The sequence below is a fragment of the Aulostomus chinensis genome, chromosome 18, assembly GCF_037954235.1.
Source record: "Aulostomus chinensis isolate RoL2024-O1b breed Wild chromosome 18, RoL_Achi_v1.0, whole genome shotgun sequence".
NCBI classification, from domain to species: domain Eukaryota; kingdom Metazoa; phylum Chordata; class Actinopteri; order Syngnathiformes; family Aulostomidae; genus Aulostomus; species Aulostomus chinensis.
Genome location: NC_141337.1, coordinates 11,102,847 through 11,220,000, shown reverse-complemented (window position 1 = coordinate 11,220,000; position 117,154 = coordinate 11,102,847). Strand labels below are relative to the sequence as shown.

The 117,154-nt window shown below is 42.1% G+C and overlaps 8 protein-coding genes and 1 non-coding gene across 9 annotated transcripts; 4 read left to right on the top strand and 5 right to left on the bottom strand.

The window, feature by feature from the left end:
• Positions 1-10,074: 10,074 nt before the first annotated feature.
• On the top strand, positions 10,075-21,689 carry sdr42e2 (short chain dehydrogenase/reductase family 42E, member 2). Its single transcript, XM_086184853.1, has 12 exons — positions 10,075-11,444; positions 12,078-12,505; positions 14,725-14,820; positions 16,568-16,625; positions 16,869-16,987; positions 17,115-17,190; positions 17,818-17,900; positions 18,204-18,341; positions 18,534-18,599; positions 19,138-19,201; positions 19,572-19,645; positions 20,913-21,689. Exons 2-12 carry the CDS (start codon positions 12,086-12,088, stop codon positions 21,156-21,158), a joined length of 1,440 nt encoding a protein of 479 aa, XP_086040979.1. The 5' UTR covers positions 10,075-11,444; positions 12,078-12,085; the 3' UTR covers positions 21,159-21,689.
• An 812-nt stretch (positions 21,690-22,501) lies between these two features.
• trnal-uag (transfer RNA leucine (anticodon UAG)) lies at positions 22,502-22,583 on the bottom strand. Its single transcript has one exon. It is a non-coding gene; the product is annotated as a tRNA-Leu (tRNA).
• An 850-nt stretch (positions 22,584-23,433) lies between these two features.
• cdr2a (cerebellar degeneration-related protein 2a) lies at positions 23,434-29,886 on the bottom strand. Its single transcript, XM_086184412.1, has 7 exons — positions 29,571-29,886; positions 28,383-28,495; positions 26,926-27,074; positions 26,623-26,799; positions 25,583-25,897; positions 25,120-25,411; positions 23,434-24,999 (listed from the first exon to the last, which is right to left on the bottom strand). Exons 1-7 carry the CDS (start codon positions 29,647-29,649, stop codon positions 24,724-24,726), a joined length of 1,401 nt encoding a protein of 466 aa, XP_086040538.1. The 5' UTR covers positions 29,650-29,886; the 3' UTR covers positions 23,434-24,723.
• A 243-nt stretch (positions 29,887-30,129) lies between these two features.
• mfsd13al (major facilitator superfamily domain containing 13a-like) lies at positions 30,130-37,940 on the top strand. Its single transcript, XM_086184137.1, has 7 exons — positions 30,130-30,575; positions 32,143-32,457; positions 32,530-32,955; positions 33,164-33,318; positions 33,869-33,952; positions 34,183-34,326; positions 35,289-37,940. Exons 1-7 carry the CDS (start codon positions 30,387-30,389, stop codon positions 35,428-35,430), a joined length of 1,455 nt encoding a protein of 484 aa, XP_086040263.1. The 5' UTR covers positions 30,130-30,386; the 3' UTR covers positions 35,431-37,940.
• On the bottom strand, positions 36,860-40,532 carry LOC147245127 (uncharacterized). The gene is made up of 6 exons (XM_086184138.1): positions 40,360-40,532; positions 39,886-40,212; positions 39,696-39,796; positions 39,566-39,613; positions 39,277-39,390; positions 36,860-39,140 (listed from the first exon to the last, which is right to left on the bottom strand). The coding sequence occupies exons 1-6, from the start codon at positions 40,409-40,411 to the stop codon at positions 39,087-39,089; spliced, it is 696 nt and encodes a 231-aa protein (XP_086040264.1). The 5' UTR covers positions 40,412-40,532; the 3' UTR covers positions 36,860-39,086.
• A 787-nt stretch (positions 40,533-41,319) lies between these two features.
• On the top strand, positions 41,320-48,351 carry LOC147245126 (ER lumen protein-retaining receptor 2). The gene is made up of 5 exons (XM_086184139.1): positions 41,320-41,576; positions 43,533-43,633; positions 43,724-43,882; positions 43,988-44,240; positions 46,900-48,351. Exons 1-5 carry the CDS (start codon positions 41,486-41,488, stop codon positions 46,932-46,934), a joined length of 639 nt encoding a protein of 212 aa, XP_086040265.1. The 5' UTR covers positions 41,320-41,485; the 3' UTR covers positions 46,935-48,351.
• LOC147245125 (lipid droplet assembly factor 1-like) lies at positions 46,821-51,309 on the bottom strand. Its single transcript, XM_086184140.1, has 5 exons — positions 51,210-51,309; positions 50,865-50,994; positions 50,604-50,772; positions 50,378-50,520; positions 46,821-49,589 (listed from the first exon to the last, which is right to left on the bottom strand). The coding sequence occupies exons 2-5, from the start codon at positions 50,949-50,951 to the stop codon at positions 49,527-49,529; spliced, it is 462 nt and encodes a 153-aa protein (XP_086040266.1). The 5' UTR covers positions 50,952-50,994; positions 51,210-51,309; the 3' UTR covers positions 46,821-49,526.
• Positions 51,310-60,150: 8,841 nt separating this feature from the next.
• gpr139 (G protein-coupled receptor 139) lies at positions 60,151-79,179 on the bottom strand. Its single transcript, XM_086184608.1, has 2 exons — positions 78,896-79,179; positions 60,151-65,607 (listed from the first exon to the last, which is right to left on the bottom strand). The coding sequence occupies exons 1-2, from the start codon at positions 79,041-79,043 to the stop codon at positions 64,634-64,636; spliced, it is 1,122 nt and encodes a 373-aa protein (XP_086040734.1). The 5' UTR covers positions 79,044-79,179; the 3' UTR covers positions 60,151-64,633.
• A 5,023-nt stretch (positions 79,180-84,202) lies between these two features.
• Positions 84,203-91,168, top strand: proza (protein Z, vitamin K-dependent plasma glycoprotein a). The gene is made up of 9 exons (XM_086185744.1): positions 84,203-84,375; positions 85,937-86,082; positions 87,721-87,881; positions 87,987-88,011; positions 88,091-88,204; positions 88,271-88,405; positions 88,511-88,629; positions 89,202-89,322; positions 89,990-91,168. Exons 2-9 carry the CDS (start codon positions 86,004-86,006, stop codon positions 90,523-90,525), a joined length of 1,290 nt encoding a protein of 429 aa, XP_086041870.1. The 5' UTR covers positions 84,203-84,375; positions 85,937-86,003; the 3' UTR covers positions 90,526-91,168.
• The last annotated feature ends 25,986 nt before the right edge of the window (positions 91,169-117,154 follow it).

The following is a 117,154-nucleotide window of genomic DNA, read 5'->3' as shown; positions in this document are numbered from 1 at the left end:
TGACAGCTATTCCTGCACAAAACAATTTTGCCTCCATTTGTTCAAATATTGAACTAAAATATACCAATGAAAACGAAGAAGAACCAGAGGGAAGTGATGAGAAATGCTGGCGTTGTTGGAGCTAATTTTAGCTGCCTCCGCTATTGATCAGTGAGTGTGTGGGAGGCCCAGCAGAGGATGCAGTGACGTCTCTTCTCAAACTGACATGTGACTGATCGGCTGCTGGGGTAAGATGAACAGAAGGTACAAAATAAAAATGCTTTTGGAGGACAGAAGTAGCTTTATCAGTGAAAGAGATCACAACATTGCAACGTGAGTAAATTCATCAGTGTGTGTTGTACATCATGCTTCAGCCTACATTGTAGAGACTTCAGATATAGGTTACTTCAATAACCTAGATTATTATGTTAACATCCACTGTGGATCCAGTAACTAAGTTTAATGTGACTTATTTATGACCTTCAACTTTACAGAGCATTTTAGCACCTCTCAGGATCTTTCACACCTCTGAGTGTAACCCAAAACAGTTTAATAGCGCTACAAGATACAGCCTGCAAAAAGACTATATAGATGAAGCAATGAAATCAATCTATCCGAACATAATCATCCTCATGAAGGGAGGATTTACTGCAGGGCTGTCATATTACGCTGCATCAGCTTTATCTCGATGGACCTAATAAATTGATCAGTGAGTATTTATGAGCTATTTTAGACCTGTCAAGCAGCCAGGAATGAACACAGGCGTTGCTCTCTGCTTCACACGTTCACCTCGTGTAACAACCTTTCAGTTTTGTGTGTACACCTTTTTACAACGATATCAAAAACAAAACAAAAAAACAAAAAACTTCTAGGTTTACATTCAAATTTCCAGTCTTGTTTCTCTCCAGCAGCAGCAGTCCAGGCTCTCTCCTCTACTGTTTCCCCTCTGCCCCCCCCCCCCCCGTGTAGCTGTGATGCCAAGGATGCTCGCTGGCAGAAAGCTCTGTCACTGTGTATTTCGAAAGGATGCACCACTAATAAACACAAACACCTGTTACCACCACATGACAGGTTTGCAAAGGACATCTGCTGTCATTTAGGTGCACACAAGTAAAGGACCAGATGTTGCTGAATATACACGTGCACGTGCACATACATGCGTGCACGTGCACATACACACGTGCACATACACGTGCACACATGCGCACCTGCCTCTTGTATCCTGCTAATATAGCTGTCTAAAAGTATGCCCGTGACAGTCTTTTATGCCGTGTCATGTTTTCTTAAATCTGAGACAGTTTACAGCAGAACTAGAAAAAGATGAGCAGAGCAAAGACAAAGACAAAGCTAAGTTATACCTCTAACAGACAACACAATGAAGGCAGTAACTCAGCATCACCACAACTAGCTTTGTGCTTTGTCAGTGAGTTTAACTCCGAGTGAGCAACCACCCTGTTCGAGACACATGAAAAGCTTAAGAATTCACAAGCATTTTGTTTACTGTATTTTATGCAGTACTAAAAAAAAATCTTATTTTTGTGTTTTTACTGCAGACTTAATTTCAGGAATTTAAAATGTATTGAGTCTTAGAGTGAAGAATCAGAAGTTCAACAATGCTAACTTTGTTCCAGGTTTTTGGATTCATTCCCGCATCACTGTTTGTGGTGACAACGCAGAAGAATGTCAGAAATTGACCTCTGAAACTCAGCTAGGATCCGTTCAGCCTTAGCTCACTTACTTGACATTAAAGCAAATATGGTGGAGCATGCAGTACAATATGTTAGTTTTTTTTTGCACTTTGGGTACTTGCCATTTTTCTTTCCATTCCATTCTAATTTGTAATTTATACAAGCATGAAGACGCTCAGACGACGGAGATGTCTAATTGTCATTATCAACTAATGTTATGATCAACTTCAGACTTGCCATCAAAGGCAGGGGCTGATGTTCTTGACAGATCTCTGGGTAGAGAAACTGCGCTAGAAGGACTAACTGTTGGAAAAAAAATGGCACTATGAGTACACCCCCCTGGTTAGCAAACTTACATATTTTGCCTTTAATGGATGGCTGATGGATGTCAACAAATTTCCAAAACATTTTGAAACATGAGCTAATCATTGGATTCATTTTCCTATTTCTACCTTGTTGCCACCGATGATATAAAAGGTGATTCACAAATGCTTAATTAACTGGATTTCTGTGCCTCTATGGTGCCAGTCTGCAGCCAAAAGCTATAAAAGTACAGTGTATTTCAGTCATGACCATTTCCTTTTTTTCACTTGCTCCAAGCACATGACCCATGCACATGTAAGCAGACGTCTTCTGTCTGGAGTGGAAGATTGTCTTAGCAGACTAAACACTCTTCTGACTGTCCTGCTTTTTTACTTTACAACCAGCACCTTTGCCCCACATAGGTCCAGTCAGCCCACTAGACCTCCGTCAGTAATCATGCCCCGGATATTACTGTTGACATGTATGCCCCTTGAAGTGTTTAGCCGGGTGAAAGCCGTCATTATTCATCCGAGAACCCTGCGGTACTCTTCACAGTCACTTCAGTCTGACTTCCCCATGGTTGTGGATGTGTTCTGTGTGTTGTTGTAACTGCAGGAGTAGGAGGAGAGACCGTGGGCGATGCAGTCTCACGGCCCACAGACCAGCCCGCTGACCAGTGTTTATTTCTCTGGGCCCCTTCGTTTATTTTCATGAGGGTATTAATGTCTATTTTGATATGCCTCTTGTGTTATTTTAGATGACTCATTGGGGGATGTGTGGGTACATGTGAGAACATGCTGTGCCTCTGCAAGGACTTTCAGACGCGTGCACGGTGGAGAGGACTGTGCATGTGTGTTTGTTCACTGGAAAACATACACTCAAACACACACAAACTATACCGTAGGATTCTGCAGCATGCATCTTCATCTTATTTAAATAACTCTGACAAGAAGTGATGATAAGAATGTCTTTTTTGCTCTTAAATTTATGATCTTGGTTTTGTAATGATTGCAGAGCTGTCAAGCTGGTGTATTATTCAAAATAAGCTTAAGTTCAACAGTATAGTCAGGAAGAAACAAGGCGGACAGTTATATTTTCTGTTGTGGTCTGTCCTCAGTTCACCTCTCAGACTCCTACAGTGTCAGGCTGGGGATAGACGGAGGGAGTCCCAGGGGATAGACAGAACACTTGCAGGACTCAAAGTCTTGGGTCTTGTTTTTATCACACTCATAAACCTGAGAAAACTCAACAAAAAAAATGGAGATGACTTAGATTTTCCATATAAACTCAATCTGTGTCTTCGCTGGCCAAATTATTGTACAACCTCAGGAAAAAAAATGTGATTTAAATCTGAAGTAATATAAAGAACAGATGTAGTCGCCTCATGTTTTACAAGAAGACATAATTTGTTTACTGTTGGTTCTCTTCTATATCTGAGTGCTGAGCAAACGTCCCCCTGTCTAAGCAGCGTATGGCTAAAATGAGTTTTTTAGCCCTTTTAGCTTAGCATCAATTAAAAGTCACAGATACAAACAGCTAAAGTCTTACAAACCTGAACGTGTTCTTCTTGAATAGCTTCCAAAAAAACCTAATTTTACTCCGCATTTCCTACCACGGAGTCAAACTAAACATAATGTAAGGAAGAGGTTATTTTTCCTTAATCTTATCCGAGTGTCTTTTGCAACTAAATCTATTTGTCTCGATTCTAGAGCTTAACGAACCAGAACTCTCTAAATAACCGTAATAAATAACTTTACAGTTTTGCTTTAGTTTAAAGGGAGACAGACTTCCTGAAGCAGCTTTGGTTCATCAGTGATAATAATACTCAATTTTCACCTTCCACTCTACTGGCTCAAACATTATTGATTTACTTTGTGTATCTATTTCATTATTCTGTGCTTTTGACTCGTATGTGCATGCGTAGATAGTTATGTGGGTGTATAGATTTAAATTTGCCATTAGGTATCATATATTGAATATTTATCATAATAATTTATACATGCTATATTTAGATAGAGAACAGAGCATTTATGTATGGATAGGAAGATGTGTTTATATGTATGCATTAGATTGTTATTATGTATACAACATAAAACGCTTCCTCCCACTTCTTTTTGAGTCCACATGAGTTTTTTGGGGTTATTTCTTTTTTATCTATTGTTGTTTTTATCGAATATTTTACAGATGTTTGATACAAAGACTAATTTCATTTCATTTCAAGCATCCTGATGGTCGTGCTTACAACTGATTGCTGACTGCGGACTGGTGCATGCTGGGACGTCAGTATCATGAATGGACCTCTGTGTCACAAACATTAACCGCTGAATACACAAAGAAAATATTTTGTAGCAGTGTGTATATGAATGATTAATGTGGCCCCTGTGCAGGAGCGGTGAAAAGACACATTGGCTCCTGTCGTGTTTTCTCAGCTTCATTTCAGACTAGAGAGAGAGAGACTCGTGTGCGTGTGCACACATGTGGATAACAGTGTGGACTTTGGTGTTTGTTATAAAGGGACATGAGAGTTGAACCAGGCTGTCTGTCAGGGACGACTGGAGGACGCTGTGATAACACACGAGGTGACTGTAATCCCGTTCGTCCTCTCCCTGTCCTACTCCTCCCTTTAATAACTTCCTATCTCCTTCATCATTTAAATTTAGGATGCTGTTCACCTTCAATAACCCATCCTCCTCCCCCTCTTCCTTCCTCCAGCTATCAGGTAGGCTACATCAGGACAGTTGCTCAGGTGATTGGACTCTGGAGTTCTAGATGGAATGCTACTTGCCAAATATTGATTTCCTGCTAGCCTTTGACCTTAATGAGAACAGAGCACAAGCTGTTTGTCCAGTTTGGCTATTCAGGCTTCTGTTGAGTTTTTCCAAAATATTGACTTGTGAAGGTTAAGTGAAGATAGTATCCTGAGAAAACATCATGCTGAATGCCAGAAGAAAAGCTGAAATAATACACTGCAGATAAAATTAGAGCGGCTGTGTTGCTTTTGGAAAATAAATTACATTAGCTAACCTAATAAATGCTCTAGTCTTTCTCATAAAAATGCCCATCATATTCTCTGTAACCACGCTAAGTGGCCTCTAATGCTGTTTCTCTGCTCTAGTTTATACTTGTAACAGTAGCTGGAGATTCTTTTATATGCCTTTGAAGAAGCAATACTGCCATTATCTTCCTGTGAGGCTGCCAGTTTCCTCCTCCTTTCTCAGAATTTATATCTGCCACTTTCTTAGTTCTCCATTGTCTCTAATGACAAGGAGAAGCAAAAGCATTTAAGTTGAGCAATGTTTTTTGCACTGAAATGTGGTGGAGGATGGGATTGAAGATGCCATCACATCACTGGGTAGATCCAAGATATAAATATATATTTTTGACACCTTCATTTATTAGGTGGACCTCCATCCACTTATCCTGTTCAGGGTCGCAGGGGGGCTGGATCCTATCCCAGTAGCTTTCAGGTGAGAGGCGGGGTTCACCCTGGACAGGTCACCAGTCCATCACAGGACCAACACATAGAGACAGACAACCATTCACACTCACAGTCACACCTACGGTCAATTTAGAGTATCAATCAGCCTCGTCTTCTCTTGATGTCTTTGGACTGTGGGAGGAAGCTGGAGTACCAGAGAGAACCCACACAGGAACAGGGAGAACATGGAGAAAGATCCCACACCTGAGCTGGGACTTGAACCTGGAACCTTCTTGCTGTGAAGCGACAGTGCTGACCACTGCACCACCGTGCCACCTAGGTGGGTCTCGATAGCGTAACCTTAACCTTTAATGATTTACCGCTAAAATCTTTTCACGTCATCCTTGAGTCCTAGTGGATGTTTTTGACATTCTCTAAATGTGTTCCTGCATTATCACGTTGAGGAGAATGCGGAGCAGAGGGACCAACAACCCAAAAACATTCTTAATGTAATCCAAGTTTCATAAAGGAAAAGAAATCTTGAATTTTCAATCCTGAAACGATGTTTATGGCTTATGCATGTAAGTTCCATTCACGCGTGATTGTCACAAGAGCACAAGATAAAATATTAGACACATTTAACTGCATTGTCCTTGATCAACCCCCCTACCCACACACACACACACACACACACACACACACACACACCCACAGACACAAACAAACACACACATACACACCCTTTATCATGTTACCACTTCTCTCTATTATGCTGAAGAATAAAGGCAAACTGCAATAATCACTATGGTGGTGGTTCAGGGCCTCCGCTTCTTCAGTTTAGAATAAAAGTCCTTGTATCCTGTCTGTATTGAAATTGAAAATTGAGTCACGTGACAATAGTGTACAAGTAGGTATGTTTTTTACTCCCAAGCAGATTTGATGTGCAACTGTTAGGGTTGCATATTATTTGAAGGATGCAGTGTTTTTTTTTCTTTCAGAAAATGTGTGCTATGGTTCCTGGCTGGCTGCCCGCCTCCCGTGTGTCAAGAGTTTGGCTGCTGGTTGATTGTAATTTCCTTCCTCGGTGTTTAAGGTTGGCTGAAGGTCACTCAGAAACACTTCCTCTCTCTCTGAGTGTCTTGTCTCCTTGTGGTGGTGCAGAAAGTCTTACGCTGCACTTCATTATTTTTTTGAACTTGCGGGTCAGATAAGAGAACAGAAGCTTTTTGTAAACGGTTTCTTTCATGTTTGTCAGTGAGTCGATTCCCCTCCATTCCACTCAACAAATTCAACGAGGCTTCGAGAATCACTTGTGACATTTTTATGTCCTTTATTTTGGGTGGTCTTCAGCTTCCCACTTGTCACACTCCTTTTTCTTCTTTCTGTATCAACTGCGGAGGAAGAGACACAAGTGGTGTGGGCAGTTACAAAGAAGATTGAATGCAGATCAAATCATCCTCAGGTCCACGTGCCAAAGCTAGCACAGCTTTGTCTTGCTTTTTCCTTTATGTCTGGGGTCTACACACTTGCTGATGAGGCCCAACTGCAGCTTTAGTGTAAAGTGCAACACACACACACGCACGCTTGCACTTACATGGTCATAGAGGCTCTTGCTTGCCTTTCTTGCCCAGTAACTGCCCAGTCATCAATGGGTGCCAGGGAGAGCCATCAAGATGGCTTATTTTCCTGATGCTGACCAACTTCCAACCCTGACTCTTAAACCAATTCCTCCCCATCAAATAATCCTTTGAAGTTGTGAGGGTCGGCCAGAATGTCCTCACAAGTCAGAATGTCCTTACAGTGCAGGTGTTTTGTCAAGGGTTGGTTCACGCAAGACAGATGCACGTATACACACGCATGCATACATGAACCAACACACACACGCGCACGCACACAGCAACAGAGGCAAATCAGCACCTCCCTTGCTTTCTTCAGTGTCCTACTTTATCACAGAAGTGATTTAGGGAGGTGATACAAAAATTCAAGCTAATTGACTTCGCTTGAAAATCCTCTCAGTGCATTAGCGTGTGACCCCTGAGCTCCCGCTTCCTAAAATGAGCATGAAATGAGATGACTAATCCACTTCAATTACTTGTTTTAACCAAAAATATACCTGCCAACTCAATTTTTCTTGCAATTGTCTAACTTTCACTGAGGCTCGCTCAAACCAAATATGTTGGTTACTTGCTCTTTGAGAGCACGTTTTGATGACATGAACACACACTCTGACAACATCCTACACACTATGATGCTTAAAGTAAAAAGAGTTTTCATTTCTTGTTGCATCAAAGAATACGTTCCTGGAGTTTGGCGTCTTTGGTGTTTTGGCTGTTTGTCTCAAGCTGTGTTGTGGTGGATCGTTATACGTATGGCTCCTCTTCCTCATCAGGAACCTTTCACCCACCTGGGGGAAGGAGGCCCTGTCATCCAGCATGAGTGCGGGTTTGCAGCATAAAGAGTGTCTTTTTCTCCCTCGGTTGACAGCTCTTCATCGCAGTTTCTCCCTCACTACGTCTCCTTCAGCTGCTCTCAGCTGTCAGAGTCAAAGCTTCCTCCTCTAAATTCATCACTGCAGTTACTTTCAAATCATCTGCCATGAATCCCCACTGAAGCTTGCTTTGAGGTTTGCCAGTGTGTGTTCTGTCTTCCTTCTCTTCACAGGATATCTTTTTACAAAAGTGGACATCTTTCTGTCTGATGTGGTTACCTTAACAGAATCCAGTGTGCATGTCGGTATTTCCCCTCCAAATAGCTTTAAAATATCCTGTATATGAACATGCAGCATCTCTTTATCACTGTGTACACTGCAGGAGCACCTGTTTTTAAACTCATCATGTCTCTGGAGTGACTGGATCACAGCTGGAGGTCGAAACCATCTGACCTCCCAGGCAATCTGTAGTGCCTTAAAGGCTCATCTTGAATTTAAATCTTAGGGTCTGGCGCCCCCTGCTGTTTAAAATAGCTCCTGATTGACCACTGCTCTACAGGTTTTCATTCTAGTCTTCCAGTTATGAGGGCTGAGTCTTCAGTGAATGCACAGGGACCCAATGGGTGGTATTATCTTTAAGGTGAGGCAGTGCTTGTGTGCTTCTTGTTATGAGCTGAAGTGACGCTCATGTCAGCAAGTTAGCCGTTTATCGTCGTTGTTTTTTTAAAATGATCTATTTAAAGAACAGTCTTAAGGCAAAACAAGGTTATTTAACACAGAAGGCAAAGTCTGAGCTTATTTTCCAAAGTTCATGACTTCTACAGAAGAGAAAAAAAGTTTTAATGGATGATGACATCTCTGTCAAGTCAGAAAATCTTCTCTCTGTTTTTGGAAATGTATCCACTAAAACTGCAATTGTTTTCCCATTTTTTGTTCTAAATGGGTTAATTAGCATTTAGAATCATTAGAAAAGAGAGAAATGTTGATGTGAGACCGTCCCAAAGTTTAACATTTTGGCTAAAATATCTTTAAATTATTTGTAAATTTTGTGTTACAGCAAAGCATTGATGGCAACACATTTTTGAATTAAACTGCATCTGCTGGGTAAGAATGTGCAATACAGCTGAAAGTTGCAAAAATGGGTACGTGCACATTTTGTTGATTATTATTATTTTAACTTCTGTTTGTACCATGGAGTTGATATATTCTATCATTTAGCCACATACAAGCAGGGTGCACAGGAAATGAATGCATGCAATTCATGAAATAAGGATGGGTGGAGAGTAAAGAACAAGAAAAAAACAATTACAAATTTCAAACATTGATTTAAGACGATTTACACACAATTGGATATTCAAATATTGTTAAAATTGAATTCACCTTTATTTTATTGGAGTAGGTTGACGGCTGATCTTGTTATCCACATGGTTATTGCATAACTCCAGAATTAACATTACCCAGAGAGAATCCGTCAGCTGACATGAACGCGTCACCAACGTGCAGATCAGCCAGTCAAGTGTTCTCTCCATTTAACTGGCTATTTCTCTTGAACACACAACATCATCTCATATAAGAACCGAAACACTGTTTCTACCAGCAGCAGAGCTGCTGTTCACCTCAAACCAGGATGAAAACAATCAACACATACAAAGAACAGTGATTTAAACTTCAGTCCTTTTTTTTAATGTTGCACATCTGTTAAGAGTTTTTATAGCTGAGAGACTCCCCCCTCTGCTGTGATGATGTTTCACTGTCAGCTCAGGTTTGGCTGCTGTCTTCTCAATAAAACATGCTGAGTCTATTTATGTCCTTTCCAAAAAAAAAAACACTGCCGCTGTTTACCTGCTGTCATGTTAAATCACGATGCCTGAGCTCTGATTAAAGCTGGATGTGTTTGTTAACCTTCAGGTTCCTTACAGGACTTCTATTTGTTCATTTGTCAGATGAAGTTCTTCATTATCTTAACAGCATCCTCTTTAAGCTGGAAATAATTTGAAATAATACAAATGACCTTCTGACCTTCTCACATTTCACACCATATTCACACACTATCATCACTATTCATACAACTATATATATATATATATATATATATATATATATATATATATATATATATTTTATATTTATATATTTGCATACACCTGCAGCCATACCCCAAATCTGGATAGGCCTGTATGTCAAGAATTTCATAACATTTTGTGTATGAGAGGTCTGTCAGTGGGCTTATAGCTTTGTAACTTACTAGATATTTCTTTGCCATTGAATGGCCTTTTGACCTTGACATTACCCTACAGCAGCATTCTCAAGGATAAATTAATTGTGAAAATAGCACAAGTGGAACCTTAAACATTCCAAAATATGACTCGGTATATTTCCAGACTTCATTACACACCATTCATAGCGAGGCCTGGCTTAATGATGTGGTAATTTGCGGATGCATTTTGCACAGGGCCTCGCTAACATTTTTTGTGTGTTTGTGCAAAGATACCCTGCAGCAGCTGGTAAAATGAAAGTGTTGAGTCTGCAGATGTCGGCTAGAGGGTTAATTTGTTTTGCCATAAAAAGGGCGCTGATAATGATAAAAGGAGATTTGACCCACAAAATGTGCTCTAGGGTGAGATTACTGCATATAATTTGATCAAATTTCATCATAAAATGGAAGCAGAAGTTACTGTCAGCACAAGGGAGAAGTTTGCTACGAAGGCTCTTTGCCAGAAAGTGTCTCTAACTGAAAGGTCAGCCAGAAAGTCTTTGTTAACTAGAAAAAGTTTTTATTTGACCCGCATCATGACATTTTTCTGAAGCCATCCACGGAGTTTTGTTGCCTGAAGTGAACCAAACAGTGGAAGACATTGTGACACCTCCAGTTTGCCACTTCCATGAACGAGCGTACAAGGTGGCTGCACTTAGCGCTACAGTGAAGTGTTATAGTTGGTTTGTTTTTAGCTCAAATCAAAGTGTTTATGGATACTGAGTATACGGCTGCATAAGGAAAGCATAAATTATTCCAGTTGATGCTCTTGAGATTTGGAAACATTTTCAGGCAGTTTTGCTCTTGTTTTGGTGCTGTAGTTTTTGTTAGCACTGTAAGCTTCAAGTTAATTATACGTGGTTGGCTCTTTCTGATCATACAAACCAATCATCAACAGTAGAATTGCAGTTTATTTGATAAATATTACATTTTTACAGAGAAGAAATTCGGATAATAGTACTTTTTTCAGTGGCGGTTAAGTCCAATTTATTTCTCTAAAATGAGGCACTAAAATCTTCCAGACTGAAGCAGCCACTTGACACCATGGAATTACTTTGAATTAACAGATTAGAATAGAATAAATTAAACAAAGTAATGTTTAATATTTTTAATATAATGGAACCTGACCGGTTGCAAGTATGAAGAAGTGGGCCATGAAGAAGAAAAGGTTAAGAACCTTTTTTTTTTTTTTTTTTTTTTTTTGCCAAAAATCCTTCTGGTAGAAAGTCTGTGCGCTACGCGTTGCAACATTACGGTAGAGAAGTTTTCAGGTTGCTGCAGGTGAGAGAGCTGACACACCGGGAGGGACCACTTCTACCCGATCATTTAACGAGTCACCTGTACCTGGTACGGATGTGACAGAGAACTACTAAGGTAAGTAAACTGATGAAACTTGTTTTTGTTTTTTTTAAGTGCATATTTATTTGAGTGCTACTTTAGCTTTCAAGGCTACGCACAGAAGGCTAATTATTTATAAAACTATTTAGCGACATCATGAACCATGAAGGACTGATGATGTGTTAAAACATCTTGTGAAACTTGCTTGTCAACCTATTCTAAAACACGCCTGTAGTCAGAGTTATTGCTGTACCATGTCAACACATGATTAAATGTGTTTGTTTGCAGTCGTGATCTCTTCATGAAGAGGCTGTGAATAATTGTGACAAGCACCTTGTCATAATATTTGTATAATTTTGTTACCTGTCTAGTGTGAATGGGCAGTGTTCGATCTGTTACATTTAAACATTTTCCGTGACAAGTAGCTGTCTGGGAATTAATTTACCCACAAGTCATTTGAGGGGAGTTTGACTTGGCCAAGGCAACACATCCTTCCCAGTTTATACAAACAAACATGATAAATTCTAACCTGATGAACAAGGACATGGAACAAAGATGCATAAAACAGCACATAAAATACAGTGTTTGATAAGTTACTGTGCTGAATGTTAAGGGGTTTCAACCCAAATAAAAGCTTCAGTGATACTAAAGCCCCTTCCACCCATCCAGGCTGGTCAATGGAGCTGTGCGGTCCTAATATGAGTGAGAGTGGAGGCTCTCTGTGCCAGGTGAAGCAGCTTCCCTGCCACGGTGTCTCCCTTTGTTGCCTGCAGGCTGGCGGACACCCTCTCACTCACCAGCCTTGGGTCAGCCACTCAGCCCCGGCTGTTGCCTCAAGCCCAGCTGCGACCATCCGACACCGGGTAAATGGAGCCATGACGGCCAGCTGCAGCGGCCCGGAGTGTGTAGCCTCTAGACTGGGAGAGGAGGCCGCACTGGCATCGGGCTTCTCACCCGAGAGGGTGCTAGTGACAGGAGGAGGGGGATACTTCGGCTTCAGGCTGGGGAGAGCGCTGGCCAGGCAGGGGATGACAGTGGTCCTCCTGGACTTGAACAAACCTCCCTGTGAGGTCCCTGATGGAGCAGTCTTCTATCAGGTAGGTGTTCTGTCCTTTTCCATCACATGTGCTCTCTGTGTTTCCATACACATATTTTTTTTACGTGAACAAGTACATACTTTTACTATTCAACACTGGTTGTAATGGCCAAATTCCAGTTTTTAATTTTGCAACTCTTTTGACGTGGACAATAGAAGATGAGCCTCAACTGGCATCCAATATCCATGTGACTTTATCCACCCCATGCAAGGTTCACTATTGTAATTCCAATAGCTCAATCATACATGCAAGTCCATGGCCCAGGTAAGTACAGCAGGTCAACTGGTCATTCTTTTAATAGGTAAAGATACAGGAAATCAGGATTCAAATTCTGAACGATTTTAAAGTGGATCATGCTTCCTTCAATCTTATTATTTTGATGCTGCTCTCAATGCTATGAGAATGTGTTTATTATTCAGCCACAAGAAAAATAAATTCCCAAAATCAAAGTTCAAGGACAAGGCAGCAGCATCATTCCAGAGTATCGCTGGCGACGTGTCAAAACAGACCAAAGTCAATCCCTATATCCTGAATCCAAAACAAAGGGATTTTTCCACTGGTGATAGTTCTACATCTATGGACCTTGAAGATGTTTTTCTTTTTGTTTTGTTTTGTTTGTTGTGTGCATCTTGCCAATAAAAATTTTACTCCACCTCCCAAGAGTTCTCAAAATATACATGTTGGGCTTCTCATCACACCGTTAGCAGTATGTACTACTATCTTATAACACCTCATCGTAAAGGCTGATGACTCAATGTTGGGGTTGATGGGACTCATTTCAGTCAGGACCACTCCCACTAAGTCTTCTACAGAGTGTCACGCCATCAAGAGTGAACATATCAAGCAGCAGCTTTTAGCTCCCAGCAAGCCTTCAGTATAAGAGTTGATGGATGTGAATTATTCGCATCAACATAATACACATAGTATCAGCTGAGACACCTCATGTACATAACTACACATCACAGTGCACATATTCAAAATGCACAGACATAATAAGGCATAGCGGCATTTTCATAACAGCCATCACAATAAACTGGTGTGAACCTGATGTTGGGGGGACATAGAGGGGTGGGTGCAATAATCAGAGGAGGAGCTGAGGAGGAGGTGGGTGTTGTAGCTCAGTGATCAGAATGAGCCGCAGGCAGATTGTTTAAATACTTCCTCCCATAGTCACATAGAGCTGGGGATGTCGGTGCTGCATGTCAGCTGCTGGGGGGCGATTGACTGATGTGAACAGACTGTGCTGGTTAGCACCTGGTTTCAGCTCCTAGTCCAGTTGTTGAAGCTTTTTTTTTTTTTTTTTACCTTCTCTTTAACATTGTCCTAAAAAGCAATGTTATTTGTATTTACAGAGCCTGTAAAGGGACACGGGCAAAAGAAAATACTTACGTGTATAATAGTGAAACTGTCAAACTATTTGGTCTCATTCTCACCGGTATATTTCTCATGCCCACCAGTAACTTTCTAATTGTCATCAGAATCTTTCCTTTGCCCATCAGTGTCGCTCATGCTCACCAGAAACTTTCTCATGCCAAAATTCCAAAATGCCAAGATGTTTTTAAAAACATCGCTGAAGTCGTGTCGGTTGCCTCTCTGTTCACTGTAGCTTGTGGCTCCCATGTTTTTAGTAAGGCTAAGGAATTGTAGATCATGGCTTCATTTTCATTTTTGGGTCAAATCTGCCCGTAAAAATATTTCATTTTGTTGCCCACGCCCCCTTAAAGGTTCCATGCTTTTTTATTTCAACAAATGGAAACAATCCTTAAACCAGCACAGCTGACTGACATGTGAGAGGATTTTCTATTTTACTTGGCTATGATTTCATTAATAAATGGTAAAGACGATACATCCTTGTAACACTGCTCCATGCAAATCGCCTCTAGAGTTTCTCTGCATCAGACAGCGTCAGTCTGCATGCTGGCTGGAAACAGACACAGGTGAGTGATCCCCCTCAAAGCCCCAGCTGCTGGCTGGGTCAGAGAAGGTGGAGACATGATTCAGGTTTCAGCAGCAGGCCTCATGGCACTCTTACCTAAATTATAATGGTCCTTTAATGTGACAGTGGCTGACCCACATCACCACGTGCATTGTTGCCTCTTAGCCTGCCCAGCTCCCAAGCTGCTAGTGATGTCCTGAGAACCAGTATTGTTTTATCAATTTGAACTTTGCTGTGTTCCAGAGGTAATTAATAGGTTACTCTTCTTCTCTCGTTCTTACAGAATGACATCCGGGACTATTCGTCACTCTATAAGGTGTGTGAAGGAGTGGACTGTGTGTTCCACACAGCGTCTTATGGCATGTCCGGCCCAGAACAGGTGACCATTCAGATTTACTCTGCCTCCTAGACACCAGCCACACATGAGCGCTCGTTATTCATCCAAAAATCAGAAAATTGATGAATTACTTTAAGTGTTGTCGCTTAAGTCTGAGTAAGAGTCAGTGATACATTTGAATATCTCCTCACAGTCCATTATGCATATTTGCAAAAGAGAAAGCTGGTGCTCATTTACAGCCTCGGCTTTGTACGCGACTCTGTCAGTCAATCAGCAGCAGGAGGTGATTATACTTGTGTGATACCTCTGCGGAGCCTCAGCATGACTAATCCTCAGCTGCTTTAGGTGGGACGAGGAGGCTGAGTGGTTTCGTATTCATTTGTGGGTTTTTTCAGCCATTCTTGTGTGGGCTCAAAAACACAGGCCACTATTATCATCAGAAAGGCGAGCATGCTCCACAGTTATGACCGAGACGCACGAGAGTGGGAGTTGTGGCACAGCTGACGTAGCATGCTCACTGACCCACAGTCCCCAAAATATTACTGGCCAACATGCAGTGTCTCAATGTGACCCCCCCCCCTCACAGAGACCTGAGGTTACCAGATCATGCCATCAAAACCTGCTGCTTTCGCCATGTATGACGGGGATGATTATGTTGGTGGGAAAACAAGAGGAGTGGTGGGTTTGTCAGGGTTATCTGGGCACTACACCAGAAAATGGAAAAATCCCCAGAGACCTGCCATGTTATTTTCTTCCTCCTGTTAGATTGTAGAATAAAAACAGTTTCTTCATATATCACTTACAGTTGAGTCAATGTTACTGATATGCTCAGCACTCTGCCATATCGCTCCTTCGTTCAGTGAACCCAGGTGTTGTTGTTGCCTTAGCAAGCAGCATCCACGGGTTCCTTCTGATTGAAGGGGTGGGTATATTTGCTCTGCTATTGAGTTGAAACCTCCAACTCCCACTTTAACATCTTCTTCACAAGAAATGGTACAAACTCTGGGAAACGATCTTGAGAACACCTTGTGCCAGTCTACAAAATCTACCTTTAATCATCCATCCATCCATTTTCTTCCACTTATCCTGTTCAGGGATGCAAGGGGGGCTGGATCCTATCCCAGCAGAGAGAGGCGAGAGGCGGGGTTCACCCTGGATGGGTCGCCAGTCCATCACAGGGCCAACACATAGAGACAGACAACCATTCACACTCCCAGTCACACCTACGGTCAATTTAGAGTATCAATCAGCCTTGTCCTCTCTTGATGTCTTTGGACTGTGGGAGGAAGCTGGAGTACCAGAGAGAACCCACACAGGAACAGGGAGAACATGCAGACTCCACACAGAAAGATCCCGCGCCTGAGCCGACCCAGAACCTTCTTGCTGTGAGGTGACATTGCACCACCGTGCCGCCCTGTAAACAGCACACTAGGAATAATTAGTTGAAGCAGCTTACAACCACCTACAACTGATGGGATACCAGGTACTCCAGCTTCCTCCCACAGTCCAAAGACATCAAGAGGGGACGAGGCTGATTGATACTCTAAATTGACCGTAGGTGTGACTGTGAGTGTGAATGGTTGTCTGTCTCTATGTGTTGGTCCTGTGATGGACTGGTGACCTGTCCAGGGTGAACCCCACCTCTCACCCAAAAGCTGGCGGGATAGACCCCAGCCCCCCCGCAACCCTGAACAGGATAAGCGATTAAAAATGGATGGATAGTATTATTCACGTTATGGAGATGGTTTCATAAAGATGGGACATTCTCTCTTCATTTGTCTATTTCCAGCTAAAAAAAGAGCAGGTGGAGTCAGTAAATGTCGAGGGGACCAATAATGTGATAAATGGTAAGAAGAAGACACTATATCTCTAATACAGTGACCAATCATTTCAGGGATTTTCAAGTAGTAAAAGCTACTAATGGTAACTTGTTTCCTTGTGATGTGAAAAACATATTTGTCAATTGTGTTTTTTTTTTAATAACAGTTTCATATAAATCTGCAGACTCTCATGAAACATATATATAAACTATACAGCAATATTTGTGTATCTAATCTACTCTGACAAGGTGTGATCTTCTTTTTTTTCAGCGTGCAAAGAGAGGAGCGTCCCTCGGCTCGTGTACACCAGCACCATCAATGTTGTGTTTGCTGGGGAACCAATTGAGGATGGAGATGAGACGTCAGTGCCGTATGTGCCACCCGATGCGGTGAGTAAGGAGAAATGGTTGAAACAGAACAAATAAATGGTCATTAAACATATTTCTGCGCTTGCGCCACCAAAACTAGCTAAACTACATCATTGTGGTTTTATAACACTGCGTGTGTGTCTTCCAGCATATTGATCACTACTCCAGAACTAAAGCTATTGCTGAGCAGATGGTCCTCTCAGCGAATGGATGCTCCCTCAAAGGTGGGAAGTGATCAGTGGGTGTACGCCATAATCAAGGAACGACATGAAAAGGCTGCAGTTTTTTGTTCCTGTTTTTGAAAATGTAAAAGACTAAATGGTTGCCACGGAGACTCCATTTAGCCCTTGTGCATGACTTAAAACAAAAGTGACACCGGTTTCAATTTAGAGCACGTGCGTCATTTAATGTAAGAATAAAACCATTTCGACATACACACACACACACACACACACACACACACACTCACTGATACACACTTAGGTTTTCTATTCCACTACGTTCTTTACATAAAAAGCTGTGACGCCTCACATTCCCTCCTCGCGTGAAAGCCTACACCCCATCAGTGGCCATCTTCCTATGCATTCAATTAAGCTTAGAGCACAGAGCCGTCTCATCATATACTGCAGGTTAAAGATCACGCATCTGCTACTGGAGGCTTATACTCACAGTTTTCCATCAATCCAGGCTGAGATACAAAGACACCTTACTGACGTTTGGATATGTTAATGATATATGGTGCTGCAGTAGAAATAACATTAGAAGCACTTTGAATACTAAAAATCGGAGGTTATCACATCCAGTGCCACCTAAAATGGTGAATGCATTGTTTTATATTCCATGGCGTGAAGGTGGAGGTCTGCTGCGGACCTGCGTCCTCCGGCCTTGTGGCATCTACGGACCAGAGGAGAGGAGACACCTGCACAGAGTGATGGTGAGAGGCAGATCAAAAACATTATACAAATGTAGTTGGTGACGGCGCATCTTGTAGGCCTCCCTGGCATCATATGTTCCAGTCTGTAGAGACTACATAATTTATGGAGCTCTCTAGGTATTTAGTTACCCCCACCCTTCCCACACACACACACACACACACACACACACACACACACACACACACACACACACATACCGTCAAATTAAATGAAAAGGGAGTTAAATGAGTGGAGCGATGCGACAAATACCCGTGGAGTGGGTAGAAAAACCATATTCCTCCTTTCTTGATGTCTCTGTGCAGGTGAACGTGGAACGTAGGTTTTTCAGTTTCAGGTTTGGTGACCCCCAAGCCAGGATGAACTGGGTTCACGTAGATAACCTGGTGCTGGCTCACACGCTCGCAGCCGAGGCCCTCACACTGAAGAGGAGTTGTATTGCAGTGAGTGTCACTGTCCACACAGATCCATGCCGCCGGTAAAAAGTCTATTTACCTGGATACATTCATGTTTGAATTATTGGTGTCTTGTAAAGACCAACGAGCGGAAACAGCTGTCAGCTACGTAGCACTTGGATACTTTTGAATAAAGTTACATTGAGTGTTTCCATGCGTCTAATTTCTATTATTTTGCAGAGTGGCCAGGTCTATTTCATTAATGATGGTGTTTCCGTCAATCTGTTTGAGTGGTTGACACCTTTGGTGAGTTAAAGGAAAAGACAGCTGTTTTTTTATTCTTCTTATTGCTATGAAATCCTCTGAACTTTGTCATTCCAAAATCACTTAAAAACACGTCAGTTATGAAGACAGAAGTCGACTCTGACCCAGTCCCAGTTGTGTATTCTCTCATTCTGTAAAGTGGTTCCCATCAAATTCACTATTCACTACATTTTGTGTAACATTTGACAAAAATAACCCATTTCTTTGGTTTTAGCACACTGAGGATCTTTTTTTTTTTGATGGATGTGAGTCTTGTCATGGGATTTCTCAGATAAAAGCCATCCTGGAAATGGTTAAATGAACTTTATTAGAAAAAAACAACAAAACTTCAGCTTTCCTTTTTTTATGTATTCAGCATTTATCCATTCAGCTATTACGCATTTGAAAATAAACTGCTAACGGTGTCACTCTACATCCATGACAACACTGCGCATCCAACGTTTTTTTACACTATGGTGATAAATGCCGCCTTCTCCACTTTGAGAGGATTTACTTGGCTCGTTTCACGTTGATGTTGCAGTTTGAAAGACTGGGCCACAGCAGACCGTTGATCAGCCTGCCTGCTTCGCTCATCTATTCAGCAGGTACTTTTCTCTGTATAAATATTTGGCTTTTAATGTCTCATTTTTCAGTAGTGCTGACAGTGATACATGTAGGTTTCAGTAACACAGCAGTTAGTTTATGTTTAGTTGTTGTTGTTTTTTTTTTATAAAAGTGCTGAATAAGCTTTACTTGCGCAATTAACTATTTATTGAGGCTCTTTGTGACCTATCCTCTAAAGTGAGGAACACGTATCTCTTACGTAATACTTCATGCTAACAGTGTGAGGTTAGCATTAACGCCATTGGTAGAGGATTACTAGACACGTGTACCACAAAGAGTTAACCAGCATTAACCAGCCGTTATTAATGTACCCTGATTGTGAAGTGTCACCCAGGTTTCTTGTAATTCCAGCCATCCTGGTGGAATACTTGCATGTCGTCCTGAGACCTGTGGTAGATGTGCCGCTCCTGTTCACCAGGAGTGAGGTAATTATTTCTCTTTTAGCAGCTGAACTGTTTTTGAATTAAAGAAGAGGTACAAAGCGTGAAAGAGATGCATTGTGAATCCCATACTGTGAGTTAGAGGTGGAGAGATTATATTACCGGCTGCTAGATTCTTGTTTAAGTGTATGACACATCAGTGAAGACAGACTTCATTACGACAGGTATTTTCCTATCAGCCCCCTGCTGCCCCCCCTCACCTACCTTGTATGTATTAATTATGCAAAGCTTTAATTAATTAAAATATGGGTAGGTAAATCTCTCACAGTCACCGGAAAACCTCTTATCTTATGTGCCGGTCCTTGGCACCCTTAAGAGGTGGCACTAGAGCGGTAAGAGGCTGGGCAGTGATCGTGCGGGGGAAGGCCTTCGGGTCCACCTTGAGGAGCCTCCGTTGTTGCCTGTAAGAGACTCATGAATGTGTGATGAGGTCGAAACCAAAGCTGAGCCGGCGGGCCTGCACCTGGAGCTCATTCTGTCAGACAGCTGCTGGATGGGAGATCGATGATTGTCCTGTGAATAAAACATGACCCACCGTGGGTCAGAACAGGAAGTTGAAGATGAAATTTACAGGAAATGACCTCAGAGCAGTAGCTGTTGCCATGGTGAGCAGGGTCTGGCCACCTCTCGGTTAGGCTCAAATTAGCTTGCGTACTCTCAAGTTCAGACATCTCAAGGCTTATAAATTCCAGTTCTGGGATGGCAAGGAAGTTAATGTAGTGTTCAGACGTTACAAACATCAAGCTTCTACTCTGTTTTTTTAAGAACAATTACACAGTTTTGTTGTCATCTCATCATACTGCTGTAATATGCAGAAGAGTCCTCAACAAATACAAAATTCATAACTTGTAAGAAAAACTACAAAGCGCAGCTGAAATTACTGTGCCCTTAAAGATGTGTCTCTTTAGTGGGAATCGAAAAAGTTTGATGAAATTATTAAAAAAAGATTTGGGAATCTGGGGGTTTCGGCTGACTTGCGTGCAGGTAAAGATATAATGTGGCTTTAAGGAACTCTCCCGTTTGCCCTGTCTGAACTCAGCGTGGATATTCTATCCCGAGCTGGTAAGAAGATGCAGTAACTGGAGGCCTGTGTCATTCAGTGGCTTTCAGAATCTAAAACCACGTTGGACAAACTGAGGTTAATTTGAACCATTAGCCCGCCTGTGTGGCCTTTATTGCAGCTGTGGCAGTTGAAACGCCAGGAGAGAAACATTTCGTGAACTTTCCTCAAATGTTCCGTTTACATCTGCAGGTGAGGACCATCGCAGTAAGCCACACCTTCAAGATAGACAAGGCCCGTCGAGAACTGAGTTACTGCCCTAAGCCTTACAGCCTGGCAGACTCTGTGGAGCAGTACCTGAAATCCCGCCAGCCTCCCTCCAGTTCACCCCCCTATCGCTGCTCCTGGATGCCTCAGATGCCCAGACACCTTGTACTGCTGCTGCTTGGTCTCAGCCTGGTGCTACTCATGCTGTGCTGCATACTCAGTCAGGACTAGTCTGACTGTTTCCATTAATTTCACTTCACCTGACAACTCAATTTTTTTTCTATGATTTGACTAAATGATTTTAACTGACATGTGCTTTGCTTGAGGGGCCATCGTAAAACCTCCCTGACTAGCCGCTGATTTTCTTCCATAAATATCAGAGTTGTAAACTTGTTTTTGACTTTGATTACCATACAGACAGAGATCAGCAAAGTTATCCAGAATCTTGTGTCATCTAAGTCGTCTGCATGTCATCTCAGCCCCTGGACTCCAGGCCCTCAACTCAGCACTGCACTTCCTTCCACAGAACCAGCAATGCACTCGCAAGGTTTGGCATTGTTTGGAGATCAGGAGAATCAAAGACAGAGATTTATTGCATTTATATTTTTAATAATGGTGTATTATCACCGTAAGTGATTTCCAAAAATCTCAACAGACAAAAAAATATTCCACAAGAATAAGTATGTACAGCTTAAGTGATGTTATTTGTAGGCTTCCCCTCTCAAATTGGCCTGTTTTGATGTCAGTATGTGTGTCAGAGTGCGAAACAGGCGACTGAAAAGTGTTTGAATTGTGTGAATGCTCTGATTTCTCCACAATATTATGTTGCTATGATGTCATTAAATGAAAATGAACTAATAATTACAAATACCAAACTTTTAATCAAGTGCACTTAAGTATGCCACCTTTCTATACATATTTTTCTGAATGGCACATCTCCTGCAATTGAATTGGAATTAACACTAATTTGTATACATTTACTAATAAACTTGTTTAAGAAAAAAAGGCCTTTTCTGACACGCAGTTTGATTTTTAAGATGCTTGCTTGCCTCTCTATTCATCTGAAACCGTTTGTGAGGAAAAAGCATGACTCAAAGGTCAAAGTCAGCTTTACTGTCAAATATGCTATATATGCACGACATACAGCACAGATGGAGTCCGAGAGGATTCCATCTGTCAACGGAGCAAAAAGGCAATAAACAAAGGTATGTAATAAAAAAAAACTGTCAAAGGCACTAGGGGTATTTACAGATATAAGTAGATAGAGAGGGAACAAGTGACAGGCAAGGTCCATTTTTTTTTAAAGTGGTGTAGTGCGTTAAAGTGCAAATGAAATGTAAGTCATCGTTAGCTACACTGTAAAATAAACGTGAAGTATCAATTAAGCGTACCGTTCGTAAGGCGATGTTTTGCGCTTCAGTCGCCACAAGAGGACGCACTTGTATTGTCATAGGTTTTCACCGCAGTACGAGGAAATCAAATGACATGACTGCGTGTTTTTTTCCTTTGACACGATTTTCTTGGGAGTCATTTCATAGTCGCATCTGCACAGTTCGTGGCAATAAAAATATTAATGGCAGCGGTGGGATTCGAACCCACGCCATCGAAATGACTGGAGCCTAAATCCAGCGCCTTAGACCACTCGGCCACGCTACCTTGTGTACAAGCGCACTAAACTTATCTATATATACTTAAACTCTGCGCTTTCATTAAGGCAGTCTTTAAATTTTATTACGCTACGTTAGAAGTTAGATTTTCTACGGAAAGTTCTAACCAGTAATCACAAGCAGCAGCTGTCCGAAAAAAATCAGAGGAAGTTTAACTTCATTCAGTCAAATCAAGTAGATCTCTACTTTGCCACGGTAAAAATCACATAAATGACACACAAATACAAACAACTTTATGTTTAACATTCAATGTGTGAAATGAAATTTCTCTATGTATAATCAGACATTTGGAGCTTCCAGTATCTGGCGTGTTTCTGCTGGCAGATCTCTTGCAGAAGTCAGAGGAATGTGTGGAGGATTTGTCCTGAGTGAATTAGGCAGCGGCAGTCACACTCGCCACCTGAATATTTGAACCGCTACCCTGCTCATTTTGTGTCAAATGCACCTCACACTGGACCTCTGTTTTCTCATTAACTGACAGCCATCACGACAGCAGTGCCACGCAAACCTCTCCTGATTGTGAGATTGCTGTGAATATGCTTGTGTGTCTTGCCAAGACGAGTCTATTCAGGAGAGTGAGGTATGCAATCGCCTTGTTTGGAGGTTTAATGGATTTGGGGCTGGCTGAAAGCAGGGTGGGGAAACTTCTTATGTAAGCTATTAGAGACAAAGCTCCAGTAATTACTAAATCACAGAGGACACAGGGTACGCAGGTCCTCAGGACAGAATGCCCTTCATTGTCTTTACATATTTTTATTGTCCCCTCTGTTCTTCCCCTCAACCGTCCTCAAACGCAGGACTTGTAGATAAAGATGCAGAAATACACAACAGGAGAAAAATGTGTGTACATTTTTTTTTTTACTTGTTAGTTGCAAGCAAAAAAACGTTAGTCTTCACAGAGGACACCCAAGATTACACATCATCGCTTCACAGCTTCCAAATATTGCTAAATGCCCGAATTATAAATTATAACAGCTTTGTTCAAGAAGCTTATCAGTATCACATCACATGGAAATAACACAAGAATAATTATGAAATCAACCCAAAACAAACTGGTTTTCTGTTGACAGACTGCAGTAAGAGATTCGTCTGTTTGGAAGTTTAGCTCCTTTTAACCTGACTGCTCATCTTTTTCATGGTATATAAGTTCACACATACTCCTTTTATTAATACTGAAATTATTGAAAGTAAAAAAAACAACAAAAAACAACTGCTAGACTTTCTTTTAAATTTGTCTCTGACCGGATCAACACATTTTCAGGCTCTAAGGAACAATTTGAGGCCAAAAGGAGATTGTGCCGAAGAAATAGTTTTAACTTTGTGGAACATTTTTTCCTCATAAATCAAATTTCACACAGATGGTTTACAACCTCGGTGTGCATTTAATTTCACCTCCAAACACTGACCATTCTGATAGGACTATTTAGCAATAAAGAACATAAATAGCATTTAATCTTCACCCAACTATTGCCAAAAATAAATTACAAAAAAAAAAAAAAAAAAATTTGTCTTTAAAAGTGCTGTTAAGTGTGGCATAGACAATAACAGTTTTCCAGTGTCCAGTAGTATTTCCCAGGCAACGTGCCACAGACACCCTCAACTTACAAAAACTGTTAAGCTCATGATCACAATCGCCTGACTTCTTTCATAGCCACAGTTTCTCATCCTATTACAACATTCCAACATTTCTGTTTACGTAAAGTTACACATAACAGCCACGTCTCACACTACACTGTGTTCTCCTTCTCTCCCAAGTGATCGCAGGGTTTTCTAAACACTGTTGTACATGGACGTAGTACAGGTATATTTAGAGGTCAAGCTACATAACGTAAACAATACTTGCCAACTTAATATTTACATATTTTGTATACTCTGGAATATTTCAGATCATACAGCAGATTTTCAGAATGATTTTCATGAGGACGGTAAAAAAGAAACAGTGCTGACTGACAAAAGCATAGTTGCATTGTGTGTGTGTGTGTGTGTGTGTGTGTGTGTGTGTGTGTTTATTCCATCGCCTCTCCCTGATAGTTTCATAGCAAAGCTACCTCAAAGTAGCTCCTTTGTCAAAAACCTAAACTGACACATACAAGTGCAACCCCCAGATCCCAGGATAGTGACGATTGCAATCATAAGGTAGAGTTCTGGGACTGGCTGTCCCTGACTGGACATCTGTTCTCGCTGAGGTCCTCTTTGGTCTTTTGGATGCAAGTGAAGATTTCTTTGAAGAGAACTTTGTACTCAGGTGTCTGGCTGTCCTCCAAAACCCCCGTCAGGCTGGACAGAGTTGAGCTGGACAGGCGGGTGCGGCTGCTTGCTGAAGAACTGCTGGATGTCTGGACCTCTTTGTGGCTGAGCCCGGCTGTTGCTAGTTGGCACCGCTGCAGCAGCTCTTCATATTTCACCTGAAGTTGGCACACATTCAAAGCAACATTTACTGGTAACTCCACTGTAACAGGGAAATATTCATATCCTGCTATTTCTAAATGTTACTCATGCAAACCAAACATGCTCTAATAGACCACCTGCAGCGCGCTGTACTGTGCATCCACCTCATTGAAGAGCGACATGCCCCTCTGTTTCACCACCTGGGCTTGCCTTACACACAACTTCTCATGACCATTGAGGATCTCCTCCGCGTTGGTCGCTTTCAAGTAGCTGTCACTCTTGCATCTCTGCCGGTTGTACTTTTTCTCTTTCCCGTCTTTTTCTGCCTCCTCCTCCTCCTCCTCCTCCTCCGTCTCACTCTGGCCCTGGGTGGGCTTTTCTTCAGAGGCAAAGAACACAGCATCAGGCAGCAGCAGCTGGTCTGGTTTTCTGGCACGAGTGGGACAAGAGAGGACAAAGAGACACAAGTGTTAAATAAGGCGTCATGGAGAGGGCAGAGTGTCCGTCTATTGATCAGAGGGTTACTGGATAGACTCTTAAATAAATAGAAGAAATTGCAATGTTAGTGCCTGTACTAGGCCTATATAAGTCAGGCCTAACCTGCGGGCTAAGTCTGCACGCCACAGAAGCCGCAGCTGCTCCACTTCAGCCTCCAGCTCCTTCTGCCTGGCCCGGCAGCCTGCCAGCAGGGCAAGCCGCTGCTCCAGCCCCTGCTTCTCCCTGGCTGTCAGTTCAATCTCTCGCTCTGCAGCCTCTCTGCGTTTGCGCTCCACAGCTATCTGGCTCTGAAGGGTCTGGACGGACCGCTGAAGAGCTGCATGCTCCTCCTCCGAATCTTGGCATCTGTCTCGGCTGTAAAGCGGGTCCTGCAGTGACCACAGTCCATCCATTTGCAGGCTATTATGGGATAGATGCCTGGACATGGACAAGTACATCAAGAGACAGATACTCAGCTAAAAAATGTTGACAAGGGACAAGAGTTCATACACACTTTCACCAATAAAGCTCTATGATTTTCCACGTTTATCTGAGATTCATCCATATTGGTTAGGTGATTCATTTATTTTGCTCCAACTACTGAAACCAAAAGTGTGGGAACACAATGTCGGATATTTTTTGACGTACAAGAAATTGTAATTACACATTTTTGTCATAATAGATGTAAAAATATTATTCTTGTGGCATAGAAATTAATTAATCATCAACATTTTTTCTTAAAAATGACAAAGCCTTCACCTCAACTATGCCCATCAAAGATGCGGCATGATTCTAATACGACAGTCGTATGTTTGTACTAACACCCTGCTGATAATGGGGGAGGATTAACTTCCTCCTCCCATGGATTATGTCTAATGAGGTGGGTCAGTCTGGCTCGGGGTAGCCTGAAGGTGCCCAGTCAGCATTCAAGGGTTTTGAGACATCAGTGTGTAGAGGACACATTAATATCTTCCTGGAGCTCTAAGAGTTCACAGCTGCTCTTTCATCTGAAGTCAAGCTGCAGAGGAGCTGCAGACATGCCTCAGTGATGACACAAATCCAGGAGACACTAAGAAACACCACCACAATAATGCTTTTGTCATTACTTGTGACGGTGCAGCATTACACACACGCTCGCGCGCGCGCACACACACACACGATACCTGTCCTGATGCAAGTCATACAGCTCTTTGAGGCAGGACACACTCTGAGCTCCCAGGTTACGTCGCTGCTCTGCAAACTCGCGTTTGAGTCGTTCAGCCTGGGCCGTTTTGAGCTCATCCACCTGGGTCTGCAGGTCCTCCATGTGGGTTTGCAGCACCTCGATGGTCTCTGTGAGACTGCAGAGATAAGATGATAGAGAGCAATGTTGCACTGAGCGATAAGCTAGTCAACTCGGCCAAGTATAAACCAACATGAGGACTTCATGACGGATCGAGTCAACTTGTACTGAGTGGTAAACCCACCTCTGGATCTTCTTTTGGGCCAGGCGGTTGTCCTGCACTAGTCTCTGGTTGCCTTGTTCCAGATCTCTGGCGGCCATGTCCAGCTGCTCATAAACCTTTGCATGCTGGTCGTTCATCTGCCGCAGCAGGTCCACCTGCTTGGCCAGGTACTAGTGCACAAGACAAGGAAATGATATAAATTTCAGAGAAGTTATTAAACTCAAGATGTTTTCTAGTCATGCTTGTACAAGTACAGTTGTGTAAAACACGTCAGCCAGGAGGCTCGATTAGAGAAAAAAACACTAAGTATATTACTTACAAATAAATACAGGGAGAATAAAAGATACCAAATCTAAAAAAAAAAAAAAGTAGAACTGTTGCTGTCCAGTTAATGGATCTGTTTGGTTGTATTAGTTTGATCACATTCAAGAATAGAAATACTATGGGAGTCTCATCCTATCACATGACTCCAGCTTCGCACACGTTTTATATCCCAGGCAAATACATTTCATCACCAAGCTTCCTCAGTGGGAAACAACTGCCAACGCAGTTTTCAACTGCCTTGAAAATATTTTTTGACATTGTGGCAGTTAATGATTTCATGGGCCTGTGTGTATTTGCACGATGAAAAAAGAAAGCGCTCAATATCTGCAACACTGTCTTCTGGGAATAACTTCACTTCTATTTGGTTGACAGCTACCGCATCTAAATCATGTGAGCTGCTCAACTCTGTGGGAAACTGCAGTTCAGATCATCCACTGACTCACTTTTCCTCCGGTACAAATCAGTGTGACCGTTTGTAAAGATCAGAGCAGCTCTGTTTCACACTGCAACGCTTAGCTGTGTACACACAGACGCATGCACACACCTGTGCGTTGGTGTGTGGTGGAGGACGAGCGTTCTAGGGACGTTCAGGGATTACCATATCAATCTAAATAAATCCTCAAGCCCTCACACTGCTGTAAACATACTAAGGCTCTTATCTTTGTTGACCCGCTGGATGCCATGTACTCCAACTCAAATAGATCACCAGCTTCTGAATGTCCACAAATTAAATGTCTGGGGCAGCATTATCAGAACCTGCTGGTAAACCACTTTCGGAACACCAGACTTATCCAGTAATTTTACTCAATCAGTTTAGGGTTAATTAGCTGCTTTCTAGCAAACAAAAGCTTAATTAAGATCTTAGTTACCAAAACATTTGCCAGGTATTAGTTAAGAGGGTGGCAAATAAGCTGGTGAAAGTTTGCCTATAATTAGGCAGACGAACATCCTGCCAAGAGGATGCTCTGTGCCCAAGGTTCAGTGGGTCACACTGCTGGATTAGCTTTTACTCCATCCTATTAAAGAAGTGTATAACTACACCTCTTCCGACTTTCAAGATCCCACATGTTCTCAGTGTCCCCTCCTGGGGGCGTTCCTCCAAAAATCACTTCACTTATGAGGGTTTCACTTTTGCGTGGTGAGAGCCTCTGCACCTCTATCTCCTGCAGCTGCTCCTCGTTGGTGGAGTACATTTCCTGCAGCGCCTGTTCCAGCTCATGATTCCTGTCCAGGAGAGTTTTCCCCAGCTCCGCCGCCAAATGGAGGTCTGTCAAAACACAAGAAAACATATAAACACCAGAAGCAGAAATGCTCCCGTGCCCAAAAAACAGGCAACTGATGTGTGTGTGTGTGTGCTTGCGTGCGTACTGCTTCACACACATCCTGTTGGCTACCACTTCTGGTACATGACACTGGTGATTCACAGAGGAATCTAAAGCATGACTTAGGATCTTCTTGTATGTGTGCAGCAGTCAGACAGAACAGAGGGTTTCCACTCAAACACGCTGTACTTGATAACTGGCGGTGCATACTTTTCAAAATACCTCACACACTTCTCTGAAACTTGAGATGCTGATAGTTTACAACAGGAAGTCATTAATCCCATCAAAATACCCCATGTTCTATCCATCCTGGAGCTGAATGATTTGGAAAAACATCCAATAGTATTTCCTTGAAGGGTGTCATTTTTGTTGGATATTGTATCAAACAAAGGCGTTTTGAGTTAGTAAAACACCATTTGCAGGCCGGTACATCTACGCAACCATAAAATTCAATTTAGAATATTATTTTTGCAGATAATTAAATATTACACTAGGCAACATTTAAGAAAAATCTCATATATACACAGCAAAACCATCTCTTACAGCCGGGTAGAGTAACGGTATTTTTTTTCTCTAGCTCTTATTATTTTTAAATTATGATTGGGGATTGTTTATTCCTATTTGATTTACCCGATGTATGTGCGTGAATAAAGTATCATTTCAATCCCTAACACCCCCCACCCCCCCACCCCACACACTCAGTCAGCGGGTCGTGCCATGACCAACAAATATTTTAGGAAACAATCGGGAGCCTCAGAAAATGCTGGCCTCAGAGAACTGTTTACCCCATGACTAGAGTGTCACAAGAGAAAGCTACAATCTTATTTCATTTGGGTGTGAGATCATCTTTTAAAGTCTTGAGCAAAACAAAACAACAACAACAAAAATCAACCTTTTATTATAAAAATAGAAACTTTTCTTCATCAACAATCCCGCTCCATAGCTGATGTGAAAATCATACGTTACATTCTTCTTTTATGGTTATGACCAGGTAGACAGAGTTCAGGGCGCAGCTCTTACCGTGTTCGAGGTCCCGAGGGTCGCACCAAGGCTCTCCATTCTTGTCAAACTGGTCCTCCAGAATCATGTCCGTTAGCATCTTACAGCCGTGGGGTGAGCGAGGTCCGCACCTGACATAAACCTGACACACAGGTGTCAAACTGCCTGAAGTCGTCTGCCGTCCTCCTCCGTGACTGCTTTCAAAGATGTAAACTACATCCTCTCTGTTGACTGAAGCAACGTGGCAAGTCCCTTAATACACCCCAACATCCGGTAGGTGGCACTTAAACAGCGTTAAAACACGAATTTGACTCGAAGTTAAAACTCACTGTGAAACCTCTTTATTTTTCAGCTAAATAGTCACTTTGACAGCTGATAATGTTTGTAGAAAGGCATCTAAATAAATGGTTAAATACTTACAATTTCTAAATATGTTTTTCTTGTCGTAACTTCCGGGTGGTATTGACAAGCATCTTAATGGATGAATCACCAAGCAGCCAGTGGAGCTCAAGGACTCTTCTGGCCAATCACATGTCTGATAGTCAGGTTCAGGTTCCGCCCCGCTCCACAGGCACAGAATTTGACAGGATATAACCTTTTCTTGTGTTTCCTCAATTTAACAACTTTAACGGGAGGTATCATCGTGACATGTGAACGTTCACGAAAAGGACGTGTTCACATTTCTCTCGCCGAGATCCTTTTGCCTCTGAATCTTGACATTTTTTTTCCGAATATAGCTAATGAGTAACCATGCTAAACAATCGCAGTTAAATAGATATTACATTTCCTCACTGCGGCTGTAGTAGTTGGACGGACAGGTAACTTTTCTGAGGTGACATGGCCGCGGAGGAGAAACCTGGTTCAGATGTTCACAACAGGATGATCTTTGGAATTAATCCTGCTGCGCTGGCTTATGCCATGACCACTCTGGGCTCTTGTATGATAAACAATATATTCAGCTTCTACTATGTCAAACTCTTCATCAATAAGTACAAGATATCGGAGGGAGCTTTCCACCAATCACAGGTGAGCGTGCTGCCTTGACACATTGCTGCATTTATGCAAATATAATATCTAATGGATAAAGCAAGGGAGATGAATTCCCGCCCGTTTGGTCATATTTTAATACTTTTTAAAAAAGTTTTACAGTAATGCCAAACTGGAAGTATATTAAATCCAAAATAAAACGAACCCAGGTGTTTTAAAAGAAAGTTAGGAGCTCTAATCATTCACCTTCCATGAACTTGTAGACTACCATTGTCACTGTCTATACCAAGTATCCTTAAAGGTTTTATATCATCCATTTGTCAAGAAGACATTTGCGGTCAGAGGGAGGTGCTCTGCCCTCAAGGCAAGCTCTTTCTGTGTTACCTCTGTTGAGGAGACTATGTTTTCACTGGAGTTTCTTTGTCAATCTCTCAGCAGGTCACTGGCTTGAAGTTGTGTCGTTTCTGAGGCATCTAGAGATAAAACGCAGGACTAATGCCAAGATTAGTTCCAGTTTTAGATTCTAAACTGAATGCAGAGAGGAAACCCAGCAAGTGAAAAAAATTCTTCCTGTCTGTGTCTGGCAGTAGGAATTTGTCAGAATGTTGGTGTTCTTTCTTTCTTTGTGTTCTGTAGGTAATTGGCTGGCTGCTCAGTGTGAACGTATTCACTGCTGTAGGGCTTTCTGTGACAACATATACAGCCAAGAGGTTTGAAAACAGAAGAGAAACTCATCTACATAGTAAACCAGCCATTACTAATAGAAAGTTATGCTGGGGTTTTTTTTCTAGTAGAATAAAAAAAAAAGTTGACAAAATTTAATGCTAAAGACAATAAAAGTAGACCATAGTTAAAAGACAGCATTTTGCTGTTATTTACTCCGCTGAATAAGCCAGCATGAGAAGCTACCCTTGCCCAAAAAGTTGAAGAAATCAATTTTCTTATTGCGGCTGCTTGTCTTTTTTTAAATTTTTTTAAAGGCTGCAACTTTTGATGATTCCCCCCCCCCCCCCCCCCATCAGATAGGTGTTTATTCCATTAAATTCTGAAAACAATCAAACAAAGTTGTATCAGTTACAATGTGGCCTGGTTCAGGTGCTTTCAAGTCTGAGCTGGTCTGAGCCTCCTCCAGGTATGAGGCCCTCCTCACCACTTGAGTGATGATGTTTCTAGAGGCAGTATCTTAAGCTTACACCTAACACATAAAAACAATGTGTGGTGAGACATTTATTATTTTCTGACTCTTGGAAAGTAAGAAAAAAAAGTAAAATTGTCCCAAAACAACATTGAAAACTTCTGTCCGAAAGGCAATATCCAAATCAAAGGAGATGCAGTGTTTGCTTAAGCAAAAAAAAAAAAAAGATCCCTTCCAATACGGTGAATCAAATTGTAATTGTAGTGTCATTCAAGATAATTGCAATTACATTTTTTTTTTCCAAATTGTCCAGTCTTAACATGTTTGTAACTATTTCCTAGAGACTGAGGTGAAATTTTCACATAGCTTGTGTCAGCCCACCAAAACCTAAATTTACAGCCGTGTACTTTAAAGCAAACATCAACAGTAAATCCCAACGTCTGGCTAATCTGATGACCTCCTTCTCTGTAGGTGGTGTACATGGTGTGGAATGCAGTCAATGACCCTCTTTTCGGCTACTTGCAAGATACGTCCGAGGTGCCCTGCTGCTCTCGGCGGCGCCTCTCTATCCTCTACGGTGCGCCCCTCTACTCGTTGGCTTTTCTTCTAGCCTGGTTCCCATGGAGGACCTACACCCCCGGTGACTGGTTGAGCGGTCTACACTTGATGGTGGCCCTGTGTGCTTTTGATGGCATGCTCACATTTGTGCTGCTGGCTCAAAGTGCCTTGTTTGCTGAGATTTCCAGCCAGCACCATAGCAGATTAAGACTCATCAAGTACAGCCAGGTAAAAGGCCTCCGCCTTTTGTCCGTAAAGCCAGCAGTCCTCTCCTCTCATATTGCCTCTTTCATTTCTCAGATGGCCTCCCTTGTTGGCTCCTCCAGTGTCCTCTTCTGTGGTGTGCTATCCAAGAACATGGAAGACTTTGCGTCATTCCAAGCTTTCACAATGGTCATCGCTGTCGTGAGCTGCGGCTGCATGCTCTACACGGGCTTCCACAGCGAGACCCGCTTTGACAGCAAAGGATCTGAATCAAATGCTGTCAAGACTGATCAGACTTCCCACCAATCGGCATTTTCCCTTTCCACGCTAAAAGCGTTGACTTGGCAAATCTTGATCAACAGGGATTTCCGGCTGTTTGTGATCATGAACTTCTTTCAGGTTTTCATGCTGGCTTTCTTTAATAATTTTACCATGATATTTTCCGAGCACCTGATTCCTCCAGGCGCACTTCCATCACTGGCCAAGAGCATCATGTACGGAGCAGGATTTATTTGTCCACAGGTATTGCCCCCAGCGCCTTATGTGTTTGTAATGACAGTATAGTGTACTGGAGCTGAGCCAGCTGTCCATTATTAGCTGGCAAACCTTTCGTTGCTTTTACATGGACCTGCCCCACCATTGTTTATTTCATCGGTTCAAATCACCTGTGTGTCTCACTTAATGAGCCATTTAACAATATGCTTCATCTCACCACTCGTCTCTTTCCCAGCTGTTAGTATTGAGCTGTGAGAGACTCCTTCATGGGCTTGGCTACTACAGAATCATCCTCTTCACCTTCTACGTGGAGGCAGTATTGGCAGCTGTCATGTTTGCACTTGGTCCTCAGCACTACTATATCCTGGCATTTTTCCTCACCCTTAACATGTAAGATGTTAACCACTCCTGATATTCTGTCATCGTTATAAGTCGAAAGTACTCGGAGAGGACATACCGCCACCAAGGTGACCCTCTGACCCTCAAAGTTCCTTGCACCACCCATATATGTCACAGTTGATGGTTGATTCACGGAATAAGCAGGTAGTGAAACCTGATCATATTTGCTTTTTTGCGTGGAGAGGACTTATGCAAGTGGTGTGGTGCAAGTATCCCTTCACATATTTTGGTGTTGTAAGGCACATGAAGACAACACAAAGTAAATATGAAGTAACTCAAATAGTTTATTTCCTGTAACCACTAGATTATGCTATAACTATAATTTATATTCAGCTTGTGGATGTCTGCATGCAGGGGCTCTTGTGAGAAGTTTTGAGAAGTTCTGACCATAGAGTTTCCTGTTCTTTGGCAAAATTGGCCAAATCAATGGCTCAGTTTAACAAAAAAATTAATTCTTTGAAGCGATTCTGACCAAATCGAAATGGATCTGGTTGACCCACAATGAGGAGTGAGTCAACGCCCTTTCGTCTCTTCTTTGCAGGGTGATAATTCAAGCCACCTTCAGCCTCTTTGGTTTGCCGTTGGCTGACATCATTGACACAGACATGCAGAAGTACAAGCGCAGGTAAACAAAAGAAGCTGCTCACGGCGGTGCTTGGAGCTACGTAAATGCTAACCAGCATGCTGAGATGCATACGATGATAACATGCTAAGATGTTATGCTTCCCATCTTAGTTTAGTGACTAATTAGCACTAAACACAAGTAAAGTACACTGTCACACCATTGTATTCAACTTATTGGATGAATAATATTATATTTAACACAATTCCATTTTCATGTTTGTCCATCTACAGTTCCCCTCTGTCCTCCATGGTGTTTGGGACGAATGCGTTGTTCACCAAGCCAGCTCAGTCTCTGGCTCCTATGATAGTGATTAATATCTTCAACCAGTTTGGATATGAAGAGCTGAAGGACGCAGGGAGGGAGTCTGATCCAAGGTACAGGCAGTGTCTCTCTTCTTTGTTACACAGAAATCAAAACGTGACTTGCTGTAGGATACAGTAAATTTTCCCTGTTTTGCATCTCCATATCTCACCCTTCAATCTTTTAATGTTCATACAGGCACAATAGTTTGAAAAAATATGAGGCATTGTCCTCTACATTTGAGAAATAAATAATAATAATAATAATATAAATAAATGATAACCACCAGTTATCGATCATCCCTAGATTTGAATGTTTAACTCGATTAACTCATTAGATGGAAATGGAAATATTAGATTGATTCACACTTCTTAGTCACAACTGTAACCATGAAACTATAATATTCATTTGACTTTTAGGTAACTGTGATGGGTTGAAAGAAGTTTAGTTTAAAAGTAACTCACAACAGTTCATCCCTTAATGGCAGGACACCGTCTAAAAACTGCGATGATGCTCCTGAAACTGGACAGCAGCAAAGTCAAGTACACACCACCTGCAGTTGAAGGACAGATATCTGCTGAACAACAAACTTGCATGTTTCAAAATGGTTTTATTCTTTTCATCATTATTCATATATTAATATACATGAGCATGTGGACCAAAGTGGAACTAACGAGATGTGTGATGAGGATGGCTTCTGCTTTGTCACGTAGCCATCCCAGTAATTAACTTTGAAGTAGCAGCAGGTTCCTTTTCGAAGTTTATATTTACCTGAATAACTGTCAAAGATGAAATATGACCTTTAATCATGGCCTTTTATCTCAAAGGTCAACTGTAACATTATGTGTTAAACCCTGATTCACTGAAATATTTGCTTTGGAGTCCAATACAGAATTTAATGCAGATTTTATGCACTGGCGGAAAAAACCTGCTTTGATTGGCACATATACATTATGAAATAATCAATAAAGTCAAAGGTTGGTGTGGTTTTGATACAGTGGAACTCACCCAATTGTTGTGTGTGTTTTCCTCCCAGAGCCTTGGAGAGCCTCCACAGTGTCATGTTCTACCTGGTGTGTTTGGTGCCCATGTGTGTTGCCGCTGCACAAGTCCTGGCCTGGGAGCCGTTTTCCATTCGCTACAGTCACACAGTTGATGCAAAGTACATCGACAACTAGCGGTAATATTTGCAGTTTTCCATGGAAGCTAGTTAACATTCCTCAGGTTCCAGATGGGGAGATCATGCCAGCCGACCTTGTAATTTTCGGAATAATAATTATGCATATTTGAGATAATGAATATGTTGGCATTCCCAGCGAACACCTGTAAATCATCTTGGTGCACTGACAGGTGACATAGATTAGATGAATATCAAACATCTAAGTATACTTTTGCTTTGTCTAGAGGAACCTGCCAACCTTTTTGGGGAACCATGCTCATTAGCCATCATTTTCAGTGTAGGACAAGCAGATTGATATCATTCTCTCCTCTCTGTGTTCCTTAGAGAGCACGAGACGCCCACAAACACCTGGCTGCTAGTTAGCTTAGCTGCAGTGAAAGCTCGCAGTGGGGCACTAGAGAGAGATGTCTTAAAATTTTCCTGCATTAAAAGAACGATAACTGTATTTCTCAAAATGTCCACATGTGCCTAAAAAGAGGGGGGCTTTCACTTCCAGTGAAAGTTTCCTGAAGTCAGACCTGAATGCTGCACATGCATTTTGTCAAGTCCTGACAAGAGCCTGTATCAGCCTCATCCTTTTCTTGGTAGACGGAGCAGCTCTCAGTCTCTAGTTGGGTTAAATGTCAGGTCATATGTTTCCAGTCACTGATCTCGGCAGAAGATGAGCAGCAACATACTGCTTCTTAGGTGAAGTGCGCTTTAGACACTTGCTGCAAAAATGAGATGAATTTGTTGAGTCAACAGACTGACGGAGGCGCTGACATTAACATCCAATTAGAGGATCTTGTGTCCGTCTGCCCTACAGCTCTGTTGGCTAAAGGTCATTCGACTTGGTCCAAGAGACTACTGAGAGACACACATTTCCTTCACCATAGAACAGTGAATGAAGAGAACTGTATGTAATTTGACTGCAGCTTCAAATACGCACACGTGTTCACACCAAGTATGGCATCACAAGTAGTGATTACCATACGTTTTGGATTATCAATTGTAGCTCATTGTTTGGCAGTCCGGCACACAATTTTTCAAGCTGCCGTACAGACACACGAGCTCTGTAACTGCTGAATATGCAAATAAGTGATTGTTAGTCAGTAAAGGGAAAATGGTGTGTTAGTGTTGTGTTGACTTACTTCTGCTGCTCTCGAGTTGCCAGAAATTGCAGGTTACAAGGCTGATTTTCAGTGGGTGTCTAACTGATCTATGAGTTTAAGTAAAGTGTGGTCTTACTACAGTACATGTAAAACCTCTAAAGCTGTCCCTGGATACACACTCCATATTTTGCTTTATAAATATTTAAAATGATCTAAGTAACATATTTACACAATTTTTCATGTTGCATAAATAGTTGAAAATGAGGGAGAGGAAATGATGGTGTTGCAAATTTCCTTCTTGCAAGTTTCAACGACAATGAAACAGGCCCCAGATTAGCTAAGAATACAAGAAAAGTATCATTCCCCTCCAAAAATGAAGTGGTACAAGACACTTGTATTTTTAATGCAAATTTACTGTTTCTGTTTAGGGGGCCTTGGACCAACATGTTTCAATCCCACTTTAACTAAAATGGTAAAATGAAGTCATGAAGGAGACAGACAGAGAGGAGTTCACGAGGGAAACATGCAGCTCAGTTTAAATCCTATTTTTCAAAAAATACACGTTTACACTCGTAGTTTTTTCTAATATTAAATGACTGTGTAGATATACGTTCAGGTTTTTGCACTCCAGATGTGCACTCCAGATGTGCACTCCAGATGTGCACTCCAGCGCCAAAGACACCCTCTTTTTCCTTCACTTATAATGTGTTAAACTTATATTCGCCTCTAATGTGCCTTTTTCTATTTCAGCATCATTCATAAAGATCTCGTTGTCCAACTGTTCTGCAGAGTCAGAAACTGTCAGATCACTGAAAGTAAATGTGGTACAATTGTTTTTGGAGTAAAATTGTGTTTCTACTCAACTAAGTCCATCGTATTATTTACTTTCCTGTATACGGAGGAAGTGTCGACCGATAGTTGTTGAAATTGCTCACACAAGCGCAGTGAAGGAAGTGTGATGAAGAGATCAAGAGGGATGTTGTTGACTTGTGTTGAAGGGGATTTTCCAACTTTGAAAAAGAAACAAAAGTGTCATTCCAGATTTCAGATGCAAATCCTACTATATGTCAGATGACGGTGCATTTGAGGACAATGGGACATTGAGCAGACCCAAAGCCTGGCCAGCTCCGCCTCGGGGACCCGGATGATCAACTAGAACTATTGAAGCATTTCTGATATCCCACTTAAGCTTCTACTCTCATGGCTTAATAAGAATAGAACTCCTACATTTTTCACTGAGTATTCTATTTAAACAAAATACATATTTCTTAATAAGCAAACTGTTTTTTTAAAGGGGAAATTTCGAAATCATTGCATTGAGGCAAAAAGAGCGGTCCATCATGGGGCTACTTGTCCTCTCTGGTTATCATATGCAGGTCTGGTGTGACGCCTGGAGAACAGTTTATTTTAGCAGCGTCTGTCTCTGTTCTGTTTTAATACAGATTTTAAAATGAGCCTCTACATTTTAACACAGGGGTGTTCAAAGGGGGGTCTGGGGACCCGTAGGAGTCATCCTAAGATTATGAATAGTTTAATTTCACTTTAAAGGCTTGTGCAGCAGCATTCAGAAGTCTCTCAAAAATATTTAAAGAAATGACGGCATCACTGCCATAACCTTAAATATATCATTGTAATCATTTGAAAATGCCTCTAAAATTTTTGCTTAATCCCTGGATACTTCCTCGTACTGCATGTCTTGCCAATTTTCAGGAAATTTCATATCCATTTTTTCAGTCTATTCTTTAACATTGTCTTATTATTATTATTGCCAGCAAAGATTTTCCAGCAATTTTTTTTTTTTTTTTTTTTACCAAACAATAAAAACAATATGGTAATTCACTAAACAAAAACGGAAGAAACCAATGACATTGATGATTCTTAACAGATATTTTTGAGGGTCGGTCCCATGATGCTGGATCTGATTTCTTGTGTTTACAAAAAGCAGTCTAACTGTCAATCAAAATATTTCTTGAAGTCAAATAGGATTTATTTCTACGGCACATTTGAAACATTAGCTGATCAAAATGCTCCCCAAGCATACAAAAAAAAAACCTAAACAGATAACATACATGTACACGGATGTGGAACCAAGCATCCACCCAGGCATGGAAGGCAATAATATTGCAGTGTAAATGGGGATATGCATCCCAAAATTTTGGGAAAACATTCACAATCCAAGTTATGTGCTTTCTGCAAACAGACCAGAATGACGGGAAGTCTACTGCTTAAGGACGTCACCTTGGCGACGGAAGGTAAAGCTTGATGTAACTCCTTGATCCTGACATCTGTTGTGTACCTCTTGTAACAAAGTCTTTGCAGGCTCGAGTGATTGACAGAACATTTCCTGATGAGGCCCTCTGCCTTCTCAAAATAAAAATAAAACTGGGGGCATAAGGGAACTTATACGCTGTAGTTCTTCACACCTCACATGCAAATCAGCACATTCGTCTGGCCGCAGCTGAGTTGCTCAATCACAGTTTGTGCCAGTGACTTCAGACATACAGCTTTCAGACTCTCTTCACGGGTTCTTAAGCTCTCCATGTCCTCATCATCCCTGACTGACTCAGACGTTTTGATAGATCTCATCGGGTGAGCTGTTGAATTCTGTATCGGCAGCCTATAAACATCAAAATAATGGTTAGATGTCTGGTTTTCACGTCAGTGAGAAATTTCTGTAACACAAGTAATGTAGAACTTCCACACTGACACAATTTGTCTCTTGACAAAATCGAATATGAGGCAACACGATTTACCTCAACTTGATGATGATTTCTATGTCGTTTGATCCCCTCTGTGTTTCTTCTGTTGTACATTTCTTGCAAGACATCCCGAAATATGGATTTTTTAAACGAGGGTTTCTTCCTTATCTGGAACAAAATATGTGTTAGAAAACATCGATGTGTCCTTCATTTTGAAAAATGTTGCTGACTTTAGCAATGTGGCAACAGCACATCAGACTTGCTTCCTGTTTTTGCCTGTGAGGGATTTTTTTTTATTAGTAAACGATCAAAGTTCCCAAAAACAAAGAATCGTATTATTAACCTTGTCAGATGCAGAGCTCTGTCTGAAGATGGATATATTGCTGCCGTTCTGGAACAGAGATGATGAGTTTTCAGTTTTCGGATTGTTTGTATTCACATCGGCACATTGAAATGCCGTTGAAGGGAGTTACCTTCTTCAGAACGATGAGAGTCACTATGGCTAAGCTGTAGATGCTCAAGAGGATAAATGCCACCCACAGCAGAATATTTCTCACCATGATCTTAACATTTTCTGAAAGCAAAAGAAAAATACGATGGACATCCAAATGAGCCATCAGCCTTCAAAATTGGCGTCAAGATTTGATGGCTCGTTTGACTCACCTTTGACTACAAGAGTCGTACCGTGCCCAATATGGCTTGTGCCAAGGCCTTGCGTATGAGAGTGCGCTGCACAGATGTAAATCCCACTGTCACTCGCATTAAGTGATTTGATGTGTAAAGATGCTCCATTCAGAATGTACTTCAAAGGATTAAAAGCCTTCTCCAGGGGAAGTTGGGTGTTTTCTTTGACGGTAAACCACTTGTATGTCACAGCCTCGGCTGAACAGTCGGGGCTCATTGAACAAGGGAGGTCAGCAGCTTGTCCTTCTTTTTTAAAAATTGTCTTGTTTGGTTGTAATAAGCAGCTCCTTGTTTGCGCCAAACTTTCTGGAATGAATTTACAAAAAGAATCAGTCAGCTTAGCTATTTTTTCTCATTACTTGACCAATGGAGCAATTTAGGTTTGTCTGATGCTTCATAATAAGAATGAACTGAAAACTGTACAAAATAGTAAAAGTATTAGAGATATCTTACCTATGAGTGGCAGGTAAGTGAGCAAGAGAGAAAACCGATTCAACCAGACCATGTCGTCAGCTTGAACCCTTGTGAATAATCTCGTGATTCCATGTACAAGGCAAACGGATAACTTGCACTTCCTCAACACTTAGTTTCTTCATTATTTCCTGCCCTCAAGAGTGAAGAACTTCCTCTCAACCATTCATCATGGGTTTGCAACATGAAAGAAACATGAAATTTCAACGTCATTAATGACATGATGCACATTTAAGTTTAGATTTACAAGTCTTAGGCAAAGGAGGGTTTGGAGATGCATCATTGAAAAGTGGGAATACTTCATCAGCTTGTTATGTCTTAACATGATGATGACTTCTGACACTAATCTCATAATTTAGACTTCAATTCCAGAATGTCATATTAATTGACTGGTACACACTTAGCTTCATCAGTGAATATATTTAATCCTTGTTGGTCCATCATCTTCATCATCATCAAGAAGGCAACAGTGAAGGCAACCTTGAGCCTTTATTTTCGAGCTATCAAAATGGCAGTGAATCAAATCAGTTATTTGTAGCTGTTAAACATTTATTCAGTTTTTGCATAATACTCTTGTGTGATGAATGTGAAGGTTAGAGGGAGAAAAAAAAGGGTAAAATTTCATCATGCAATGTGACAAAGTATTTCTACTCAAAGCAACTGAAGTTAGATAAACCTCAATCACTATTAAATACCTGCTTTAATACCTTCAGCACGATGTGTTGAGGACGTCTTTACTTTATGTCAACAAAGCATTACATACATGGAGTAAACAATACAGTATCCTGGATATTTTTTGGAGGCTGGAGAACTGGTCCCACCCTGTGTCATGTCATGTCTCGCTGAAAACACGCTGGAGGCGGGTCGTTTCTCACTGTCAATCACATTTTAACCCAATCAGAAGCTGATTCTATGTTTTGTTACGCCCCCTTCCACGTCGACCTGCACACTCGCCATATTTTCAATCCCAGGGACCCTGCATCGCACCCCAGGTTTGTCACCAAGTTGAAGTGGAGGAGCATTCACGAAAGACGACTAAAAGTGTGAGGCGACCTGCATCAGAGTAAAAAGACACGTCTGCATAAGCGTGAGAACTGACCCGGCAACGATGAACATCTTCAGACTGACAGGAGACCTCTCACATTTGGCTGCTATCATCATCCTGCTACTCAAAATATGGAAAAGCAGGTCGTGTGCAGGTAAGCTCCTAGCTGCGGAACTGACTTAATGGAATGTTACAAGTAACACTTAGCCTTTTTATCATTTCAATCTGAGTGTTAATGATGCTTCTTCTTGTCCAGCAAGCTGTAAGCTAGTTAGCTACGTGCTAATGTTTCTCATTTCCCATTCATTCATTTTGGCTAATAGCTAACACAAGCCTGAGCACAGAACTGTGGTGTTTTTCCATCAGCTGGACCAGTAGTCTGTCCTAATGTGTGCTAGAAATATGTCTCGTAATTTGTTTTAACAATTATGGAAGAACTTGGAGCACAGCATTAGCCATCTCTTGCTTTGTTGCTTGTGTGAGTTACCGTTGACTTGAATGTATGAATTACACAGTAAAAACTTTGTTAACAGTTCTGAAAATGTATTTTGCATATATGTATATAAATGCGTATATGCGGTTGGTGTTGCGTTTCCTACACATCAACCATACATCTTTCTTGCTCCGGTAATTTCACGCTCGGTGCTCGTTTTTTTTGGTCTGGCTTCTGACGTGGCGTTCTAGAAAGCGCTACGGAAGTTGCTAACCCACGAAGTAGTTTTGCATCAGTCTTAAAGTTTGACGGCCCACTAAACGTGTTAAAGTTTATAAGATAGGAAATAATATTACTAGTTAATAGAGAATTCTGATGTGCACTCTGCTGTCATGATAAGAGGATTGCGTCTGTTTTAATCAGAGGTGCTGTGATCGGTCTGTTAACCTGGAGGCTCGAGTGCACGTTGAAATTGGAGGGTTATGTTAGACTACAACGATGTTTTTCTTCTTTAAGGTCTTTTGATGATTTACGTTAGATATTACACAGGTTGTGCAAATGAACAAGTTTAAATATATGTTTTAGTATTCCTGGATATACATCATTATGTATTTGCAGTCAAAAATATAATATGTTACAATATTTTTTGTCCTTGAAAGCATGATCTTTTTTAAAGTTTTGTAAAAATATAAATTAATAATTGAGATAGGAGAAAGACGTCAAGCAAATTTAAGGTGCTTGGAAGCATTGGCAGGACCTGATTGGGTGATATTATTCACACCTAGGGAGACGGGTAGAGAGATGGAAGATGATGATGTTATGATGTGATGGTAAAAAAAAACATGCATGATAGGGAAACCCCAGGTACACCTGGGACTAGTCGCCAGGCAATAACTGGGCTGAGGCTGTGAGTGGAAACCAGAGCACCTGGAGGAAACCCTCTCAGAAACAAAGCACCAACACTCCACTGGCAGGTTCACAGCTCGAACCTTCCCCATGTGCGTGCGTGGATCATTAGAACATGAATTTGAACCACCTCTGGAGGAAGAACGGGTTAACTTTTGTCATTTATCTGAATAATTCATGCATTTGCATCACTTTCTCTTTAATCAAGCCCAAAACGGAATATACATCATGTTTGTCCCGCACCTAAACAAACTTTCCACAAGGTGGTACTGTTGTGTAAATAAAAGCTTTGTGCTTCATGTATTCAAGTGTTGAGATGTTTTGATGAGTGCCACTCTGCTCCAGAACACAGTTTCTTGACTTTAGTAAAAGTAGAAATACTCTAATAACGTGGTACTCTGGTAAAAGTAAAAGCTTCCGTTCAAAATTCCACCACTAATGTAAAGGAAAGTATTAATATTGTATCATACAAGTATTATTCAGTCCTTGAACCATTGATCCCTAAAGGTTATGCTAAAGTGGTGAATAAATATTCCAGCTGATTATGTCTTCTTGAAGTCCTCAAGCCTCTTGAGAGGCATCAAACTTGAAATTCCATCATCAGGCATTAGCTTGTTTTCTGTGTAAAGTCTTGTGTTGTTGTTAATTATTACTGTATTTGAGTAAAAATTCTTGGTTACATTCCACCAGCGGCTTGCTCTCAGTGGTGTGTGACTGTCACACACACCTAAAGAGTAAGTAATCTTCTCTCTTTTATTTATTTTTTTGAAGGTATCTCTGGGAAGAGTCAGATCCTCTTTGCTATAGTGTTCACCACACGTTACTTGGATCTGCTCACCTCCTTCATCTCCCTCTACAACACTTGCATGAAGGTATGACGTCAGATCGCATGGCTTATCCTACCGGCCGCACACTTCGTCCTTGGTACCCCAAATGATGAGTTTCACTGTGTTGTTTTCAAGGTGATCTACATCGGTTGTGCGTATGCCACAGTCTACCTGATCTACGTTAAGTTCAGGGCGACCTACGATGGTAACCATGACAGTTTCAGAGTGGAGTTCCTGGTCGTTCCTGTCGGGGGTCTTGCTGTTCTCATCAACCATGACTTTTCTTTCATGGAGGTTGGTTAAATTCCATTGAAGAGAAGGGAAAAAGTTTTTAGTAAGAGCAAATGTACATTGATATTCCTGCCCAAATGTCTAGTATTCTAACTTGAGTGTCTTTAGATCCTGTGGACATTCTCCATCTACTTGGAGTCAGTGGCGATCCTTCCCCAGCTCTTCATGATCAGCAAGACTGGCGAGGCAGAGACCATCACCACCCATTACCTGTTCTGCCTGGGCCTGTATCGAGCTCTCTATCTCTTCAACTGGATCTGGCGTTTCTACTTTGAGGGCTTCTTCGACATGATCGCCATAGTGGCCGGTGTGGTCCAGACAGTCCTCTACTGTGACTTCTTCTACCTTTATGTCACCAAAGGTGGGTTCCAAATGTGAAAATGTAGCATTTGATTTTATTTCAACATGAAATGGCAACATGCAAAAATGAAAAAGCAGACGGACTCAACAGGGTCGTGATCATGTTTGAATTGCTAAAGACATCAGCGGAGACCTCTGCAGTGTACAATCACCGTTTAAGTTCTGGCCCTCTCTGGGTGTGAAACTGGCGTGGGAGACAGGATCCACAGTTGTCATTCTGAACAGACGTTTTCATAAAAGTTCACCCGAAGCTAATATGAGGCCCTAGCGGTTCAAGTTTCTCAAGTCAACTGCGTGTTTTCTAAGATTCCGCCTTTTAGCACAGAATACCCTCTGTTTTCTTACTCCTCCTCTACTAAGATAGGAAACACAGTCCCAGGAAATAGACAAAGGGGCCCTATTGAAATTGGCTGTTGCGCATGGTCTAAAGTGCTTGACGTAAGTGCGTTTGAGGCGTGCCCAATCCATTCAGAGTAGTTAAGTGATGACACTTGACTGTCTTAAAATGTGATTTCAGAAGCTAAAAGTTAAATTGTACCCTCTGTTTTTTTCAATTTCCTACTACAATTTATGTCTTCCAGTAGTTGCCAAAGGGACATCGCTGCATACATGTTGTCTGTGTGTGTGTGTGTGTGGGGGGGCAGATATATCCTGTCACAGTTTGAGATTGTGTCGCTGTACCTTGTGCGTAAACGCACAGCTTCTCTCTTAATGAGCAGAGACTCTTTATCGTGTCTACTGCAGTTTATCAAAAATGCACCCAACATTTAAACAAGAACGTGCACGCGTTAAACAAGTCGGCTTTAAACAGGGGACACAAGGAGGTGAAAGCATGAGAAGCTACCATCTAGAGAAGGTGAAGCTTCCTCAGGTGAAAGGGGAGCGATAATGTGCATAATAATGTTTAACGTTTTGATGCTGAAGTTGTGATCTTTAATGCGCTCCAGCTACGTAGTCACTCTGAATAATTAACCCTTTAAATAGAAGGGAAATAACTGTACAATGGCATAGGAACGGTTTTTGTTGTTTAATACAGCCATTTAAACTGTTTCTACTGATGCGTTTGAATGCTCATTTTGGATCGCTGCATCCGTAAAAGTTAATGGAAATGAGGAAAATCTGACAGCTAAGCAAAAAAAGTTTCTGCTCTTGCTTAGAATGGTTTCTACAGCGTTAACGAGTGTTTGAAGATATATTTGAATTTGAGGGCTAAACTGCTGTTGATTAAAAGCAGCAGCTTTAGATTGACCCTCAGGAACAAAAACCAAAATCCAATCAGCATTCTGTCCTTAAACTTCTGCTGTCAATCAGCTTCGATGAACGAACGTGGACCTGACTGGAGGAAACTGAGCTTGATGCGTGCGAGGGCAGTGCGCGGGGACACTGGCATGTTCATGTTTCCTTCCGCAGTTTCCCGGAGACCCGTTTATAAACTTCAGTGATTGGATACTCATCAACCTGGAATCTGGAAAAGCTGATAGTGAGCCTGGGAGGGAATGGAACGTCATCATGTCATGTGCTTTGATTCCTGTGTGATTTTTAATACTTCAAAATGAAAATATCAAACATTCTTGCCAACAATGTTCTGATTGTTGTCATCGCTCAGAACTTCTTCTACCACCCAAAACTGCGACTAAATGAAGGACAGTGGTGATCTTATCATAAATTAGCAAGTGAAAGCATGTTTGACTAGTCCTATCTGAAGCTACTGCCCAGAGCGAGAGTGTGAGAAAGAGAGTGTAGGATGACGGACCGTTTGTCGGCAAGTAAATGTTTGCACTGTGTGTTTGGGGATGTCCGCCATCGGGGGGAAATCCCTCCGAGCACTTTCTCATCCCAGGTGGTCAAATGTGACGTTAGAAGCTCACAGCATCTAATACCGATGTACGAGGTAACCTGTGTCTGGATGACACCCAGCAGGATGTCAGTTGACCCCAGTGGAAAGACATTCATGTTGATATGTGACGATTTGTTTCAAACCATATGTATGTATGAGACATTATCTATAGGTTTCTAAAATTCCTGCAGTTCCTTGGTCCGCCTCTTCAACAATGTATTGATTTAATACAGTTTAAAATAATTTATTTTGTATATTTATATCAAAATACTGTCAGTTTTTCCTGGTGGAAAACCAAATATTGCACATATTGGGCATTAACCTTTCAATCAAGCTTGAGCTTTTGAGTTTTAGAGGCAAAATACTGCATGTTTTAAGCTTTTTGCCACTTAAATCCCTGTTAATGTCCCTGGGAAACTGTGGTTACGGGCTCTAATGTAGTCATGTATTCTAAGTCTCTCAGTCTATACTGTTTGGACCTCAAATTTGTTATGGCATGACTCTTTCTTGACGTGACTGCTTATCAAAGATCCGATCAATTCCTCACATTATTCCCTGCATCTGTTTGTATCTGACATACTGGATATGCTATAGAGCAGTTAAGACACTCGATATTCATTTTCAGCTTTTTTCAGGTTTTACCACCTGACACGCTTTCACTACAGGGTGCAGTTCGACATCATCAAGGGAAATCATGGCCATTGCATGTTTTCAACTATAAAAGGAACACCCCCCCCCAACAGTAATTTTAGTTTCTGATAGAAATGAAATGTGGCTCATTGGTGCAACTCGTGGTTTCTAACCTGACTGTCTGAACCCTCAGTGTTGAAAGGCAAGAAGCTGAGCCTGCCAGCGTAAAAACAAACCCCCAACTCACTGAAGGAGGAGACGACGACTCCCAGCAGACTCGGGGAGGGGGGGGAGCATGGAGGTAACATCGTGGAATCTCGTGACCTTTTATAGCAAAAGGACGCCTGAGACAGAGAGCCAACTTAAACGGGGAAAAACACTAGTCCTCTCGATGATTGCTGATGGAACTGGTAAATGCCAACAAACACCAGAGCTGAACAAAGATCATCCCAGGTCAACCATTGGATTTCTGTGTTCAGCATCTTGCCTTAAACTTCTTTTTCATTGCTGTTCAAATAGGAGAAAAGGCTCTTTTTTTTCTACATGTGAGGTGTACACGCTTATTATTTTTTATTTCTTATGTTTTTTTTACAATGTCACAAATAGGGTTGACTCTTGAGAAGAACCTTGTTTGACTGGTAATGAAATGCACAAATGTACAGTCTTATTAAAGAGAAATGTAATTGAGTGCCTGATGAGGATTATGTCCCATTTCTCACATATTTTTTTTTTTTTTTGTCAAGATGAGTGAATGTCTGTACTGTAATATGTCTTGGAAACATTTTAAAAAAGGCCAAAACTTCCAATTTTATACAAACAATGCTTTATAAAATCACACAAGATGATATTTTAATGTTAGACTTTTTTTTTTTTTTTTTTGCTAAACCAGAATTTGAAAGGTTCCTTATTACATGCGTTTAAGACGTAACTCATAGAAATACTTAAATACCAGCAATTATTTTTGTGTCAGTATTTTTCAATGATGGGTATTTTGAATTGGAATTCAACTTCTCACCTGTTTACCTTTTTTAATGCTGTGCTGAACAAGCTTCAATATTGATTCATACACTCCTCAAAGTTATTACACATTTTTAATCACAATCCAAAATAGTTGAAATCAGATTTAATAATATTTAAGACTGAGTGATTTCTGTACTGGGATACGACACTTGGTGCAAGAATCCTCCACAACTTGGTTGTGACATTTCATGTGCTAATTGTTCGCCTGGAGTGACTTCATGTTGCTACGTTGCTCAGTAAGTGGATCGGGGTGATCAATGGGTGTGCTTCTGTTCAGAGTTAAGGCCTCCTGTTAATTTCAACTTTTTCAAATTAGTCATTCCTAAAGGATTATTTCAATTTTTCATGTTTGTTTTTTTTTTTTTGCATGATATCACCTCCATTAAAGATTTTATGAGACTCACCCTGCAGTGTCTTTATTGAAAATAAAACTTCTCTCTTTGCCTTGAAATTTTAAGGCGAAACGAGAACGTTCACATTTACAGTATATATTCTGCACAAGAGCTGGATATCTGATCCTGGAATGTCGGGGTCTGCTGGACATTATTCACAGGTTGCATATCGGCAGATTGGATACCATTCCAAATCTTGGGCTGGATCGTGACCGCGGCCTAGTGTAACATGAGATGCCAATGTTCCACGTGTATCGCTTCAAAAAAATTTGCTTTGAAAATACATTTAAATGAAATGCGTCAAATTTTTGCTCTCCGGTGGTGGCGTGTGGTTGTACTGCGGTCTCATGATGTAACCAACATACTGCTCATGATAGCCATGAAAAAACCCGCCTCTGTTATAGGTGTCCAGAGTTGTGTATTGGATCAGAAATGTAAAAAAAAACCCAAAACGTCTGAGTGCGTCTGTGTTCAGTACAAGAATTCCTTGAACACACACTATCTGTATTTAAAAAAAAACGTCACTTATAGTGACGAGCACTGTTGCGTCACAGCTGGAATGTGGAACGTGGAGTTGGTGTCACCAAAAACCTGACATTTAGGTCAACTGAGTGACTCAGACTTGCCCAGAGGTGTGAGTGTGTACACCTGTGTGTCATTACATGTTGGCTCTGTGATTCACTGGCCGTCTGCCAAGGGTGTAATCTACCTTGGCTCCTTGTGACCCTGAACGTGCCGAGTGGAGTAGACAATGATTAAAAAAAAAAACAAATAATGAATGAATAAATCACCCCAAGGGAGCTCATAAAAACGAGACATGCTCAGGTTAGAATTCAGTGCGATCCTCTAACAGACAGGTTTCTCTCCAGCCAGTAAAAACCTGTCAGTAGGGCGTATGCGCACGGAGCTGCTCGTGCAACTACGCGTATTGTGGTTTTAGTTCCTTGTTTTCAGAGTTCACCACGAGAGCCAGAAAACCAACACGCAAATTCATCCTCCTGAGGAGCTTTTATTCAAAGCTGTATTATAAATAAACAGTGCGATCAGCTCAGCAAATATGTGTAACAGCGTTGTCGTAGTGTATTACTCTTGATAAATGAGCCATCACAACATTACAGATGCTTTCATTTTCTTCTTCTTATTCTTCTAGTCCAGAAAATCTTTAGTCGCCATCATTTTTAATCCTCACAAACCGAAAAACGCGATGAGATTATAGATTAGTAACACCACGCGTAGGCTCTTTGAGATTTTTTTTAAAGAGTATTGCACAATATATTAATAGTTCTTTTGGCATGTCAGAAACAGTATTTAGTCGTACTGTCACATCAGGAAAAGTCTTTCAAGCCACCGTACATTCAGGGGTCAGTCTCTCCGCACCCAATCCTCCATCTCCCAAGCGAGTACCAAGCTACTGCGTTTCCTTCAGTCTTGATGTTTCATAGCCGTTCTCGCCCCTGTAGACGTTCCCTCCCTGTCAACGACAATCGCAATTAAACATGGAAAAGAGACAGAATGTCACAGGTCATTTATCCACAACAAATAGCAATGTGGAGGATACATTAAAATACGCACACGCCCAGACGGATTTTGAATTGGACGGTACAATATTGTTCCAGATTATCTAGATCTAAAGCAGGTTCCCTAAATCTTACTCCTACTTCCAGTTGACTTTAGTTCAGTTAACCCTAATATTTGTCCACTTTTTAAAAGGTTTTAAAAGTTCTCTTAAAGTAGTTGTGTAAACTATTACTTCAGGTTTGACTGGCACTCCTAACGAACTGTACTACAAGTAAGCTTGCGTGTATATATGTATACCGGTACTTTAACAGTTAACCTTTTTACCCAAACGTTTAGTTCATAAACGTACAATTTTACAGTACAGATAAAGAAGTGTTTCACTTCAACATCATCATGACGTAAATGTCAGTTGCATAATGTAACGGCCACAGAGTAATGACGTCATTTAGTGTAGTTCCTCATGCACACACTAAGAAAAACACATTATCATATGCCATTCCGTTGAGAATTCTTGACTTGTGGTACACAATACTTGTGTAGATAAGATAGAAAGATATAAAGCTGAAAATGTACTAGACAAAAATGTTTATGCTCAGTCAATCTCATGAAGTAAAAGCAACCTTGGATTTTTCGATGTTCTTGTCAGTATAAACTGAGTTGATGCATCATTTTGTTAGGGAAAAAGTAAAAGTGAAGCATACTTTTCTTTGTAGTTTAAAGACTGTGAATGGTGTGTATTACCTTTGTCAGATGTGGATAAAAGATGAGCACGTTGGTGACGGTGATGTAAACAGCAGTAATGATGGATGACACCATGAGAGCGAAGAGGGCGATGCCGGAGAGCACACAGAGCAGAGTGACCCCGGCCACAAATAGCAGGAACACTGAACACAACCCAGCAAAAATAACACATTTATGTCTGCGGTTACAGATCACGGAGGGAGATTTTTGATGTGGTCACGCTTACTGTCGAAGAAAAGAAAACCAACAGCTGAGATGGTGACAGTCACAACAGCGAAGACGACAAAGACTCCCACAGGCAGAGCAGCCATGGCACTGAAGACGACGAGTGTCACAGCAAAGAAAGGGTGGCTGCTCAGGTACTGGCCAATCCTTGTGTTCATCAGCTGAGGTACCTTTAGAGCAGACACACACATAAACACACACACATCAGGTTCCTTTCCGATGTACTAAAAGGACATTCTACTGACCGATAAAGGTGGGTTACCTTGGACTCACTGTAAACTTTGCCCAGCTGAGTGGTCCAGCTTCCCAACATCTGCTGCATCTCAGTAACATTGCTGCTGTTCTTCATCTTCACACCCACCCACACACACACACCCACACACACACTGGACCTGAATTAGAAATATAAATGCTTAAGTTGAAAGACACTTGGAGGAGCAGGAAGTCGTTCTTGAAGTGAAGGCGGCCGGACTAGATTCACTCCAGCAAACAGCAGCTCAGCATACTGAATACTAAAGTCTAGTTAAATACTAGTTAGGTACTTCATTCCTTCAAAGGTGAACTGACCTACTTCTGATATCATAGGACAGAGTTGAGAAGTACACACCTGAACAATGTAGGAGGCTTGATTCTCAGCAACAGTCAGCAGCAAGTTAGACAGTGTTTTGGTCTTCTGAAATACTCCAGCAGCAGAAACACACCCTTTTATACCCCCCCCCCCACACACACACACACACGCACACACACCCCTTCTTCCTCTTTTTCCTTCTCCTCTCTCTTCCTCTTGAGAATTTGCGGCTTACTGATATCATTGCTGCCATCTGCTGTTCATCTGAAAGAATTTCTGCCTGTCAAAAGGAAGTTTGTCATCACCTCTTCTCCAGATGTGCTTCCTTGGGGGGACTTGGGTCGGGTCTCTTTAAACTGAAATGATTTAAAGAGTTTAATTTGGACTTGTGAGTGCGATGGGATGACTTTTATTTTGATCGGGTGCTTGACAGTAAAGGTACTCACTTGCTCATTAAAAATGGCTGTTTAAGGTTGTTTCGATTTGTTTGCGATAACAAGAAAATTCAGTGTGATGAATGACAAAGCTGCGAAACAATGTTAATTAACATGCCATCATGACGTGATGTCCGCACTTGTGGAAACTGATTTATTCTGCTTCGTGCAGAATTCACAAAGCTGTTGTATATCTGGTCAAGTCCATTTTATTTTTCCATTTCGAACGTGAGTGTGAGCGTCATACATTTTCACCGCGTCTCTAAATTCTCAAACGTGTTGTCACGCCTACTAACACTCCTCTGTCACGTTACTGATTGTCATTAAAGGACCTCTGTCAGTAATTGTGATAGATTTACTGTCCCACCCTCTTTACTTCCACCTAATTGCGCCATAAACCACAGGCTGTTTTTATTGGACAGGTGATGAATGATCAAATGATTTGTTTGTGTGGTCTCCTCTCCAAGTCTGATGACCGAGGAGTCCCTATTCCTTTAGCCACGATCATGAGCCAGAAGACTTAATGGTGAATATCAGAGGACATGAACGCCAGTAGTGTGTAAACTAGATCCAATTTAATTTTCTTTGAGCTCGTGAATGATTGTTGAGCTGCTGCTGCTGCTGCTGCTGCTGCTGCTGTGTTGTAGGTTTATGATGGAAATTACAGCAACAGTACTCCAGAGATCCGGTAGAGGGGGTTCCCAGCTGTCACGCTAAAATAGTTTCTTAAAAATAATGAGAACACTTTCTGCTCTCTGCTGCTATTAGACAGCAGCAGCAAGATTTCCCTGCAAAGATGGAAACTGATCCGAATATTGAATGTGTTGAACTGCAGTACCACTGATTATTTCCTCAGTCAAAGGCAGGTATGACTGGTCTCAACTCTGCCACCCACAAATTAACTTCAGTCCCATGAGTTTTGGATATATGTGTGTGAGGTTCTAGCAAGGGAAATGATATGTTTTTGAGCCACATCAAAGAGGGGCACCTCAGGGACAAGTAATGACAACTTATTTGGACCCTTTATAGCTGCAACCTAAACCAATTAATCACACTCTTTTGTATTGAGCACAGAGGAAAGAATTAGGTGAGAGAGAAGGCATCCACCTCTCCAGACTGCTGAACATGGTGAACTCAGTGAACCAAGAAGTTACAGAGTAGAGAAACATGGATGAAACACACACACACACACACACACACACACACACACACACACACACACACACACATTAAAGTCCTTTCCATCTCCAGGCAGCAGCACGGTGGTGCAGTGGTCAGCACTGTCACCTCACAGCAAGAAGGTTCTGGGTTTGAGCCCTGGCTCCAGCACGGGATCTTTCTGTGTGGAGTCTCCATGTTCTCCCTGTTCCTGTGTGGGTTCTCTCTGGTACTCCAGCTTCCTCCCACAGTCCAAAGACATCAAGAGAGGACGAGGCTGATTGATACTCTAAATTGACCGTAGGTGTGACTGTGAGTGTGAATGGTTGTCTGTCTCTATGTGTTGGCCCTGTGATGGACTGGTGACCCGTCCAGGGTGAACCCTGCCTCTCACCTGAAAGCCACTGGGATAGGATCCAGCCCCCCCCCCCCCCTCCCCCCGACCCTTAACAGGAATAAGCAGAAGAAAATGGATGGATCCATCTCCAGGCTTTTTTTGTGTATGGTTCCTCCACATCAGGTCAACCACATTAGTAGGAACTCCCTCTCTGGCTGCAATACTGACGTAAAGATTTCAAATGATTGCTTCATTTTGTGTTATCGTTTTATAATATCCAAGAGTAAGTGATTGTGTCTTTTTCGTGTCTTTGAGAGTTTATATGATGTCTGTCCTTGACTACTGATGTGTCCTCGTATTTGATTTTATTAGTTTAGTGATCACTTTTGTCGTGTGCCTCAAGAGAAAAACGCCCAGATTGGTCGTAAATACAGGCAGGGAAAGTGGCCGTAGTAATGACCACAGGGAAGTAAATCAGATGACATCTATTTAGCAAGAAATTCTGTGTGAGGAGGCAAGTTGGGACAAATGCTGGATTTGGAGGGGCCTTGGATTTCATTGGACATGACATGTAGAGAATGTATCATTAACAACCACAATTATTCTGTAACCTTGATTTATGGGCTGATTTGAAACTGAAACATGATACCAATTTTATAACAAGGGAATGTGGTTATGGTGCTGTATCTGAGGGTTGGATCAAACCACTGATATGGTTGTTTGGCTTGCAGGATACCTTGCTTTTTTGTTCATTGAAGGCCAAGAAAATGTGACGTCCACAAGAGCAAACAACGAGATACGATGCCAGAAAATTGAATTCATCCAATAATTTAAAAGCTAAAAAAAGGTTAAAGAAGGACAAGATATGAATAATAATGTGTAGTACCCCACAATTTGATATCAAAACCACGATGCATGTGCACATCTATTCTATCCATATTATCGATACATATTAGGTTGACATATGTGGGTTTTATATCATCATACTTGACAAGGTCAATTCATGACGTTTCTGTTTTAAAATTTTATCCATAAATGTCACATGAGGAATAAATCTTGACCTGATGAATCATACGATAGCAATCTGATACGTTGAGTAGTTCTCTGGAACCAAACACAAACCACTCGGGGAGGATTTTGAGGTTTTTGAAGATTTAATGTGTTGCATGACACCACTGGAGGGATTGAGTGTCTGCGGTGCATATTGATGGTAGCCTGTGTCCGCTGGCACGTGCTGCTCAACAGATTGCACACAAAATGTGATTGATGGGCTGTCAGCAAATTCAAGTTTGTGTCAGCTGATTATAAAAACCAATCACAGTGTGAGAAGGGAGCATGACGGAAATCTCCTGTGTTTCTACATTAACTGATGCATGTCCACCTCTTGTGTGGCTTCCTAAATTATATTATGTGTTATATTATTGACATCGGTCCCTCACTGACACTGTGCAGTCAAAACCAGCTGTGATGCAAAAAGGAAAAGGACCCTGTGTTTCTTTTCCTCCTTCGGTTTGTTACCCTTAGTACTCGCACCTCTCCAGCAACCAGCTGTCTTCCTCCACCCACCTCCTCACTTTGTTCACCTCTCTTTGAAGTTGCACAGGACTGTTTGACCAGCAGCTGGCCACAAGAGAGCAAAAAGTCTTTGGAGTCTGTCTGGTGTCAAATGGGATGTTCCTCATTGTCAGTGGCTGTTATTTTGTCAGATGAAGGGGGGCAATTCAGTTCCTGTCCTCCAACTGGGGGGAGCGGGAGGCTCAAAGGGAGCTCCCTGGAGGTTGTTAAAGGGCGCTGTGGAGGACAGAGTCAGCAGCCTCTGAAAGCTAGCGAGGCATTCAGGCACACGCACGCACGCGTGCGCACACATGCACGTGCACGCACACGGACACACATGCACAAGCACGCACACACACGCACATTTACTAAAAACACTTTTGGGGTATGCATTTAATTCCTCGTTGTGTGAGAGATGTTATCATCAGCTGGGATTCATTCATTAATTCACTCACTCATTCAAACCCTAAACATTAACGCTTAACTCATCTCAAAACAGAGTGGCATGGTGGTGCAGTGGTTAGCACTGTCGCCTCAAAGCAAGAGGGTTCTGGGTTTGAGCCCTAGCTAGAGCACGGGATCTCTCAAGAGTAGCTTTTAATCTTCACACACACACACACACACACACACACACACACACACACACACACACACACACACACACTTACCTTATTATTATTTTACATGAAAAACAATAAACATTTTGATTAATCAGTATTAACAATTTTATCATGGAACCAGAGGTCAAGGTGACCTCAGACAAACTATTTTGTCTTGAACAGATCTGCACCAAAATGAAATTCATGACATCTAAACATCGATCCATTTTTTACCACTTATCCTGTTGGGGAGGGGGCAGCAGCTTTCGGGCGAGAGGCAGGGTTCAGTGCGTGCGTGTGTGTGTGTGTGTGCGTGTGTGCGTGCTAAGATTAAAAACTACTCTTGAGAGATCCTGTGTTCTAGCTAGGGCTCAAACCAGGAACCTTCTACCTGTGAGGCCACAGTGCTAACCACTGCACTACCGTGCAGCCTGACATCTAAACAACAAATATATATTTATATCAAAAAATATATAATATATAAAATGCACACATCAGGCGTATTATCAACCTTATTATGATTGGACTCCGAATATTTGATCACACGTTCAGCTATAATGAACCAGACCAACTGGCAGTCACCATATTCCCACCAGAGTATCAGAAAACAAACTTTACCATCAATTAGATGCAAAATCTATGAAGCGTCACTGAATAACAAAGCTGCAGGGAATTGTTTTAAAGTTGGGTCACCGGGTTTACGCTTTGAAAAAGTGCTCTTCAAAGAAAAATGGACCTGATCAGCAAACTTGTGTTGCATTGTGTTGTTTCTGCTCCTCATCATATATGCATTTTCTTCTCAGCTCGAGTATTTTGATGGATTGGTGTTTGCCGCCATTTGCTGTTGCATTTTGATGTGATATTTGAGTTATGACAGAAACTAAAGGGAGGGAGGGAGGGAGAGAGAGAGAGAGAGAGAGAGAGAGAGAGAGCTAAAAGCAGGATTACAGGACTATAGCGAGCACCTTGCAAACAGAGGAGAATAACAAGGAAGAGGAGGAGAGGTTGCAGAGGTCATCCTTACAGAAAGGTGGTGGTAGTAATACACTATCATCTATTATTTGCTACACCTTTGTGTGAGTCTGACCTGCAGCCGACCTCTGGACTGAAGGAAGAGGAGGAGGTGGAGGAGGTAGAGTGGAGATGAAGGATGAAGTGAGATGGCAGCAGAGGAGTTTCTCTGTCTCATTAAAGCTACAGCCATCATTTTGTGTTGTCCATCATGTCACTGTGTGTCCCTCAGGAAAGCAGGGAGACTCTCCTCTGTCCATGCATCAAAGTTATGACACCTGCTCTCATTAAACTTCACTTCATTGCAGGTTCAGTTTTATCATGTGGTTTCTGCATTGCACCACCAGGTAGAATATCCTCAGATCAACCTGCGCTGTTCTGTGGTCCTTCAGTGTTTGAACCCATCTTTTATGCCACAAACACAATTGTCAGGTGCTTGTGCATAATGCACAGACAAAAATGCAGGGCGACAACTTCACAGGTGACCTTTTGTGTCTGCAGTTGTTTGGAGTTGCCGTTTGTTTGAAGCTAACCTCTGTAAATTAAGCACCCCTCCAACATCAAGGTGGTTTGGTTGGCTAGATGAAAGCAGAGGGGGTGGCACAGTGGTTAATACAGTAGATTAAACAGGCAGAGGCGAGGCAGCTGGGGAGATGGACAAGATGTGATGAAAGGGGGGGATTAACATGGATTCGTCATCTCTCTTTATCACAGAAAAGGCACGAGTGCCACATGAAGCTCCCCAGCTGATTGTTAAGAGATGTATTTAACAGAAAATGAATACAAAGCATTAGCTTCCCTGATTCGTGATGGTGCACCTTTTTATTTTAATCTCCCCAAATCTTAATGTTACAGAATATAAATCCTGCAGCACATAACAATGTTAACTGTACTAAAATGAAAGAATTAGCACGTTTATTGTATATTTAAAAGGGAAAACTTTTTAATTAACATGATTTTTTTTTCTTCCAATTTACTGCCTCTTAACTGATTTTTTTGGCCACTTGGAGGCATCAAAACAATCTGTAAAAACATACCACAGAAATAGTATCTACCAATAAATTCATTGAGAAATGGAAAATGGAACAAAACCTTTGAAAAAATTGAAAGTAGCGAACATGAATTTTGTTATTTGAAGTTTGGAAACCCTTCTCTATGCGCTGCAGTGAGGAAGTCATTACATCACGCAAATATGAGCGAATGAAAGAGGGATTGGATACATGAACAGTGATGAAGACAATGGTTCACAGGTCATTTTAATACTCATTTAGTGAACGTGTTGGTTCAGTTTCAATCTTTTTGAGCAGTTAAAAATGCATCTAGTTTTTGGTGGGTGAACAAACCTCCAGACTCTTGTCCACGGTGGTTTGATTTATTGCCGCTTCCTTGGAGATTGACAGCATATACATTAAATGGTCTTGATATAGATGTCTTTTATTTTGCAGTATCTATACATCTTTTGTCATCTATTTGACACATTTAATTAATTAATTTATTTTTTCCTATATCAAAAAGCACACACAGGCCTAAGGTCCAAATAAATAATACATAGATCTTTTCACGTGCACACACACTCATGCGCTCCCAGTGAACCTCAGCCTAAACGCAGCAGCAGCAGCAGACAAGCTCATCCGTCTTTATTACTGCGTCAACATACTGCTAAGACACGGCAGAAAGCGCACACACACGCTTGCGTGTGCACACACACTTGCGTGTGCACAGACACACTTTTTCATCAACTGATATTTCTTTTTCTACATCTAGTTCATCTAGTCCCCACTCATTCAGGACTGACTGAAGCATGTCCATCAGACAGGGCTACTTATGTATATTACTGTATTGATGAAAAGTAGAGTGACTTCAGTCTGTCCAGTAAGTGATTTATTGAAAAAGGCAAGTCACGGGTTGTTTCTCTGACACACTGATTTGGCATCTGGTAACTTAATTGTTAATGCAGGGAAATGTGTCATGTTTGCAAGCTGAATGGGTTTTTTTTGTGTGCAAGAGAGGTGTTAACTGGGGCGGCACGGTGGTGCAGTGGTTAGCACTGTCGCCTCACAGCAAGAAGGTTCCAGGTTTGAGCCCTGGCTCCAAAGACATCAAGAGAGGACGAGGCTGATTGATGCTCTAAATTGACCGTAGGTGTGACTGTGAGAGTGAATGGTTGTCTGTCTCTATGTGTTGGTCCTGTGATGGACTGGTGACCAGTCCAGGGTGAACCCCGCCTCTCGCCTGAAGGCTGCTGGGATAGGCTCCACCCCCCATGACCCTTAACAGGATAAGCAGAAGAAAATGGATGGATGGATGTCAATTGGCTTCTCATGAGTTGTATGTATTGACGATTGGTAGACTGCGAATACACGACAGGTAGTGATTTGCTAACAGTGTTTGTGGATGTAAGGGGGGGGGGGTTAAAACTGACACTCTTGTGTTGCTTTAACTTAGACTCAGAAGGATTGTAGGCACATAAAACATTATCTCCTCGTGTGTGTTTGTTCTAATATACATGATGCTTCATTTCTCACTTATCCTGAAGGTGACAGGGACAAAGTGTCGCTTGACTCATCTCTGCTGTCAAGATTTAATTGGGCACAGCACACACGCACGCACTCGTGCACACACGCACTCATGCACACACGCACTCATGCACACGCGCGCGCACACACACACACACACACACACGCACACACACACACACACACACACACACACACACACACACACACACGCACACACACAGAGGAGTTAATTCCTCCAGTATCTCGAAACCCTTCTGAGAAGAATCAATGTAGATGCTTAGTATCCAGTTTACCCTTTTAAAGTAAAGTTTTGGAGAAGGTTTTTTTTAGAATCAATTCTAAGATTTTGTAAACATACATAATAAGTATTCCAATCTGGTAAATAAGAATCGAACCAACCTGAAACAGCTTTGCTTCTGTCACTGAAATCATATCATATCATAAAGATTTTTCTTATTTGCATTTTTGCATGGATGAATGGATGTCTTTCTCTCTCTCTCTCTCACACACACACACACACACACACACACATATATATACATATATATATATATATATATATATATATATATATACACACACATATATATGTGGGTTCTTTGACACTTCCGTCCTTTCACATGCGGTTTCATTAATCTCATTTAAAATCATCGCAATAGTGAGATACTCTGCCAAATCAAAAAAGAGAATTGAACAAGAATATCAATTTTATGCATTGGTGACATTTTACCTTCGTATCAGCAGAGGCCACTGCAGCCCAGCAAAACTACTTCTTAAATTGTTCTTTTTTATATAGGAAACACTGACCTACAGGGCACTGAAAGGACACCCCAAGTATTGTACCTACACCTTCTAATAATGGCAAATCACGAAGAAATCACGGTCCATTTGATTAAGTTGTTTATCAGATTAAAAAAAAAATTGGCCTCATCATTATTCATCTTTAAAAAAAAAATTGGCCTCATCATTATTCATCTTTTAAAAAAAAAAAAATCAATAATAATGTCAGTCAAGGAAAATCTTTTGATGGGTTCCTTTCAGGGGGACTGGAATCTTGATGGTTATTCCTTTGTGAAATAAAAGATCTTTGTTGGTGCTTCTTTGAGAAAGTGAAAGTAGCAGCGAAAGTTGTGTAACTAGGACACTGAAATTGAATAAAAAGACACTGCGAGATGGAATATTACTTCTCTTTTTGGTCTCCTGATTTGAAATCCAGAGTAATTTTCACTTTCTTTTGAGTTAAAATGTAAAAAAAGACATAAATCATCAGCAATCTTTAGAGGTACTTTATTTCTTTAATCAAAAATATTAATATTGGCCATTACTTTTCTGCATACCTTCTCACAGCACAGTAATACATACTCTTTATACAGTCAATACATTCATTAGGAGGAAAAAAAGGAATTATGCAAGCTTATATCACTCCAGTACAATCTAAAAACAGTTTTGAAACACTGCCATGAAGAGAGGTAAAAGACTGAGATCAAAAAAGGTCATTGTGTAGAAAGTCACGATCAGAAAAAATGCCAGACGCGTCTTTTTCACATTCATGAATATATTGTTATAATACTGTGCTGTAGTTATTTTCATTATATCCTTCACTTAGTATAACAACATATTTGATTCTATACATTTCAGGTCCTATGGCACAAACACTTTTTTTGTGTCTAACATAGACATTATGTACACACACACACACACGCACGCTCACACAAACACACACACGCACGTGCACACACTGAGAGAGGAAACCGAGCCGAGCAGGATGTGTGAGAGAGAGACTACAATATTCCCCCTCTGACTGATTTATGATTATCTTTTTAATATCTGCCTGTAGAAAATATAGATTATGGGCTTTTTTTTTTCCTCTTCTCATAATAGGGAGGATTTCTTGGCATCACCCATCTCACACACATCCTCCCACCTGCTCTTGAGTGTCTCACGTGGGAGATAAAGGGACACCTGCATGTGACACACTCTCCACCCGCCCGCACATCCCTCTGCTTTGGTTTCCCAGCATGCCCGACTCAGTCCCCGGAGGCTGAGGCAATGAGGAGCGCTGGCGGCCCTGGTTCTTCCACAAATGTCTCATTAACATGGCTGAAACACTAGATAGGATTTCCACGTGAAGCAAATGTCATGGCAACATTGATCTGGCATGACCTCCTCAGCCTTAATGCCAAAGCTATTCTGTGTTTTTTTTTTTTAATGATCACTGTCTAATCATTAGGTAATATTGATTATCATTAAAGCACATATTTTAGTGTCTTTAATGAAATGTAACGTCCTGCAGCTTTGTGACTGGGATGCACGAGAGGTTGAGGTTCTCCCTGGGTGATGACTAGTTGTGTGTCCATCAAATAGAGTCAGACATCCACCAGCTTTAACTCAAGGTTACTGAGAACACGGATCGATGTTCTAATGAGAGATGGTGGAGTGGCATGCTCAGCGTGCACGTGAAGCGTTAAAGGTAATCAGTTAACGGGTTAAGAGGACACTTGTGAAATTAACTCGTAGTGAATGCATGTGACATAAAGAGGGAGGAAAGAGGGATGAGTGGGAGGAGTACAATGGGAAAAAGATAAGAACAGGTGGCAATCTGAACTCCTTTGTTCATTTTGCGATTTTGAAGAAAATCCGTTTTGTGGAACAAAGATGACGGGAAGCACTCATCTTTGATGGAGACAGAAATGGGAAGATTATTCCATGTATGTACGTTCTCTCGACCTCATCAAGTTTTTCTAAAGGTGCTCATCATGCAGAATGTTCTAAAAAACACCCTCTCTTTGTTCTAGTCTTCACTTAAAGGTTCTTTGTATGACTTCAGGAGTGCATTATTTCCATTATCTTATGGTCACATTGCAACATTTTAAAGGTTGCTTTTGGGATGTGAAAAAACAAACAAACCATGTCCGTATTTGGTTTTTCAATAGGTCCTATGACAACATTCCCTTTAGGACTTTTAAGAGGAAAAAAATCCCCCAGTGCAAATTCTTTGTTTCTAGATTGTTCTTCGTCTTTCTTCTGTATATGATGTTCTTTATTGGACAATAGGGGAACATTCAGAATCCTGCCTATACAGGAGTCAACATCACTACCGTGAGCATGAAAGTTCTTTGAATGTCACAAGATATTTGCTTTTAAACCAGCAGAGGCATTCTCAGAATGTCGTCAATTACACCTACACGGCACTTCAATGCAGAAGTGGGTCACGACAGTACATCAGAGTCCCACATTGCTGGGAACTTTTAACAGTTTTGCAAAACAAATGTTTCGTTTGAATCTTCCCTGCGAGCATTCATATGGGGTCCGAAACATGATTCCTCTTGCAGAGTGAGCTCTTATTGATAAATCGGTGTTTGCGGTGTTATTTTTCACATCCCATATTCGTGTGCTTTATGTTTTTAATTGCTTGTTCTCTTTTTATTGCACCTTTGATGTTTTTGACACACATTTGCAAAGTGTTTTCAATGGAATTGCACATTTTAAAGGCACATTTCCTCTACAAGAATGATTTCTGTTTTCAGCCCAAATATTGCATTGCTGAATAATGATCCTTTCCTGTCAGCGGGGATTTAATTGGTGTAAAAAGCATGTGACCCTGTTCACTACATGCATATTCACATCAAATGGGATGGAGGTTATGATGAGAAAGATTTTGTATAGAAATTGGTTGTCCTGACAACCCAGCCATGTAATTAACTGAATGTGGGTTAAATACTTTGATGTGACACAGGAATTGTATTTTGTTTTCAGGAATTAAGCGCCAAAAACTTTCATTAAAATCCATGTTGCCTATATTGATTATCACTTAGATGTTGACATGAACGCTATTTACAGGTTTATATATGTGGGAATTTCCTCTTCGTATATAATGATACAGTATATGTCTTTTTTATTTTTCAATGTTCATTGTGAAGCAGCCATCAGACAACAACGTCCCACATTGACTTACTACAATAATTGTATCAAAGTCAGAACAAAGATAAATCATATAAAAATGTATTATAAAAACTAGTTTAGGATTATTTAAGGAAACTGGTATGTTGTATTTATTGAAAAATATCTATTATAAAGCTGCATCTTTCCATTACGCTGCACCAAAGATAATGTTATCATAAATAATGCGAATAATGGGCCAAAATCGAAACTCCTCGCCCTGATTTTCAGCTACAGACAGTTTTTGCTTCATCAGTTTTAAAGGTGAATGAAAGAACGAACAAACAGACAGTCCTCTTCCTCCTTGAGACATTTTGGAGTTTTGTACAAGCACTTGAAAGGTATGACTTTATATGCTATGACACCAAAACATTCATCAGATTTAGAGCCTTATTTGTCAAAAAAAGAAAAAAAAAGGGCGCGATGTGTCTGATCCCTTGAGGAAGGTATTAGCAGAAATCTGGCCTTTGGCACAGTTCCATTCTAGATGGATGAACAATGCACATGCTTCAAGGTGTCTGCAAAAAAGGATATGCATTGATCTTAATGCAGGGCAAGCTCTGTGTGTGTGTGTGTGTGTGTGTGTGTGTGTGTGTGTGTGTGTGTGCGTGCGTGCGTGTGTGCATCTCTGCCTTCATTTTTTCTGGTTGCACTGAGACAGCTGTTGATGTAGTGTGTTTGAGTGTGAAATGGTAGTGAACCGCCATCATCCAGCAGCACAATGAGCAGAGCTTAAATGCGTCTGTGGCCCTGAGACCAAATTTGCTGCTGCATTAAGCGACAGAAAACCCTGGACGGTGAGAACAAGCTGATGGGAAGAAGCAGATTTTTCTCTCCTCTCTCTCACAGCTAAAAAAGATTACATTCATTATATTCTTCCAGATAATGTCGAACAGTAAATCATCAAGTTCCATTAATAGTTAATAGAGGACTATCTACTACTAGCAGAAATTTCCTCTTTCTAATATTGGAAATGTGATCACTATATTACTAGTTTGGAGCCACACCTTTTTTTCTTTTTTTTTCTTGTTTTTTTGTGAAGCTACAATAACAGTCATGTCTACCATTAATAAATTTTCATCCAACAATATTCAGAGTGCCTATACAACAATCTGGGATGTGGGATAACTTCCATGTCGAGGCATAAACTGTGGATGAACTCACACATAAAGAGTCTGTAAAAGCCCAAATGAACACATCCTCTGCATAATAAACTAGAAACAACAGCGTTCTTTTACATGACTTGAGAGACGGTCAGTATTTGCTGGGCAGTGGACACACCATCAATGGCTGTGCCTGAGTGAATCACCCCTGTAGGTGAGATGTTTCGTGGCCTGACTCTGATTGGATGGCTGCTTTCTGGAAATGACTCCCAGCAGACAAAGACACAGCTGTTCTTCACTGTCTGCAGCAGTGTGCAACCGAGAACGTCCGTTAATGAAATAATGTCACCCGGCATCTGATGCTTCACCAAGGATACAGGGAGCTGTTAGAAATGGCGGCTCATAAAAGTTGGTGATAGATGGTGGTGATATCCCTTCATCAGCCGGTGATTTCTGGCAATAACAAAGTCTGGAGCAGCAGTCAGTCACTTATAGTAGCGTTTTTTATTTTTTGCATGGTGGAACATTCTATTTGATGCTTGCTGCTGCTTTGTAATTACTTTATTGAACGTGAGTGGCCTTGGCCATTTTCTGGCAAGCACACGTCTGTTGTTTGCTTTTCCACCTTGCTAGCCTACCACTGTGTTATCGCTCCAAGCGAGCTAAACTGTCACCTGTGTTCCCACCGGGCATGTTGACATTTTCAAGCATCAAAGCGTCCCATGCAGGCAAAGGTAGTTGCCAGGGAGACAAAAGCCCCAATATGCTCCCCAACTTGATGGTGGGGGCAGCTGCAGGTGGCTGAGGACTCAAGAGGAAATACAAATGGGCTTCCCGTTTTTGTCATACTGGTACACCAACATCTTGATGCAGTGGGAGTTGGCTGGTGAGATCCAAGGACTGCTTGTGATGGAGAAATTATGACTAGCATAGAATGGCGGTGGCTGCTTCCTGCAGTGGACCAGTGCTCGCAGAACATTTGCTGCCATGCCCCTGAAGCGCTTGCTGATGAAACAATAGAGAAAGAAGTTGACGCCGGTGTTGAGCAAGGCTAACATATTCGCCAAATCAGTGAGCATGTGGAGCAGACGGCCGGCGCCTTGTGAGGCTGGGGGGGAGGAGTAGAAGTGGTAAAGGATCATTAGGGTACGTGGTGCCCACAATACAGCAAAAATGGAGGTGATGGCGAGGAGAATGGCGGTGGTTTTGCCAGTGGAGTAGCCACGTAGACGGAAACAGCTGCGGCGTCTGCGTAGCTTACGCACAATGACAGCGTTGAGGGAGAAGAAGACGGTGCATGGGAGGAGGTAAACAGTGGCACAGTGGGCCCACACCAGGACATGTTGCACCACAGTTCTTCTTTCTCCTCCACCACCACTGCCCACACCGGGCAGGCTGTGCCACAGCTCAGGCCACCAGTAATAAGGGGCAGCGGAGAGTAGACACCCAATGTACACGGCAAATATGACCTTTCGTGTGCGGGCTGGATAGGAGACCGTGTGGTAGCGTAGCGGGTGACAAACAGCAATGTAACGGTCAATGGTGAGAGGAACGGTGATCCAGATGGAGGTATGGATGGAGGAGAATTCCAAAACCTGAACTGCATTGTTTATAGATGTCGGCAATGGTGTGGCCAAAATAAAATCCTCCAATATGAAGTCGACAAAAACAATAAGGAGAAGGACCAGGATGTCCGCGGCTGCCAATGCCAGGAGATAGTTGTAGGAGGACTTCTGACGACGCAGCACCAGCTGGGACAGGATAACCACAGTCAGGATGTTGGCTGCGGGGAAGGAACAGGGGTGAGGAAGAGTGGGTGAAGATGATTGATAGATAGATGTGGGAAATAGGGAAGTAATGGGGAAGGAAATTGGAAAAGGAATGGATGCAGGTTAGGGAAAGGAAAGAAACAGATAAATTTGGTGTTAGTGGGCAGGTAATCGAAAAGGGGGAAACAAACACGAGCAATATACTGGACAGAAACAGCGATAGAACAGAACAGAAATTATTTCAAACTGTGTTGACACAGTCAGAAGTTTCATTATATATCTAACAAAGAGCTGGTGCAGATTTCACACAAAAACGTTATAATCTACACACTTGCTCCAGTTAGCATTAAACATCAACCAGCTCCCCTATAATCCGTCCCTTGTTTATTTTGCCCTTCTCTTCCCCTCCTCGTCCACACCTGCTGTGTAATTCCAGCAGCACCTGCCTCTGCCTTTGGCGGAATTGTTATCTCTAATAAGAGTAAAGGCACAACAAAAACAGGAGGGCAACGTGAAGCTTCACAGCCTCTGCAATCTGCTGAGTTCTCCACTGCCTGCCACCTTGCCGGCAGCAATTTATCTCCTAAAACAAAGGACCCCCCCCCCCCATGTCTCTATTATGTCTCTCTTTTTAAATCTGTACTGCATATCTCCTGGTATACCTTCATTTCCATGTTACCAAATGAAATATTCTCCATCATCCTTTTTGTGTATTTTTCCTTACAGGACAGCTAAAGAGCGCAGGCAGATGAGGGGGGTTGTTGTTTCATGTCGTTGTTGGTGCGTGGAAATGTCTTGATGTGATTTATCACGCTGCTGTTTTTACCGAAGCAAGACCTCGGTGCACCTGCATCAGGCAGGAGGAGCTTCTCCAAACAACCGCAGTTTTGCAGCAATTTTAGCAAATTATTACACATCTTTGTCCCTTTGTTGTCCTGTTCTCTTTATTCCCAGATTGCTCCCAGATTTTTGAACAGTTACAGTTTATATCCCCAACCTTTCCAAAACCACAAAGATACTGGCTTTACTGTTATCTTCCTCACATTAGTACAGAAGGAGCTGAGGCCCATAGGTGAGCATTAGCTAGCTTAGTACAATGAATGGTAGTACTTCTGTCAAAAGCCATCCAGTGAGGCTCAGGAGTTTGGTTTGTCCAGAGGTAAAGTCAGCCATGGTGAGGAGAATCCCTGCACCGTGTTTTTGTCAGAAAAGTAGTTCTATGTCTTCTAGAATAAAAAAGTCCCTTCATGCCAAATTGTTACTTTACACGGAATGTTATGCACAACCGCAAATAAGGCAGACAAGAAGAGTTTTGCAGAAATGTGTATTGGATGAGAGAGTTATGCTAACCGCTACCATTCATTGCGCTAAGCTAACTAACAGTCTCTGTTGGTCTATGAAACGGTGTCTATCTTCTTGTCTGTCGCCAGGGAGGATTAACAATGAGCATATTTCAGAAAAAGTTGGCATGCTACTTTAATATACAAAGGCTGGTGGCAGAAAAGACAGAGGACACAAGGAGGGCATACAAAACACGTGTGACTTGATGTGTAAAATTGAAAGGCATTTTTATTAAAGGAAATCAATACTATTCAAATTTGACTGAATATTTCTATTTCATGCTGAACTTGTTCCATCACTTAAACTAGTAATGCAGCACAGGGAGAATCGCCCCTCAGCTCCATTTGTTGCCTTCATGTATACGTCCACAGAAAGAAGACATCTTCAACATTGATTTGCATCACTGAGACATCAATTCACTTAGTAGCCGTCACTGCCCATATAGCATACATGTGCATGTGTGTGTTTAGGGAATAAACGTTCTGCAGTCCCGTCCTCTGTTCAGTAATAGATCTGGGATTGGATTAAATATGGCATCTAAGAGCCTGGTACATCACACTTCACAGCCTCAGCCTCTATCAGCTGATTACGAATTACAAAGCCTGCTCCAGATAATGACTAAAGATGTCCTTGCCAGACTTGAGGATGTGCAGCAGAAGACATGCGCGCGCACACACACACACACACACACACACACACACACACACACACACACACACACACAGATCATTACGGATATGCCGATTCATTAACGTAGAAACTATCAATAACCATAAATAAGATGTCAAAGCAGTTTACAAGACTCGACAAGCCGATATGTGTGTGGGGCCGCTGGATTGTGTTACACCCCCACCTCCTCCCCCCCCACCAGCACCACCATGGTTGTACACCACACTAACCTCTGCACAGACATGTTCCATTGCTTTAATGTTGAATCTTGACTGATTGTGTCATTTACTCTTTGCTTTCATCTCCTTGCCAACACTGGTACTCTCTCTGGTTAGATAAAACTTAAAATGAAGGGGTTCCAAGTGTCTTATTTTTCTTTTAGCCAGAGATTAATGATGTCATTATAAATCAGTTGGTTAGCTTTGTTGATGAGAAAAAAATGTATAAATATGTTACAGAGAAACTAAATTCACCAATTTGCTGTCTTACATTTATATTGGCTAATTGTAGGGGCCTATTACATATTGTTTTGTTTAGTTATGCGATGAACTAATTTCCTTTTTGGTAAAACTCTGTCCGTAACACACTCACAGTAGAATAAAGGGAAATTTGGAATCTGAGTAATCAATTCCCTTTTGTCCATGTGGAGCCACACAGACTCAAACAGTTGCCTTTCACCATGTGTGCACACCTGCATTCTCACCTGGTCCATCTAAAAGGAGGAATCTCATCAACACTTGTTTGTTTGAGGCAACATTTGCTGCTGAGACGTGACCTGCTCAAAAATCTCCCAATGATAATCCATTACAAATCTCCCAATCAATGCTTCACTTTCTCACACCTCCTCTCCTGTCAATTCTCTTACTGTCTCTGTCCACTCGTTGCAGAGGGAGGAGCGATGCTGGAAGGGAAACAGTGAATTGTTGACTGTTGCTGGCGGGGTATCATTCTGCTCATGTTCCCCAGTGAGATGCGGCCTTCCACATACAAACAAAGGGGTTCCACTGTGAGCTTGACATTTCCATTTAGGCTGCAGCCAGCTTATGCTGGGTTGGCTATTCATTTCAATTGACTCCTGCTCTTTACGTTGTCTCTGTTGCTGCATGAATCTGCTCCTGGCACAAGCACAGATAAACCCCAGATGTTGTTCAGCCATTTGACCTTTAGTTTAGGTTTGTTGACACAAAATTCGGGCCTTCAACAATCATTAATCAATCCACTCCACAAAACTGACATATTAATGTGAGCCTATCATTGCTCTGCAATTAAAAATGCATATTTAGCCTGACAAGATAGGTTCCCCCCCCCCCCACTTCTTTTTTTACATTTTCGTTTTTAATTTTGGCAGGAATTCTCAGTTAAAAGTATGATGTAATGCCCTACAGTTTAATTTGCACCAGCCTCTGCCCCTCCAAAACCTCAAAACAACATAAAAACCACTGCGGCTTCACGATATGACGCTACTTCATTACTGTTGCGACAATAAAATGTTTGAAGCGTCAAAAAACCCCAGTGAAATGACATGTTTTGCATATTTAATCCATTTAGTCCGATAATATTGGGAAAGTCTAGAGTAGCTCAATGATGCACATTTAAGCTGAATAGCCGCTTCAGAGTCCCTGCTTTGTCCAAGACTGTGTGCATTCATCGCTCAGTGGAAATCACTCTTCATAATTTGAAAACATTACAGTTGCTTCCTGCTATTTAAAAAAAAAAGTCTTCTCATAACTGACTAAACTATGTGCTGATTAACTTTTGAATGAAATAGCAGACTTTTAAGTTATGCCATTTTTATTGTATAATTTCATATTGTTTTGTGACTAAGTCTTATCTACTTGGACAAGGAAAGGGAGAAGGAAACATTCTCCCATTGACAACAACTTGAGGAAAAATGTGTTTCCATGTTTTTCTGGCTGTTGTGCTGCACCCAGATGGCCCAGTATTGGTTCTTAACGAAGACAGAACTGAACAAAAAAAAAAAAAATCGATTTCATAATCAACCTTTGGTCAGTTTGATTCAAGCTAAAGAGTTTTGCAATCTTTAACATGTTAACATGCCCTGTTAGATTCACAAGCGAATGAAAAAGGGCCAGGGAAAGCACAACCGACCCGTCTGAGTTTGACTCAAGCTGGCCGGGGGTGGCACCTGCTCGTCAGGTTTGGTTTTAGAATGTAAGGTAATGCAGCAACAGCCAATCAGCTTCTTGTGATGACAAAATCAAAAAGGCAGAGTTTCCGAGGGCAAAAGGAGGAACATCTCATCAGTTTTCTTGTGGACCTCCAGTCTGAATAGAAAGTGTTTGGAAAAGGGCAGGTGATTAAATGAATCATCTTATTGTCACGGGTCCTCAAGTGTCCTTTTTTACTCTCCCTGCGTGAATCACTGATGACTCATCTGACACAAACACATACTGAACCCGGACAAGAGAGTTTCTTGGGATATTTTGACGTTGTGATCATGTCACACCAGCTGCATCGCTGTAGATTTTACTCAAACAGGGTCAACAAACAAAGCCTCTCTCACTTTGCACAAGCTTTTAGCAGTGAGTGTTTATCAGTGTAAACATGCCTTCATATTTTAAGATGCTACAAGTTATCTAGCAACAAAAAAGCCTGAAAACCCAGCATTCAGACAGTTGTAGCCATGGAAACGAGACACTCTCTTGTAATTGAAGAAAAGTGAATTTTTGGACTCAGCTGACCTTTAGAGCAGAGTTTTGTATGGGTTAGTGGGGAATTTTATTGCAAAAAAAAAAAAAGGACTTAAGTTCCTTTTTGGTCAAAAAAGACGATGTCCCCCAAAATGTCAGTCCGCATCACCGATCTGCTCGGCATTTTGCAAGAATGAAGCAAAGGAGTTAGAGACACACGCTCAGGCGTCCATGCATGCTTGCAAAGACATCTGTATCTCCCACGTGACCTTATGGACTTTCAAGCGGTGACAAACACAATATGGACACTTGCAAAATGTACCCATCTTTTCCTCTTTCACATTCTAGGTATTGATAAGTTAGCAGAGGGCTTGACTTTTGCTGAGAGGCGGTTAGAATGACCACAGGGTAGATGATGGGCTGTTGTTAGTCTGTCCTCATTTGCTTGTGTATTTGAACATGTATGTGTGTGTGTGTGTACGTGTGTTCGTGTGTGTTTACATAGATGACCCCCCCCCCCCCCATTTATTTGTGTGGGAGAGCTTTTATGTCTCCGCTCCTCCTGCTGCTCCTGTAATGTAACAAGGGACGGGACCATTGATGTTGTTTAGCAGGAAAAGAGAAGGCACAGCAAGTGCCCCGAAGTGTATAACAAGGCTGAGTCATCCCACCGCTAAAGGGACATGTTCAGACAGGCTGTCGACACTGTGCAACTTAACCCCTCAAAACCAGAAAAAGAGATGCTGGAACCTCCCCTCACAGTCGTCATCAAGCTTCCTCGTGGGCCTCATATAACATAGACAGAGCACTGATAATGGAAAAGATGTTCCCCAAGAGAAAGACACTCCCAAATGAGAAAGAATGAATAAAAGCTTTGCTGTTTTTTTAAGATACAGTTGATGAGAATTGTTGACGTGTTACCCAGAAGATAAGAAGATGAAATGGATGAAATAGAGCCTGAAGGAAAGTGTGGTCCGCGGAAGGTCACGGGAGTTATAAAGAGCGCAGGTGATTGAGAAGGAATGGAGGAGAGGATTAGACTGAAAGACTGAATGAGATCGAGAGGTAGAGAGGAGAATGACAATGTGCTGGCAGGAAAGGAAGAGGCGTGTGTGTGTGTGTGTGTGTGTGTGTGTGTGTGTGTGTGTGTGTGTGTGCGCGCAAGCTTCAAAGGTCACACGCACTTTGTTCCTGATGACAACCATTTCCCCTACAGTGTCAAAACGGACATAAAGCAGGGTGATTCCTTAATTCCCCTGAACAAAAACCAGGAGTACAGAGTTGCTTTACAGTGTATATATAAAAAAGTATACATTCATGATTTTAAAACATGGTCTGAAATAATCGGAATTCCCTGATGTCATTTAATCATTTACATAGAACTGGGCTCGTAATGTGGTGTAATAGTGTTCATACAGTATCAAGCATTCTTTTTTGTGAGGATAATCCTGAAGTGGGCAGAAGACAGATTAATTGAAATCTCCTTTCAGAGAATCTGCATGAATTCTTTGCAAAACCGTTTCCGTATTTTATCACTGTTGACTGACTATATCAATATTGCTCTGCCAATTGTGGCTGAGAAAAGTGAAGCTCAGTCCTACATTAGCTGTAACAGTTCTGTAATAGCAGTTGCAAAACTATTTAATGATCTTAAATATTTGAAATGGAAAATTGCATTTCTCCAAATTGGGAAAAGCTCGTCTAAATCTTGTGCCAGCTTGTGTCCTAAAATTTCAATTCAGAACTCCATGAACAGCGATAAGGATGCATAAAATTCATATTGTCATATTGGTTCATTTATAAGTCTTAAATTAGAACTGGTCAAAAAGTAATGTTCCCAAGTCATTTATTTTCCTCTCCGATGCCAATTACTTATCCAGTATTTAGAATTTTGTCTCCCACTTTGCCTGTACATATGTGATATGATGTCATCCTCGTCGTACGTCCTGGCTCGGATAAAACTCTTTTAGACATGAACAAAACCATCCAGAGTGAACCTGTACAACCACGAGTAAGTGCATGTATTTGTTGCCAGAATCAGATGCATTTCTGACACTAGTATCACAATCGGAACTGTGAGTTTTAATCCTAAATTGAACAACCAGTTCTCATCCTTAATTGCCATACCCTTCAGACGCAGACAATCGCTAACAGTTTTACGCAGTGAACAGGAAGTGTTGAGTTTTGACTTGTGACTGGAGGTTCAATCCCCAGGACCATTAGGATAAATCAGGTTAGGGAAAGTGAAGAAGCAACTCTTGCCTCGCCTTCATTATCGCTGCTAAGGTGCCCTTGAGCAAGGCCCTTAACCCTGACTGCTCTGTTGGAACTGATCAGAAGCCAGCAGATCAAATACGGATAAAATAAATATGTAAAATGAGTATGTATTTAAAGTGTTCAATGTCCATTGTTGATTAAATTGATAAAATTCTGAACTTCATTTTAAGACTCTGCAGTTCCGAATGGTGAACAAGTACTCGCAACAGTTGAGGAACAATCCCTCGAATCATTGTCGGCAGTAAGTGGAATAATAGAGGAACATAAAGATTCAGCAGATATTTATGTTTACTTATTTGTACCAGACTCCATTCTAAGTGTACTCCTAATGTCCAACGTACTGAGGAGATTTGGAAACTGAACTTCAGGACATGTGAGAAGTGCCCTGTTGAACACTTTCTTTATCTGGATATGAACATCACAACAAGAGACATGCAGAGAATTAACAAGGAACATTTTTTTTCCATTTAAGAAAGATCTGAAGAAATGAAAAGCACTTAGCTTGGCAGAAAAACTGAATTATATTGAGACTAATGTGCACTGTGCAGTTCTCTATCTCTAAATCTAATGATAAACCTTTTATATATAGAATGATAAGTGCTCCAGTAGAGTACAGAGGCCTAAACTACAGGCGGCTTCGCGCTTATAGATCTTACAAAAAGAAATTCCCTGGCTTCATATGAATAAAGATACTATAATAGGCCAATTGCCAACACTTTCTTAACATAAGTCTGACATCCAATAGCCCATTTCAGAATTATCAATAAACTTTATATTTGACAGTTCCAATCACGGACATTTGACTTTTCTAGGTCCATCTTCTTTATTCTCAGGTATTCACTTCCTTCAAACGTGTGCCAAACGTGTCGTCAGTTTAAGCCTGCATTCAGACTAAATTAGTGGCTGCTAAAGTTGTGCGGCAGTGTGGCTACGTAACCTGATTGTGTGACGTGCACGTGAACTATAACCCCCTCACCCAGATGCACTTGTAAAAGCTGTTCACCAACTGTTAGTACACAACAATAAGGAAGAGAGGAACAAAATATTTGCCTCAGATTTCACCACTATCTGACAGCAGCACAGCAGCGATCAGTTTCTCTTCCATGCTCACTGTCAGTTGCTCAGGAAAACAGTGGACTGCCACATGCAACAGCATAATAAAATGCTTCTTCCCGGGGACTCTTCCTGCGATCACAGGCTTGCGTCGTTGCATCATGCAGCGTAATGTCAGGATCTGTTCATCTGAAAGTAGACTGTGATTCAACTTTACTGGTCTGCAGTGCTGCAGAAGCATTGCAACCCCAACCCCTGCAGGTAAAACACACTTCCCCCACTCTAATGTAAGAACTGTTGCAGCACCTGATTTGGTCTGAATGCAGCCGTACTGCTTGCATAGACATCCTTTTCAATTAAAAAGCCTATTTTTATGATTACGTGATAATGTACCTTCTAAAACTTGTACAACATAGAAAGGTACATTTGGAACTGTGCTCTGACACTACTTGTGCAAATCTAATCTAAGTACATTTCAAAGTTCTACATCATACTTGTTTTTTTTTCTTTTCCCAAAGCAAGTCTTGGAATGTAGCCAGCTCTAACTCGTCTGTGTTAGCTGTGTCAGGTGTAACCAAACCTTTATGTTTTGGTCTTGTCCTACGCTCGAAACATACACGTCACTGATGTTTAAAACATTATCTAAGGCAATTCATATTGATTTCCAGCTAAATGCGGCTTCAGCCACACAGATAAAAACGTTCTGTAATAAAGACATAAGACATAAAAAAGCATCTTTACCCTTACGACTGCTTACACAGAGAAGACTACAATTACAGTGGAAAGGGGGTCAAGGGCCAGATTTCTCTGGTAGGCAGTTTTGGCATATTTAGCTGAACATATTTAGATGAACGCCATTCACCAGCATGAGAACGTTCAGTTTTCACTGAATGGCTTTGAGAGAGGTGTTGAATTAGTTTAATGACGGATTATTTTGGTGGGTGCTGGTTGTTTGTTGTTAAAAAAAAAGGAAATACACTAGAAAGACGTGAGGGAAAGACAAACTGAAAAGTGGATATTTATATGTAACAAGGATATGAGACGCACGGGTTGCTGCTGCTGATATTGATGCTACTGCAGTGTTCACTACACTGCCTCTGCTCACCTCTACTGTCGTCTATTTCTCAGACAGGCTGCGCACAGTCAAACTTTGGTGGAGACTATTGTCCTTTACAGAGTCGAAACTTGCAGCCAGAGAAATGGCATTGCCCATAAACCTGCTTTAAAATGTGTGACATCTTCATAAATAATGCTATCAGGTATAATGTACCCTCCAAGTGTTGTGTGACTCTGGCCTCTAAAAGCATTAAAAGGCGAAATTAAGTCAAAGAGACTGTTGGGAAATGAAATGCAGGGAGAAGAATACAAGGATACAAGATGACGAAGAAAATTTTACATTAAAATGAGAGTGGTTGTCTAAAGAATGCCAAGCAACATCCAGAGTTTTGTTGCACTGAGCTGATTGCAGCACTTTTAGCAGCATTGACAGCTTTTTGTTGGTAGCTGGTCAAACAAAGTCAGCTCTGCATCAACAACATCTCTGATTTATTGCCTCAAACAACCCCTCCCTCCCCTCCCTCCCCTCTGTCGTCCTGCGTGCTTTCTGGCCTGTCTTCCTCAGACAAGCTGACATGCCCCCGTCCCCACCCCCTCACTTTTCTCAAGAGTGGACACAAACCAGGACTAAATTTTGTGTGATTTCCCTGACTATTTACTATACTTTTGGGTTCCTGCTTCCAGGAGAGCATCAACAGAAACCTTCACATCCTGTCTTTTTTCCTTCTGTTTACGCCACCAAATCTTACACTGCAGATTTAGTGTGATAGTATCTATTAACAGGTCCCCATCCGACTATGGATGCCCTCTCGCTGGTGCAGATTGACAGATCAATAGTCTAAACTGAAAATCGATCAGGACCATCTCTTCATTAGGTGGCTGTTCACACGTGGCCTTCACTCTGACATGGAACAGATGGTCATAAGTGCCGAGCATCTGGTGAAAGAACAACCAACATTCTGCACAAACATGTCCACATTTTTAGAATTGCTCTGATTCCTCTATCAGTATCTGAAATGTGTCTGATACTGGGTAAAAATGGCGGGTGAGGATGCAAGTCTACACACTGATCCGGTTGATTGATAGGTAACATTGTTGTACAAAGTAACAAGAATTTTAATATCCGTGTATATTTTTGAATACACTGGTATCAGGTTAAAACTATATGGCTGCTAGTACATACATGTCAGTGTCAGAATTAACATCAAAAATGTCTCCTTGTTGTCACGTCACACGAATAATCCAAGTCAACTCAATTTACTGATAGACATCGTAAGTTGTTGCTTAAAACTCTAAAAAAGTTGCTATATATACACCGAAGAATGAATATTATTATTTGTACACAATTGTTTCTAAGGCCAAGACTAACCTTTTACATTAAATGTACAGTTGTACACACAATAGTATAATTACTGTCATTAGTGATTCAAAATATACTATAACTGTTTATATCATGTATGCAAGTGAGTTTTACATAACTTTAGTATTCAGTTCAATATGATTTAATTTAACTATTTCCTCTAATTTGTTCTTCCCCTACTTTTATTTTTAAACTAGAAAACTCATTTATTACTCATTTATTTACAAACCATAAAACCAATTTGTAAATTATTTTGCAAAAAAAATACAAGTAAATGAATAATAAGTGTTAATTAATTTATTGAAAAGTGACTGCCATTTCTTATCGGCTCCATCGACCACGCTGACGATTTGCCGTGCTCAGCTCTTCATTAATGCTTGAATAGGTTTAACACACGGCACAACACGAGACGTGTTTGCAAATGAATAAAAATGGTTTTGAAGAAGCGTGTGAAGAAAACAGGATTTAGCAATATTATGCAAAATTTCATCCGCTTTAAAGGGATCCTACACTCGAAGAAATACATGCTGTCTCATTTGGGTGACGCTGACTTTCCCGGCAACCAGTTAATTGATTAATTATAATGCATGAATTATTAGCAAACAGTAGACGGCCTCGCGCCCTGTCGCAGTACATGAGAGCGTATGCTCTCTGAACAGATGTTAGCGTTCATGTAGACATATTAGCTCATTTTCTGGAAACTAGTTCAAGATTGAGCAGCTTCAGCAAGGATTCACCTGAGCAGCGGTTAAATATACAGGAATGCTTTTACACAACCTCCCACATTCCCCCCTCGTCTCCTGCGGGCTTCCCTAAATTCAACATGCTATAAAGTTTCTGTGAGTGCTTTGAGACGCACTGTACATGCAGCACGCCCCACGTCTGACAAGCCAACATGTCAAAGGCTGTTTCAAAGACTCCTTCATTGTGCTGTTTGCCATGCCGGCACACGGCTGCTCTGTCTTGTGTGGTGTAGCGAGCTGAGAGAGAGAGAGAGAGAGAGAGAGAGAGAGAGAGAGAGAGAGTTAACGATTAATTAAAAAGGTGGCAATTCGTCTCAGCTCTGTCATCTGCAGCTCCCCCACTCGGGGCTCAGAGGTGCTACTTCACTGGTTCTGCTGTTATTAATCTCTCTCTCTCTCTTTCTCTCTTACAGCGGTGATCTCTCTTTTAACTCCAGTCCTTCTCCCCCTTCTTCCGGGTGTCCTTGCCTCCCTTTAACTCTCCCTGTCGATCCCTCCTTTTTCAAGTAGAGCTTTATGATCAAGCGCTCAGGGCATACAGTAATCACTTCCCACCACTTCACTTGCGTAATCTCGTTTCCCCTCACCTTCCACCTCATCTTTGAGTCTGTGCTCTTCATGTGACCCCTGCTTGTCTGCAGTATAAAGGTCAAGTTTGACATGGCATCGTCTGTGACAATCCTGTTGCCGTTAACTGAAAAGTCAGCTTGGTAATCAAGGTAACGGCCTCCAATCAATCAGGAGTGTTAAATACGCATAGGTCTGTAGGTCACACCGCTACTACTCACACACGCCGAACTCATGAAACATTCACGATGCAGCTTGAGCGGAACAAGTTGTGTCATGATGATTGAATAAGTTGAACTCGCTGCTGCAAAGTATCAGCCCCCTGTTCTCAACCTCGCCATTCATTCAGACAACTATTCTAAGAATGCATTCGCTCTTAGGTTATTGTTGCACAGTGATTAAACAAACAGCCTCAATCACATTTGTGACGACGACTCAGCAGAAGAAACCGATAAAATGGTGGCAGCACAGAAAGCAACTTTCAGTGACAGCAAAGAGAATTGTGTGTGTGAGTGTGTGTGTAAGACGTGATTTGCAACCACAGAGTAAATAATTAGGCAAAATGGGATCAAAAGAAATACTATACTAATACAAAGGGGCAAATTAGTGAAGCTGCTGCAGTCTCGGCATGAGGAGAGGCATTTAGTTGCGGATTTTTTTTGAAATAAAAAACAACAATCTTAATCCAAAAAAAAGGATGTATAGTGTAAGATGGATTCATTTCTGGGACTGAACTGATAAAAGGTCTGCCTCAACATTTCACATTAAAAAACAAATACTTAGCGTCAGATTGACAGCAGAGCATCCAACACCAATCTCGACCCTTTTCTCTTTCATCTGACCTCCAGGTTTTCGGTCTCTCAACAGCATACGCGCACATACCACTTTGCCTCCCTGTGTGAGATTAGGTCAGCTATCATGGATCACACAGCGGGGCCCTGACAATGACTCTGAACAGACTAATCAGTCAATGCTAAAGACGCAACAAGGTAGCAGCATTCATTTATGGAGCCATATTACGCACACTTGTCCCTGAGGTCAAAGCGGACTCATTACTCACACTGTTTGTCACAAAAAAACAGGCATGTTAAACAATTCTAGCTTGATAAAAAGAAAATCCTAAAGTGTCTGTATATTCTTGTTTTTTTTTCCGGAGGCATTTGGAGGAGAAATCAAAAATCGAATTGAATGATGCTCTGCACATATTTTTGCCGTACGTATTCTCTAATTCATCTTCGAGTAAAGCAACAAATGTACAAACACAGTCAGAGTAGACAGGCGCGTGCAGATACAGTAGTGTATGCACAAGGTCAGTACAACAAATCAACAGTGTGTGTGAGTGTGTGTGTGTGTGTGTGTGTGTGTGTGTGTGTGTGTGTGTGTGTGTGTGTGTGTGTGTGTGAGAGAGAGAGAGAGAGAGAGAGACTGTCGTGCACACTCAGTAAAACCTGCAGACACAACAAATCAAGATGCAAGGCGTAACTTCTGTAACCCACTGATGCATGTTAATAATCTGAAAATGATCACAGATGGAGACACGCATGTGATTAAATGCGAACACACAATAAGAGTGCATATCTCTTACCTGGCAGGCCAAGACAGAGCAGGATACTGTAGTAGATGACAGGCAGTGGTCCGAGGGGGCACCCTTGGGCAACCTCAGAGGGATGCTGCCCTGGGCTCCAGGTGCTCTCATTAGGGGAAAAAACAGTGAAGATGTGGCTGTGCTCCATGGCCTCTTCCTTGTCCTCTTCCTCAGCTGAGCTCAGTGTCAAGAAGCCTGACCACACGAGCAAACTGCTTGGTAGCCGGTTCGGGAGAGAGGGTGCTCTGTCCTTGGGTGCCAATCAGCATGAGTGTATGTGCATGAGACAGCAAGGTTGAGTGTGTGGGAAAAGGAGAGGAAGGAATGTAGAAGGAAAAGAGAGAAGGAGACAATAGATGGGGTGGGGGTTGTGGGGGGTGATGCGAGAGATGATATGTGTTAGTAGATGACGGAGAGGAAGGAGGCGAGAGGAGCGGAGAGGGAGGCACGAAGAGGTGAGTATGAGGGTAGAAGTGGAGAGGGGAGGATGCTGCCTGAGTGTGTGAGTGAGGGGGAATGAGAGAGAGTCGAGTGCATTGCAGGAGGAGGAGGAGGAGGAGGAGAGAGGGAATGAGAGAGAGGAAGGTAGATTGAGAGCAAGGGCAAGTGAGGGAGAGAGACTGGGAGGGGAGACGGGGGGAGGAGAGCGAGGCGAGAAGGTGGATGGATGCTGAGAGAAAGAAGAAGTCTGCTCTCATCAGTGGGCAGTGAAGACACAATAATGTGGAGACAGATGTGTGAAAAGACACATTAAGTGTTAAGTAGAACATGGAGAAGGAGGAATTGTGTCTCGCCTGTCTTCAGCAGCCGCTCGAGTGACATTTGACATTTCTGCCTCTGACCACAAGTTCCCTCATCTGTCTTCCAGAATAGCTGGGAGCGTATAAACAAGTGCATCTAAACACGTAGCCCCCTTTTGCATGTCATGAACCTAAATGCATGTGATTGGACACGTGTGTAGGTGTGTGGGAGTGGGGGTTGGGGACTGGCAGCTCCATCTAATTTACCATGCAGTGTGAAAACTGTTAATGAGCACAAATACACAATTCCTTCTCACAGAGGCAGTTTCTGCTTCATCACAAGGTTTAAAGTTGACAGCAGGCCTGCAACTGCGAGGGAATTTTTATGAGACGATAGCTAAGAATGTTTAGAAATGCCAGAGAATTCATCCCTTTACCGTTTATCATAAAAATGTGTTTTTTCGATTAGAAGAAAGCATGTAGACTCGCAGACAACTTTGATAATCAGAATAATCCTACAATATGAAACCACATTGTGGTAATAAATAGTGATCCTCACAGCTCCTTTACCATGCGGAATACCTCCCCATCCATTTCAATTAATTAGGGCCAGAAGTAATTTATTAAAATCGATTATCAGCATTGATGAAATTTCAAATGACACCAAAATGGAAGCAATGGAAATGAGGGTGACTGTTTTTTTCCCTTCAAAATGGCGGTCGGCTGGCATGTCTGTACTGAAGAGGGTCACAAAGCTGGTGAATAATATGTGAAATGTTTAGCACTGAAAAAAAAAGATTTTTTTTTATTATCTAAAAGGCGTACCAACATTAAGAGCATTCTTTTTTTTCTTAACATTTTAACCTGAGGAAGATCCACACGGACCAAAACATGTCCTGACCAATAAATAATAGTTCTTTAATGCAAGGTATCAACAATGTGCAGAGTGTCTGCTTTTTTTTTTTTTAATGATATAAGAGACCTTTGTGGAATCAAAATGAGAAATCGATAAGCAGAATCAATAAATTTCAAATGATAGTCAACCTTAGTTGTCAGGGAATAATGTTTTGTTTTTTGTTTTTTTTTTAACTTTCCAAACTACAAAATAACATGAACTGCAGCTGAGAGCGCTACTTCATTGTGTGTTTCCACCACTACAAAAAAAAAAAACAAAAAGAAACTTTCTGTGGGGTAATGCAGTGTTCAGGGGTGGGTTCACCTATTTCTGCGAGATGGGATGGTTTGACTACTTTAGAGAATTCACTGTGCTTTTAGGTTTTACTATTTGTGCGGGGAGTGAACATAAGAGCCGTTCTGGCGTGAGTGCAGTCCATTTAGAGAGCTGTCAGCTGCACAATCACGGCCCTCTACAGGTTATGAGGAAACAAAGCCACAAAGCTGCTGTGCTCTCTCAGTGTCTGATACTGTACATCATTTAAAAGGCAGCGCGAGAAAAAGAGGGTCAAAATGAGGTTTTGAAAGAGAAAATAACTCATGAGTCACAGAGCTTGTAGAATGTAGGGTGAAACAGGATCATAAAAGAGGATCGCCGAAATATTAAAACCTGCTCGGAGCTTCAATTATGGCATTTTAAGCCTCACTTCTGGATGAATTAATCACAAGAACTGTCCAATAATGGCGAACATGTCACTTGAATCTGGTGCTGGAAGGAGTGAGTGTAGGTGAGAGGACTGAAAGGAAGCAATCACGTGTTCTCAATTCTTTTCTCCTTCGTGGTAAAAATGGGCTGCAGGGGACGCAGAGAGGGGAGCGCCACGATTAAGTGTTGAATAAAATATGTCCGGCTGACATGAATTGATCATGGAAAAAAAGTGGGACAGAGAAAGGCGATTCTTCACGAGTAGCTGGCGTAGTGCTAAAAGACCCCCACAGGGGCTTTGCTCGCCTGCTCTCCAGTACTTAATACAACATTATCATTGGTCCTTGTCACCAAAACTCAATTACACACAATCTTCTGGTGCTTTGATACAGGCATGATTGGGTTGTGTGTGTGTGGGTTGTTGTTTAGAATCAATAAACAACAGGTACTGTATATGTGTGAGAGTACTTTACACCAGAGCAGGTGATGTTTGTTATGTATTGTCATTCATACCTTTGTTTGACCCCAATACTTCCTGCAATGATTTATGGCTATGAGGTCAGGGGTAGGACAGGTCTATACAGGTCATTAGCACAGAGAGGGACTGTGTTTGTGTGTGTGTGTGTGTGTGTGTGTGTGTTTGAATGTTATTAACCCATTACATCACCATTACACACATTGTCTTGGGACTTCTCACTGTCAGAACAAAGCAACCAAATGAGGACAATGTACATGGCCGAACACGTGTTATTGCATCATACAGCAGTTTAATATGTTGACACAGATGACAACAAATGAGGGGTTGTGTAATAAAAAATAATTCAAAAAGAACACAGATGCAAGGAGAACAAGTGCATCATACATGCAGGGAGTCCCGGGGATTTCTTCTACACACCTGTTGTAGCCATCAGAAATGTTTTTGTCAGCTAGCGTTAATTATGGATGGCTTGTAGTTATGGATGAGGTGTTTGTTTAGTGCGGCTGTATAATGAAAGCCTGTATTTGAAGAGGAAAGGGTCAGTGGGGTCACGTGAACGCTGTACTTCTCCTTCTACATTGCAATTCAGAGAAAGCACTCAAGGAATAATGAGAGAGAAGAAATGGGAGCGAGAGAGAGAGAGAGAGAGAGAGAGAGAGACAATATGAGAAGGGGATGTTGAATAAAACATAACTGAGAGAAAGAGATGGATGATTGGGAAAGATGTGCGCTGTGTGTTACGCTTGTTTTCAAGCCAGCTGATATAACTACTCACCTGCGTACACAATAAACTTATGACATGCATGTATAAACACATGTGCAGACAAATTTTGCATCACACCACAGTCACAGGGGAAATTACCACAATCGTTTATACATCTAGCTGCAGCTCTAACACGCTTTACCAGCTGGGGCAGGATCTTACGTTCTCCCCAACCCAGAGCGAGTCTCCCTGGGCTGTGCCGTCCTGCCCCTGTCCATCTAGGGGGACCAGCTGGTCTGAGCAAGACCCTGTAACATCTCAGTTATTAGACTTGTGAAATTGTGAAATTGAGACATTTAACACACGGCAGCAGATGAGACTAAAGCCCCACGGCTCTGTCCGCAAATTACATTACTCTCACAAAACAACCCGTTGAAATAGGACTACTGAGGAGGGAGTTTGGTTTCGGAAAGTGTTGCCTGCCTTGATGGCCTGGTTTTCAGTGTGTGTGTGTGTCTGTGTGTGTGTGTGTGTGTGTGTATTTGATCAGTGCTTCCATGAATTGCTGATCATGAAGTTGGACATTAAATATGCAGCAACTGTACATACAGATGTACAACTCCTTCTAGGTGAACTAAGAGTCTCCACACAAACCCTAAAGAAAAACAAACAAACAAAAAAAATCTTAGTTTTTCTCCATCTAACCCTCCAGGCGAAAATAATTTTCAGGCAGCCACTTTAAATTATTTGTTGGCTGTTTGCTTTTGTCTAGACTGATGTTTGCAGGTGCGCTTCTCCTATTGATCACAGCAGATACCCCCCCACACACACACACACACACACACATAATTTATTTATTTATTGATCGAGTGAGCACATCAAGAAAGTTTTTGGTTCTGTCAAAATGAGGAAAATATTTAATATAAAACATTGTTTTGTACTTTTTCTATTTTCTGATTCTATTTATTTATTTCGGTTATCTCACTGGCACTATATTTTTTTTCCTGCTGCAGGGGGGTTTTTCCTTCACGTTTTTTTTTCATTAGATGTCTGACAAGGTGACATTTAAATATTTTTAATATTCGAGGTATGAATTTAAGAAAAAACACACACACAGACACACACGCACAAAAAGTTTTCGGTTGTCTGTCACCCATCAGTATTTGAGGACGAACTAAAAAGATTTTAGAGGTCAGAGGTCAAGGTCAGTCTACTCACATGAACACTGTGTTTCCGGAACGCCTCGATGGGATTTTTTTCACATTTGGCTCAAAAGTCCTGAGGTCGTATATCTTTCAAGTTTCATTCATCATGTTGACCCCTATTTTGCTTAAGGCCTCTTCTCTAGCAGTTACAGCCTGTTGCACTGTGGATAAAAGCAAATTCGGGGTAGTCTTAATGTTTCATCTCCAATGCAGCATAATTTTTAATTTACAGCTTCCTTTTGAACCTTTTCTTTACATTAATATCATTTTACTTTTACTTTTGTATTTTGACATCCTTATTTTCAGTATGTGTTTGTATTTTCATGTGCTGTATGTAGCATTTAAAAACTATTTATGTATTTACTTCAACTGTAGTTTGAGTACTTTGGGCACAGATAAGGTTTAAATGAGTTTATATATATATGTATATATATATATATATATATATATATATATATATATATATATATATATATATATGTTGTGTGTGTGTTTGTGTGTGTAACAGGTACGCAATCTGCTTCCGCAGGGGCGAAACAACAAACTTCTGTCTTACAGCGCCCTCTGATGGTTGATCTACGCCATTACACTTCCCAAACGCAGTAAAATAAAAAGGCGAGTCCTGCTGCCTGTGATGGTCATCCGTCGTTCTTCATCAGTAGGCCTGAGCTGAGCGAGCCGGGACTCTGAGGCGTGCTTAGGACCAGCAGGAACCAGGCCAGGCTGCACCGGTTCCTCGGTTTCCTCGGGAGCGGTGAGCGCCCAGCATCACTGTTGTTGTTGTTGTTGTTGTTGTTGTCGTCGCTGTTGTTGTAATTGTTGTCGCTTACCCGTCCTGCGCCCGTTAACTAGAGACGATTTGTGACTATTTTGTTGTTGGACGGGTGCAGTAACATGAGAAATGGCAGCATCCCGTTTACGGCTGCACCTCGGATGATGATGCGGTTCCATCTTAGTCCCGTATCCCCTCCCATGCTAACGCTATCCGGCTCGTCCTGCATGAAGGAACACGATGTTCGCGCCTCTCTGTCTAAATGTCGCTCTGTTCGGTGCAAAAGGGAAATTATCACAGAATCTCGGGGGTGAGAGGTTGGTGTAAACATGTCAGCGACCTGGCCGGTCATCAACAGGGTAGCAGGGAGACTGCACAGTCACTCACAGTCGAACCCTGTTACTGACTACATCATCAGAAATCGTCATCGTAACAAACACGACAGTTGCGACTTGTTTCCCGGGACTCGGAGGCTTGCATTGATATTTACACGGATGTTTGTTGTTATTGATTTTTTTTCAATTCCGATCTGATTCTGATACCAATTTCTCATTTTCTCTTGAATATTACGATCATTATTACATTTGTGGGCATAATGTGTGACGTCACATCGTTAGCCTGTCTTAATGCGGACAGTAATTATTTTTATTAGGGCAAAAAAATCAAACAAACAAACTACAATCCATACAATGCTTTTGAGTTTGAACGTATTCCAGACAGTTGATTTGACCCGTATATGAAGCATCTGTGCTGGATTCACGGTCGCAGTGCAAGCCAGGTAACAGAGAAGGGCTGGGCCATATCACGTTATCTTTAATAGGATTATTTCACACTTTTACTTTGATTCATGAACGGTTATTGTTCTACTTTTTTTTTTTTTTTTTTACTCTGTCCTTATATTTTTTTCAAACAAGTTAAAAGATTTTTCGGGGGGGGGGGTGTCAAATTGTGAATATTTTTTGACTGATGTTGCAGCTGAAACAAATAACAACATTAGACAGAGTCAACATTCTTGTGTCGTACGACACATTTGAATCAAGATAAAGTGAAAAACAAAATGCAGAATTTGACAAAGTGACATTTTCTAAATTTCCAAACCATCTAGAAAAGCTTATAAATCACTACACTACACTGAGACTTGAGCAACTGATACGGACATTTTAAAAAAAGGCCATTATCTGCTGATACCATGGAGGTCCCGGTGTTCCTGCTCATCCCTGAGCATCCTGCGCTGAAGCTTACTAGCAGCCAGGAGGTGCAGGTCTGGAGCTCTGTACTGAACCCAGCGCTGACAGAAGAGCATCGTTCTGCTTGTTTGGCATCAAAAATGATGAACAAAAAGTAGATTTCCCCCAAAAAGTTGGTGCATTCCTTCAGCAGTGGTGTTGAGCAATGCATCTTGGGAAATAATAATTGATATGTTGTATGTATTGACATTTCAACCCTGACTTGTTTTATCTCATTTCCTTCAACAGCTCAGTTTATTCCCTGTCAGCCTGTGCGTCACATTTTGTTGTTGTTGTTGTTGTTTTTTTCTTTTAAGGACAACACATCAATCCCTAACCACACTGACAACGTGACTTTGGAGCAGGTTACACTTGGGTGTCACCATGCAATCTTTGCTCACGTGCACTGCCCTCCTGTGTGTGCTGGCGGAGGCTGCGGCGGGCACTCAGAACCCCCATTCAGGTGAGAGACCAGGCTCCCGTCTGAGCTGCATAGAGGAAAAAGGTGTGAGGAGTGAAAAGAGGTCGAGGCGGCAGCGTGCTGAGTAGGTTGTGTCACAGCCTGTGGAAGCGGCGGCCTATTGAGTTGCCTGCGAGAGCGCATGCTGTGTTTTTAAGAGATTCAAGGAGATGAGTTGATGACTCGGCTTTACAGGCAATCAGCGATGCTGCATGTTTGTTCATATATTACACTTCAACTCATTTCCAAAGTTATTAGATAAAACATTTCAGGATTTCAAGATGATACATCTCCAAGATAATTATTACTAGCAATTCCCGCATCAGTATCAGGCTGCAACTGATTGCACGCTCCATAATGAATTGTTTTGCAGTTGTTTGCTTGTGTAATTGCATAATCTCTTGGTTTATGAAATGACTGAAAATAGTTGGAGAATTCATTATCTTTTCGGTGGCGCCAAATCCCATTTTCAGATAACTTGTTTTGTCTGAACAAATCCCTCAGTCCAAATATATTCAGCTGAAAATACTTGCTGCTTCTTTTCTTGTTGATCGACTGAACAGTGAAAGGATGGTTCTCTCCCATCGTAAATCACCACTGGGGTCGGTTGCTTATAAATTCTGAGATTGTTTCCTGCTTATTGATTCCTGCTTGGAATCCAAATTACAATTTCCAACTCTAAATTTGAATCTTTTTTTTTTTTCAAAGCTTTGTGTACACCACTCATCTCCAGACAGCTCGATCTAAATTTGAGTGACGTTCACACCGTTACCTTCCTGCAGCAACTGCCAGATTTCTGGGAGTGAGACTTCTTCTAAATGTTGGACGTGCGTTTATCTGTGCGTGTGTGTGTGTGTGTGTGTGTGTGTGTGTGTGTGTGTGTTGAAGGATCCTTTCAATCTGAGCCTTTAAGCGGCAAAACACTCACTTTTACTGGATGTACTATGACATGGACTTTGGATTTCTGTGCAGGCTTTTCCCAGTTGCAGGAAATAGTGTTCTCTGTCAACATTTAGATGGATTCCTTTTTCTTTTTGTCCGCATTCAAAATTTAAACCAACAAAGATGATAGAAGACAAAGATGGCAAGAAGATAAAAGATATGTTTAGGCAATACTTCACCCATAAAGTGTACTTTGCCCTTCAAATACTCACATTAGTTGTATTAAGCTCACACAGATTCAAGATCAAGTATCACCCACATCCTCTTTATCCAGCTGTATGCTCAGTAATACACACACTGATTTGAGCGAATAACACATTTCCACTTTGGTGTGATGAACTGAAAGATTATAGTTAATTTTGTTTTAGCTCAAAGTGTGTGTGGATTACTGAGCACACACCCTGATAAAAAGATACCGATTATGCTGGATGATTTGCTTGAGAGTGTGTTAACGCACATCTTTGGACAACTTTCTTGTTTTGTTGTTAAAGCTGGTGTTTTGACTGTCAGTTATTATTAGCTTCCTGCTAAATTTATTCGGCTGGTTCTTTCCGCATTCTGCACTCATAAAGAAGCAATGCAGGTGGAAAAAGTATCTTTGTAGGCTAAAGACACCTATTTGTAAGTATCTAAAAGGCAAAATACACTATTTGAGTAAGGTATTGCTTTAATACAGTGAACCTATGACTCTCCCTCCAGTCTTCTTGGACAAGCAGCAGGCGAGTTCGTTGATCTCTCGTCAAAAGCGGGACGTCGATGGCAGTAATCCGGCTCAGTCCTCCACTCTGGAGAAGGTTTGCATGGAGAGGGTGTGCACCTACGAGCAGGCTAGAGTGTTCTTCCAGGACTCATACCGCACAGTGAGCTCTTCCGTATTTCTTTCTGTTGTTCTTGTTGCGCTTGTTTCAGAGAAAGCACTCTGAAGCTTCAACCGTGCACCTCTCACACTCTGTTTTGTCTTCCAGGACATCTTCTGGTCCGTCTACGTTGGTAAGTGCCGTCTTTTTTCCCCATCACTGTGTTGCAATTAGTTGTACTACATATTCTTATAGATTTCCTGTCTGCTTAGATGGAGACCAGTGCGCTGAGAATCCTTGCAAGAATGGCGCCTTGTGTTCAGACAGTGTTGGGGGCTACGACTGCGTCTGCAAGTCAGGTTTCACGGGGGTTCACTGTGAAACAGGTGAGGGGTCGATGTTGGCATTTCATGTTCACGGTGTGTTTGAGTACTAACTGCCTAAATCTCCAGACAAGACTCTGTGCACCCTGGAAAAGAACGAAGGCTGCTCCCATTTCTGTAAACCGGGCTACACGTCCTACGAGTGTTCCTGCGCCAGGGGATGGAAGCTCAGCACCACTAAGAAAGACAAGTGTGTGCCTGCAGGTGCGCGATCAACGCGGCTTCATCGTGATGTCTGTTTCCTGCATAAAAATAGAAGGACTTTACTTAATACAAGAAAGTAATCAAAGCCTTCTCACAATCTTTTAGTCAGTCGTCCCTGCGGTCAGCTGAACACCATGGTGGGTCTCTGGGATGCCAGATATTCCAGCAACATGGGCAGTGGCTTTCAGGGCCTTGCCTGTACCTCCACCGAGTGTCCCTGGCAGGCAAGAACGCACATTACAGATATTTTTCACAACTGAAAATTGTATTCAAAGGTCTCTGGATAGTGATGCAGGTTCACATTATTCATTATTGTACGCAATTATTGAAGACTTTTTAAAGAAAGGATTGATGGAAATGACAAATCTTTAAAAAAAAAAGTATACTCACTTATGTTGCATCAAACCATGTAGCTTGTCACTGATTTTAGTGAACTCTGCGCAGGTAAATTTTGAAGTGGATTTCGCTGTTGTCATTTTGTTTTTTTAATGCACAAACAGATTTTCTTTTTTTTGTATTTCAGCGAATATACGGTCATGGAAAGTTTCCTCCCGTGAGATGGAAACACCTGATCAGATTCAGGATTTTGATTCTGACCTTTAACCTCTCCAATTTGAGGGGATCTTTAATAACAGAATGAAGGAAGAGACATGGAATCCGGCTCAGAAAGAAGGAGAAAAACCGTTGAACCCGATGTCCATGTTACAGGAAACATTTGCATCTCCTCCCTCTGAAATGCCTGCTGCTACGCACCTGGAAAGAAACCCGTCTGTTGTCATGATGGTTCTTTTTGCAGGCTCTCCTGAGGTCTCCTCCCCAGTCTGAGGGTTTCTGTAGCGGAGTCATTCTGAAGGAGAACCTGGTCTTGACTACAGCTCAGTGTGCCAACAAATACAGGTCCTTCCATGTGGTTGTTGGTGAGCGGAAAAATTACGCAATCATACCTTTGCTATTATTTTTATTGATATTGCTTCTACTCATAGCAACATTAACAACTAGATCAGAGTTACTCATCTTCGCTAATTTATGTTAATAATCTCATCTGAAGGACTGCTGTGAATTCAGTAGCACACTGCTAAAAAAAAGACAACAATGTACATTCAGTTTTGAAAGCTCTGTAAAAATGTTGTTTTGCTACATCCAGACCTATACGTTCCCTGCATGACTGCAGCGGAATTGGCACATTTATTGTTTCTGGAAATGCAAAAAGTACAGAGTAAGTTTGTCGCTACAGGGAGACACGCCATCAAATTGAATTCCATTTTGGATTTATTTATATCAAATTCTTCATATGTAGCAGTTTATGTCATTGTTACATGTGCCAACACAGTATTCAGAGTTTACGCAAAATGTTTTGTGTTAAAAAAAAAAAAAGAGAGATTTTATGTATGAAATCTAAAAGCAGTCAAAACATAGAGGAGTAAGACTGTGTCTCCTAGTTTAGAGCTCTAAAAGATTTTGGACTGAGCTGCACTGCCATATTTTTATGGCGTGACAGTTTTTTTTGTTTTTCAAATGCAAATGTTTGAGCTCGACTGTCAGGAACACATCCCTCTGAAGGTCCTCTCATTTCTTCTTCCTCAGACAAGCGTACTATCGCTCAGGCGTCTGGGGAGCAGATAAAGGTGGTAAAAAAAATTCACCACCATCCTCGTTATGTGGAAGGTCGCGCTGAAAATGACTTGGCTGTGCTTGAGCTTCGTGACCGAATCATCTTCGCGAAAGACGTGTTTGCTGCCTGCCTGCCTGAAAGAGACTTTGCGGAGAACATCCTGATGAGGGAAGAGTTGCCCGCCGTCATCTCGGGTTGGAAAAAGCCCTCAGAGCTTTCTGATTTACAGGGTCCGCTTACCTTCAACCACTTGGCATACAGCCCTCTTCCTCAATGTTTAGAGTCTCACGGCAATGTGATGACCAATAAAATGGGCTGCACCCGTCCTCGGGCCAATGCTGACTGCACCATGAGCTCCGGCAGCCCCCTGCTCACTCTGTACGGGGAGGCGTTCTTCCTCACCGGGGTGGTCAGCCAGCCACCAGGGGCCGACTGCATCAAAGGCTACATCTTCCAGAAAGTTTCACGCCACCTTGGCTGGCTTCAGCCATTTATGAGCTCCCCATAGGTGAAGGAGTGGGGGAGGTGGTGATAGGAGGACATGGAGGTTGTTGAAAATATAGAGCAGTGCAGGTAAATACACATATAATCCAAACAGGGAATCACATTAACATTTCCATACTCTGGCTGAATGTTACAATTAGTTTTTCTTTGTTGCCTTTAAATAATACCCAAAACTATATATATCCTCCATCTGCTTCTCATCTTCATATGTGGACTTCCTCATTCATCCACAAGGGGACTCCCTTTTAAAATAAAGAAGGGAAACACCTCCTGTATGTTCCTATTAGGGGTGTCCCAATCCAGCTCATGATTTGATCGTGATTATTAAATACTGTCTCCCGATATTGATTTGATATGCTGATACAGAGCTGCGCAGTGCACACAATCCGATCCGCTGTTTATGAAAATACCTGAGAGTCAGAGATACCTGAGAGTTCAGATGGGATCGGGACATCCTTAGTAACCATGAAACACAAGGTCCCAAACCGCAGGAGAAGCAGTGACTTTTTCAGCATGTCTTCTGTGTTGTTGACATATCCCTCCTAATAAGTATGTCCTTCTTTTTGTGTGACTGATGTCATTGATGTGCACCTTGTAGCATTCCAGTTATTCACTGTTCGATGAATGTAATAAACCCTAACACCACATCTGTTGTCCTTTCTCTACTCCTTAGTTAGCATATGCCAATGAGCTTTAAATACAACATAGGGAGTTTTAAAGACTGAGAATCGGCTTTATATTTTCTACATTTTTCCAAAAAAAATCTGATTACACTGATTATAATACGGTATCTTGGATTGTTGTGTCACAGGAAGAGGAACTGGCTACTTTGAAAGTATTTTTTTCAAAAGAGACCAGTGATTGAAGTTTGTCCTCAGAGATTGCCCTCCATTATAAAATGCCGTGTGGGGAATTTTTTTTCATTAAAATCTACCAGCAAAAAAAGAAATGAAAGATCAGTCGAGACAAGACCACAGTGGCTTGAATTCAATTTCTTTATCTTACTGAAATGCTACTTAAATGGATGATGAAAAATGATTTTGAGACAAATACTTGGCAAGACTTTGGTTTTAGTGGTGAGATGCAATTTGACTAAAAAGAAATTTCTGCCTCCCAGTGGACGTCCAGCGGAAGTGGGAGTGATCTCGAGCCATACGGTATCTGGGATCCATGAGTGTGCGTAGTTTGTTGAAAACCATCCTACGGAGGTAAAAGTCAGCAGGACTGAGCTCTGTGAACGTTGCTGACATGTCTCCATCCATACCAGACCAAATTGTACGTTAGTGTGGGTCAAAGGGCAAACACAAGACATTGTCTTCCTAAAAGCTTAGCCAACATTAGTAATAATCACATAAAAAGAAAATGTTTTCATCGAACATTTAAAGAATTGTTTGAAAGATGTGAAATCATTTCAATTAATTTCCCTATTAGACAAAATATTTTAACTGCAACATTCGGAGGATGTGCTTGATCTCTAAAAATATTTTCCCTCGACCAATATTATTACATGTTTTAGAGAACATTTTGACTCCCTGTCCAGGAAGCTCATTCTGGGAACAAATTAAAAACTTATTGCTGAAGCTCAAATTATTCTGTTAGCATTTTCAAACCAAAAACATTCTAACCAAGTAAGATTCAAAATGTTATGTATATTTTTTTTTAAATATTATTCAAGATTTTATGCAGTCTAATAACATCTTTAAAATGCACGTTTGACTTCAAATAAAATACTTTTTAAAAACTAATTCACATTTTATGGAAGGTAAGTTTTGAAGCGCGGGCACCTGTTTGATACTGTTAGACCCGGGCGAGCAGCACACCTTACCAGTGTATGACCAGTTTGGACTGAAAGTGCCACTCTGCTGCCAATTTATGATAAGATGGCCTTCTGCATTTTTCTCTCACAATAAAGAATAAAAGCATCAACAGGGATTTACAATACATTTTTTTTTAAAATTGTAACATCTGTCTTTTGTACTTTGGGCAGCCCTGATCTAGACTGAGAGGCAGGCAGATGTTACTAAACATGCTGATACCCATCACTTGTACAAACACACACAGATTTTGAACATTCCAATCCTCAGATTGACGTGTACCTTTAAGATGACTCAAAACATTCATTTCCTTTCTGTCCAAGACACACGATAGCTAGCCCTCGCCGTCACATACCCCTGTGTTGTCTGGCAACATTTTCCCACAGACACTGGCCCTCAGCAGTCTTCTCACAGCCTCCCTGGTGAACAAGGCCAGCACCATGTCATGCAGGGAGAGAATAGGAGAGGCCTTAGAATGGGCAAGAAAAAGGGTAAGAGACGCCAAACTACAAAAACCTGGCCTGCCACTTTTGATCGGGTGCTTGAAAAGAACAGCTCGGAAAGCTGGGGGCCCACGTTAGCTGTTGCCATGGTACTCACCAAGGAGATGGTTCCTTGTTCCCAAAAATGGCTGCGCTCCTTTACTGGGCCGTCCAGTGGAGATTAATTTGAGTGGCGCTCCTTCCTTCCTGAGTCTGGTCCCACTCTCTGGTCCTGCCAGCTCCATTTATATGCTCAAGCGTACATATACACAGGGACACACAACAACACACACACTCAGCCAGGTAGCAAATATAATCTTCATCTGCCCCAAGCTACTGAATTCAAGTCATGTTTAATATGTCACTCAGATATCGCTGTTTGGGTTGCATTTTATTCCTTGAATCAAGTCTAAAATCTGAGCAAATGTGGAGGAGAGAACGTGACGTGAATACTGAGGGTGGGGGGTTGGTTGGGCTTGGGGTTTGGGGTTTTGGGGGGGGCTCGTTTGACAAGATGAGAAAGCAAAGAGCTGAGATGGGAAAGCGCTTATAAATGAAGAGCAGGGACACACAACAGGACCTGGGATTTGTGACGTTGACACAGAGAGAAGTCAGTCACTGTGGACTGATGGGACTGCAGTGTATTAGAGATGAATGAAAAGCCCTTGGAGAGAGACATTAGGGGCCATTACTGATGGAGGAGGGAAGAGAAAAGCACTTAATGTCATAGCTTTCAGTCTGCACAAATCAAAAGTTACTAGTTCTGGGTAAGACAGCTGCAAAAAAAAACCCAAAATCTAAGAAAGAGTTGATATAGTTGAATTGTACAACAATATGCCAGTCTTGTGGGTACATCTGGCTGCTGCCCCACTAAATAAATAATCCCTCACTCTCATCAAACCTAAAAACATAGCTTCATGCTGTGACCTCAAATCCTCCCCACACTGTGTGAGTGTGTTGCATGTTTACATACATGCTTTTTTGTGTATTGTGAGTCTGGGGGAGTGACATCAAATGGCAGACATTGGGATGGATTATCTGTCTGTGTGGTGTCTGATTCCACATAGGGGGTTAGCAGGATGTCTGAGAGTGCTGTGGATGCATGTGTGTGTGTGTGTGTGTGTGTGTGTGTGTGTGTGTGTGTGTGTGTGTGTGTATGTGTGCACATGTGTGTGTGCACATGCGCGCTGCTATTTGTTAAGGCATGCCTATGATCTTGCCCAATAATCCCCCTCCCTAAAATCCATGTGCCCAATCTTTTCTTCTTTCAGGACTTATCAGATGGAGGCTCTGCAGTCAGACTGGGTGATAAAGCCTCTCCCCTCCATCCCACCCCGCTTCACCCAAACTATGCCCCATGCCAGACAGAGCTGCTTCCACTTGGTTGGGTAATTGTGCATGAGGGTGGAGGTAACACAGAAACTCGAGAGGTTAGGAATGAAGTGGCTGATGGAGAGAGGGGAAGACAGGCTGTGGGCTTTATGTAACTTGGCGGTAACTCTCCCTGCTACGGCCATGCTTGCGGCTCAAAATGTTCAAAGTTAGCAATCTCACATGATCATGACGACTTTCCTAGTATGCTTTTGTTAAAGCGAGACTGTAACTCCTGCATCACGTCTTTTTTTTTACTCCAAATTGGAGGAAGAGCCAGCCACATATATTTAGATTGAAACTAATAGTCATTAATGGTTAACAACAGCTATAGCAACAAAAATGGCCATTAATAAACTCTAAATTTTATATCCAGTAAAATCTACATCTTTATCCAGCTGCGTGCTCAGTCATATATGATAATATATGAATAAGTGCCATTAGCCGCTGTTAGCTCCAAGCTTAATCTACATGACCAGTTCTTTTCTGATTTCTGGAGTCAAAAATAAGCAACGCAGGAGAGTAGAACGGATCTCTGTGAGAATCTATTTGTGAATACTTGAGAGGAAAAAATATTTTTGGGGGGTAAAGTATCAACTTAGACATTAATTTATGTTCATCAGCTTTATTTTAACATGCTAAAGTTAGCAGCAAGCATGAAAAAAAATGAAACTGATGATAATGTCAATGGTTTTGCAAGTAAATCAAATAACTAATGCAATTAATATTGAGGCGGACACTCCTGTGTTTCTGCAACATGACACCAATCTTTAAGGTTAAGACGTTTCACTCACAGCATAGTGTCATGGTGCCACTGGAGGAAAGGTCAGGGGATTATTTAAAGCTAGAGTGTGTGACTTTAACATGAACATTCAGACCCCTAGACAAACAAGTTCACACAGTGCTGATTATTCCTCCGATGAATTTCTTTGTTCATTCATGGTTTCGTTCATTTTCTATACTGTTTATCCAGCACATGGTCAACAGTGACGGATGTCAATCCCAGCAGACCCGGGGCACAAGGTGAGGTACACACCAAACTTGCCTGCCAACCACAGTCTTGGCATAAAGAGACAGACAACCATTCACACTCACTTTCTATTTACCTACTAAATACCTACTACCTACTACTACCTACTACCTATTTACTGTTGCCAAGTAACTCAACTTGATGGTTTTTGTTCTGTGGGGTGCTAGTGATATATTTATACCTACTTATATTTATGATCAACATTTCAGCCCAAAACTGTTATTAGTCTATCAGGTACTAGTTGTTACATACTTGAATCTATGTGGACATTTTTTTCATCTCGCTTCATTTCTCTGCGGTGAATCCAGACAAACTTGTTGCTGGAAGCTAATGGAGACTGGAGATTAACAAGAGTGAAACTATACACTATGTTTTTTTTGTTGTTTTTTTTTAACAAACTCTCAATGACACCGTCCGCTATATTATGAGTGGTCTTTATCCAGTCGTATGCTCAATACTCAACGCTTGCATGAAAAAGTATCCCGTCATTCAAAGGAAGGGAGAAAACTAGGGCCAGTACTGGTGATGGTCAACTGGTGATGCGTTTTCTTGTTGAGGAGCACTCAAGGACAAGAAGGGGCTGAAGTCAGTCAATGCTAGCGCTCTAAATAAGGCTGGTATTTGTAAAAGCAGGTTCTTTGGTGCAAAAATAATAATTACGTCATCATTTGATCATAAATAATTACCTCATCATATGATCAGTCAGCTGTTGTTTGCATGAAAAGATTTGAGAGACAAACAAGCTCAGCCTAACTCATACATACATGGTTGACCTCTTGCAGAAGATGACCATGAACAGCCATACAAAATATCATGGGACTCCTCTGAGTACATGAAGTTGAGATATGATAGTCTGGACCAAAAATGTCGAAACTCCATGCTGCACGTGTTTCATTACTCAAGTGTATAAAACCTCCTTGAAATATGTTCTGTGTAGCCTCACAAAGAAGACAAATGGGCCAGAAGACAACTTGTTGTTCGCTGTGTTCTGCTGATAAAAAAAAGAGCATCCTTATCCACTTCTGATCATAACCAGTCCTGGTCATCCAGACGGACTATAACAAGGGTTTGCCACTTGCAAGCATACAGTCACAATGAATGGATGACAGAAGAGGAAGGTAAATCCTGGGACCGCCTTTATTCCACTGACCTCACCCTGACCTTCCGAGGGTTAAATCCTATTTAGAGGCATTGAGAAACAGGAGCAGCTGACAGAATGGTCTCTAAGGCCCAACAGATGAAAACAAGAGTGCTGTGGTCCATGTGGCCATTTTTGAAGAGGTCAGATAAGACCTGTGTGGGTGCACATGCATTAATATGCATGTTCTCTGTTCTATCCCTTGTGTATTATAGCCTGTGCTCCAGTGTGTGTGTGCAGTATTTCTTTAAGTTGACCTGATGAGTTCACACTCAGATGACCTTTCATATCTACCATCCACCTGTGGGGCTATGCTACTTCAAAAGGTCATGACCTCTTTAGGTTCTCAGCATTGTGAGCAGCCAGGCTTTAAGTCATTGTAGTAGATCACCCTGCTACCTTCATTACCTCCGGATTAAAATGTGTTTGTTAATGAGAAAACCAATAGAGTTAGCGAAGAGTTTGTTACCTTAAAAACAGAACTTAAAACAACAAAACTTAGCTGGTTGGCTGTTAGCTAACTTGGCCCTAAACTAAAAATAAAACTGAACTAAAAACAGAACAATCAAAGGAAATACAACTGAGCTGAAACTCATGATGGCCAAAACTGACTGAAAAGCATCAGGCAACAGGATGATGCGTACTTTGTTGACGTAGTGTGGCTGTATGGTAGCAAAGATGGTACTATCCCCTTTGAGACCAATAATAAAACTTTTTCTAACTTCCTCTAGGGTGTGCTACAAAATTATTAGCCTCCACTCTGTGTTCCTTTCAATGATTTCATTGATATTCTTTCCTTTGCAAAACACTTCACACACAAGCCCAAGCTGTTTACAACTGCTCGCCTCCATGTTTGTTTTTTTCTGAGGTCACATTTGATCGTCCAAGTTTCAGCGAGACCCTTTGTTGCTAAGTCCTAGCTAAAACTGTATATTTACTAGACACACACAAGAGCCATATTGTCAAAATCAAAGATATAAATCAAAATCTAAATATGTAAGTGTATATATAATATGTATATCATATAAATGTATATGTATAGATAACGGCTATATTACTATGCAAACAACTCTGAACGATCATAGTATCAGTCCCCATTCCCTCTCCCTCTGTGAGATATGTTGCAGCCCTTCTAAAATGGGATGTGTGTCTGGAAACAAAAGGGCTCTTAAAATTAGACTCTTCCTGCTAATTTTGGACACCTGCGTCCTGTCATAGTTGATGCATCCTGTGAGACTCTCATCCTGATGCTTGTCACTGGAAACAGATGCAGCGTGCAGTGTGTACGCCAGCCTCCCCGCTGTCACTGCTGGGGGTTCTTCTTTGGAGCAGAGCAGCGACTTGACAAGTCGAAGCAACCTCTGGGCAGCAAAGAGGCATGTAATGAGGGCAGGATGTGAGGGGGGGGATAGAGAGAGAGAGAGAATAGGAAATGGAAGAGGGAACATAAACAGAGAAAAACACATGGAGTTTGCAAAATGTACCCCCCCCCTCCAAAAAAAGAAAACAGAAAAAAAAAAATAAAAATCTCCATACACAATGTCTTATTCAAACCAGGAGGAAATATAACATTTCTACTGACACATGCTTCTCTTCTACTGTCTATAAAACTATATTAGTTGGCAACTTTAGTCACACGAGGTTGTCTCTATAAATACTGCAACAGGAAGCCCTCACTTGCCAACTTTAATCACGCCCTGTTACTGTCACAGTCTCTTTGTTTTTTTTAGTTTTGAGTTTTCATAAGGATTCAATATCAACCTCCTGTTGTGCTCTTGCATTATGCTTTTTTCAGTATCTCATTACTCCTTGTTTTCTCCAAATGTCAGTATTATCACTCAGTTCCTGTTTTATTTTGAAGATCATTTTTTTCTGTCTTTGTTCTTCCTGACTCTCGATAAATTCCCTCCCTTTTCCGAGAGATTCTGTATCTTATTACTTAATCAGCCCTCAGGAGCCACAGTTCTGCTCCTACTGTTTCTCACCCAATCAGCTCCATCCTCACGTTCTCCCACCTTTTCCGTCTTGTGTAAATACTTCAGTTTGTATCTTACCATGGTTTTCACAGAGAATGGCCGGCTGCTAGTTAGCTTAGCACACTGAATGGTAGTGGATGGTAAGTGTTAGCATGTGTGTTGTTTAAAGGGGTTAATATCCTGAGCATTTAAGAGTTAAGTAGTTAGGAGTTAAGTAGATGTGGCCCTTATATGGGAGTTACAAGAAAGGAAAGAACAGTTTGTATTTTCATTCGTCATATTTTATCAAGTCGGACCCATTGACCAACAATGAGAGCAGAAACATTTGATATTCACTGGCTGTCCTGTTGCTTATTGTCACAGCTGTTTTCTACAGCTGCATAGTCCAGCTCCAGCTGCCAACACAACGTGCTGTACTGTGTCATGTACTACATAAGAGCTTGCCAGTGGTACAGAGAGTCATCTCTCTCTCCTCCATATGGCTGAACTCAATAATGTGAGTAGAATTCAAGAACAGAAACAAAACCTGGAGTTGGTTTGTTGTGTCAAATACTTCTGAACCTTGCTTTGAGGGTGTGATCATTACGTTATAAGCAGCCGTTCCAGAGTAATAAATGTGAATTGAAGCTGATGAGTAAAACCAAGCCTTTCTAGCACAATGCTATTTCTTGAAGCCCAAGGTAAGTTTGACATAAGTAAATCAAAAATAACTTAACAGTGAGATCTGCAGTGAGATCTTGTGGTCTATGGAACAGTACAACCTGAAATAATCCACCCCATGCATCTGCAATATCTGTAGATTTGTTGGCATCAAAGATGAGGTTATTGCCTTTTTGTTTATATATATATATATATATATATATGTGTGTGTGTGTGTGTGTGTGTGTGTGTGTGTGTGTATATATATATATATATATATATATATGTGTGTGTGTGTGTGTGTGTGTGTGTGTGTGTGTGTGTGTGTGTGTATATATATATATAAAGTTTGACATTCCAGAGGAAAGGGGGCACTTTTTGATATCTTTTCATGAAGCGCATTCTCACTTTAATCTTGGCAGTAAACTACTAACGACTCCTGTATCTGCAAAAGGCCCAGAGCTCTCTGACATTGTAGAATTAATTGTCTCACACACAACAGAAGACATAAACTGGGAGACCCTAACAAATATAATTCTTGTGTGATTGACAGTGTAATGATTCTCTTTGTTGTAAACATTCATTATTCAAGATTATGATCAAACTGATGATATATACTGACCAGGCTTAACTGCTGATAGTGACAAAGCCATTAATCTCCTCCATCACCCCGCTCAGAGCACTAACCCCGTCCCTCCTCCTCGTCTTCCTCCACCCCCTCCTCCCATGCTGTCACTCTCGCCGGCCTGCACCTGTCAGATTAGTCTCACATCCTTCAGCTGCCACTCCATATGATACGCCTCCCTACTGCCTGAGCCTGCATGGCATCCCACTTTGCATGAAGCATAGATATGTGTTTGTGTGAGGGAAGTGAAGGCATTTGCAGAACGTGAGCCTGAAGAATTTTAGTATGTCTCCTCAATGCTGAAAGAGAATTTAGAGCATTAACAATAATAATAATAATCCACGCATGAAATATGTGGGGACAGAGACGGAGAAAAAAGAGGTGAGGGAACTTCAGGATGTTGAATGTCCAGACCCCCATAGTTGGTGGCATGCTAGGGAGGAAACTAAGTATTTACAAAGTTCTGGATTGTGAGACACAAAATCATCAGAATTACAAAACGGAACTTAACATTTGAGCAGCTTCAGGTGTCACCTCCTCTAACTTCCATTAAGACATGGGAGAAGACAGATCCACACTGACAGCCGCCCTTGTCCACCAAAACATTTCTGGGAGCTAGTTCAGAGCCGGCGCCAAAGTTGGAAAAAGTGCTTTCTATTTCCAAGGACAAAGAACTGTTTCCAGCCTGGCACCAACAATCTCTGTCCCCATGAATAAAAGACATGGGGACAGAGACAGAGGAAAAGGAGGTGAGGGAACTTGTATGAACTGTAGCTCAAATGAACAGGATCAGCTATAAAGCTGTGCAACATGGTTAATGGATTTTTTTCCCTGCAACTGATCATGTAACTATGGTAGAATTGAAAAGATGGCTAGGAATTGGTAGGCTGAGAAGAATAGAAACATAGACCTGGAGATCCTGGACGAGGATGGCAGTAGAAGCAGAGTCTCAGCAGCAGCAGCACTGAGCTTGATCCAGGATGAAGTGGCTGAGCGCTCTCCTCTACGTCACCCAGGATGGACAGACAGGCACTAGATGTTGAATGTCAAGACCTCCTAAATTGGTGGCATGCTAGGGAGAAAATACAGCATTTACAAAGTTCTGGATTGTGAGACACAAAAACACCAGAACAAAAGTATGGAACTTAACTTTTGTGCAGCTTCGGCATCAATAGAGACCTCCTGCCTTGGCCATGAAGACATGGGAGAAGACAGATCCACAGTGACAGCCGCCCTTGTCCACCTAAACTGTTCTGGGAGCAAGTTCAGAGCTGGTGCAAAATTTGGAAAGAGTTCTTTCTATTTCCAAGGACAAAGAACTAGTTCCAGCCTGGCACCAACAATCTCTGTCCCCAAGCATGGAAGACGTGGGGACAGAGACAGAAAGAAAGGAGGTTAGGGAACTTGTATGAACTGTAGCTCAAATGAAAAAGATCAGCTATAAAGCTGAAAAACATGGTGGATAGATTTTTTCCTACGCAACTGATCATGTAAGTATGGTAGAATTGAAAAGATGGCAAGGAATTGCAAGGCTGAGAAGAATAGAAACATAGACCTGAAGTCCTGGACGGGGTGGCAGTAGAAGCAGAGTCTCAGCAGCAGCAGCACTGAGCTTGATCCAGGATGAAGTGGCTGAGCGCTCTCCTCTACGTCACCCAGGATGGAAAGACAAGCACGAGATATTCAATGTCCAGACCCTCTCAGTTGGTGGCACACTAGGGAGGAAATACAGCATTTACAAAGTTCTGGATTGTGAGACACAAAATAATCAGAATTACACGATGGAACTTAACTTTTGAGCAGCGTCAGGTGTCATCAGAGACCTCCTCTCTTGGCCATGAAGACATGGGAGAAGACAGATACAAAGTGACAGCTGCCCTTGTCCACCAAAACATTTCTGGGAGCTAGTTCAGAGCCGGCGCCAAAGTTGGAAAGAGTTGTTTCTATTTCCAAGGAAAAAGAACTGGTTCCAGCCTGGCACCAACAATCTCTGTCCCCACGCATGAAAGACGTGGGGACAGAGACAGAAAGAAAGGAGGTAAGGGAACTTGTATGAACTGTAGCTCAAATGAACAGGATCAGCTATAAAGCTGTGCAACATGGTTAATAGATTTTTTTCCCTACAACTGATCATGTAACTATGGTAGAATTGAAAAGATGGCTAGGAATTGCAAAGCTGAGAAGAATAGAAACATAGACCTGGAGATCCTGGACGAGGGTGGCAGTAGAAGCAGAGTCTCAGCAGCAGCAGCACTGAGCTTGATCCAGGATGAAGTGGCTGAGCGCTCTCCTCTACGTCACCCAGGATGGAAAGACAAGCACTAGATGTTGAATGTCCAGACCCCTTCAGTTGGTGGCATGCAAGGGAGGAAATACAGCATTTACAAAGTTCTGGATTGTGAGACACAAAATCAAAGGAACAAAAGTATGGAACTTAAATTTTGAGCAGCTTCAGGTGTCATCAGAGGCCTCCTCTCTCGGCCATGAAGACATGGGAGAAGACAGATCCACAGTGACAGCCGCCCTTGTCCACCTAAACTGTTCTGGGAGCTAGTTCAGAGCCGGCGCCAAAGTTGAAAACAGTTCTTTCTATTTCCAAGGACAAAGAACTGGTTCCAGCCTGGCACCAACAATCTCTGTCCCCACGCATGAAAGAGGTGGGGAAAGAGACAGAAAGAAAGGAGGATAGGGAAGTTGTATGAACTGGAGCTCAAATGAACAGGATCAGCTATAAAGCTGTGCAACATGGTTAATAGATTTTTTTCCCTACAACTGATCATGTAACTATGGTAGAATTGAAAAGATGGCTAGGAATTGCAAGGCTGAGAAGAATAGAAACATAGACCTGGAGATCCAGGAGGAGGGTGGCAGTAGAAGGAAAGTCTCAGCAGCAGCAGCACTCGGCTTGATCCAGGATGAAGTGGTTGAGCGCTCTCCCCTATGAAACCCAGGATGGACAGACAAGCATTACATGTTGAATGTCCAGACCCCCTCAGTTGGTGGCATGCAAGGGAGGAAATACAGCATTTACAAAGTTCTGGATTGTGAGACACAAAATCACCAGAACAAAAGTATGGAACTTATCTTTTGAGCAGCTTCAGGTGTCATCAGAGACCACCTCTCTCGGCCATGAAGACATGGGAGAAGACAGATCCACAGTGACAGCCGCCCTTGTCCACCTAAACTGTTCTGGGAGCTAGTTCAGAGCTGGTGCCAAAGTTGGAAACAGTGCTTTCTATTTCCAAGGTCAAAGAACTGGTTCCAGCCTGGCAACAATAATCTCTGTCCCCACGCATGAAAGACGTGGGGACAGAGACAGAAAGAAAGGAGGTTAGGGAACTTGTATGAACTGTAGCTCAAATGAACAGGATCAGCTATAAAGCTGAAAAATATGGTTGATTGATTTTTTCCTACGCAACTGATCATGTAACTATGGTAGAATTTAAAAGATGGCAAGGAATTGCTAGGTTGAGAAGAATAGAAACATAGACCTGGAGAACCAGGAGGAGGGTGGCAGTAGAAGGAAAGTCTCAGCAGCAGCAGCACTCGGCTTGATCCAGGATGAAGTGGTTGAGCGCTCTCCTCTATGAAACCCAGGATGGACAGACAAGCATTACATGTTGAATGTCCAGACCCCCTCAGTCGGTGGCATGCAAGGGAGGAAATAAAGCATTTACAAAGTTCTGGATTGTGAGACACAAAATCACCAGAACAAAAGTATGGAACTTAACTTTTGAGCAGCTTCAGGTGTCATCAGAGACCTCCTCTCTCAGCCATGAAGACATGGGAGAAGACAGATCCACAGTGACAGCCGCCCTTGTCCACCTAAACTGTTCTGGGAGCTAGTTCAGAGCTGGTGCCAAATTTGGAAAGAGTTCTTTCTATTTCCAAGGTCAAAGAACTGGTTCCAGCCTGGCACCAATAATCTCTGTCCCCACGCATGAAAGACGTGGGGACAGAGACAGAAAGAAAGGAGGTTAGGGAACTTGTATGAACTGTAGCTCAAATGAACAGGATCAGCTATAAAGCTGTGCAACATGGTTAATAGATTTTTTTCCCTACAACTGATCATGTAACTATGGTAGAATTGAAAATATGGCTAGGAATTGCAAGGCTGAGAAGAATAGAAACATAGACCTGGAGATCCTGGACGAGGGTGGCAGTAAAAGCAGAGTCTCAGCAGCAGCAGCACTGAGCTTGATCCAGGATGAAGTGGCTGAGCGCTCTCCTCTACGTCACCCAGGATGGACAGACAAGCACTAGATGTTGAATGTCCAGACCCCCTCAATTGGTGGCATGCTAGGGAGAAAATACATCATTTACAAAGTTCTGGATTGTGAGACACAAACTACTAAGAATTAGAGTATGGAACTTAACTTTTGAGCAGCTTCAGGTGTCATCAGAGACCTCCTCTCTCGGCCATGAAGACATGGGAGAAGACAGATCCACAGTGACAGCCGCCCTTGTCCACCTAAACTGTTCTGGAAGATAGTTCAGAGCCGGCGCCAAATTTGGAAAGAGTTCTTTCTATTTCCAAGGACAAAGAACTGTTTCCAGCCTGGCACCAACAATCTCTGTCCCCACGCATGAAAGACGTGGGGACAGAGATAGAGAGAAAGGAGGTTAGGGAACTTGTATGAACTGTAGCTCAAATGAACAGGATCAGCTATAAAGCTGAAAAATATGGTTGATTGATTTTTTCCTACGCAACTGATCATGTAACTATGGTAGAATTGAAAAGATGGCTAGGAATTGCAAGGTTGAGAAGAATAGAAACATAGACCTGGAGATTCAGGAGGAGGGTGGCAGTAGAAGGAAAGTCTCAGCAGCAGCAGCACTGAGCTTGTTCAAGGATGAAGTGGCTGAGCGCTCTCCTCTACGTCACCCAGGATGGACAGACAGGCACTAGATGTTGAATGTCAAGACCTCCTAAATTGGTGGCATGCTAGGGAGAAAATACAGCATTTACAAAGTTCTGGATTGTGAGACACAAAAACACCAGAACAAAAGTATGGAACTTAACTTTTGTGCAGCTTCGGCATCAATAGAGACCTCCTGCCTTGGCCATGAAGACATGGGAGAAGACAGATCCACAGTGACAGCCGCCCTTGTCCACCTAAACTGTTCTGGGAGTAAGTTCAGAGCTGGTGCCAAATTTGGAAAGAGTTCTTTCTATTTCCAAGGACAAAGAACTAGTTCCAGCCTGGCACCAACAATCTCTGTCCCCAAGCATGGAAGACGTGGGGACAGAGACAGAAAGAAAGGAGGTTAGGGAACTTGTATGAACTGTAGCTCAAATGAAAAAGATCAGCTATAAAGCTGAAAAACATGGTGGATAGATTTTTTCCTACGCAACTGATCATGTAAGTATGGTAGAATTGAAAAGATGGCAAGGAATTGCAAGGCTGAGAAGAATAGAAACATAGACCTGAAGTCCTGGACGGGGTGGCAGTAGAAGCAGAGTCTCAGCAGCAGCAGCACTGAGCTTGATCCAGGATGAAGTGGCTGAGCGCTCTCCTCTACGTCACCCAGGATGGAAAGACAAGCACGAGATATTCAATGTCCAGACCCTCTCAGTTGGTGGCACACTAGGGAGGAAATACAGCATTTACAAAGTTCTGGATTGTGAGACACAAAATAATCAGAATTACACGATGGAACTTAACTTTTGAGCAGCTTCAGGTGTCATCAGAGACCTCCTCTCTTGGCCATGAAGACATGGGAGAAGACAGATACAAAGTGACAGCTGCCCTTGTCCACCAAAACATTTCTGGGAGCTAGTTCAGAGCCGGCGCCAAAGTTGGAAAGAGTTGTTTCTATTTCCAAGGAAAAAGAACTGGTTCCAGCCTGGCACCAACAATCTCTGTCCCCACGCATGAAAGACGTGGGGACAGAGACAGAAAGAAAGGAGGTAAGGGAACTTGTATGAACTGTAGCTCAAATGAACAGGATCAGCTATAAAGCTGTGCAACATGGTTAATAGATTTTTTTCCCTACAACTGATCATGTAACTATGGTAGAATTGAAAAGATGGCTAGGAATTGCAAAGCTGAGAAGAATAGAAACATAGACCTGGAGATCCTGGACGAGGGTGGCAGTAGAAGCAGAGTCTCAGCAGCAGCAGCACTGAGCTTGATCCAGGATGAAGTGGCTGAGCGCTCTCCTCTACGTCACCCAGGATGGAAAGACAAGCACTAGATGTTGAATGTCCAGACCCCTTCAGTTGGTGGCATGCAAGGGAGGAAATACAGCATTTACAAAGTTCTGGATTGTGAGACACAAAATCAAAGGAACAAAAGTATGGAACTTAAATTTTGAGCAGCTTCAGGTGTCATCAGAGGCCTCCTCTCTCGGCCATGAAGACATGGGAGAAGACAGATCCACAGTGACAGCCGCCCTTGTCCACCTAAACTGTTCTGGGAGCTAGTTCAGAGCCGGCGCCAAAGTTGAAAACAGTTCTTTCTATTTCCAAGGACAAAGAACTGGTTCCAGCCTGGCACCAACAATCTCTGTCCCCACGCATGAAAGAGGTGGGGAAAGAGACAGAAAGAAAGGAGGATAGGGAAGTTGTATGAACTGGAGCTCAAATGAACAGGATCAGCTATAAAGCTGTGCAACATGGTTAATAGATTTTTTTCCCTACAACTGATCATGTAACTATGGTAGAATTGAAAAGATGGCTAGGAATTGCAAGGCTGAGAAGAATAGAAACATAGACCTGGAGATCCAGGAGGAGGGTGGCAGTAGAAGGAAAGTCTCAGCAGCAGCAGCACTCGGCTTGATCCAGGATGAAGTGGTTGAGCGCTCTCCCCTATGAAACCCAGGATGGACAGACAAGCATTACATGTTGAATGTCCAGACCCCCTCAGTTGGTGGCATGCAAGGGAGGAAATACAGCATTTACAAAGTTCTGGATTGTGAGACACAAAATCACCAGAACAAAAGTATGGAACTTATCTTTTGAGCAGCTTCAGGTGTCATCAGAGACCACCTCTCTCGGCCATGAAGACATGGGAGAAGACAGATCCACAGTGACAGCCGCCCTTGTCCACCTAAACTGTTCTGGGAGCTAGTTCAGAGCTGGTGCCAAAGTTGGAAACAGTGCTTTCTATTTCCAAGGTCAAAGAACTGGTTCCAGCCTGGCAACAATAATCTCTGTCCCCACGCATGAAAGACGTGGGGACAGAGACAGAAAGAAAGGAGGTTAGGGAACTTGTATGAACTGTAGCTCAAATGAACAGGATCAGCTATAAAGCTGAAAAATATGGTTGATTGATTTTTTCCTACGCAACTGATCATGTAACTATGGTAGAATTTAAAAGATGGCAAGGAATTGCTAGGTTGAGAAGAATAGAAACATAGACCTGGAGATCCAGGAGGAGGGTGGCAGTAGAAGGAAAGTCTCAGCAGCAGCAGCACTCGGCTTGATCCAGGATGAAGTGGTTGAGCGCTCTCCTCTATGAAACCCAGGATGGACAGACAAGCATTACATGTTGAATGTCCAGACCCCCTCAGTCGGTGGCATGCAAGGGAGGAAATAAAGCATTTACAAAGTTCTGGATTGTGAGACACAAAATCACCAGAACAAAAGTATGGAACTTAACTTTTGAGCAGCTTCAGGTGTCATCAGAGACCTCCTCTCTCAGCCATGAAGACATGGGAGAAGACAGATCCACAGTGACAGCCGCCCTTGTCCACCTAAACTGTTCTGGGAGCTAGTTCAGAGCTGGTGCCAAATTTGGAAAGAGTTCTTTCTATTTCCAAGGTCAAAGAACTGGTTCCAGCCTGGCACCAATAATCTCTGTCCCCACGCATGAAAGACGTGGGGACAGAGATAGAGAGAAAGGAGGTTAGGGAACTTGTATGAACTGTAGCTCAAATGAACAGGATCAGCTATAAAGCTGAAAAATATGGTTGATTGATTTTTTCCTACGCAACTGATCATGTAACTATGGTAGAATTGAAAAGATGGCTAGGAATTGCAAGGTTGAGAAGAATAGAAACATAGACCTGGAGATTCAGGAGGAGGGTGGCAGTAGAAGGAAAGTCTCAGCAGCAGCAGCACTGAGCTTGTTCCAGGATGAAGTGGCTGAGCGCTCTCCTCTACGTCACCCAGGATGGACAGACAGGCACTAGATGTTGAATGTCAAGACCTCCTAAATTGGTGGCATGCTAGGGAGAAAATACAGCATTTACAAAGTTCTGGATTGTGAGACACAAAAACACCAGAACAAAAGTATGGAACTTAACTTTTGTGCAGCTTCGGCATCAATAGAGACCTCCTGCCTTGGCCATGAAGACATGGGAGAAGACAGATCCACAGTGACAGCCGCCCTTGTCCACCTAAACTGTTCTGGGAGTAAGTTCAGAGCTGGTGCCAAATTTGGAAAGAGTTCTTTCTATTTCCAAGGACAAAGAACTAGTTCCAGCCTGGCACCAACAATCTCTGTCCCCAAGCATGGAAGACGTGGGGACAGAGACAGAAAGAAAGGAGGTTAGGGAACTTGTATGAACTGTAGCTCAAATGAAAAAGATCAGCTATAAAGCTGAAAAACATGGTGGATAGATTTTTTCCTACGCAACTGATCATGTAAGTATGGTAGAATTGAAAAGATGGCAAGGAATTGCAAGGCTGAGAAGAATAGAAACATAGACCTGAAGTCCTGGACGGGGTGGCAGTAGAAGCAGAGTCTCAGCAGCAGCAGCACTGAGCTTGATCCAGGATGAAGTGGCTGAGCGCTCTCCTCTACGTCACCCAGGATGGAAAGACAAGCACGAGATATTCAATGTCCAGACCCTCTCAGTTGGTGGCACACTAGGGAGGAAATACAGCATTTACAAAGTTCTGGATTGTGAGACACAAAATAATCAGAATTACACGATGGAACTTAACTTTTGAGCAGCTTCAGGTGTCATCAGAGACCTCCTCTCTTGGCCATGAAGACATGGGAGAAGACAGATACAAAGTGACAGCTGCCCTTGTCCACCAAAACATTTCTGGGAGCTAGTTCAGAGCCGGCGCCAAAGTTGGAAAGAGTTGTTTCTATTTCCAAGGAAAAAGAACTGGTTCCAGCCTGGCACCAACAATCTCTGTCCCCACGCATGAAAGACGTGGGGACAGAGACAGAAAGAAAGGAGGTAAGGGAACTTGTATGAACTGTAGCTCAAATGAACAGGATCAGCTATAAAGCTGTGCAACATGGTTAATAGATTTTTTTCCCTACAACTGATCATGTAACTATGGTAGAATTGAAAAGATGGCTAGGAATTGCAAAGCTGAGAAGAATAGAAACATAGACCTGGAGATCCTGGACGAGGGTGGCAGTAGAAGCAGAGTCTCAGCAGCAGCAGCACTGAGCTTGATCCAGGATGAAGTGGCTGAGCGCTCTCCTCTACGTCACCCAGGATGGAAAGACAAGCACTAGATGTTGAATGTCCAGACCCCTTCAGTTGGTGGCATGCAAGGGAGGAAATACAGCATTTACAAAGTTCTGGATTGTGAGACACAAAATCAAAGGAACAAAAGTATGGAACTTAAATTTTGAGCAGCTTCAGGTGTCATCAGAGGCCTCCTCTCTCGGCCATGAAGACATGGGAGAAGACAGATCCACAGTGACAGCCGCCCTTGTCCACCTAAACTGTTCTGGGAGCTAGTTCAGAGCCGGCGCCAAAGTTGAAAACAGTTCTTTCTATTTCCAAGGACAAAGAACTGGTTCCAGCCTGGCACCAACAATCTCTGTCCCCACGCATGAAAGAGGTGGGGAAAGAGACAGAAAGAAAGGAGGATAGGGAAGTTGTATGAACTGGAGCTCAAATGAACAGGATCAGCTATAAAGCTGTGCAACATGGTTAATAGATTTTTTTCCCTACAACTGATCATGTAACTATGGTAGAATTGAAAAGATGGCTAGGAATTGCAAGGCTGAGAAGAATAGAAACATAGACCTGGAGATCCAGGAGGAGGGTGGCAGTAGAAGGAAAGTCTCAGCAGCAGCAGCACTCGGCTTGATCCAGGATGAAGTGGTTGAGCGCTCTCCCCTATGAAACCCAGGATGGACAGACAAGCATTACATGTTGAATGTCCAGACCCCCTCAGTTGGTGGCATGCAAGGGAGGAAATACAGCATTTACAAAGTTCTGGATTGTGAGACACAAAATCACCAGAACAAAAGTATGGAACTTATCTTTTGAGCAGCTTCAGGTGTCATCAGAGACCACCTCTCTCGGCCATGAAGACATGGGAGAAGACAGATCCACAGTGACAGCCGCCCTTGTCCACCTAAACTGTTCTGGGAGCTAGTTCAGAGCTGGTGCCAAAGTTGGAAACAGTGCTTTCTATTTCCAAGGTCAAAGAACTGGTTCCAGCCTGGCAACAATAATCTCTGTCCCCACGCATGAAAGACGTGGGGACAGAGACAGAAAGAAAGGAGGTTAGGGAACTTGTATGAACTGTAGCTCAAATGAACAGGATCAGCTATAAAGCTGAAAAATATGGTTGATTGATTTTTTCCTACGCAACTGATCATGTAACTATGGTAGAATTTAAAAGATGGCAAGGAATTGCTAGGTTGAGAAGAATAGAAACATAGACCTGGAGATCCAGGAGGAGGGTGGCAGTAGAAGGAAAGTCTCAGCAGCAGCAGCACTCGGCTTGATCCAGGATGAAGTGGTTGAGCGCTCTCCTCTATGAAACCCAGGATGGACAGACAAGCATTACATGTTGAATGTCCAGACCCCCTCAGTCGGTGGCATGCAAGGGAGGAAATACAGCATTTACAAAGTTCTGGATTGTGAGACACAAAATCACCAGAACAAAAGTATGGAACTTAACTTTTGAGCAGCTTCAGGTGTCATCAGAGACCTCCTCTCTCAGCCATGAAGACATGGGAGAAGACAGATCCACAGTGACAGCCGCCCTTGTCCACCTAAACTGTTCTGGGAGCTAGTTCAGAGCTGGTGCCAAATTTGGAAAGAGTTCTTTCTATTTCCAAGGTCAAAGAACTGGTTCCAGCCTGGCACCAATAATCTCTGTCCCCACGCATGAAAGACGTGGGGACAGAGACAGAAAGAAAGGAGGTTAGGGAACTTGTATGAACTGTAGCTCAAATGAACAGGATCAGCTATAAAGCTGTGCAACATGGTTAATAGATTTTTTTCCCTACAACTGATCATGTAACTATGGTAGAATTGAAAAGATGGCTAGGAATTGCAAGGCTGAGAAGAATAGAAACATAGACCTGGAGATCCTGGACGAGGGTGGCAGTAAAAGCAGAGTCTCAGCAGCAGCAGCACTGAGCTTGATCCAGGATGAAGTGGCTGAGCGCTCTCCTCTACGTCACCCAGGATGGACAGACAAGCACTAGATGTTGAATGTCCAGACCCCCTCAATTGGTGGCATGCTAGGGAGAAAATACATCATTTACAAAGTTCTGGATTGTGAGACACAAACTACTAAGAATTAGAGTATGGAACTTAACTTTTGAGCAGCTTCAGGTGTCATCAGAGACCTCCTCTCTCGGCCATGAAGACATGGGAGAAGACAGATCCACAGTGACAGCCGCCCTTGTCCACCTAAACTGTTCTGGAAGATAGTTGAGAGCCGGCGCCAAATTTGGAAAGAGTTCTTTCTATTTCCAAGGACAAAGAACTGTTTCCAGCCTGGCACCAACAATCTCTGTCCCCACGCATGAAAGACGTGGGGACAGAGATAGAGAGAAAGGAGGTTAGGGAACTTGTATGAACTGTAGCTCAAATGAACAGGATCAGCTATAAAGCTGAAAAATATGGTTGATTGATTTTTTCCTACGCAACTGATCATGTAACTATGGTAGAATTGAAAAGATGGCGAGAAATTGCAAGGCTGAGAAGAATAGAAACATAGACCTGGAGATCCTGGACGAGGGTGGCAGTAGAAGCAGAATCTCAGCAGCAGCAGCACTGAGCTTGATCCAGGATGAAGTGGCTGAGCGCTCTCCTCTACGTCACCCAGGATGGACAGACAAGCACTCGATGTTGAATGTCCAGACCCCTTCGGTTGGTGGCATGCAAGGGACGAAATACAGCATTTACAAAGTTCTGGATTGTGAGACACAAAATCAAAGGAACAAAAGTATGGAACTTAACTTTTGAGCAGCTTCAGGTGTCATCAGAGACCTCCTCTCTCAGCCATGAAGACATGGGAGAAGACAGATCCACAGTGACAGCCGCCCTTGTCCACCTAAACTGTTCTGGGAGCTAGTTCAGAGCTGGTGCCAAATTTGGAAAGAGTTCTTTCTATTTCCAAGGTCAAAGAACTGGTTCCAGCCTGGCACCAATAATCTCTGTCCCCACGCATGAAAGACGTGGGGACAGAGACAGAAAGAAAGGAGGTTAGGGAACTTGTATGAACTGTAGCTAAAATGAACAGGATCAGCTATAAAGCTGTGCAACATGGTTAATAGATTTTTTTCCCTACAACTGATCATGTAACTATGGTAGAATTGAAAAGATGGCTAGGAATTGCAAGGCTGAGAAGAATAGAAACATAGACCTGGAGAACCAGGAGGAGGGTGGCAGTAGAAGGAAAGTCTCAGCAGCAGCAGCACTCGGCTTGATCCAGGATGAAGTGGTTGAGCGCTCTTCCCGATGAAACCCAGGATGGACAGACAAGCATTACATGTTGAATGTCCAGACCCCCTCAGCTGGTGGCATGCAAGGGAGGAAATACAGCATTTACAAAGTTCTGGATTGTGAGACACAAAATCACCAGAACAAAAGTATGGAACTTATCTTTTGAGCAGCTTCAGGTGTCATCAGAGACCACCTCTCTCGGCCATGAAGACATGGGAGAAGACAGATCCACAGTGACAGCAGCCCTTGTCCACCTAAACTGTTCTGGGAGCAAGTTCAGAGATGGTGCCAAAGTTGGAAACGGTGCTTTCTATTTCCAAGGTCAAAGAACTGGTTCCAGCCTGGCACCAATAATCTCTGTCCCCACGCATGAAAGACGTGGGGACAGAGACAGAAAGAAAGGAGGTTAGGGAACTTGTATGAACTGTAGCTCAAATGAACAGGATCAGCTATAAAGCTGAAAAATATGGTTGATTGATTTTTTCCTACAACTGATCATGTAACTATGGTAGAATTTAAAAGATGGCAAGGAATTGCGAGGTTGAGAAGAATAGAAACATAGACCTGGAGATCCAGGAGGAGGGTGGCAGTAGAAGGAAAGTCTCAGCAGCAGCAGCACTCGGCTTGATCCAGGATGAAGTGGTTGAGCGCTCTCCTCTATGAAACCCAGGATGGACAGACAAGCATTACATGTTGAATGTCCAGACCCCCTCAGTCGGTGGCATGCAAGGGAGGAAATACAGCATTTACAAAGTTCTGGATTGTGAGACACAAAATACTAAGAATTAGAGTATGGAACTTAACTTTTGAGCAGCTTCAGGTGTCATAAGAGACCTCCTCTCTCGGCCATGAAGACATGGGAGAAGACAGATCCACAGTGACAGCCGCCCTTGTCCACCTAAACTGTTCTGGAAGATAGTTGAGAGCCGGCGCCAAATTTGGAAAGAGTTCTTTCTATTTCCAAGGACAAAGAACTGTTTCCAGCCTGGCACCAACAATCTCTGTCCCCACGCATGAAAGACGTGGGGACAGAGATAGAGAGAAAGGAGGTTAGGGAACTTGTATGAACTGTAGCTCAAATGAACAGGATCAGCTATAAAGCTGAAAAATATGGTTGATTGATTTTTTCCTACGCAACTGATCATGTAACTATGGTAGAATTGAAAAGATGGCGAGAAATTGCAAGGCTGAGAAGAAAAGAAACATAGACCTGGAGATCCTGGACGAGGGTGGCAGTAGAAGCAGAATCTCAGCAGCAGCAGCACTGAGCTTGATCCAGGATGAAGTGGCTGAGCGCTCTCCTCTACGTCACCCAGGATGGACAGACAAGCACTCGATGTTGAATGTCCAGACCCCTTCGGTTGGTGGCATGCAAGGGACGAAATACAGCATTTACAAAGTTCTGGATTGTGAGACACAAAATCACCAGAACAAAAGTATGGAACTTAACTTTTGAGCAGCTTCAGGTGTCATCAGAGACCTCCTCTCTCAGCCATGAAGACATGGGAGAAGACAGATCCACAGTGACAGCCGCCCTTGTCCACCTAAACTGTTCTGGGAGCTAGTTCAGAGCTGGTGCCAAATTTGGAAAGAGTTCTTTCTATTTCCAAGGTCAAAGAACTGGTTCCAGCCTGGCACCAATAATCTCTGTCCCCACGCATGAAAGACGTGGGGACAGAGACAGAAAGAAAGGAGGTTAGGGAACTTGTATGAACTGTAGCTCAAATGAACAGGATCAGCTATAAAGCTGAAAAATATGGTTGATTGATTTTTTCCTACGCAACTGATCATGTAACTATGGTAGAATTTAAAAGATGGCAAGGAATTGCTAGGTTGACAAGAATAGAAACATAGACCTGGAGATCCAGGAGGAGGGTGGCAGTAGAAGGAAAGTCTCAGCAGCAGCAGCACTCGGCTTGATCCAGGATGAAGTGGTTGAGCGCTCTCCTCTATGAAACCCAGGATGGACAGACAAGCATTACATGTTGAATGTCCAGACCCCCTAAGTCGGTGGCATGCAAGGGAGGAAATACAGCATTTACAAAGTTCTGGATTGTGAGACACAAAATCACCAGAACAAAAGTATGGAACTTAACTTTTGAGCAGCTTCAGGTGTCATCAGAGACCTCCTCTCTCAGCCATGAAGACATGGGAGAAGACAGATCCACAGTGACAGCCGCCCTTGTCCACCTAAACTGTTCTGGGAGCTAGTTCAGAGCTGGTACCAAATTTGGAAAGAGTTCTTTCTATTTCCAAGGTCAAAGAACTGGTTCCAGCCTGGCACCAATAATCTCTGTCCCCACGCATGAAAGACGTGGGGACAGAGACAGAAAGAAAGGAGGTTAGGGAACTTGTATGAACTGTAGCTCAAATGAACAGGATCAGCTATAAAGCTGTGCAACATGGTTAATAGATTTTTTTCCCTACAACTGATCATGTAACTATGGTAGAATTGAAAAGATGGCTAGGAATTGAAAAGGCTGAGAAGAATAGAAACATAGACCTGGAGATCCTGGACGAGGGTGGCAGTAAAAGCAGAGTCTCAGCAGCAGCAGCACTGAGCTTGATCCAGGATGAAGTGGCTGAGCGCTCTCCTCTACGTCACCCAGGATGGACAGACAAGCACTAGATGTTGAATGTCCAGACCCCTCAATTGGTGGCATGCTAGGGAGAAAATACATCATTTACAAAGTTCTGGATTGTGAGACACAAAATACTAAGAATTAGAGTATGGAACTTAACTTTTGAGCAGCTTCAGGTGTCATCAGAGACCTCCTCTCTCGGCCATGAAGACATGGGAGAAGACAGATCCACAGTGACAGCCGCCCTTGTCCACCTAAACTGTTCTGGAAGATAGTTCAGAGCCGGCGCCAAATTTGGAAAGAGTTCTTTCTATTTCCAAGGACAAAGAACTGGTTCCAGCCTGGCACCAACAATCTCTGTCCCCACGCATGAAAGACGTGGGGACAGAGATAGAGAGAAAGGAGGTTAGGGAACTTGTATGAACTGTAGCTCAAATGAACAGGATCAGCGATAAAGCTGAAAAATATGGTTGATTGATTTTTTCCTACGCAACTGATCATGTAACTATGGTAGAATTGAAAAGATGGCGAGAAATTGCAAGGCTGAGAAGAATAGAAACATAGACCTGGAGATCCTGGACGAGGGTGGCAGTAGAAGCAGAATCTCAGCAGCAGCAGCACTGAGCTTGATCCAGGATGAAGTGGCTGAGCGCTCTCCTCTACGTCACCCAGGATGGACAGACAAGCACTCGATGTTGAATGTCCAGACCCCTTCGGTTGGTGGCATGCAAGGAACGAAATACAGCATTTACAAAGTTCTGGATTGTGAGACACAAAATCACCAGAACAAAAGTATGGAACTTAACTTTTGAGCAGCTTCAGGTGTCATCAGAGACCTCCTCTCTCAGCCATGAAGACATGGGAGAAGACAGATCCACAGTGACAGCCGCCCTTGTCCACCTAAACTGTTCTGGGAGCTAGTTCAGAGCTGGTGCCAAATTTGGAAAGAGTTCTTTCTATTTCCAAGGTCAAAGAACTGGTTCCAGCCTGGCACCAATAATCTCTGTCCCCACGCATGAAAGACGTTGGGACAGAGACAGAAAGAAAGGAGGTTAGGGAACTTGTATGAACTGTAGCTCAAATGAACAGGATCAGCTATAAAGCTGAAAAATATGGTTGACTGATTTTTTCCTACGCAACTGATCATGTAACTATGGTAGAATTTAAAAGATGGCAAGGAATTGCTAGGTTGAGAAGAATAGAAACATAGACCTGGAGATCCAGGAGGAGGGTGGCAGTAGAAGGAAAGTCTCAGCAGCAGCAGCACTCGGCTTGATCCAGGATGAAGTGGTTGAGCGCTCTCCTCTATTAAACCCAGGATGGACAGACAAGCATTACATGTTGAATGTCCAGACCCCCTCAGTCGGTGGCATGCAAGGGAGGAAATACAGCATTTACAAAGTTCTGGATTGTGAGACACAAAATCACCAGAACAAAAGTATGGAACTTAACTTTTGAGCAGCTTCAGGTGTCATCAGAGACCTCCTCTCTCAGCCATGAAGACATGGGAGAAGACAGATCCACAGTGACAGCCGCCCTTGTCCACCTAAACTGTTCTGGGAGCTAGTTCAGAGCTGGTACCAAATTTGGAAAGAGTTCTTTCTATTTCCAAGGTCAAAGAACTGGTTCCAGCCTGGCACCAATAATCTCTGTCCCCACGCATGAAAGACGTGGGGACAGAGACAGAAAGAAAGGAGGTTAGGGAACTTGTATGAACTGTAGCTCAAATGAACAGGATCAGCTATAAAGCTGTGCAACATGGTTAATAGATTTTTTTCCCTACAACTGATCATGTAACTATGGTAGAATTGAAAAGATGGCTAGGAATTGAAAAGGCTGAGAAGAATAGAAACATAGACCTGGAGATCCTGGACGAGGGTGGCAGTAAAAGCAGAGTCTCAGCAGCAGCAGCACTGAGCTTGATCCAGGATGAAGTGGCTGAGCGCTCTCCTCTACGTCACCCAGGATGGACAGACAAGCACTAGATGTTGAATGTCCAGACCCCTCAATTGGTGGCATGCTAGGGAGAAAATACATCATTTACAAAGTTCTGGATTGTGAGACACAAAATACTAAGAATTAGAGTATGGAACTTAACTTTTGAGCAGCTTCAGGTGTCATCAGAGACCTCCTCTCTCGGCCATGAAGACATGGGAGAAGACAGATCCACAGTGACAGCCGCCCTTGTCCACCTAAACTGTTCTGGAAGATAGTTCAGAGCCGGCGCCAAATTTGGAAAGAGTTCTTTCTATTTCCAAGGACAAAGAACTGTTTCCAGCCTGGCACCAACAATCTCTGTCCCCACGCATGAAAGACGTGGGGACAGAGATAGAGAGAAAGGAGGTTAGGGAACTTGTATGAACTGTA

Bases quoted from the DNA above. Each gene is read 5' to 3' on its own strand.
- sdr42e2 (XM_086184853.1), top strand. From the start codon at position 12,086: ATGGAGCTGTGCGGTCCTAATATGAGTGAGAGTGGAGGCTCTCTGTGC. The intron at 16,626-16,868 runs GTAAGAAGAAGA...CTTTTTTTTCAG, and splicing joins GACCAATAATGTGATAAATG to CGTGCAAAGAGAGGAGCGTC. The intron at 19,202-19,571 runs GTACTTTTCTCT...TTGTAATTCCAG, and splicing joins TTCGCTCATCTATTCAGCAG to CCATCCTGGTGGAATACTTG.
- LOC147245127 (XM_086184138.1), bottom strand. From the start codon at position 40,411: ATGGTCTGGTTGAATCGGTTTTCTCTCTTGCTCACTTACCTGCCACTC. The intron at 40,213-40,359 runs GTAAGATATCTC...AATTCATTCCAG, and splicing joins CACTTACCTGCCACTCATAG to AAAGTTTGGCGCAAACAAGG. The intron at 39,141-39,276 runs GTAAATCGTGTT...TGATGTTTATAG, and splicing joins GAAATCATCATCAAGTTGAG to GCTGCCGATACAGAATTCAA.
- mfsd13al (XM_086184137.1), top strand. From the start codon at position 30,387: ATGGCCGCGGAGGAGAAACCTGGTTCAGATGTTCACAACAGGATGATC. The intron at 32,956-33,163 runs GTATTGCCCCCA...TCTCTTTCCCAG, and splicing joins CAGGATTTATTTGTCCACAG to CTGTTAGTATTGAGCTGTGA. The intron at 34,327-35,288 runs GTACAGGCAGTG...TTTTCCTCCCAG, and splicing joins GGGAGGGAGTCTGATCCAAG to AGCCTTGGAGAGCCTCCACA.
- LOC147245125 (XM_086184140.1), bottom strand. From the start codon at position 50,951: ATGAAGAACAGCAGCAATGTTACTGAGATGCAGCAGATGTTGGGAAGC. The intron at 50,521-50,603 runs GTAAGCGTGACC...GGTTGTGTTCAG, and splicing joins TGGTTTTCTTTTCTTCGACA to TGTTCCTGCTATTTGTGGCC. The intron at 49,590-50,377 runs GTAATACACACC...TGTCGTTGACAG, and splicing joins TTTATCCACATCTGACAAAG to GGAGGGAACGTCTACAGGGG.
- proza (XM_086185744.1), top strand. From the start codon at position 86,004: ATGCAATCTTTGCTCACGTGCACTGCCCTCCTGTGTGTGCTGGCGGAG. The intron at 86,083-87,720 runs GTGAGAGACCAG...CTCTCCCTCCAG, and splicing joins CACTCAGAACCCCCATTCAG to TCTTCTTGGACAAGCAGCAG. The intron at 89,323-89,989 runs GTGAGCGGAAAA...CTTCTTCCTCAG, and splicing joins GTCCTTCCATGTGGTTGTTG to ACAAGCGTACTATCGCTCAG.
- gpr139 (XM_086184608.1), bottom strand. From the start codon at position 79,043: ATGGAGCACAGCCACATCTTCACTGTTTTTTCCCCTAATGAGAGCACC. The intron at 65,608-78,895 runs GTAAGAGATATG...CCTTCCCCGCAG, and splicing joins GCTCTGTCTTGGCCTGCCAG to CCAACATCCTGACTGTGGTT.
- cdr2a (XM_086184412.1), bottom strand. From the start codon at position 29,649: ATGCTAACGGACATGATTCTGGAGGACCAGTTTGACAAGAATGGAGAG. The intron at 25,898-26,622 runs GTATCGTGTGTG...GTCCATGTCCAG, and splicing joins TATGACTTGCATCAGGACAG to GCATCTATCCCATAATAGCC. The intron at 25,000-25,119 runs GTGGTCTATTAG...TGCCAACTTCAG, and splicing joins CACAGTACAGCGCGCTGCAG to GTGAAATATGAAGAGCTGCT.
- LOC147245126 (XM_086184139.1), top strand. From the start codon at position 41,486: ATGAACATCTTCAGACTGACAGGAGACCTCTCACATTTGGCTGCTATC. The intron at 43,634-43,723 runs GTATGACGTCAG...GTTGTTTTCAAG, and splicing joins TCTACAACACTTGCATGAAG to GTGATCTACATCGGTTGTGC. The intron at 43,883-43,987 runs GTTGGTTAAATT...GAGTGTCTTTAG, and splicing joins ATGACTTTTCTTTCATGGAG to ATCCTGTGGACATTCTCCAT.